At 46.4% G+C, this 144,179-nt stretch overlaps 1 protein-coding gene and 1 long non-coding RNA gene across 2 annotated transcripts in view; both read left to right on the top strand.

The window, feature by feature from the left end:
* Positions 1 to 47,994, top strand: part of LOC308467808 — a 921,448-nt gene extending 873,454 nt beyond the window's left edge. Inside the window, exons 2-3 of the long non-coding RNA XR_013981302.1 lie at positions 47,309 to 47,404; positions 47,917 to 47,994. This is a non-coding gene — a long non-coding RNA (uncharacterized lncRNA). The remainder of the gene's footprint in view (positions 1 to 47,308; positions 47,405 to 47,916) is intronic.
* A 9,435-nt stretch (positions 47,995 to 57,429) lies between these two features.
* On the top strand, positions 57,430 to 142,666 carry LOC308467688 (inositol polyphosphate 5-phosphatase OCRL-like; the record flags this gene model as incomplete). The annotated part of the gene is given in 16 exon segments (XM_080989405.1): positions 57,430 to 57,683; positions 62,154 to 62,322; positions 66,288 to 66,356; positions 66,360 to 66,362; positions 66,366 to 66,389; positions 66,761 to 66,820; positions 67,559 to 67,675; positions 67,810 to 67,997; positions 84,373 to 84,484; positions 86,310 to 86,419; positions 112,668 to 112,803; positions 121,247 to 121,357; positions 121,931 to 122,096; positions 122,982 to 123,217; positions 142,147 to 142,263; positions 142,496 to 142,666. Coding segments are annotated over 16 exon segments (2,043 nt in total).
* Positions 142,667 to 144,179: the final 1,513 nt, after the last annotated feature.

Raw genomic sequence — 144,179 nt, 5'->3', positions numbered from 1 at the left:
CGCTGACCTTTTCCTGTGGACAATTTGACTTTAAAGTAATCACCCGCGAAATGTAAAGAAACTGAAGGTACATTTTTTCACCTTTGGTGGACGTGCCCAAAGATTAAGGCTTTCTGGGAAATGATATATAATGAATTAAAAAAGGTATTGAAATATACCTTACTGAAGAAATCAGAGGCCTTTCTCCTGGGCATAGTCGGCCAAACGGTGTTAAAAAAGGATAGAACTTTCTTTATGTACGCAACAACAGCAGCAAGAATACTCATCGCAAAGTATTGGAAGACACAAGAGCTCCCCACATTGGAGGAATGGCAGATGAAACTGATGGACTATATGGAACTGGCGGAAATGACTGGTAGAATCCGTGACCAGGGAGAAGAGTCGGTGGAGGAAGATTGGAAGAAATTCAAAGACTATCTGCAGAAACATTGTAAAATTAAAGAATGTTAGAGTGATGTTGGATTGAAAATAAGTGGCTTCTAGCTATACAGGCTTTAAAGTTATATATAGATCAAGATTAAGGATTAGGATTAAAAAGTTAAAGGAAATGGAAATTTGGCTTTTAAGAGGTAAAAATTTAATGTTATATTATATCAAGATTAAGGATTGGGATTAAAAAAGAGGAAAAGAAATTGCTGGACAAACAAATTGAACTGGAATACAAAAGAGGGAAGTATGAGGAGGTCCAGAAAATAAGTAAATTTAAAAATGGTGATGAAAAGGTGGTATTGCTTTTAAATGTTTTCTTTTTTGTCTTTTGCTTTTTGTTTTCTTTTTTTTTTGGATTATGTATTGTGTATTTCTGAACTGTGTATTTTTCTTTTTTACTTTTAATTTTTTACTGATGTGTTTTTTTCTTATTGGAAACTCTAATAAATATCATTTAAAAAAAAATAAAAAAAATAAAGTAATCACCCGTGAGTAGAGCTGAAACGGAAGAATTGGATTTCTAAAAGTTTAATTAGGTATCGTAACGGGGAGGTTCAAAACAGGAAGTCCGCCTTCCCTTTTTGTAAATAGACTGAGGCAATGAAGTTGCAAGCTGGAGCCCTGGAAGGTCTTTTGTAAAAGATCAAATTTCCAATGGTAAAGAACATTAAACCCCCTCTTGGAGGCAGGAGAAGAGAGGGGGAAGTTGCGGCTTGAGTATGCCTGCGGGAGAGAGCGAAGAGGCTTAAAACACCATCGCTCTGACCCTGGAAACGGGCTGCTAGTAGGACTGATGTCTCTTGGAATGTTCATTGACAGCGCTTAGAACGTTCATTGACAGCTAGCTAAATAAGAGAAATACATTGTTTCTACTGTTTCCGGCTGCTTTAAAAAGGAGTAAAAGTAACTGAAAATTGAAAGTAATTTGAAACTAACTTTGGATTGTTTAAAAGAGGATATCATTGACTGTTACAAATAGAAACTGTTTCCCCCTAGTGGAAGCCTTTGAAACTGGTTGATTTACAAGAGTTGGACTAGGGGAATTTTCAGCTGCAAGTTAAAAACTGTGAGACTCTGGGACTGACCTTGAATCTTTCAAATGTTATGGTAAATGGAAGAGGAAAAACAGACCAGTCAACTGTTGATAAAACATTAAGGTCTGGGAGGACTTGGTAACAATCCAGGAGAGGTCTAATATTAGGCCCTCCTGTTCTTTTTACTGCTGTCTCTGTACTAGTATATTTGAAACTAAGAGGAATGTCGACAGAAGAGGCTTTGGTGGCTGCATTATATAAGATAAATGACTCATTGGATCAGCTTCACAGGAAAATGGACATGATAAATGCGAAAGTGGACATTTCAACTGTTGAGGTTGACTTGAATGCAGGGAGTATGAACAATACCAATACAGAAACCACTCAGAAATTGATACAAGAACCTATTTTGATATGGCAAGCTGTGGAGGACGTTAAGGAAAAAGCTGTTGCTGTTGAAGGTACAGAAACACAACTGGAAAGAGAAAGAGAAAGAGAGCCCCAGCCCTACAGAGGCAATTTGATGAACATAAGTCGACGCTCGCTATGACCGAACTTAAGGAAAAACAGACAAATTTGAGGATTAGAGTTTATCTTTGGTGGACATGCCCAAGGATTAAGACACTCTGGGAGATGATTCATAACGAAATGAAAAAGGTATTTAAATATACCCTTTTGAAGAAACCAGAGGCCTTTCTCCTGGGCATGGTCGGTCAATTGGTGTTAAGGAAGGATAGAATTTGTCACATTTATGCAACAATAGCAGCAAGAATACTCATTGTGAAGTACTGGAAGACACAAGATTTATCTATCCGGGAAGAATGGCAGATGAAGTTGATGGACTATATGGAATTGGCGGAAACAACTGGCAGAAATCCGAGACCAGGGAGAAGAGTCGGTGGAAGAAGACTGGAAAAAGTTTAAGACTATGTATAGAAATATTGCAAAAATAATGAATGTTAGAAAAATGTTGGAATGAAGTTATATGGCTTTAGTAGAAATGTTATAAGGAATTAAGTATAAATAGACTAATAGAGTATTAAAGGGAAAAATAAGATTAGAATATGTTATGATAATTATAGGATAGAAAACAGAGGAAGATGGAAAGGAATTGCTGAAACAATTAATAGAAGTGGAATACAAAAAGGGAGGTGTGAGGAGGTCATGGAAATAAGGGAATGAAAGTTAAGACATTGAAATTGTTTTGTGCTTTAAATGGTTTGCATCTTGTTTTGTTAATCTTATGTTTTTTCGTTTTTTTCTTCTTTGCTTTTTCTTTTCCTTTTTTGTTTTTTCTGTTTTATTGTGTGTAAATGGTTGGAAAATCAATAAATATTATTTTTTTAAAAAAAGAGAAAGATATGGATGTCTCGTACACCCCCGGTAGTGTGGTTGCTGACCTTGAGCCAGACATTCTGGAGAGTGAAGTCAAATGGGCCTTAGAAAGCACTGCTAATAACAAGGCCAGTGGAAGTGATGATATTCTAGCTGAACTATTTAAAATTTTAAAAGATGATGCTGTTAAGGTGCTACACTCAATATTCTAGCAAATTTGGAAAACTCAGCAGTGGCCAGAGGATTGGAGAAGATCAGTCTACATGTTGGGATACTGCCAGGGAGATAAAGTCCATCATGGCCCCCAAGCCGTCTGCCGGACGATCCATCTACCTCCCGTAGGCACGCAGCGACATGAGTTTCTAGAAAATATCTTGTACACATTCCAGAGCTCATGCACACTCTATCAGCAATTAGCACAGCCAAAAGTTGCAGTCAGGAGAGCATTATTTACAAGTTTATTCAGCGTTGATCAGAACACAGAAAAACATGACTGACTGCTTTAGTGTCTACGACACAGAGAAAAAACGAAAGCAACAGAAAACATAAACATCCTGTGAACAGGAAATACGCAGACTCTGACTCACAAAACCTGCTCCCTTTTAAGGTGGAACGGAAATATCCTAACATCCCAATCCCAAAGAAGGGCAGTGCCAAAGAATGCTCCAAGTACTGCAGAAGTGCACTCATTTCACACACTAGCAAGGTTATGCTTAAAATTCTACAAGGCAGGCTTAAGCAGTATGTGGACCGAGAACTCCCAGAAGTGCAACCCGGATTTCGAAGGGGCAGAGGAACCAGAGACCAAATTGCAAACATGCGCTGGATTATGGAGAAAGCTAGAGAGTTTCAGAAAGACATCTACTTCTGCTTCATTGACTATGCAAAAGCCTTTGACTGTGTCAACCACAGCAAACTATGGCAAGTTCTTAAAGAAATGGGAGTGCCTGATCACCTCATCTGTCTCCTGAGAAATCTCTATGTGGGACAAGAAGCTACAGTTAGAACTGGGTATGGAACAACTAATTGGTACAAAATTGGGAAAGGTGTACAACAAGGCTGTATATTGTCTCCCTGCTTATTTAACTTATATGCAGAATTCATCATGCGAAAGGCTGGGCTGGATGAATCCCAAGCTCGCCAGAAGAAATATCAGCAACCTCAGATATGCAGATGACACAACCTTGATAGCAGGAAGTGAGGAGGAATTAAAGAACCTTTTAATGAAGGTGAAAGAGGAGAGCGCAAAATATGGTCTGAAGCTCAACATCAAAAAAACGAAGATCATGGCCACAGGGCCCATCACCTCCTGGCCTGCTCCTTGGGAGAAAGTTGATGGCAAACCTAGACAGCATCTTAAAAAGCAGAAACATCACCTTACCAACAAAGGTCCCTATAGTTAAAGCCATGGTTTTCCCGGTAGTGATGTATGGAAGTGAGAGCTGGACTATAAAGAAGGCTGATCGCCGAAGAAGGGATGCTTTTCAATTCTGCTGCTGGAGGAGACTCTTGAGAGTCCCATGGACTGCAGGAAGATCAAATGCATCCATTCTTAAGGAAATTAGCCCTGAGTGCTCACTGGAAGGACAGATCGTGAAGCTGAGGCTCCAATACTTTGGCCACCTCATGAGAAGAGAAGACTCCCTGGAAAATACCCTGGTGTTGGGAAAGATTGAGGGCACAAGGAGAAGGGGGCGACAGAGGATGAGATGGTTGGACAGTGTTCTCGAAGCTACAAACATGAGTCTGACCGAACTGGGGGAGGCAGTGGAAGACAGGAGCGCCTGGCGTGCTCTGGTCCATGGGGTCATGAAGAGTCGGACACGACTAAACAACATCAGAGCTGCAGAGAGCTTGCTGGGGAGACCATGCATTAAAAAGGGACTCAAAAATAACTTAAACAAGGTTTTAATAACAAAAACAAAAACTCCTTATACACTAAATACATCAACAACAAACCAGACCCAACCACCAACCCATCCCCCAGGGTAAAGGGAGAGCTAGGTGCTGCTCCTTATATACTCTACCCAATTACTGACACAGCTTGATTAACACAACTCAGCAGCACCTGCTGTGTTTCACAGCTGTAAGACTGGGTCTCGTTATTTGCCCTGGCCCTTAAAGACATACACAACTTGTGAAGCAATAATGAACCTTCACATTTTTAAGTGACCATTCAACACCAGCCGGGAGCGCGGGGCAACGGCACGCTGCCCACCCACAACTCCCAGCTTCCCAAGCCTACAATGAATGTGTCCCCCCCCCCGGATGACACCCAGTGTGGACCTCCCCCACCTTGCTCTGCCACTGCTCTGGAAGAAGCTGTTCTGCTGAGAGCTGGACATCTCTGAAGACTCAGCTGGGGTTCTGTAATCTCTGGTGATACGTCCCACTGGTTGAGGTGTGGTGAACTGCAGACTGACTCCCACAAGTCACCAACTGAGAGTTCCATGGTCCAGATGCCACTGCACCCATAGGTACTGAAAAGTGTTGAATGGTCCCTTTAAATTTGAAGTTTCATTATTGTTCCACAAGATCTGTATGTCTTTAAAGGCCAGAGCAAATAATGTGACCCAGTTTTACAGCTGTGAAGGAGTATAGCAGGTGCTGTTAAGTTGTGTTAATTAAGCTGTGTCAGCAATTGGGTATAGTATATAAAGAGCAGCACCTAGCTCTCTCAGTACCCTGGGGGATGGGTTGGTGGTTGGGTCATGCTTGTTGTTATTTTTAGTGTAAAAGGAGTTTTTGTTATTAAAACCTTGTTAAAGTTATTTTTGAGTTCCTTGTAATGTGCGGTCTCCCCAACAAGCTTTCTGCAGCACAACTAAATGGCAAATAGCCAACAAAAAGTAACAACTTTAATGGCTTTGAAAGGAAATAAGACAAATTCAATGTTGATATTTATATGCTGTCCATCGGACTGGGTTGCCCCAGCCATTCTGGGCGCTCCCAGCAAATTAAAACGTCAAAAACAGTAAAACACCCAAAAAACTTTCCTGTACCGAAGCCAATTGGATTGACTGTTGAATCTTATTCCAAGTACTTTGGAAAGGACAGGAGCTTTCCCTGCACTTGAGAGCAGTCAGCTAACGTAGGGGTACAGGACAGGCCACAGGGCACTCACAGCTCAATCCCCTCACCTCAGCATCGGCCGCCTGAGGCAGCTGCCTCACTCTGGCTCATCAGAGGTCCGACCCTGCTTGGGAATACGAGTGGGAGAGGGCCATTGCACTCAGGTCCTGCTTATGGGCTCGTTGTGAGCCTCTGCTGGGCAACTATGGGGAACAAGGTGCTGGACTAGATCATCCATTGGTCTAATCCAGAAGGACTGTTCTTACATCCGGGGTGGACGGGGTGGACTGGAGGCAACTCCAACTTGCAAAAAGCCCTGGAACACCAAGAATTGCAGATTCCCACACTAGCAAGCAAATGAGTTACTGCTTCACTTCTTAAAACAAAAGAAAAAAACAAACCCCTTTTGCCAAACTTGGCGACCACGTCCAGTAGCAAACAGACCAATGAAAGTTGCATTTTTGCGTTGGTAGGAAGGGTGTCATTTTCCTTGGGCTGATTTAGGTCCTCGGCTTTTAGACTCCAGAATTGGCACAAACAGGGATGGAAATCTGCTTCAGTTCAAAGGGAGGTATGATTTGCAGGCAAGGTGACACAGCCAGTTATGTGGAAGGGAGGAGGAGGAGGGTGGGGAGGTCACAAGGGAGGAAATATGAACGGGGACTTGGGAATGAACTCTGTATTTACATACTACTGCGTATAGACCAATCAAAAGCATCGGATTTTGACAGCTAGCCAATAGCGGTTAGCGGATAGCGGCCTCTAGTGGACAGAATCTTTCTTGTACCACTGCCTGTTTCCGTTCTGCAGAGCAGCGGAGCTTTGCCAGCTTGACTGAGCTCCTGAATGGCCGCCTGCTGAGAGAACAATGGACTCAGTCCATTAAAACCCATTAACTGGTTTCTATTGTAAAAATTGATCCTTTGTTGCAAGAAATCTGTCAAACCACTTCCCTTATGGACTGCCAGCTTAGGAAAAGCCCCTAACTTCAGAAAATCTTAGAAAATCAACCCCCTGCATCAATTTCCTCCATTCCAACACCATTCTTGCCCTTAAGGAAAGGACTCTTTCCCCCTCTATCTCCCACCATAATCCCTCAAGCGTGAGGACACGTGTACACCCCGCCACCCCCCCACCGAGGGAAGTGCCCAAAGGTGACAATTACTGAGCAGTTAGCTGGCCAAAGAAACCAAGAGCCCATCACCAGACTTGCGCCAGGGTATGGATGTGCAGGAGGGACGCGGGTGGCGCTGTGGTCTAAACCACAGAACCTAGGGCTTGCCGATCAGAAAGTCGGTGGTTGGAATCCCCGTGACGGGCTGAGCTCCTGTTGCTCGGTCCCTGCTCTTGCCAACCTAGCAGTTCGAAAGCACGTCAAAGTGCAAGTAGATAAATAGGTACTGCTCCGGTGGGAAGGTAAACGGCGTTTCCGTGTGCAGCTCTGGTTCGCCAGAAGCGGTTTAGTCATGCTGGCCACATGACCCGGAAGCTGCATGCCGGCTCCCTCGGCCAATAAAGTGAGATGAGCGTTGCAACCCCAGAGTCGGTCACGACTGGACCTAATGGTCAGGGGTCCCTTTAACTTGGACATGTTTGCCTGTGTTAAGCTTGTACTGAGTGAAAAGTCTGGACATGTTTGCCTATGTCAGGGGTCAGCAACCTTTTCCAGCTGTGGGCTGGTCCACCGTCCCTCAGACCTGTGGGAATGCTCAGGGATGCAGGAGAGGATATATTGTCTGATTATATCCTTATCCAACTTGTGTTAACAAGTTCCACAATTTAGCAAAGTAACATTCCCCTCGCTAAAGCCTCTATAATAACTGTTCTGGTATTTCCCCCTTATTCCTTCATAAAAGATAAGACACAACACAGTCTTCTACAAAAGTCTAAAAAGAGTTTACTCACATTCTGTTCACAATCGGATGCCAGAAGGCAGACTTAGCTTAGAAAAGTAACATACACTTGGAAAGTATTCCATATGAAGACAGTCCCTTTGTCCTCTCTTGGCTGGAAGCCAAGAGGGCATCTTTGGCTAAGCAGATGTTGCTTCTTCTATGTATGTGGTGAAAGAGAGAGAGATGGCTGCCCTGCCCTGTGCTTTTGTCGTTACCTGCACAGGTGAGGCCACACCCACCTTTAGTCACATGTAGAGGAAGTTTTCCCAGCCCAGAAGGAAACAGGAAGTTTACCTACTGGCTGGACAAACATTCCTCCCCATGTGTAAACATGTTCACTCTAGGAATGTTGTACTTGACTGCTCTTGTGTTTCACATCCCACAAGAGCATGTGGTGGGCCGGACTATATTTTGGAAAAAAATAATGAACGGATTCCTATGCCCCACAAATAACCCAGAGATGCGTTTTGAGTAAGAAGACACATTCTACTCATGTTAAAACACACTGATTCCTGGACTGTTCGTTGGCTGGACTGAGAAGGCGATTGGGCCACATCCGGCCCCCGGGCCTTAGGTTGCCTACCGCTGGCCTATGTTAATCTTGTTAATCCCTGTGTAACCCTTCCCTTTTGCGACACTTTATTGAGGTAGTAGTGATGTGTCAGTGACTCTGTACGCAATGTATTCTGGGTGACCGTGGGAAGTTTTAAAAGTCAATGTCACCCCATGTTTGGGGTTCTTACTCCTGTGGGAACCTGTTGCGCAAGAAAAAAAGATCTTGGTCTACTGCCCGCTGTTTTGCTCCAATTTGTGTCTGGAATCGCCTTCATTTCTGACCGCAAGTACCTGTGGGCTCTGCCCGACGAGCTGGGCTGTTGAGTAGCCTCACACCCCGGAATTTTCCTCATCAATGCCAACTCAATCATAGAGGCAGAATAGGAAGCCGGCCCTCCAGGACTTGCTTCTCTGCTGTAAACATAGTTAAAGTTAAGCTGCAGCTAGTAAGACCAAGCACTGGGCGCCTCTCACAGAATCAAACGCTAAAATTGGGTTGAGTGCTTCTCTCCAGAATCTCTTTCCAGGAATATGGCTTCACATGCCTCCTTCTAATAGCAAATTCATCTGGAGAGACCTGATAGATGGTGGCCAAACACATGGAAAGCACATTTGCTGGTGGGCAATAAGAGTGTGCTGCTCCACAAACCTTAAAAAGCACCCTCTCCAATTGCATGGCACTTGGATGACCCTGTGGTTCTACCCCTGGAGCAGAGGGTGATGAAACAATTACTGAGACAGCTAAAGTGCTGGTGGTGAAAAACCCATTTCAATGAGACCAAACACGGGTTAGAGCTCAACGCCGAGCCTACCAAGTGGCGATAGCGACGGTGAGGAGGACCATTGTTGCTGGATCTGTTGGTGAAAACAGTACCAGGAGACTCTTTCAGGTGGTTCATAGTCTAACAGAACCACCTTTGCCATCAGGGTCTGAGATAGAGTCCAAGATCTCCTGTAATGACTCCTGTAATGAGTTTTTTTGCAGATAAAATTGCTCAGGTTTGGAAAGAGGTAGACTCCACCAAGGTAGGAGGGTGCCAGAGCTCTGCCTAGTCAGAGACATAGTATGGCTTGCCAGTTCTCGTGGCCATGTGGAGGGGGGTAGGAGGGAGGGAAACAGACGGAGTATGCATGCGCATTCGACTGCCTAATGGCATCCACATCACCCAGGGGATCACAGCCACAGAGATAAGAAAAGAAGAGCCATCCCATTGTCTGGAGAGGTCACTTACCTGTTCGCATGGACAAGCCGTTGTCATCGGACCCAAGTGATGGAAGCATGCAGCTGTATTGAGGCAGCACCAGGTGCTGAAATTGTGCACCTCTAACAATTTTGTGCCCGGGGCAACTGCCCCTGTGCCCCCGCAGCCCACTACGCCACTGGGTCTAGTCAAGTTGGATGGGATCCATTACAACCTGTTGCCTCTGAGGATGTGGACAGACTTGAACAAGTGAAACCTACCACCTGTCTCCTTGATCCTCGCCCATCCTAGCTATAAAAGGGAACCAGACATGGCTGAGAAATAGGCTCAGTGGGCTAGTGAATGCTTCCCTCTGTGAGGGAGTCTTCTCGGACCCCCTTTAAGAAGTGAATGCTAAACTGCTTATTAAAAAGACATATTTGGACCTGGCCATTATGTCCAATTATTGTCCAGTCTCAAACTTTCCATTCCTGGGCAAGGTGATTGAGCGGGTGGTCACTGAACAACTCCAGGCATGTCTGGAGGATAATACAAAATATAGATGTCTTGGCAAAATCTCAGGATATACTATAAATAGGTCCAAATCGGAGTTGATGTTATTAGGAAATACATATTTTTGTTCAACTGTTTAAACAATACCAATTTCACACTTGTACAGAAAATGTTAATTATCTAGGCACATTACTACCATGAGATTTATCAGCAAAGTATTCCCCTCAGCTCTTCCTCCTGACTAGGCTGCTTCTGTGGGAGAAGAGAGCTGTCACGTGCCTTGCCCCCTCAGGCAGCAAAATGTCTTAGGCTGGCCTTGGGCATAAGTACTTGCCAAGTTGCAACGTTTTGTTTCAGACCCCACTTGCATAAATTAAAAAAGGAAAAGAAGGGAATGCTTTTTTAAAATAAGGATGTGCCCAGAACTCCTTTCTCTGATCAGTGAGTAAGCCCAAGCAGCTCCCACACATCTGGGTTTAGGACTTCCAGAGAGGATGTGTGATCCCAAGCTGTTGTTTGACATGCCATATTTTTCATTTCAGAACTGGAGCGCTCTTGCAGAGACTGTCCCTTGTTCAGAATGTCACAGGCCCACAGTGAAAAACTGACACTCCTAATTTCAAGCTCAGGCCCTCCAGGTGTTTCTGGACTCCAGATCCTATAACCCCAGACCATTGGTCATGATGGTGATGGGCATTGGAGACCAGCAAAATCTGGAGGGACACAGATCCCCCACCTCAGCTGTAGAAAAATAAGCTTTATTATCTTAAGGCAGGCTTTGAAATGTGGATCCAGCAACTTCTGAGTTAAGGGGCAGACCAGCGATAGCTAATCCCATTTCAGGCTGAGGGCCACACTGATTTATGGTCAACATCTCAAAGTAAGTGCCACTGAAGTGTAAAAGTGGGTTCAGGCATATATATTTTTAAGGACCACATTGTTTGGGGCTTGGTGGAGTCACGAAAAGCTTTGGACCTCACAGAATAACAGCAAGGGCTCCTCAGGAGAGGTCAGTTATAACAGTATTATTTCCCCCATATGTGGGGTGGAGTGGGGGGGCAGGGCTTATAAAGTGAAGTTGATCCTCCACTGTGGGTTACTTTTGTTCAAAGCAAGATTCCTCTGGAGGGAGAGGATGTTGCAAAGTAAGTCAGAGGCAAAGCAGCCCAAAGCCAGGTTCTGTGTTTGCACACATGATTTGCAGTGAGCCAAGGGCTGAATTGCTGCTGTTGTTTCATAGCCCAGAACAGCAGGTGTAGGCAAAAGCTCTAAAGTTAGACAACCAGGTCTTGGTCAAGGCATCCGCTGACCAGCAGGCCATAGAGAAGAGGAACGTCAGCATTTCAACTCTGAGCCAAAAGTTTGGCTTTTGCTAATTTTTGACACCCTTGGTCATGGGCCAAGTGTGATTCTCGAACTCTGAATGCTGACTTTGCCAAATCCATACAGGCCCTTTTCATCTCTCATGCTCAGGCAGTAGCAGCCACAGCTCAGGAGAGGATTTTTCATTTGCTCCTTTTCCATGGGGTGGGGAAAACTCAACACTTTTAATCTTGTCTTATTTTTATGCAAATTAGGTGGTCCAAAACAAGGAGAGTTATATCTGCACCCTCTCTTTAGCACAGATGGCCTGCAGGAGAATTTCCTGTCCTTAAAAGTAAAACTGAACTTTTTTAGCAGTGCAACAGCAGGGAAGGCATTGTCTGCCACATTTGCAGTTGAAGGCAGAGCTTGGGGGGGGGGGCAGGAATGTTCAGCAGAGGGCAACCAAAATTATCAAGGGGCTGGAGCAACTCCCAGATGAGAAGCTAAAACATTTGGGGCTTTCTAGTTTAGGAGGGAAATGAGTAAGGGAGGACACGGTCAGGGGTACACGCATAGTGTAGAGAAAGTGGAATGCGATAAGTTTTTCATCCCTCCAGAGGTGTGCGGGGTCGCCACTGCCATGCCCCTTTCCCCAGCTCAGGCTGGCAGGGGCCATGACGGGTAGAGCAGCCCAATCCTGAGCCACCTGAGCCCGAGACCCCAACAACTCCCCCTCAACCTGGACATTTCCTTTAAAATTTAAAAAATCGGCCAGATAGGCATGTTGGTCCCCAAAAAGAGGACATGTCCGGGTTTCCCCAGACATATGGCAACCCTAAATTGTGGTGGAAGATGACCCTGAAAATACTGGCAAAGCCTTGTATGGTACGGTATGGAAAGGGGAACTAGAATAAAGGACTGAAGGGGCTGCATTAGTGAGGTTGTTAGAGCAAGTTTCCTTGGAATGAGGCTCAGCGGAGACCGTGGTGTCTTTATGATATATGGATTATTCACACACATATACATCCTGAGCCTAAGATGGAGAGGCTCACAGCATTAACGCCCCAGAAGGTCTTGCTTCTTCCAGTTACAGCCTTCGACTCAAGAAGAAATCAGGAATGGCTCTCTCTCTGTGACTTCTGCCAACTTCCAGCCCAGCACTCTCACACAACTCTGACCTTTTCCTTTCTCATTCCCAGCCAGGCGAGGGAGGAGGCCCACCCTCATTCGCCCTCTGGCACAGAGCAACCACAAGGTACATAGGTGGCAACTATGACCCTTGCTTGGTTAATTCAACAATGGAATCCTCCATTAGATCTTTAACCCTTGCAGACTAACTCCCAAACTCACAAGGCTGAGGGACTAGGCAAGACCAAGGCTATTTCAAAACCAGTTTTTAGGTGCATTTAGCTTTGTGTTCTATAGCTTTTAGCCCAATGTTGATTGATGGGGAATGGAGGTTTATTTTGGGATGGTTTGTAGTGCACAGCCCTGTCTTGTTTTGTTCTCTTGTTTGTTTGTGTGTGTGTGTGTGTGTGTGTGTGTGTGTGTGTGTGTTTCAAGGGCTTTTTGCTTGTTCACCGGGATCCTTCAGAAGGAAGAGACAAAAGAGTAGTGGCATTTTAGGACAACATAACAAAAACTTGTGCAGGCATAGCCTATTTCATCAAAAGCATAAAGGAGACTGAGGAGGTCGATTGATAGGATTTTTCAGGTGCCTTGGCCTCAACCAATACCTCGAACTATCACCATATATATATATATATATATATATATATATATATATATAATAATAATTTTTTAAAGTAATTTTTAGCATACAAAAAATTTAAAGACATACCACACAAATTATTATACATATATCCTTATTTGGACTTCCTTCAGCATCTCTGATAGCCTTCCGTCTTGATTATTTCTCCTGCAATTCTTAACTTAATATTGCCTTTACATTTTCTAACAAATCGTTTTCCCCTTTCCATTTTTACAATATTTCTTAAGTTACTCCTCACAGAACTTCTTGTAGTCATACAAACGTAATCTGATCATCACAAATACTTTTCAGATACTCAGTAAATTTAGTCCAGTCTTCGGTAAACCTCTGGTCCCGACGGTCTCGGATCCTTCCTGTTAGCTTGTCTAATTCTGCGTAGTCCATCAATTTCATCCTCCATTCTTCTAATGTTGGTAGTTCTTCTTGCTTCCATTTTTGGGCCAATAATATTCTTGCTGCTGTTACTGCATACAAAAACAACTTACAATCTTTCCTGTTGATATCATTTCCAACAATACCTAAAAAATTGCTTCTGGTTTTTTAATAAAAGTGTATTTCAACATTTTTTTCAGCTCATTATATATCATCTCCCAGAAACATTTCACCTTTTTACATTCCCACTACATATGATGAAATGTTCCTTCTTTTTCTTTGCATTTCCAACATTTATTACTAACTTTATACATTTTTGCTAACTTAACTGGTGTGATGTACCATCTATACATCATCTTCATCACATTTTCTTTTAATGCATTACATGCAGTAAATCTCAAACCCTCTTTCCATAGTTTGACCCAATCACTTAACTGAATATTATATCCTAAGTCTTTTGCCCAATGAATCATAACTGATTTTACCTCCTCATCTTTCAAGTGCCATTCAAGCAGTAACTTATACATTTTAGACAGAATTTTAAAGTCATTATTCAATATTTCTTGTTGAAACCTTGATTCTTTTTCACAGAAACCATTTTCTTTGATATCTTGTTTAAACACTTCATTAACTTGATAATAATGTAACCAATCATTAACATACTCTTTCACTTCTTCATATGGTTTCAATTTCCATTTTCCTCCTTCTTTAATTGCCAATTCCCCATATGTTATCCACTTCCCACTCATATTGACCTTTTTTACACACATCATTTCTAATGGAGACAACCAATGTGGTGTTTTTTGTTCCAATAGGTTTTTATACCTATCCCAGATTTCAATAAGAGATCTTCGAAGTATGTGATTTCCAAATCCTTTATGGACCTTTTTCTTATCATACCATAAATATGTGTGCCAACCAAATCTATTATCATGACCTTCTAAATCCAACAGTTCTGTATTTTCCAATTTCATCCACTCCTGCAACCAACAGAGGCACGATGCTTCATAATATAATTTCAAGTCCGGCAGGGCGAAGCCTCCTCTTTCCTTAGCATCTGTTAATAACTTATATTGTATTCTCGGCGTCTTACCCTGCCAGATATATCTTGAAATTATCTTCTGCCACTCTTTAAATATTGCTGCCCCTTTGATTATTGGAATTGTCTGAAACAGAAATAACATCTTTGGTAGCGCGTTCATCTTTATTGCTGATATCCTTCCCCAGAATGATAATTTCAACCTTCCCCATACCTCTAAGTCTCTTTTCACACTATTCCACATTGGTGTATAATTATTTTGAAACAGATCAATATTTTGGGGAGTTAACCAAATTCCTAAATATTTATTTTTTTTAACCACTTCTATACCTATCTGTTGTTGCAATGTTTTAACCAGTTCCTGTTCCATATTTTTAACCAATATCTTAGTCTTCCTTTTGTTCAATTTAAAACCTGCCACTTGACCGAACTGTTCTATCTCCTCTATTACTTCCTTAATACTTATTGATGGTTCTTCAATTGTTAATACCAAGTCATCAGCAAAGGCTTTTACCTTATATTCATTCCGACCGACTGTAACACCCTTTATCAACTCATTTTTCCTTATCGATTTTAGAAGTACTTCCAGTACCTGTATGAATAATAGTGGAGAAAGGGGGCATCCTTGTCTTGTGCCTTTAGCAATTACAATATTGTCTGTTGTTATATTATTTACAATCAATTTTGCTTTCTGCTCAGTATATATAGCTCTTAAACCATTTAGGAAGGATTGACCCATGTCCATCAATTCCAAATTTTTAAGCATAAATTTCCAAGATATATTATCAAAGGCCTTTTCCGCATCCACAAAAATTAACATTGCTTGTTTTTCATTCCTGGCTGTCAGATATTGAATAATATTAATTATGTTCCTTATGTTATCTTTCATCTGTCTGCCAGGAAGAAAACCTGCCTGATCTTTATATATAATTTCTTTCAGTATTTTTTGCATCCTGCTCTCTAATATGCTTGCAAATACTTTATAATCATTATTCAACAACGAAACTGGCCGATAATTCTTTACTTGCATTAAATCAGAGTCTTGCTTCGGAATAAATGTAATATATGCTTCTTTCCATGTTTCAGGTAATTCTCCCTTCTTTAATATATTATTCATAACTCGTTTCATTGACACAGAAAGGATGTGTTTCATTTCTTTATAGTATCTTGCAGTGAATCCATCCGGTCCTGGTGTCTTTCCACTTTTCAATTCTTTTATAGCTTCTTTGATCTCCTGTTTCAATTGGGTCATTCAGTTTGTCTTTTTTATCAGTCGGGATTTTTTGCACCTCCTTTTTCCTCAGGAATTCTTCTATTTTTTTAATATCACTTTTCCTTAGTTCTTTTATATAAATGTCTATAAAAATCTACGAACCCTTTTCTAATTTCTTTCGGATTATCTGTTTCTTTCCCATCCACTATAATTTTGTTAATTGTATTCTGTTCCTTTCTTTTCTTAATTTGCCATGCCAGCCATTTTCCAGACTTGTTTGCAAATTCAAAATTTTTCTGTCTCATTCTTTTAATATTCCATTCTACTTCTTTATTTATTATCATTGCAAATTGAGTTTGTAATATTTTAATATTTTGCTTTATTTTCGAATTATTTGGTTTTTCAATTAAATTCTTCTCATTTTCCATTATTTGTTTTAAAATTTCTTTCCTCCCTTTTCCTCTAAATTTGTTTTTAATCGTATTTTGCTGAATAAAAAACCCCCGCATCACCGCTTTGCTGGCATCCTATACCGTACTAATTTTCGTACCCTTATTACAGTTGTTCACAAAATAGTCTGTTAAGTTCTTACGTACCTTTTCTATTATTTTCTGATCATCCAAAAGACTCTCATTCATTCTCCATTGAAAGGATTTTTCTTCTAATCCTTTTATAACACACTTTATTGCATTATGATCCGACATTACCTTTGGCTGTATTTCAGTTTTAGAAATTCTTGGTGTTAATTCACTAGAAATCCAAACCTGATCGATTCTTGACATTGACTGATTTGCTTCTGAGTGATAAGTGAATTGTTTTTCTAATGGGTGTTTTAATCTCCAGATATCTACCAAATTACAATTCTCAATCATTAAAAAAAAAAGTCTTAGGTAGTTTCCCTTCTTTAACTTTCCCACTTGCTCTTAGTCTATCCCTTTCCATTGACACCACTCCATTCATATCACCCATTATTATAACTTTTCCTCCAATTCTTTGTAGAAATCAGTTTTATTTCCATTAGGTGCGTAGATCCCGACTATTATCAATTTTTCACCTTGCCATTTGACTTGAACTGCCATAACCCTACCTTCTTCATCTTTGAAAATCTGCTGAACTTCCAATTTGTTTTTTATATACAACACCACCCCTCTCTTCTTGCTTCTGTCTGATGAAATAAATTCGTTTCCTAATTTCTTATTAATTAATACCTTTCTATGTCTTCTCGCCACATGAGTCTCTTGTAAACAAATAATGTCCAAATTCTTCCTCTTCAGATAATATTCAATTTTATTGCGTTTTTTTAATTGTTGATCCCATTAATATTCCAAGTCCATAGTTTCAGCGCCATCTTGTGTTCTTTTTTTGTAAATCAAATAAGTTAAAGTCTTAAACCTGTTCTTCTTCTTCTTTTTCCTGTTCCTCTTCTTCTTCTTCTTCTTCTTCTTCTTCTTCTTCTTCTTCTTCTTCTTCTTCTTCTTCCTGTTCTTCTTCCTCTCTGTCTCCTAATTCCTCCTTCCGATCCCTCTCCCCTCCATCCGCTCCCGCTGGGCCCCCAAATCCTGCTCCCGCTCCAGCTCCAGCTGCTTCTTCTTCTCTTCCCAATTCCTTGTATCTTCTCATAAACTTCTGTGTTTCATCTGGGTTTGTAAGTTTAAACTTTTTCCCTTTATGAAAAAAGGAAATCCCTTCTGGGAATTCCCATTTAAATTCAATTTGGTTTTTTCTCAAAGTTTGTGTCAATGGCTTGTAAGGATCTCGTTTTTTCAACAAGCGAAGTGGAATGTCTTTAAAGATGATTATAGAATTTCCATCAATTACCGTATTTTTCGCTCTATAACATGCACCCGACCATAACACGCATGTAGTTTTTAGAGGAGGAAAATCCGTAGGCATGCCATCCATAGGCATTCCCTCCATAACACACACAGACATTTCCCCTTACTTTCTAGGAGGAAAAAAGTGAGTGTTATGGTGCAAAAAATACGGTATCAATCTTTTTTCTCTATTTTTCTGTAATATCAAATTCTTCATTTCTCTGTCTTTAAAAATGATTAGACAATCGCCTGGAAATTTCTTTGCTTTAACAGATCTTGTCTTAATCCGAAATACACTTTGAATTGTTTTCATCACATCTTCCACTTCCATACCTAACCACTGTGCAATTTCTGATGTCAATTTCTCCCTTATGTTCTCCCCTTGTACCTCAGGTGCCGATCTCAACCTTAAATTCCCCCCTCTTTGCCTCAAATCATTCATAGCAATCGCATCCCATATACCTTCTTGCGTCTTATTAATTTCTGAAACTTCGGCTCTCATCTTCTCCTCCTCCCTCTTAACCTCCCTCATCTCTAATTTTGTTCTTTTCATTCCCTCTTCTAGACTCTGTGTTCTCTTTGTCATCTCCTTCATTTGTCCTTTCAATTCATTAACTGTCATATCAATTTTTTTGTCCATCTGTTCCAACCTTCTCTCAAAGTTTTTCGCACTTTGCTTAATGTCTCTCTTTATCTCTGCAAACATCTTTACTATATCTCCCTTCGATTCCGTCTCTTGTTTTATTGGTTCTGTTCTGTATAGTTTGTGTTTTGTTTTTAAGGGGCAGGATCAGGGCTGCCTGGGAGTGGGGCCCCAGTCAACATGATGGCTGGGACAAGTTCCACAGGGGGGGAAGCACTGGGACATCCGATCTCGGTGATCATGGGCAAGAGGAGGAGTTACGCTAAGACCAGACCATGTCATTACCGAGGAGGCAGGTTTAGTCATTGTTTGAAGACTATCCCTGCCTCCGGGTCTGGCCTTGACTGGATGGATACTGGAATCAACAGGGGAAACCCACCTGACCTGAAGGTGCTGCTGTGTAATGCCAGGTCAATGATGAATAAAACCACTGCCATCCACGACCTGATTGTGGATGGAGGATTTGACCTGGCATGTGTGCCAGAGACCTGGTTGGAGGAAGCAGATGGGCCTGTCCTTGCCGCTGCTTGCCCACCAGGTTTCTCTTACGCACAGCAACCCAGGTCATGTGGGCGGGGAGGGGGGGTTGCAGTGATTTTTAGGAATTCACTAGCTTGCATCAGGCATCCTACTGGGAAGACCCAGTTTTCTGAGTGCATGTTCTGGAAGTTGGGCAATAGGGGCAGTACAGGATTCCTTTTGGTGTACCAACCTCTCAGCTGCACCAAGGATTCCCTCTCCGAGTCGCTTCAGGTCGTGGCGGATGTTCTCCTGGAGACACCTAGTTTGGTTGTCCTAGGGGATTTTAACATCCATGCCGACACGACCTTACAAGAGGCCGCTCGGGACTTCATGGAAAGCATGGCCTCCATGGGGCTGTCCCTGAATAAGTTTGGCCCAACTCATAGTCATGGACATGCCTTAGACCTGGTGTTCACCTCTAGTGACGTGGGTGATCTGACACTAAGTAAAAGTGAAACAAAAGAAGTGCCATGGTCAGATCACTTCCTGGTGCAACTGGACTTCTCCGTGACCCTTTCCCTCTGCAGGGAGGTGGGACCAATTTGGATGGTCCGCCCCCGCCACTTAATGGATCCAATTGGCTTCCAGAGAGTGGTAGGGGATGCTTTAGCCCATGTTGATGGCCTTTCAGCTGATTCCCTGGTGGCCCGCTGGAATGCGGAGTTAACCAGGGCTATCGAATGTCTGGCTCCGAAGCGCCCTCTCCGATTGCATGGAGCCAGGACAGCCCCGTGGTTTTCTTCGGAGCTGAGGGCGATGAAACAATCGCTGAGACGGCTAGAGCGTCGGTGGCAGAAAACTCATTCCGAATCTGACCAGACACAGGTTAGAGCTCAACGTCGAGCCTACCAAGTGGCGATAGCGACGGCGAAGAAGACATTCTTCACCGCCTCTATTGCATCTGCAGAAAATAGTAGCAGGAGACTCTTTCAGGTGGACCACAATTTAGCGGAACCACCTGCTACATCGGGGCCTTGTAAAGACCGCAAGATCTCCTGCAACGATTTTGCAAAGTTTTTTGCAGATAAAATCACTCATATTCGGAAGGAGCTAGACACCACCGTGGGAGCAGGGCTGTGGCGGGAGAGTGCTAGAGCCCTGACTGGTCAAGTTGCATGGAATCAATTTCAATCCGTTTCCCCCGAGGATGTTGACAGGCTGCTTGGACGCGTGAAAACAACCCTGTCTCCTTGATCCTTGCCCATCCTGGCTAATAAAGGCAAGCCGGGAAGGGCTGGGCGATGGGCTCTGCAGGGTGGTGAATGCTTCCCTCTGTGAGGGAACATTCCCAGATCCGCTGAAAGAGGCTGTCATTAAACCGCTTCTTAAAAAAACATCTTTAGACCCAGCCAGTATGGCCAACTATCGCCCAGTCTCAAATCTTCCATTCTTGGGCAAGGTGATTGAGCGAGTTGCTGAACAACTCCAGGCACGCCTGGAGGATGCAGACCATTTGGATCCCTTCCAGTCGGGACTCAGGCCTCACCATGGGACTGAAACTGCCTTGGTCACGCTGGTTGATGATCTCTTGCGAGCTAGGGACAAAGGTGAGTGCTGTTTCCTAGTTCCGCTGGATCTCTCAGCGGCGTTTGATACAATCGACCATAACATCCTTCTGGACCGTCTATTGGGGCTGACAGCTGGGGGCACTGTTATACAGTGGTTTCGCTCCTTCCTCCTGGGCCATGTTCAGAAAGTGGTTGTGGGGGATGAGTGTTCAGACCCCTGGGCTCTCACTTGTGGGGTACCTCAGGGTTCCGTTCTCTCCCCTGTGCTTTTTAACATCTATATGAAGCCGCTGGGAGAGATCATCAGGGGGTTTGGACTGGGTGTCCATCAATAGGCAGATGATACCCAGCTCTACCTCTCTTTCAAATCAGAACCAGTGAAGGCGGTGAAGGTCCTGTGTGAGTGCCTGGAGGATGGATGGCGGCTAATGGATTGAGGTTGAATCCTGACAAGACAGAAGTACTGTTTTGGGGGACAGGGGGTGGGCTGGTGTAGAGGACTCCCTGGTCCTGAATGGGGTAACTGTACCCCTGAAGGACCAGGTGCGCAGCCTGGGAGTCATTTTGGACTCACAGCTGTCCATGGAGGCACAGGTCAATTCTGTATCCAGGGCAGCTGTCTACCAACTCCACCTGGTACGCAGGCTGAGACCCTACCTGCCCGCGGACTGTCTCACCAGAGTGGTGCATGCTCTAGTTATCTCCCGCTTGGACTACTGCAATGCGCTCTACGTGGGGCTACCTTTGAAGGTGACCCGGAAATTACAACTAAGCCAGAATGCGGCAGCTAGACTGGTGACTGGGGGCGGCCGCTGAGACCACATAACACCGGTCTTGAAAGACCTACATTGGCTCCTAGTACGTTTCCGAGCACAATTCAAAGTGCTGGTGTTGACCTTTAAAGCCCTAAACGGCCTCGGCCCAGTATACCTGAAGGAGCGTCTCCAGCCCCATCTTCTGCCCGGACGCTGAGGTCTAGCGCCGAGGGCCTTCTGGCGGTTCCCTCATTGCGAGAAGCAAAACTACAGGGAACCAGGCAGAGGGCCTTCTCGGTAGTGGCACCCGCCCTGTGGAACGCCCTCCCACCAGATGTCAAAGCAAACAACTACCTGACATTCAGAAGACATCTTAAGGCAGCCCTGTTCAGGGAAGTTTTTAATGTGTGATATTTTTGTTAGGATATTTCCGTTCCACCTTAAAAGGGGAACAGGTTGTTGTGTCACAGCCTGCGTATTTCCTGTTCACAGGATGTTTCTCTTTTGTTATATAGCTGTTGTTTTCTCTCTCTGTGCCTGAACATCGAAGCAGGCAGTCATGTTTTTTCTTTGTTCTGATCAACGCTGAATAAAGCTGTAAATAATGCTCTCCTGAGTGCATCTTTCGTTGTGCGAACTCTGCTGAAAGAGCGTGCACCAGCCTTGGAATGTGGCATGTTATTTCTGAGGCTCGTGTCGCTAATTGACTGATACTGTAACTACGGGAGATCGATGGATCGTCCGGAGGCGACATGGAGTCATGATGGCCTTTGTCTCCCTGGCAGTATCCCAACAATTTTAGTGTATTTTTGGTTTCTGTGGAAGCCGCCCAGAGTGGCTGGGGTATGTATAATAAATTATTATTATTATTATTATTGTTGTTGTTGTTGTTGTTGTTGTTGTTGTTGTTTAGATCCTCTTCTTTCTCCAGGTGTCGCCCCCTCACCTCCCTTTTTCTGCGAATGGGACATTTTCTTAATAATTCTCAATCCCAGTTATAGCATCCAATATTTTAAAAGTTAAATTTTCTTGCCACTTGCTTGGCTAATCCTCAATCGAAATTTATAACATCCAAAAAAATTAAGGATTAATTTTTCTTGCCACTTGTTTGCCTAACCCAACCGATACAATTATAATCCATCAAGTGGAGGAAGGAGAATAAAATAATACCATAAATAATAGAAAATTAAAGGAGTGATAAGGTAGACAACTAGGAACTCAGAATTATAAAGGCAACTCAGAGAATAAAGCAGATGACAGAGGGATATCTTAAAGGTTAAATTTAAAAATATACAGTATATCAAAGAAGAGATATTCAATTTAAATTATGAGGGGGTGAGGGAAGGGTTAACAGAGGCAAAGAAGAGAGTTACAGATCTCAAAGAGCAGCTAAGCTCAAACCAAAGCAAAACAATTATAAGAAATGAAGGATCAGCAGAGATGGATAGAGAGGAGAGGGAACAGAAAAATTTTATTTTATAAAAATAGTCTAATGTCCCCAAAAGAAATTTGGCATCTCAAAAAGAGAGAGCAACAAAAGAGGAAAGACAAAAAAAGAAAGGGAATGGTGATACTCTCTGTTCTTTCAGTGTCCTCAAAAGACAGAAGCAAGGGGTGGGTGGGTGGGTAAATATCTTCCCTCTGCTCCTTATTTTCCAATATAAATTAGCCAACTTAACAGAAATAACAGTTCAGTCTATTTTAATTTCTCGCTTCTTCATACCACTGCTTTGGCACAAAACAAAAACTAAAAAAAGAGCCCAAAACAACAAAGGAAGGCTTCCAAACAATTTGACTGCACAGTTCTTTTAAAATCGAAAGTAAAAAGTTACTTAGAAGTTTCCTTTTCCCCCGATCTCAGAGGTCCACCAAAAAGACAAATAAAACGTTCTTACTCAGGATTTTTACCCCTTCCCAACTCCAATCCACGTTCTTTAATTAAGTAAATGTCAGTTATAAATTTTTTTAAAAAAAATTCCCGTTTGAGGTAACTCACTGTTCCTTCCGCTCTATGGGTAGTCTTCGCATATAAATTAGACTCCAGACGAGGCTGACCTCCTTTCTGAACCTCGCTGCTTCCAAATCACTCCAAATCTTCTTATCCTGATAGGTATTTCCAATTAAATTCGGGTTTCTTAGTATTTAAGAATCAATCACTGAGACATGCAAGCCTGGGGCTGCGCTTTCCGAGGGCAGAAAATGGCGCCCCGCGGTGCCAGCGTCTCAATCTCGCCGTTCTCTTCACCTCAAAAGAGGTTACCTGACGACGGAGAGACCGCAAAAACCACTCTGCCGGGATCCGGACCCCTGGATCTCCCTCCAGGAGTATTTTGGGGGGTTGCAGCGCCCTAGCAATCCCCCCTTTCCCTCTGGAAAGCCGGATTCTCTCCGGAGAGATGAATCCCGCTTGCGCCCGCTTCCGCAATCGACTGGAAGCCCATATATACCCTCCTTATATACCCAATTGATGGATCTGCTCTGCAGATGACGGCTTCCTGCAGGTACCATCTTATCGGGGGTCCCTTCTCTGCTATCTTTTCAATGCCTACTTCCTCTTCCTCTTTCAAGAAGCCTTCTAAGTAGAGATTTTTCTTAGTCTGCTTCTGTGTAGGAACTGTTTTTGGATGTTTTGGTTGTTTAACTGTTGTGGGGTTTGCTGCCCTTGACTCCTTTGGGAGGAAGGGTGGGATATAATGATGCTGAGTAGTGCCTCCTGCCCATAACTGAAGGTTTTGTGGAGGCGCCATAGCTTCAGTGTGTCAGCACCTGCACTGCATGCAGAAGGTCCCAGGTGCAGTCCCTAGCACCTGCAGTTAGAAGCTCAATATAGGTAGGAGCCTTTCTCTGCCCAAGACCTTGGAGAGCTTCTGCCACTCAGGGTGGAAGTGGGCAATACTGGGCTAAATGGATCAATAAGGTTTAGGATCAGGGACTTCCTTCTCTTAAATGAGCTACCTGCCCAGGTGGATGAGCCCCACTGCTCTTCACTTCCCTCTACAGCACGGGTAGAAACCCCCTTCTTGACTGTTGGACCCCCTTGTGGTCTCATCTGCTCAATTGTCCAGAGCCTGGCTGTCAGGGCTGATTCAGCTGCAGTTCAGCATCAAAACTCAGAGATGAGCAGTAAGGTGGACTCTTTATTCAGAGAGACAAAACCCGACAGAGAAACTCCACAGGCAGGACTAGCCCCAGTTGCCAGAACGGAGGATCTTAGCCTCCTCCTAAGGTAGGACTATCATACATCAACAGCTTCTGGGTCTTCCTTTAAGATGCTCAACAATTTTGGGGTCTTCCTAAAAATAGCTCCACAGCTTTCGGGGTGTCTTGGTTTCTACTTTTAGAAATATGGCATCCCTAGCCTAAGGCTCCTCCCCAGTCGGCTGACTGCCCAACAGTCATGGAGGGGCTCTCTGTGCCTTTTGTTCTGCTACATGTAATGCCTCCCTTGTTCCTGGTGACAGAGGAGGAGGGGAGAAGGGAACAGTGGACATGGCAGGTGCCTGGGGATCTGTTGCAGCCTCAGCCTCCACCACCTGCTCCTGCTCCTCAGCTGCCTCAGTCTCACTTAAACCTGTTGCTTCTTTAGCCTCCAAGCCATCTGCTCCCCCTTCTTCTTCTGACCTGTCTCCTGCATCCCACCAGCAGTCTCCTGGCTCAGAGCCTTCCCACTTTGATCTTTGATGCTTCCCGGGGGGGGGGTCCCCTGGCTGTAGCCTCCCGCCATTCCTCCTCCTCTAGCCAGTACCCGGCACTAGCTTTGCACGCAGGGGAAGCCCCTAACTCACTGAGGGTTTGAGACCCATCAACTCCCCTCACCTGGTTAGCCCGCCAGTTGAAGCCGTTCCTGGGGTGTGGCTGCTGTTGCAGGCTTACAGTTTCTAAGAGCTGCAGGTGTGAGCTGTAGTGACCAAAGGTGGACAAACTACCCCAGAAGGAGCACAACGTGCCCCGCCCCGAGGTACTACCCCTCCCCTCGCACCCTTGAGTCATGAAGGACAGAGAGTGGAGAGTTGAATGTGTGTAGAAACCAGCCTCCCTTAGGAAAGCAAAGTTTACATTCATCACTCCACCCACTTTCACCTGTGGCCCCTCCCACCACAGGCACACGGCCCCTGGAAGGCTTCCCAGAGGAGAATATGGCCCTTAAGTCTGAAAAGGAGTTCCCAACTCCGAACTAGTGACGAATTGCCATTGATGGCTCAAGCTGGATGTTGAAGATGTCAGGAAAAAGCACCAAGGCAAAAGCCAGCTCCAGATGGCTGGAATGCAAAACAGTGCAGATGTACTGTTGGAGAAAAGGTGGAGCCTATTCTCTGTACTGAGCACCGGATGTTAGCTCAGAGTGTCATCTGACCTGTACTGGAAGTACAGGGGAGGAGTTGTGACTCTTCTGATGGAGTCTGAAGGGAGCAGTCACATTTCTATGTACTGTTGAGTGACAGGAATAAAACATGTAGAAAGGACTCCTGTCTGTCTTTCTTCCCCTCCCTGGGGGAGTGCAGGGAGGGAGAGAAGGAGGAGGGTGTGTCCTGCTCACGTTTGAGGAGGATCGCCGGTTTGTTTACCTAGCCTGCCGGAGGTCGCAGACGGACGGTAAAACAGTATCTCGCTCAATTGCCTCGGGGGAGGCCAGGTACCTCTGCCTGTGAGCTGATGAAGATAATGACATATGGCAGCCTTCGGATGGTTTCGATCCATCGGACATCTGCATGAGAGGCTGGTGGATTGTCCTCCTCTGCTCCAAGGGAGAAGGCAAGCGTCTGAAAGCAGCCAGAGGCTCAACAGACAGCTGGTGGAAAGAAGAGGTGTTTTCCAGAGCAACAAAGTTCAAGGTATGCTGCATTTCGGGCTAAAAGTGTGAACGCAGTCTGATTAATTCACTGGTTCACGGGGAGCTGCGTTTTGGAAAAATACAGCTCCGGGAGAAGAGGCCTGCATTCCACAAATTCTTGTGGTTAAGATAAGAAGTCCTATTGAAATGCATTGTTGCTAGGTAACGGAAAGTTGGAAGGTTACTGGCAAAGGGGCTGGACTGTGAGTGTCAGCCTGGGAAAGCGAAACAAAACCAGAGAATGTTTTGGCTACAAATTTGAGTGCCCTTGGAAGGGACTTTCCATGGCAGCCTGAGTTTAGCTGCCAGGTGCAAAAAGCGTAAACAACTTGCAGTTTTGCCTGCCTGAGAAAGGAAAAAACAACTGTTGGATTTTACAGCTTGTTTGACAGTGTGAGAGAGGCTTGGATTCAAAATGGATGCCAAGAAGGGGGGGAGACTTGCCTAACTCATCTCCCCTGACCAGAGACAGTTATTCATCAGGGTCTGGATGGATAACTACCCCAGAAGGGGTGAGCCAAGATGATGCTGGCCAAGTTCCTAAGAGCTCATCGAAAGCTGAGGAGAGCTTTGACCCCAGAGGGGAGAGTGCAGGAACTGTGGTTGTTGGAACTGTTGGTGTTCCTGAACAAGGTGCAATGGGTGTTGCTGACAGGGGGAGGGAAGAACAGAGTTCAAATCTCCCCACTGATGATGCTACTGGAGAGCATGGAGTAGCATTGAGTGCTGTCCGATGCTACAATTGTGGACAGACTGGGCATCTACAGCGAAACTGTAAGAAGCCGCGCCAGTCAAGAGGAGCAAAAAGCAGCTCTACGAAGCCTGAGGCGTCAGGCAAAAGCCGTACCAAGTGCCAGGTGAAACCTGCAAAGGCTATGATGGCGAAAGGAACCACGCCAGATGTTGGGAACTCGTTCATAATTGACACGGGCGCAACGGTTCACATGTGCCCGCACAGAGGACTATTTTCGACGTTGAGGAAGCAAAGCTTCACTGTGAAACAGCCCAACGGTCAGGAGTTGGAAGCGACTGGAATTGGGACTGTGTATCTTGAGAGTCTGAACTTGACTATAAGTGGTGTTTACCTGGTTCCAAAACTGAGATTTAATCTGCTGAGCGTGTCGCAGATTGCAAAGAAAGGACTGAAACTGTCCTATGATGCTAAAAGCTGCAAGATCTACAAAGATGGAGAACTGTTTCTTACTGCCAAAGAGAAAGATGGACTGTATTTGTTGACTTTTGATCAAAGTGATTACATGAAATGTAATTCTTCTGTTTCTAACGAAATCTCTCTTGCAGGTGTGACCAGTGTGAGCACCAGGAAGGTGACGAAGAAGGTCGACAGAGCATTTCAGCGGGTGTATGCTGATGTGATTGGTCCTCTAGAACCATCTAGAGGCGGTGCACGATTTTACCTTGTGTGTGTGGATTGTTTCACTAATTATTCTTGGGTTTATATGATGGAGAAACCGCAAGAAACTTTAGAAAAGTTTCAGGAGTTTTGTGACAAGGATAAAAATATGCATGATGCTAACATTGATTGTCTTTTCACAGATGACAAACAAGTTTTTCTGTTACAGAAGTTTCAGAAGTTCCTGGATGGAAAAGGGATAGACCACAAAGTGGCAGTTTCGCAACAAGCGTGGAACAGGGGGGTCTGTGTTAGAGTGAACAAAGAATTGCAAAAGGGGATGAATGCGCAATTGCTGAGTTCACATTTGCCACATGAATATTGGGCCGAATCGCTAGCGTCCTATCTTCATGTGTGGTTGAGAAAGGTCTCAACAGAGTTGGGATGTTCTCCTTTTGAGAAGCTGTTCAATAGAAAGCCTTCTGTTGCCTATTTTAAGGTTTTCGGGTCTCATGTGAGAACAGAAGCTCCAGGTGGAGTAAAGAATGCCAGAGGCATTTTTGTGGGATATGAAAAGGGTCTCTACAGAGTAATTTTGTCTGAATCTGGTCAGGTGATTCTCACAAAGTTTCTAGAGAGTGCTCCAAAGCAAGAGCGGATAGTACAGAAATTTCCCACAGGTGGCGATTCAGATGTTGATGATTTTTCTGATGTCACAGATTACAGTGGTACTGACGATGACAGTGATAGCTCAGAGAGTTCAGTTGTAACAGTCATTGAGAGAAAATCTCACACAATGGATAGACCTTCACAGGTAAAGGAAGAACCACTGATTGCTACTGGTTCTCAACAGAGTCCAAAGGTTGAACCAGTGAGCACAGAGGATCAGAACCTCATACGCAGGTCTGAGAGAGTTACAAAGGGTGTACCACCAAAGAGGTACTCAAAAGAGTTTGCCAACTTAGCTGTTGCATGTGTTGCTATTGTTAACAACTCAAAGCAGGTTGAAGCAGTGTCTAAGTCAGAGACAAAGACACAACAGAGAGTAGCTAGCCAAGGTAATGCAGAAGCACTCATTCCTTGGAAGCCAGACAACCAGAGAGGTACACTGGTGAAACCAGTGGTGGGGAGTTCCAAGGGTGGAACTGAAACAACAGGGGACTGTTATATGTATAACAACTGTTTGTTCTCTTCTCTGGATCATGTTTTGCCAATTGATGCTTTTGGGGGAGGATGTCAGGAAAAAGCACCAAGGCAAAAGCCAGCTCCAGATGGCTGGAATGCAAAACAGTGCAGATGTACTGTTGGAGAAAAGGTGGAGCCTATTCTCTGTACTGAGCACCGGATGTTAGCTCAGAGTGTCATCTGACCTGTACTGGAAGTACAGGGGAGGAGTTGTGACTCTTCTGATGGAGTCTGAAGGGAGCAGTCACATTTCTATGTACTGTTGAGTGACAGGAATAAAACATGTAGAAAGGACTCCTGTCTGTCTTTCTTCCCCTCCCTGGGGGAGTGCAGGGAGGGAGAGAAGGAGGAGGGTGTGTCCTGCTCACGTTTGAGGAGGATCGCCGGTTTGTTTACCTAGCCTGCCGGAGGTTGCAGACGGACGGTAAAACAGTATCTCGCTCAATTGCCTCGGGGGAGGCCAGGTACCTCTGCCTGTGAGCTGATGAAGATACTGACAGAAATCTCCCTCTAAGCTCCTTCTCAGATCCATGTTCCATTTCAACAACTGGCTTCCTTCTGCAGGTCAAACAGTCCCCTCAGTACAAGGACCCATTGTTTCTCCATGTGCATTTTCAGCAGCCTCCCATGTGACTGCCAGTGATATCATTTTCCCCATCCTCAGATTTTGCCCCACCCCCGGCAGCCTAAAATTCTCATCAGATTATATCTTCAAAGGAAATAAGGCATCTCCCGCTGAGCAAGACTTGGTATTTTCCCTTCTTCAGATAGCTTTGAATCTTCAGCTGCAGAGGAAAAATGCCCACGGTCCTTTCAAAATTTCCAATGTATTCGTAGGAACATCACCTGTCTTGGAAAAAAGGAAGGAACAAATGTCTCAGATGCAAGCCATTTAATCTGGAATTGCTATCTCAACTCCATGTGGCTGGGGTGTTCTGGGGCTTCTGTACCTTGAACTAATAATTTCTTGTTTGCATGTTCTACCCCAGCTGCTGCTCCTTGTTCAGTTCAGCTGGGGGATTAATTATGCGTTGTCATTTGATTCGTCAGGGTCTGTTCCATACATGCCGGGTGGATAAAACTACTAATTCATGTCATGTCTAACTGGTTTGAGTGAAAGGCTTCTCAGAAGCTAGGGCATGTCATAAAATACAGCAATGTACAAAAGCGGGTGGACGGTGGACATTAAAATCAGTCAAAAGAATTAAAATGTCTGGGTGCTCAAGAAATGTTTAAATGATAGCACAGACCTGTTGGCATGAAAAAAGGTCTTCAAGAGATGCCTGAAAGTCAGCATTTCATTACAGATCAGCCTTCTCACTGATTCAGTCACTTTTGCAGACAGCTCAACTTCTGCAACCAATTACCTCCTGCAGAATGTAGCCACAAAAGAGAGTTTTGGGAGAACTGTAGGACAGGCTTGCAGTTCATTCAGGGCAGAAGCAATGGGAGAAGGGCCATAGCTTAGTGGTAAAGCAGCTGCTTACATGCAGAAGCTTCCAGGTTCAATCTGTTGTATCTCCAGGTAGAATGTCCTCTGTCTGAAACCCTGGAGAGTTTTTGCCATCCATTGTGGACAACACTGAGCTAGATAGAGCCATAGTGGGACTCAGTATAAGGCAGCCTCCTATTGTCCCAGCAACAAGCCTTTGCCACGCACAGAGGACTCCTTAAAGACATGAAATAAATAAAGCTGCCCTGGAAAGGGATGCTGAAAATGAGTCAAAATTAGAAAGCCCTGGGACAACGAAACACTCGGACACAGTGCCTTTAAAGCACGGACCTGTGCCTAGGAAGCATGGGGCACAAGGTAACTGTGGCTGAGCCTTGAGAGACTGCTGTCCAACGTGCTGAAGGGATTGAATACAAAGATGCAACTGTTAGAATGTCAAGTGGCATGATGGTGCTTTGAATGTATAAAGCAGATGCGGCCTAACTTGCACAGTTGCAGAATGAACTGAATTGAGCTGGAAGAAGCAGGACTACATGGGATGTAGAACGCTATACAGGAAATGGCTATGGGTGGCCCACTGGGAGAGCCACATTATGCAAAAAGCGGCAGTTTCAATCCATTCATGGGAAACAGAGCTCTGAAAACCTGCTCTCTGAAATCCTGGAGAGCAGCTGCTGGCTATGGCAGACCATACAGAACTCGATGGCCCAGTGGTCTCACTGGGTTTTCAACCCAGAACACAGCTTCAGCGCCCCCAGAACAAACCAATTTTTAATTCCCCAAACTGTTATGAAGAGACACAAGAATTCTAAGGTGCCAGAACAAGCTTTGCTGGCTACTGGTAGTAAACAAACCAGAAGAGACAAAAGATGACCGACTTTCCATTGAAGAAGCCTTGAACCGTTTGAATAAAGGTAAGAACAAAGATAGGGCTCAGTGCTTATGCCCCAATCCAGCAAAGAAGAAAAATACATGTAAATCAGCTCTTGTATGTTTGTCTCTTGCTGGATCACGAACTGGGAATAAAGCTGGTGCATATCTGAGTGTTAGTACTGAACTGCATTGTTTCCAATATGATGTGCTTCTGAATGGGTACTCCTATTCATCTTTTAGCTCATCAAGCCATACTTTAAAATGGTGTTTACATGTGACTAGGGTTGGGTAAGGTCCTTACCGTAAGGATGTTAATACTTGGATGCTCAGCTGAGGTTTATCCCATTCTCTTCAGCTGTTTAAGGACTGCCCCTCTTTCTGATTTACTGCCGCTGAACTTTGTGCCGATTCTGCAGATTTCAACATGCTTCTACATAATAATAATAATAATAATAATAAATAATAATAATAATAATAATAATAATAATAATAATAATAATATTTTAATGATATTTATTAAGGTTTCAAAAAAAAAGAAAAGTTACATATATAAAAAAAAGAAAAATAGAAAAAATACAAAATACAAAATACAGAAAAAATTAAAAAGACTTAAAAAAAATCATTCTTTCCATGCCTTACATTTCATTTACTTGTTTCCCTGACCTCCTCACGACTCCCTTTTTTTGTATTCCAGTTCAGTTAATTAATTCAGCAATTCCTTTCCCTCTTTGTTTTTATCTTAATCCTTTAACTTAATATATTATAGGTTTAGATTCTCACCTGTTAACAATCCATTTTTACATACATCTTTATATCATTGCTGCTAAAACCACTTAACTTCATTCTGACATCATTCTAACATTCATTAATTTTACAATATTTCTGTAAATAGTCTTTAAATTTCTTCCAATCTTCTTCCACCGACTCTCTTAATAATAATAATAATAATAATAATAATAATAATAATAATAATTTTTTTTTTATATCCCACCCTCCCCAGCCGGAGCCGGGCTCAGGGCGGCTAACAGTAATAAAATAGTACAACGTTCTAAAATCATTCATTATAAAATTAATTCAAGTCAAATTGATGGCAACCATTGGGCTAGAGATTCTGAGAAGATTGCCAAAGGAGGGAGTCAGGCTGTGCCCTGACCAAAGGCCTGGTGGAAAGATGTCAAGTCCCGCAGGGCCCTAGTCTCTTGTGACAGAGCGTTCCACCAGATCGGAGCCAGGGGGAGCAAGGTCCCGCAAGGCTTGGCGGAATCTATCAGGGTCCATCAGCCTCTGCGGGCGAGCCCAAATCGGCTCGCCACCGAAGCAGGGTGGGGGTGGAAAGTCAATCTTGGCTTTCAGAGCGTAGTGATCAGACCATGGCACCTTCATCGAAGGAGACATGATCACATCTATACCTACGCCAAAGATCAAATCCAGTGTGTGGCCTGCTTGATGTGTGGGGCCCGAAACAAACTGGGAGAGCCCTAGTGTCGCCATGGAAGACACCAGGTCCAGAGCCTGTGAGGAGGGAGTGGCATCAGCATGGATGTTGAAGTCCCCCAATACCAATAGATTAGGGAACTCCAAGGCCCAGCCGGCCACCGCCTCCAGTAGGCCTGACAGGGTGGCTGCTGGTGTGCTAGGTGGCTGGTACACCAGCCAGACAGCCAAGCTCTCCTCGGAGCCCCACACTAGGCCAACACATTCAATGCCGGGGATCGATGGCGATGGTAGATCCCTGAAAGAACAATCTTCCCGGATTAGTAATGCCACCCCCCCCCCCGGCCCACAGTCCGCGACTGGTGGAGGACGGAGAAACCCGGGGGCGCCATCTCTCGTAAGGTAACTGTTTCCCCTTCGTGCACCCAGGTCTTCGTCACACAAGCCAGGTCAACCCCCTGCGAGGTAAAGAAATCTCGCAGGGTGGCGGTTTTGTTGCCTATAGACCTGGCATTGCACAACACCAGTGACGGAGGTGAGTAATCCTTGCTCACCCTACCCTCGTCCCTCGGGATGGGGCGCAGATTGGAAGGGGTATGAGCATATCCGTATCTCAATCCCCTTCGCCTATAACATCTGCCCCCACCGCCATACCTCCCTCGCCCCTCCACGGTAGCAATCCCAAGCCTAATACTAGCCTCCATTGATGGCAATTGATGTTATTCTTTCCCAGCCTAGTTGTTCTGCTTATAGTATCAGCAGCTCGATAACTCTAATTAGTCGAGTAGAACAGACCAACTAAACATCAGCTACCTCTCTGATTGTATGGAACTATTATATTCTATGTCAGCCTCCTCACTTCCTGCTATCAAGGTTGTGTCATCTGCATATCTGAGGTTGCTGATATTTCTTCCGGCGAGCTTGGGATTCATCCAGCCCAGCCTTTCGCATGATGAATTCTGCATACAAGTTAAATAAGCAGGGAGACAATATACAGCCTTGCGGTACTCCTTTCCCAATTTTGAACCAGTCAGTTGTTCCATACCCAGTTCTAACTGTAGCTTCTTGTCCCACATAGAGATTTCTCAGGAGACAGATGAGGTGATCAGGCACTCCCATTTCTTTAAGAACTTGCCATAGTTTGCTGTGGTCGACACAGTCAAAGGCTTTTGCATAGTCAATGAGGCAGAAGTAGATGTCTTTCTGAAACTCTCTAGCTTTCTCCATAATCCAGCGCATGTTTGCAATTTGGTCTCTGGTTCCTCTGCCCCTTCGAAATCCGGGTTGCACTTCTGGGAGTTCTCGGTCCACATACTGCTTAAGCCTGCCTTGTAGAATTTTAAGCATAACCTTGCTAGCGTGTGAAATGAGTGCACTTCTGCAGTAGTTGGAGCATTCTTTGGCACTGCCCTTCTTTGGGATTGGGATGTAGACTGATCTTCTCCAATCCTCTGGCCACTGCTGAGTTTTCCAAATTTGAGTGTAGCACCTTAACAGCATCATCTTTTAAACTTTTCAATAGTTCAGCTGGAATATCATCACTTCCACTGGCCTTGTTATTTGCAGTGCTTTCTAAGGCCCATTTGACTTAACTCTCCAGGATGTCTGGCTCAAGGTCAGCAACCACACTACCTGGGGTGTATCTTACCGGCCCAGTGGTTTTTCCTACTTTCTTCAGTTTAAGCTTGAATTTTGCTATAAGAAGCTGATGATCTGAGCCACAGTCAGCTCCAGGTCTTGTTTTTGCTGACTGTATAGAGCTTCTCCATCTTTGGCTGCAGAGAATATAATCAATCTGATTTCGATGCTGCCCATCTGGTGATGTCCATGTGTAGAGTCGTCTCTTCTGTTGTTGGAAAAGCGTGTTTGTGATGACCAGCTTGTTCTGGGCTCCTCCTCCAACATGGCGACGAAGGTAGTTACCAAGTAATTTCGTTTACCCTCATCAAAGTTTTACGTGGTTTTAAGCGGTTTTATCCTCCTTTGTTTTTTATCCGAGAGTTTTAATGATCTGCTGGCTGTGCTGGCTGTCTTTTAATATCGCTCCACTTGTGTTATTTTGTTTTATCTGGGTTGTTCCGACCCCCCCGGATTCGCCGCCACGGCTGCCGCCGCCTCCCTAACTGGGAGAGATAAGTGAAAAGTTTTCCTGGGCATAAATCCTCTGCCCTGTCAACCAGCTATTTCCTTTGAGCTTTTAGCTTACTGCATATTGCGAAGTGAAGTTTGCCCGACTGCTGGAACCGGGCTGTTTCAAAATCCTAGGAACAAGGAAGAGGGGAAGGAAGAGGCTTGAACTGGCTGCCTTACTGTGAGTAATTTTACAGCACCACTCTCCTGGAAGTGGTAGTATTCCTGTGAGGAAGACTAAAGGATTTAAGGAGCTCCCCAGCACAGTGCTCACGACGGTTCCCCTGCAAAATTGATTTATGGGCCATGGAAAACGCCCAAGAGACCCTGACGAGGCATTATCCTCTCCGAGGCCTAAGCAATTAAGGAAGGGTTTACCTAAAGGTGGGAGAGGCCCCGAGGAATGTATCTACTCAATAGCAATTCAAAATCGTTTCGATCCTCTAACGGCCCTTGAAACAACATCAAAAGATGAGGCCCCTGAGACGCTACAAATTGGAAAAGCCAATGGTAACACAAATGGGGATGGTCCCTATCCGAAGGAGGTGTTGGTGGCCGAATCTGCGGACTGCACAGGTTGTGAGCAACTCCATCTAATAATTAGAACTCTAAACTGTATATTTAAGAGAATTGATGGCCTATCCTCTCAGCTGCACAGCCTTCAGCAAAAACTGGATGACCAGCCGGTTCAGACAGCCCAAGATGGGGCAGTAGATGTTCCATTGTGCCGGCAGAAAGCGCCACCAAACACTGATCGTATGAAGAACTGCAAATATAATCTCAACCCCTCACTGAAACGCCAATCCCTGACTCTACAGCCAAGGAAGATTTCCCTAACCTTCCGGGAAAGGGACCCAAGTTGGGCAACGCTACATGGGACTAAAGAGCACCTCAGATGGCTTCTAAAACTTGAGACATCACAAATAGATCTTTGTGCTGTGCTTCCCTTAATCCAACAGAACAGATATCAGAGAATGATGCTGGCTTTCCACTCTGCAAAAATCCCCTCTCTTATTATTAAGCAAAAAGTGTTTTTGAATAGTCTTGGCATTTTTCCAACGAGAGTCTTCATGGATTCCATAATTAGACCCCTCCTATCGGAGGGATTAATCAAGGAGACGGTACAACCCTCCCATCCTGAACCACAAAAGAGGGCTGAGCTGTACACCCCATGTCTGGGCCAGTCCCAAAATGCCTCCACTCCTACAACTAAACACTACGATTGTGCCAATAACTCTCTGACACCCCAGGAGGAAAGAGAGCTTATCGCCTCCTTTGGTGAGTTACCTGCGATGGAACAACAAGAAATTATAAATAGGCTAGACTTACTTAAACTTCAGCTCCTAAGTATTGCCTGCAATGGAGTTTCTACGAATAATACCCACTCTAATTTAGCGGTGCCATACCCCATGGAGGTGGAAACAGCAATTCCCCAATACCCAGCATATAAGGTGCCTTCTGCATTGGATGGGAAGGTCTCACTGCTGGAGGCAGACTCTTCTCCTCCCCTTCACGTTGGTAACTCATCCCTGCTTCTAATAGACTTATCTGTCCCCTCCGTGATTAACCGATCAAAGAATGGAACTCAGGATAACACCCCCCTGGATAAATCGTTGTCCCTTCATTCCTCCATGCCGGACTTGGACTCAACATACATCGAAGACCATCCACGACCTGAGACGGCAGTGGCCATTCCAAGTCAGGCTTCTCCAGCGCACTCTTGCCCACCAAAAATCCAACAATTACGTGAGGAAGATACTACAGTGTCGAGAGTCACCACAGAGTGGATTGAAGACCCAGCAGGACATATAAATCAAAGGATCACAAGTGTATCGGTTAGATCCCCAAAGAGGACGGCTCCAGCGGACTTGGCAGGAGCCTCTTCAGAGCCTAGTTGGGCCCGACAGCTAAAAACGCCAAATATTATCCCTACCCACCAGGATGCTAACTCTCTTCTGCCTCCCAAAAATTCTGGCCCTCGTGAGTCGATCGTGCCACAACCGGCTCGCATTAGAGCAAAAGACTCCCCACAACCGGTGTGCACCAGAGCAAAAGACTCACCACACCAGGACGACAACTTTCAGCAAAGGAAAATAACGGACTTCTTTAAGGGAGCGTCCTGGTCGCATAAGAGCCCCCCACAAGAATTTAAATGACGGTTAGCCGGACAATCCAGAAAACCACCAATATCGATCCTCTGTTGGAACATAGCTGGCTGGCGTAGGAAAAAATGTGACCCAGAATTCCAGTCGTATATCAACTCGTTTCATATCATTCTATTGCAAGAAACTTGGGAGGAGGGTGAAATTGTCATAAACGGATTCGACCTATTATCCCTTCCAGCTTATCCCTCCCAGAAAGGAGGACGGCCGAAAGGTGGTCTAGTAATTGGTATCTCACTGAAGCTGCATTTCAAATTTTCACTAGTTTTGACTGCTCCCCCTTATGCTTTATCCGGGTTGATGTCGGGGGGAAAAGTATCACTGCTAATCTCTAATGTCTACCTCCCGCCAGGGGGTTCGTCCCTTGAACTGCATGATAGATGGGAAATATTAGAAGATCATTTAATATCATGCCGAGTCAAATATGCCAATAGCCAATCCTTAATTGGTGGTGACTTCAACGCACGTATAGCAGCAAATTGGGCTGATTTAACTAAAGCTAAATGGTGGACTGCTCCATACCTTGACAATTATGATTTGAGACATGCCTTAGGGAGAGCCTCAAAAGACTCCAAAGTAAACGAGGCTGGAGTACTTCTTTACCAGATGGCTATTCGCTTAAACTTAGAACCCCTGAATGGCTGCTGCCCTCCTGATATACCGGGGGAGTATACCCACCTAGGCATAAAATCAAACAGTGTGCTAGATTACCTTTTAGCCTCGAGTGACCTGATTTCGAAAGCTCTCTCTTTTAAGATTGGCAATATTCACTATAGTGATCACCTTCCACTTGCTGCTACGTTTGACCTAGACTGGCACGGGGACGAGCACGGTCATCCAACTCAATTAGATACTAATGCAGAAAACCAGGTAGAGGGTATTAATACGGCATTACGAGTGAAGGGTATAAAGTGGTCTGTAACGCAGGCTCAAAAATATTCTGAATTTTTTCAGCAGGAGATCATACAAACCTATTCAGCCCTTGGCATAACTTCATATGATCACGACCAAACTATTAATTTATTTGCCAATCTGTTGAATGACCTCACATCATTCTTTTCTGTCCCAACCCACCAGGCAAATTGGGCCCACCCCAAGACAGGTGCACCGTGGTTTAACCGTAATTGCAAACAAGCCAAACAACATCTTTGTGCTATTTATAATGATTACAAATCCTCAGGGGCGATTACGCTTCCCAAGGAGTACTATCAGGCAAAATCAGCTTACAAATATGTGCAGAAAAAGGCCAAACAGGAATGGCAATTGAACCGCTGGCAAGCACTTATAGCTGCCTCAAGTACCCGTAATTCCCGAAAATTCTGGCTGTTGGTTAACAGAAAATTTAAAAGATACCCCTTAACAGTTATTCCTGCCCCAATTTGGGAATCCTTTCTAAGGAATTATTTTGCCTTACCAGACCTTAATATTAATACAATCGATGGAGTCTATGAGCAGCTCCCTCTTTGGCCACCCACTGACCCGGAAGAAATCCACGGACTTATTTCTAATCTTAAAATCGGAAAAGCCCCCGGTCCTGATCTAGTCCCGGCAGAAGCTATAAAGCTTCATGCTGACTGGTGGGCGAAAATCTTGGCCGCTACCTTTGATGCCGTAAACAACAGTGGGAAGGTACCAAGAATATGGAAGGATGCGATTATTGTTCCAATTCATAAAAAAGGCTCGACAGATGACCCGGGAAATTACAGGAATATCAGTTTATTGTCATTAATCGGGAAAATATATGCACGGTTCTTGTTAACTAAGCTTACTAAGTGGGCCGAAGAGAACAACCTGATTGGGCCTGAACAGGCTGGTTTTAGACCGAATCAGTCAGCGGTTGATCAGATCTTAGTTTTATACCACCTTGCCCGGAAATACTCCTCCCCAAATAGAGGCCAACTTTGTGTGGCCTTTATTGATTTAAAGGCCGCTTTTGACAGCATCCCCAGAGGATTGCTTTGGGGAAAACTAGCCCGATGGGGAATAGACAAAAGACTTTTGTGGCTAATAACTAATCTGCATGACGGATCGGCCGCTCGGGTGAGAATCTCTCCGGCAGGCGACCTCTCAAACTCAGTAACTATCAATAGAGGTGTTCGCCAAGGATGTATCCTTGCTCCGACCCTTTTCAATCTATTTATAAGTGATATGAGGGCGCCTCTGATAGAGGCTCAAGAAACGATCCACGCCCCCCGTCTTGCCCAATATCGTTGCCCCCTTCTACTCTACGCAGACGACGCAGTGATCCTATCCTTTTCAAGAGTCGGCCTTAGGAGGGCATTAAAAATTTTCGATGTTTACTGTAAATCAAATTTTCTTACAATTAACCATGTTAAGTCCAAAGTTCTAATTTTCACCAAGAGTCGAAAAACCTATAATTGGAGAATAGACGGAAAAGCTATTGACCAAGTCTTTAAATTTCAGTACTTGGGAGTCTTCCTCCAACACAACATGGGCTGGAAGGTCCATGTTGCATATGTATTAAACAGAGCTAAAGCCCTTTCCTATGCGCTATTGCGTTTTTTCTTTTCAGATGGGGCTTTCCATATTCCATCAGTGTTAAAAGTTTTCAAGGCAAAGGTGATTGCAACAATAGCTTATGCAGTCCCATTATGGGGGTCCTTTGCTAATCTAACCCAGTTGGAGGTAATCCAAAACCAGCTTTTAAGAAGGTTGTTAAAATTACCCAGGTGTGTAAGCAATACTGCTATACGACTGGAACTAAATGTTACATCTCTAGAAACCACATTATGGAAATGCATCCTCTGTTACTGGTTGGCTTTATGGCATAAACTTCCAAATCTCCACCTGATACAATGCCTCTGGAGAGATGACTTCCCTAGCCCCTGGGCAAAAATAATACATGGGAAACTTGTGTCCCTAGGACTTTCTCCATCCGAACTATTAAAATTGGATTTAACTTCGGCCAAAAGAATTATAACTCACAAATTAGAGGAGATGGATTTACAATTTAATATTGCGACAGGTGGAGGCACCTGTTCGCCGATAAACCTTGGCTTAACTCCACCAACGAAACTTCCATCTTACTTAACTACCTTATCTGTGGTGACGCACAGGTATGCCTTTATAATGGCTAGATTCAATGTTTTCCCATCAAACGTGTTGGGTAACAGACTCTCCAACGGACAGATCTCACTCCTCTGTGACTGTAAAAGCGGATCTATAGAATCGTTATATCATATAATCTTCTGTTGTCCATTACATTCGGCTTCACGGTCCAAGTTTCTGGCCCCATATTTATCGAGAATTGCTGACAGTCCTCAGGAAGCCCAAATAATATACTTATTAAACGACGAAGATACAAGTAGATCCCTTGCAATCGCTAGATACCTGATTAATGTTTTATTTCAAAAGAGGAGAAATGGATCACTGTATGTTTCTGACAGCTTAGCCAAACTTAAGAACCATCAATAAGTGCCAGAACTAAGACGTATACCCCCCAAAATCTGATGGATCGGAATTGCGGTTTACATAGAGGGAGCTTATTGTGTATAGTGTTTACTTAACTAAAGTAAAATTGGTTTTATAAGGGTGTTTTAACTTGGAACTGTTTAAATTGTATTGTTTATGGATAAATTCTGATGTATTGTTTTTGATATGGGCCAATGGCCGTAATAAATCTAAATCTGAATCTGAATCTGACCAGCTTGTTCTCTTGACAGAACTCTATTAGCCTTTGCCCTGCTTCGTTTTGATCTCCAAGGCCAAACTTGCCAGTTGTTCCTTTTATCTCTTGACTCCCTACTTTAGCATTCCAAGCCCCTATAATGAGAAGAACATCCTTCTTTGGTGTCACTTCTATAAGGTGTTGTAAGTCTTCATAGAATTGGTGAATTTCAGTTTCTTCAGCCCCAGTAGTTGGTGCATAAACTTGGATTACTGTGATGTTAAAAGGTCTGCCTTGGATTCGTATCGAGATCATTCTATCATTTTTGAGATTGCATCCCAGTACATCTCTCGCCACTCTTTTGTTGACTATGAGGGCCACTCCATTTCTTTTACGGGATTTGTTCCGATAGATTTATTGCTTTATTGTTTGGCACCCAGCCACGCTTCCCTGCGAGCCTCTGCAGCTTCTGTTTATGCAGTGTGGCTTTGGAGTGGTCGTAAAGCAATTAGCAGAGTTACACAGTGGTGTGTGTCGAAAGAGCAGTAAACAAGTCCCACACGTTTCTTCTGTCCTAATATCCCTTTATTTGCACAAAAGTAGTGTATTTACAATCCATAACAGCCATCAGATTCAAGCTGCATTTTCTCTGCGTCCTTCTGCTTTCGCTTACCACTCAGCTCACAGCATTCCAAGCTGTGTTCTCACGCACAGGATTCTTGCCCACAGTAGTAGATATGATGGTCATCCGAACTGAATTTGCCCATTCCCGTCCATTTTAGTTCACTGATGCCCAGGATGTCAATATTTATTCTTGCCATCTCCTTTTTGACCACATCCAACTTACCCAGGTTCATGGTTCTGTGAGGAGAACCTGAGCTTACAGGGTTAAACAGCTCAGAGTGTACGCTCTGCGTACTGTTGAGAGGAGGGGGGAAATGCTGCGTCATTTCCGAGAGACTCAAGTCTTTGTTCTTTCTCTCTACTTTCGCTTTTGAGGAGAGAGGACGTGTTTTCGCGATGCTGTTCGCTGTGATAGATAATGGATAGTCTGCTGTAAATAAAACTGCTTTTAGCTGCTAAGATCCTGTGTGGACTTTATTTAAGCACACTGAAGAAGGCACTGGAGTGTTTTGCAGGCATTCCTCTTGCCGCTGTCGAAACTCTGCTATGCTCAGATATGTCGGACTTTTGGAATGCAGAGGCCTGCGCAGGGAAGTGTGCCGGACGCTTATCTGAGCAATAAATCAATTATCTGACAGGTTATGGGGGCAGTTAATGCAATTAGAGGAAGCCTGCTTTGATGTGCTGTGTGCTTAGGAAGGCTGAAAACCTGAGAAGCTGTTGTTTTGCTGCCGGAAGGAAAAAGTCCTGTTTTGAGGCTTGGCCTGGAAGAAAAGCAGGGAAGCTGGATGCAATGCTGTGTGCTGCAAAGAGCCACTGGAGGCCTCTCCTTTGAAGCTGGCTGGTACGCGTGAGTACTTCAAAGCCTCAATGGGAGCACTGGGGGAGGAGATGGCTGAGCTCCAGGACTTTTATGATGTCCCGTTTGAAAAGCTCACAACCCAGTCCTGGGATATCTGGGTTAGAAGAGTCAGGGGGTGGTTTTTGGCCACAGGGTTCTGGAGTATAGCCCAGAAGGAGCCGGCCCCACCCATGCCAGTTGCTGCTGAAGAAGGAGGAGCAGAACGGGAGACTGCTTTACTGGAAGATAGAGAGCTGAGAATGCAAAGGGAGCTCTGCATGTTGAGAGCAAGCGTGGACGCTATCCTGTTGCCCCACCTGGAGGGCATTGAGTCGGCTCAGGCCGCCTGGCAGGTGCTGAGGAGCCCTGGGCAGGAGCCCAGGGCCGGGAGAAAGCCGAGAGCAGGCAGGAAGCCGAGAGCCCAGAGGGGGCTGCTGGCCATGTTCCTGAAGTTACAGCTGGGAGTAGCTGCTTTGTCTCCGAGGGGCCGTGTGATGTTGAGGCCTACAACCAGAGTGCTGGGGAGCGTGCAGGCCCAGACTGTGCACCCAAAGGTGGGGGTGCAGGGAACAAAGAAATGGCTGAAGAGGGAGCTGTGAGAGCTGTTGCTACGCATCGCCGCTGTTATCGCTGTGGCTCCCCCTCCCATCTGGTGAGAGAATGTCCAGTGGAGGCACAGGAACAGCCGAAGGCCGTCTCCCGTAGCAACCAGATAAAGAGCTCTTCTTCAAAGCGTGGGAAAGGCAAGCCGAAGGCAGCTGGCAGAGACACTGAATGTAAACATTTGGCAGCCTCTATGGCTGTAGTCAAGAGTTGTCAACAGGATGCTGTGCTGGCTTTTGTGATAGACTCAGGAGCGTCTCATAATCTAGTGCCTTCTGCTGGATTCCTGGAGAACTGCACCTCTGTAAAATCTGGAAAGACTGTCTGTTTAGCAGATGGGACTCGACACCTACTCACGCAGACTGGCTCACTGTTTTGTTCTTTCTTGCAGGACTCAATCCAGGCTTTTGTTGTTCCAGGACTGTCCTGCGCGTTGCTGTCTGTCAGTGCACTTCTTGCTGAGAACTACAGAGTGTGTTTTGAGAACAATAAGTGTTCTATTTCCAAGAATGGACAGCACCTAGTCAGTGTTGAATGTAAAGACAGGTTGTTTGTGATAAATGCTTCTTTTGCAGGTCCAGATGACACGGATGACACGGAGGAGGCTCAAGCGCAGTGTGCCAATGTTCCAGTTCATGATGCGTGTGCACATCTCTGGCACAGACGCATGGCACACGTATCGTGGGGGTCAGTGAAAAGGATCCCAGAGTATACGCAAGGGTGCAAAATGAAATCATGTGCTAAGTTTCTAGATTGCAGAGCGTGCAAGTCCGCAAAGGTGAAAACGTGCACATACCCTAGGTCTGAGAGGGTGACCACTAGGGCTTTTCAATTAATTCATGCAGATTTGTCAGGACCGTTTTCTGTGAGCAGTTTGGGCGGAGCCAAATTTGCGCTGGTTCTGATTGATGACCATACGAGGAACTCCTGGACCTTCTTGCTTCGACGCAAAGATGAAGCTGCGCCGCTAATCAAAGACTGGATTGCGGCTGTGGAACTGCAGTTTTCCGCACGGGTGCAAAACTTTCACAGCAATCGCGGTGGGGAGTTCACCGGGTCTGCACTGCAAAGTTTCTTCCGCAAAAAGGGGATTCAACACAGGTTGACTTCTCCACACAGTCCCCAACAGAATGGGATCGCGGAACGCAGAAACAGGACTCTAGGGGAGATGTCCGCAGCTCTTTTGTTTGATGCCGGGCTCCCACAGTGTTTTTGGGGGGAGGCTTGGCGAACGGCCAATTTTATTCTGAACAGGTCGTTCAATTCAGTGGTAGGTGACACACCGTACTTCTTGCTTCATGGCAAGAAACCGAAAGTGCACTACTTCCGCGTTTTTGGCTGTGAGGCTTGGGTCCCCATACCAAAGGCCAAACGCAAGAAAGGTGAACCCAAGTCCCAAAAGATGATTTTTTGTGGGTATGAGCCAGGGACCAAGGGGTGGAGGTTTGCGTATCCATCAGGGAATCGGTCCAGGATTCTGCTCAGCAACAGTGCTGAATTCTGTGAGCAGAGCGGCTGGGCAAGGATACATGGGAACCCTGACATCCTGTCAGAGAGTCTGCTAGACTCTGCTGATGAAGGAGAGGAAGAGGTTGAACCTGCTACTGAGGCTCAGAGTCCAGACCCAGTGCAGGCAGAGGGGAGAACTTCTCCCAAGGCTGTGAAGTTTGAGCAACGCAGTGCTCCATCTTCCCCCACAGGTTCGGCTGAGAAGTCCAGAAGGCGCAGTAAGTCAGAGGGGGAGCTCTCTGATGCCAAGGACGTTCTGGCTGGCCCTAGTGGGTCAGAGGGGGTTCCTGAAGTAGTGCTGCGCCGTTCAACGAGGAAGACCAAGGGGAAACCTCCTGAAAGGTTTGCCGTCACTAGTGTGTGGGTCAGAATGGCACAGTGTGAACCCGAGAGTTTTGAGGATGTCCAGAAACTGCCTCAAGAAGAAGCCAGGAAATGGCATGAGGCGATGCAGAAGGAGATGAACTCAATGGAGTCTCTAGGTGTGTTCTCCCTCACGAAGTTGCCGGTGGGTGAAAAGGCAGTGGGTAGCCGCTGGGTTTACCGTCTTAAGCCCACAGCGACAGGAGAACCGCAGTACAAGGCCAGATTAGTGGCGAGAGGATTCACGCAGCGCAGGGGGTTGCATTATACGGAGATTTATGCGCCCACGTGTAGGAGTGAATCTCTACGCTTGGTCTTGGCCATCGCTGCACAAAGAGGTTTGCTGGTGCATCACTTTGATGTGGATGTTGCTTACTTGAACTCAGACCTCCAGGAGGATCTGTACATGCTTCCTCCTCCAGGGTTTGAGGGCAATGAGCGAGGTACTGTGTGGAAACTTCACAAGTCAATTTACGGCCTGAAGCAGTCGGCCAGGAATTGGAACTTGTGCCTGAATGAAGCTTTGGAGAAGCTAGGTTTCAGGAAGAGTCTTGCTGACAGTTGCCTGTTCCTTAGAGGATCAGGAGACTCACAGGTACTGGTGTTGTTTTACGTTGATGACATCATCCATATTGGAAAGGCAGACAAACAGGTGCAGAAGTTTGCCAAAGAGCTTGGGAAACGGTTTCAGCTCAAGAACCTGGGTGCAGTAAAGATCTACCTAGGTGTCCAGATAGCGAGAACTGAGGATGGTAGCTTCTTGCTCAGTCAGAAAGGTAAGATTGAGCAGTTGCTTGAGAAGTTCAGAATGTCCGATTGTGCAGGAGTTCGGACACCCATGGAGACGAACTTCGTGAAAGATAGCCAGCAAGCAGAGAGTGCTGAGTTTGAGAATGCTGAGCTCTTTCAGTCAGCTCTAGGTAGTCTGTTGTATCTGTCCCAATGGAGCAGACCAGACATTGCCTTTGCTACCAACCTGCTAAGTAGGGAAGCGTCAAAGCCCAGTGTGAGTGCTTGGCACGGTATCAAGCGGGTACTACGATACCTGCAGCATACCAAAGACTTCTGTCTTAAGCTGCCAGCTGAAGGTGAGGCGAAGCTCACATGCTATGCGGACAGTGACTGGGCGAATTCGCAGGACCGCAAGTCTGTGTCTGGGTTGATGGTAAAGTTTGGGAAGTCACTGGTTGGGTGGAAGTCCCAGAAGCAAAGTCTCATTGCGCTGTCTTGTACTGAGGCTGAATTCAGTGCACTGTCAGATTTGTGCCGGGAACTAGAGTTCTATAGATGCTTGGTGCAAGAGATCTATGGGGATTGTAGCTTGCCCATCACGGTTTGGGAAGACAATCAACCTTGTTTGAAGTTGGCTGAATCTGCGCAATTTAAGGCCAGAACCAAGCATCTGGACATACGTTTCCAAAATGTGTGTCAGAGTGTTCAGTCAGGTTTGATACGACTGAAATACTGTGCCAGTCACAGTAACCTGGCCTATGGATTTACCAAACCTTTAAGCTTCCAGCGTCATGGGGAGTTTTGTGGTGGTTTGGAGTTGGGGGTAAGGTCTGTACTTACTTTCTCCACAGTAGCGCAGAGCGAGAGGGGGTGTGAGGAGAACCTGAGCTTACAGGGTTAAACAGCTCAGAGTGTACGCTCTGCGTACTGTTGAGAGGAGGGGGGAAATGCTGCGTCATTTCCGAGAGACTCAAGTCTTTGTTCTTTCTCTCTACTTTCGCTTTTGAGGAGAGAGGACGTGTTTTCGCGATGCTGTTCGCTGTGATAGATAATGGATAGTCTGCTGTAAATAAAACTGCTTTTAGCTGCTAAGATCCTGTGTGGACTTTATTTAAGCACACTGAAGAAGGCACTGGAGTGTTTTGCAGGCATTCCTCTTGCCGCTGTCGAAACTCTGCTATGCTCAGATATGTCGGACTTTTGGGATGCAGAGGCCTGCGCAGGGAAGTGTGCCGGACGCTTATCTGAGCAATAAATCAATTATCTGACAGGTTCTTACATTCCAGGTTCCTATGCAATATTTTTCTTTACAGCATTGGACTTTCCTTTCGCTTCCATGCATATCCGCAACTGAGCGACCTTTCGGCTTTGGCCCAGCCGCTTCATCAGCTCTGAATCTACTTGTACTTGTCCTCCACTCTTCCTCAGTAGCATGTTGGACGCCTTCCGACCTGAGGGGCTCATCTTCCAGCGTCATAACTTTTATATGCCTGTTGTCTTTGTCCATGGAGTTTTCTTGGCAGGGATACTGGAGTGGCTTGCCGGTTCCTCCTCCAGGTGGATCACGTTTGGTCAAAACTTTCCACTATGACCTGTCCATCTTGGGTGCCCTGCTCGGCATAGTTCATAGCTTCTCTGAGTTATTCAAGCCCCTTCGCCACAGCAAGGCAGTGATCCACAAAGGGGGTTTATATCTTAGACCTTCTAATTCTCCTAACACCAGGAATTGACCAGATGGTGCAGGATGCCCCCCCCCCAAGTATCTGTTAGAAGCAGATTTAGGAGTGGGGGGGGTGGAAGCACCTACTGGTGGGGAGCACACTTATTCTGGGGATGCTTCCTCCTCCTCCTCCTCTTCCCACTTCTCCCTGGGGCCTCAAGATGAGAAGTCAGGCTGGAAGTCTCCTCGGAGAAGACAAAGGAGCAAGCATGGCTGCCTTTACTCTTCTCCAGAACAGTTAGTTGGACTAGAAACCTTTCCCATCCCAGTTCTGCAGTGGTTTTCAAGCAGTGTGCTGTGGCAGCTGAGGTGCCTTGAATGATGGTCAGGGGTGCCGCGGGAGACACTGGCCTCTGTCCCTCTTTCCTTCCCTCCCTCCTCGGATGCCATCTCTGCCTCCCCAAGGCTTGCCCAGCTGTTCTCCCCCCAAGAATGGTGCCTCTGGGGCTGGCCAGGGGGTGTGGGCTGCCAAGAGCTGAGGCGGCCTCAGAGGAAGCAAGCAAACTGGCGAGGGGCCCTTGCTGTTGGGAATGGACAGGCAAGTCCCAGGCCCCTGGGGGGCAGCGGGGGCAGCTCAGAGACCAAGAGGAGGACTCCTAAGGAGAGGGGAGAGGAGAGGAGGCTGAGAGAGCACTCCGCAAGGGAGGCTGTTGGAGAAAGGGGGAGGGGAGGCAAGCTCGGCAAGCAAGGGGGGACCTAACTCCTCTCCTGAGCCCCACAGGGGTGCCACAGAAAGAAGGGAGTTGGTCCAGGGAGCCATGGACCCAAAAGGGTTGAAAACCTCTGTACTTTTATTTCCTCGAGTAAATTATTTTGCTATTATAGCAAGGCCACTGGACCCAAGAAGCCAGTATAATATTCATCTCCTCTCTTTGTGTCTCAATCAAAGCTGAGTTTTCCCTTTTCTTGTCAGGGAGAGATCTGTCGCCGCCTGGAGATTTGGAGGAAAGAGAGAGGGGAAATTCTGGCCTATCAAGCAGACCTGGACAAGGAAAGCAAAGACCTCCTTGTAAGTGTCACTATTGTTACTATTGAGGGAACAAGCACTTTAAGAAGCAAGTCAGGACTGAGGAGGGATGGGGAAATCTGCCCATTTCAACTTCTCCCCATTTCTCCTTTTTCCATATCAGTTTGTTATATTTATTATTCTGAATCAAATGCTAGGGTGTCTACCTTCTCGTATAAATATTTTGATACGTGCTTTACCCTCATAAATACATTTTTTTTGTGAACATTACCTGGCTGGGTCAACCTTGAAAAATTCAGAGGTGTGAATTTCAAAAGATTGCTGTTTCGGTCTTCATATTTTTCCAAGAATTGCGAATTAGGTAAGTTCACCTTTGAATGCAGCTAAATGGAGTTTATTTCCCATTGTTGTTTATTATGTGAAAAGCAGTCAAGGAGAAGCCTGAGGACTTGTGAGCTGAGAGGGTGGAAGCAGTTCAATTCAAATCATAATTCTCTTGCTGATGTTTTGAAGGCTGACCATCTTCCTCACTCAGACCTCCTCTTTTCTTGCAGAAATTAACAGAAACGGAGAGGCTGAAGACTGTGGAGAAGTTCAGACAACTGTGCCAGTTCCTGGAAGAAGAAGAAGAAGAAAAGCGTCTGCTGAATCATGTGGAAGAGGTGGAGAAGGAGATTGCAGGGAGAAGGGATGAGCAGCTGGCCGGACTCTGCAGGAAACTCTCCTCTCTTGAGAGGATCATCCAGGTGATGGAGGAAAAGGGTCAGCAGCCAGCGAGTGAACTGCTGCAGGTAAGACGGTAGCAGGAGCAGCCCAAGGCTCCAGGGAAAGGCTGCCTCCCATCCTTTCTGTGCCCCTTTCATGTACGCAAGGAGTGTAGGGGCTCAGTTGACGGAGCCTCGAGTCAGGTTTGTAATGGACAGGAACACCCCAGAGACCTGGGATGCTGAACTCACCTGAATGCCGACTAGAGATTCTTCAGTCTTCTTGATGGAACGGGAGGGGATTTTCTGCTCCTTGCTGATGATTTGCCTCCGAATGCCTTCCCGCTGGGCAATGCTGCCTTCTTGCCCTGCCCTGGGCTTCACCAAGGATGCAGTCAGGCCTCCTTCTGACATGAGCCAATCTCTTGACCAAGCTTCTCTTCCCGTTCCCTCTAAAACTTCTGGGTTGATCCCCTTCCCCATAGATACTGATCGGCCCAAAATGGTGCTCGGTCACAGTGACCAAAGAGCAAGACAGAAGGACTCATCCAGACTACACCATCTTCTCCACTCACAATCCCATATGGCCAGACGTACAAGTGCTTCTGAAGTGCTTTAAGGAGGCTGAGAAGGCTGACATACTGGCAAAGGCAGGAGAAGCGCTATTACGGAATGATTACCAGAGGTCCCTGTCTCCCGGGGACAGTCCCCGGATTTACGAATCTGTCCCCAACAAAATCTGTCCCCTGAATGTCCCCGGATTTTCTATAAGGTCCCCAGATTTATATTTTAAGTGTTGTAGATTTATTAGTAGGGAAGGAATGTTGCGTGATTGGTTCAACGGCACAATACACATCATATGGGGACTTCCGGCGAGGCAAAATGGTGGGTGCCATGGTAATGAGCAGCTCCTGAAGCCAGCCAGAGCCAACTGCACTACCAGGCTGGCTCCGGGATGCTGAGACTGCCGCTACCACTTCCACTGCCAAGGGGGGAACCAGGGATGCCCGGTGCGTCAACTGGGGGAACCACTGACACACACCCCCAGGACCCAAATCGAGGCAGGAGCGAGAGCGCCCAGCCACTTGGCCGACTGCCCAGTGGTGCTCCAGGGCCAGTAAAAACCCCGGAGCCAACCCAGGGAGGAAGAAAGGAGAAGGAGAAGGAAGAGAGAGAAAGAGGAAGGTGAAAAAAGAGGGGCGGCCCTGAGGAGATTTCACCCCTCCCATATCCAAGAATCTGCTGATGTTCTCTGCTGATTCTCCAGAGAGGAGGGGCGGTTTTCTGCTCACTACTTATTCCGCTCCAGCCTCACATTAAAGTGTTGGAGAGAGAGAGACTGAGTGTTAGAGAGAGATCGTGTGTATAGATAAGGTTGCTGCTAAGAGCAGCTGCAGACACTCAGTGCAGTTCAGCATTTTCATTTAGACCTCATTTCGCTCTGTATATAGTTGTGTATTATAGTTGTAGATAGAATAAAGAATATATTCTACAGAGCTGCTCTCCGAGTCGTTTTTGCTGTGCTATACTCTGCTATACTCTGCTGTGCGACGACTGTCTTCTTGCTGGAGTGAATCCGGTGCTCACAACTCTAAGCTGTGAGTCCACAGCACTTTGACCTGTTCCTGTGCAGAAGGTGGTCTCTGGAAGTGCTACCCAGCTCGCCTAGCCCACTCGGGGCTAAAGTGGATGAGTCCAGTCCGTGGCACTGGCTCAAGGGCGATGCTGACAGGCCCGACCTTGCCATGCTAGTGTCGCTGAGGAAGAGAGGTAGGAGAGCACCAGAAGGGCAAGGGCACGGGGCCGAGCCCAGGCCCGACCCAAGCCTACTCCATGGCAGATAGCACTCCAAGAGATCAGGCTGGGGCGCAGAGGAAGGCAAGAGGAGAGGAAGGCAGAGGAAGGCAAGAAGACAGAGGAGACAAAAAAGAGAAGATATTACTTCTTATTTGTTTAAAAAAAGATTTTTTTAAAAATAACATTTTTTTCTCTTTTGAAAAAAAAAGTGTCCCCGGATTTTTTGAAAAAAAAATCTGGTAACCTTACCTTAAATCCTAACCTTCTAATTCCAAGTCTCTTCTTTCTCAATATCCCCCATTCCGTTAACCGCACCAAGCAACAAGCTGTAAAATACAAGTTTTAAGCACAAGCTTTCCTTTGCATCTCGCAGAACTTTCAATGTAATTCATGTTTTTTTTCACCTGTCCTACAAACTTAGGTCTTTTCCCATCCTTTAAATGGGAAATCAGTAGTCAAGCCATACTTTTTGGTAAAACGTTCATGTGGATCCCGGAAGTCCTACCTGAGAAGAACAATGGGAGTTTCCGCCAGCACCAGCCGCTTCTCCTTCTGCAAGCAGCACCACCCGAATTCCCACCTGGGATGAGCCTCTTGACACACTAAACTGAGCTGTCGAAGAAAGACTGGGGTGGGCGGCAAGTGGGAGGGGGAAGTCGTGCGCTTCTGTCCCGTGAGAAAAGTGTTGGGCTCTGTCTCTCCAGTTGTGCTTCCTCGGTTCAGAGGTGGACTATAGCAGCTGGGCTGGGCTGCCACAAAGCCCATCAAGGCCACAGGCTGCTAGCATGACTCATCCCGGCTTTCTCATCCGAGGGAAAGGGATGCACGGTCTTAAATGCTGGACTTGGCAACTTGGCTGAACTACCTTGGGCCAGTCCTTGGGCCAGCTTAGCCTCCCTCACAGAGGGTTATTCTGAAGATACACTCAGGAAAACACCCAAGGCCATGGACATGGGGAGGGAGACCAGGCTGGCAGGAACGAAGAGGGGGCATGAAGAAGAAGAATGAGGAGAATGGGGTCTGGAAAGGGGGTGGTGGGGAGTGATACCCCCCCAGCCGCTCCAGGATGGGAAGTGCGTCCCAGGGGAAGTGGGATTCAGGTGGAGGGGGAGGTCAGGGTGGGTGGGGGTTGCCAGGAGCAGCACGATGTCCCTCGAACCCCCGGGTTCCACTCTCCAGGCAGGCGCCCAACGTGGCCAGCTGGCAAGGGTTCTTTCTTACTCCAGCCTTGGTGTGCAGATCCCAGGTTCTGCCCCAGATCTCTGGAGCGGAAAGGCTCTTGGGCATGAATATGAAAGGCAGCATCTGTCAGAATAGGTCATACTGAGCCAGTACAGATGAACGTGACTATTGGTTTGCTTCCTGGGCATCCCAGAACTGTGAAGGTTGCCTCAGCTGTTGAACAACACAGCTAAGGAAGAAGGAGTGGAGCGTCTTGGGAGGAGCATAGCTCCCATTCCCTTCCAAACACAGACAGGACAGTGTGGTGGCACCCAGGGAACAGTTGCAGCAGTCAGATGGCTGGCTAAAATACACACCATTGCAGTATTTTTGAATGAGATTCATTCTGAATCAGCCAGTTAGTGAACTTGGTGCTACTGTGCAACAAACCCACTGCAAAATTGCTCTTTCCCGCACACTTCCAGGTCCCTCCAGCTGGGCTTTTTGAGTGTGATGGATTTTTTTTCTCACTCCAGAGCAGTTTGTGTTTAAGCTGAAGGTCACCAGGAAAGCAAGTGAGTCTAAAAATTTTGCATTTGTTATATAATAAGGTTTTAATAACTCTAATAATTACTAACTGTGTGGAAATGACTGGAAAAAAGAAAAAAAAGGAAATTCAAGGCTTTCGACTCTTGGTTTCCTGGAAGAAGATCAAAAGACTCCCCTGGACTAGAAGAGACATCTCATTAACAACTGGAGAAATGCCAAAGAACTTTGGATATCTGCTTGGGAGGTTTCTGACGCAGTATTAATGTAACAAGGAGCCAGGAATGAAACCGAAAGTAGACTGACCAGCTAGCTGAATCAAATTATATTGCTATGGGGTGGGGAAAAACCTCTAACATTTTACTTTTCAATACTTGTACTTCCAGGGTGAATTGAATGGGGGGGGGGGTTGGAGGAGAGGCAGAAAGAAGAGCTAACTTGTCCGTGGCTAGGGGGCGCAATCTGGATGGTTCTGCCGGGGCGCAAGATAACCTAACAACTGCTCTGCGCCTCTGGACCAATGCAGGGGTGGATGGTGCTCATTGGGACTGGTAGGGTGGAAGGCAAGGAGGCCAACAGTAGATGGCGCCAGAGCCAAGGAGTGGCAGAGTCAATGTGTTCTGTATCTGAGATGGAGTGGGAAGGGGCTGGCAGCCACCGCAGCCATCCCCTGTCTGCCCTCATGGACCGGCCAGAATCCACTGGGCAAATGCTCATCTTGCCAGAGTCTGGGTCTTCTGCCCTCGAAGTACAGAACTTCTGCTGTTGCTCTCTCAGAAACTGTGCCCAGGTGGGATGTTTCGTTTTTCGTAGCTGCTTCATCCCTGAGGAAGTTGGAGGTGACGCAACTCCTGCATCTCTGACGTGGGAAGGTTTGGAGGTATAACAAATTCCACCCTTCTTCCTTGGCTCCGTGGAAAGAAGGCATCTTTACATTTTGCGCGCATTTCACAGGCCAGGAGCTAAGCACCCCTTCCTGAGGGGGAGAAGAGGCCCAGAAAAGATGAGCCCTTCCCAGCCCAAAGGCGTTCCCCTGAGATTCAGCTTCCGGGCTATGGCTAACCAGGTTAGGAGCAGGAATATTGGGAGCAGGAAGGAACTGATGTCATCTGCCAGAGCAGCTGGCTAATTGAAGGGAATGAGGTGATAACAAGGCTTTCAAATCTGAACTCGTGTTTGCGGCTGATTAGGATAGAGGGAGGTGGAGAACAAGGGCAATTGGAAGCAGACTCTGGGTAGTTTGTTCCTTTTCTTTGTTCGGGTTCCTATGTCACACCGGCAGTTTAAATGGCAACACTCCTTTGCAAGATTGTCCGCCTTTTTAATTGTTTGTTATGGAAAATCAATAAAATGATAAGTTGCCCCTGCCAAAGGGTTGCATGACATCAGGCTGAAGACTTTTTGTTAAAGTTCAGGTGTGCTAAAAGTTGAACCTATGCTGGTGTGTGTGTGTCCGTCCGTCTGTCCATGTGGCCGCTGTGTATTCAACATTCCACCCACTCCAAAGAATCCTAAGAACCTTAGTTTTCCTTTCACAGTGCTATGATTCCCAGCACCCTTAACAAACCATTGTTCCCAGGACTTTTTGGGTGTGGGTGGGAGGAGATGTGCTTTACATGTGCGGTGTGCAGGCATCTCTCAGCACATGTGTGTGGGGATTCAAGACTAACTCTTATGCTTTTCTTCCTTAGACCAGCTTGACGTTGAACGAGAGGTTCTCTGGGTTGAGGAACACACGCCATTTCACAGCGAAGCAGAACACGGGCCGAATGGTCACTCTGCCATTGCATTCAGTGAAGTCAGATTGGCTTTGCAAAGGAGCTTGCCCTGAACCCAGTTGGCTGCCTGCCTCTGGCTGGCTGGTGGCTGGGCATCACCAAAACACAAAGAGACAGCCCCATGCAACCTCACACCCAAAGATTTCTGCCCAGGTGCTTGGATGGTTCCAGCCAAGATGGCGTCGTTAGTGGAAGCATTGACTTGAGCTCCGCAGCAGTTGTGCGGATTTTTATTAGTTTTTATTAGTTTTATCAGTTTTTATTCAGCTTTTATCAGCCTCAGTATTTTATCTACAACATTTGGCAGCTGCTCTTTAACTAATATATTCACAAGGCTTGAGTTAAAAGCTCAAGTTAAAAGTCTTAGAAAAAGGAAGAGGGGGAGGAAAAACGCCGAGAAACAAGGAGCAGCTGAAACTGAAGGCAAGTTCTGCTTCATTTTATCCCCTGGCACAAGCCCTATTACTTTGCTGCAGTAAACCATTCTGATTTATTAGTCATTTATAACTTCTTTGAGGGTGACGAGGGTACTGGAGACAGCCTCGGTATTTCTGCTCGCAAATATAAGGGGGAAGGCACCACAGGACAGAAGTGTTAAAAGCCCTAAAGCTGAGAACTAAAGACGGAAAAGGGAGTAGAAACCCTAGAGGCCCACCGAGATAAGGGACAAGCATGAAACCTTGCTTGTAAAACAACCCTCCCCACCTTTCGAAGGTGGGAAACTGGAAGATAAACATAATCCATCTTGTGATTGAGCCAAGTGAAGTCAAAAAAAACCCAGGACTAAGAGATTCCAGCAAACTGCTCCCAATTACCTTTTTCCACGCTCAACATGGTCCTTACAAGAAAGAACTATATGGACCTGGGATTTGCACCAATATCACCTCAGGGGGAGTGGGAGTCCCGAAGGAAGCAAAGTAAAATCACCAATTACTTCCCCCATAGAGAAGGGAGTGGGAATCCACAGCACGAGAGCACTCCAAAAGAAATTGCCCCTACTGTGCTGGATTGGTCAATACAACGCAAAGACTTACAAACTGAGCATGAAAGACCAAATTATTCCATGAGCTGGGCGCAGGAACTGGTCCTAGCTGAGAATGCCTTGATGACCAATTCCCCCAACCCCAATGACCTCGAGCACCAAAAATCAACTCAGAATCTCAGGGAAAACCAGCAAGACCCTCAGCCCACAGCGAATGCGAACAGTATAGAAGAGAGGGGTGACCAGTTACACGATCAAATAGATCAGATACGCACAGACCTCTACAATATAAAAAACTTTTTAGCAGTAACAAATGGCCTACTCCTGACGCTTGTGGAGAATTTCAAACAAGCAAAAAGAGCCACAGATCAGTTCCTGGACTCAGATGCTAGAATCCACATACCACCCAAAAAGAACTCATGTAAAAGAAAACCGGAACCCAAGACGAATAAATCTAAAAATCATCAAAAATTTTAAGCCGTCTAGAAAAACCCAACACATTAGTAAAAAACAGTGGCAGAAACTCTTCAACTTATTATCATCACCTCCTATATCCACAAAAAAAATCAAAGCTCAAGGCACCAAAGAGATCGACAAGGGAGACTCGCCAAAGACCAAACCCCTCCCCATATGTGAAAATAATTCCCCAAGTACATTCAAAGAGATAAGCCCCCCCACGGCTGTTCTCCCCCTGTGTTCGCCCAGCCTGACAAAAGCAACCAAACTACAGCTGGATGCTCCTGTCTTGAATCCACCTAGGACCCCTGTAGCAACTGCAAACAGAAGTAAGTCGGGGATCTCCAATATAGACGGGAACCCGCGGGAACTCCAAGCCCCCAGTAGAAAGAAAGAATGGATCCTGGTCCTAAGCCCGGAAAAGATGGTATTCGCGAACTATCCAAAACCACTGGGTCCTCGCACAGGGACAGACCGCGTGAGGCACCTGCTGACTATTATAAACAACATTCTACCTGGGGCAGTTAAAGCAACCAACATAGATAGTATAGACTACCTATATCAAGATGGACATTCAGTCCGAGCCCTGATCACTTTCACAGATCATAATCTGGTCAACTTCATCTTTAGAACAAGAAATCTATTTTTAAAGAAAGGAATAGATTTATTAAGAATCTTTGAAAACAGAGCCCCGCTAACCTCCCTACTGGCGGCCAAGGGGGAAGGGAGACCAAGAACAGAGGAACAAAACGATGGAGTGCACATGCAACAAAACCAGCAAAACCAGAGCCCAGTGCACCAGCAGGAAAACATAGCCCCTATTGAGACTCAACTTCATTTGAACGACAGAGAGGACTCTTTCTCCATAGAAGAACATGCCCTAATAAATCGGTTCTGGTCACTGCAGATGCCAGCCCAAAAGGAAATCTTGGTTAGACTGGACACCCTGAGAAGCAGATTGACCAAAAAGGAGGCCCATGTTGAGACTACGGAAGGCTCACACACACGGCCTATATCCCCCAAGTGCCTAGTGGACAAGAGGACGGTGGGTGGCGCCTTTAAACGTGTAGATTCGGAAGACCAATCGCAGCCCCCGCTGGTGTATGGTAAGGCAAAACTAAAACAGACTGTCACATCTCCGAGTACTTGGTTCAACTATCTAAAACTCTCCCCAAATGAAATAGCTACTCCCCCAAGTCCAAACCACTCCCTTAAGTCCCCAAGAGCTATGGATAATCATTCGCTTATGCAGCAGATGCCTATTGACAAACTTAATGGGAGTGTTTTTTTAGATGTAATGGGGTCACTGGACACCGTGGACCCAACAAATCTACACCATGGAGGGACAGAGAATTAAAGCTGCTGTCCTGGAACATTGCAGGATGGCACGCTAAGAAAAACAATCAACAACTTGCAATGTTTCTTAAGCGATTCGATATCATCCTCCTGCAGGAGACCTGGCACAGCGACCCCATTTTGTTCAATGGGTATTCTTGTCACTCCCTATTTGCTACTCCATCTGTGAGGGGAGGTAGGGCTAGTGGAGGTTTAGCCAGTCTTATCTCCACAGAGCTTGAACATTCCTTAAAAGCCCTCCCAAACTGCAATTCACTAGCCACGGCAGTCCTACTCAAATCTAAGAGAGATGCACTGGTAGTGGTCAATGTCTATCTGCCCCCCTGCCAAAAAAAATCTATAGTGAAAGCTAACTGGGCAGAGTTAGAGGCATTCCTAGAGTCCATAGAATCTTCCCACCCTTCTACACTGATTATAATCGGGGGGGGGGGGGGGGGGTTCAACGCCGGTATGGGAATTGATGATAACAATCTTTACAGCCAATATAATCAGATTCAGGACCCTGAAAGTACAACCGAAGCAGGCGTTTCACGAGTTTCTAAAGACAAGAAATGCAACTTCTCGGGGCTATGTCTAGCCCAGGTCGCAAAAAGAAGGGAGCTGATGATATTAAACGGTAGTAAGGAAGAGGATCGCCCAGGGGAGTATACCCATTTTTCAAAGATGGGAGGAAGTGTGATAGACTATATTCTGATATCAAGATTCGCCTATAACTCTGTGTCGAAGTTTCAAGTGGGACATAACACCGAAAGCGACCACCTTCCACTAATTTTAGCGCTCAATGGCCCATCATTTAACAAACCCACGGCTAACCTTTACTACACCCCCATCGTTAATCTGGGATCACCGGCCCCCAGAAGAATTAAATGGACCCCCATGCTCAATACAGAGCTAACTCATCTCCTCCATTCGGAAGACGTGAAGACCATCTACTCAGCCATTGTATCAGCTAATACCGGGGGAAAGGCCATGGACTCGTTTAACGAGTTATTAGTAAGACTAAAGACCTTCCTAACAACTGAGATACTTAATTCTGCTACAAAGCGGGCAATGGATCAAGAGAGATGGTTTGATTTGGAGTGTAGACAAGCAAGGAAACGCCTGAGATCAACCTATCGGAATTACAGAAACACCGGAGCACCCTCGCTATTTATGGCTTATATCTATTTAAGACTAAACTACAAACAGCTATTAAAGGTAAAAAAACAAAAAGCTGAGAGACTGGCCTGGTGTAACTTAGTGAAGGCCTCGAATGAGAAAGACTCAACCTCCTTCTGGCGTACCATTATGGGCCTCCTGGGCCAGGAGCGGATTGGCCCCACATGTACTGTAGAACCCCAGGAGTGGATGAAATATTTTCAAACCCTCTTCTATGACGACAAAGCTCAGCACAATGATCCAAGTGCCTACTCCGAGAACTTACCATATTGGCCTCCTGTCTCCATAGAGGAGGTGGGGAAACTAATTGCCCAACTGAAAAACAACAAAGCCCCGGGCATAGACCACATTCCAGCAGAGCTCATGAAGAACAATATCAGTTGGTGGGTGCCTATAATGGCATCAATATTTACATACATTGATTCAACAGGCATAATCCCTGGTTGCTGGACAGAGGCAGTAATCATCCCAATCTACAAAAAGGGTCCTATGGCAGATCCAGCGAGCTATAGACCCATTAGCCTCCTTACTATCCCCAGCAAATTGTATGCCAAACACCTCCACATCAAACTAATTGACTGGATGGAAACTGAGGCAGTTCTGGCAGAGGAGCAAGCCGGCTTCAGACAGGGCAGAACAACAATAGACCATTGCTTCGTATTAGCACACCTCATTGACAAATACGTCAATAAAACACGTGGGATTCTATACGCAGCATTTATTGACCTGAAGGCGGCCTTTGACTCGATCTCACGAGTCAAACTTTGGGCTAAACTCAATGCTACCAACATTGACAAAAGATTACTATTCTTGATAAAAAGCCTATATAAAGACTCCAAGTTATATGTAAGAACCTCAGTAAATGGGCAACTAATTGGCCCTGTACCAGCCACCAAAGGAGTCAAGCAGGGCTGTATTTTAGCCCCGGCCTTATTCAACTTATATATAAATGACATGGTCAAATACCTAACATCCCCGGAGCTTCATGCCCCCAAACTGGCCGAAAAATCAATTTCAGCGCTTCTCTATGCGGACGACGCGGTTCTCTTATCACGAACTAAAGTAGGCCTCAAAAGGCTACTAAGAGAATTCTCAGCCTACTGCAGGAGAGATCAACTGGTGGTTAATCACCAAAAAACCAAAGTCATGGTCTTCGCTAGGAGACACAGACATCACAGATGGGAGATGGACAATCAGCCAATAGAACAGGTCAAAATTTTCAAATACCTCGGAGTAGTTTTCCAGTCAACAGGGACCTGGGAGGCCCATCATAAATATGCTAGGGAAAAAGCATCTCAAAGCGCCAAAATACTGTCTCGCTTTTATTTTACGAAGGGGGGCAGACATATTCCAGCAGCTCTGGAGGTCTTTCAAGCAAAACCCTTGGCGCAATTACTCTACGGGGCCCAAATCTGGACGGGAAAGCATTGCCGCACACTTGAAACAGTCCAGTCTAAATTCTTAAGACAGATTCTAGCCGTTCCACCATGCGCGCCAAATGCAGCCCTGCGGCTGGAGACTGGCCTCCTCTCCGTCGAAACCCGAACCTGGTTAAGAACATTCAACTATTGGCTTCGCTTAAATTTAAACCCATCCGGACTACTACCTCTAGTAGCACGAGATGCTCATAGAAGTCGGTGGTCCAAAGTAGTGCATCAAAAACTACTTACGTGTGGCCTCCAAGCACAGCATCTCCTGAAAATGGGTCTCCCCAAGGCAAAAACCATTATCAACCAGCGCATGAAGGATATTGAGCAGCAGAATAATCTGGCCTATATTAAGAAATTTAGTGCTTGGTACGCTTATCTGCCCCCCTCCCACTTTGATTTTCGGGCACCTTATTTGTCTACCTTAACCATTCCAAAACTCAGACGGGCCTTTACACTGGCCAGACTAAATATGTTACCCTCAGCTGTTCTTGAAGGTAAATATCAAAAAATTTCATTCGAGAACCGGCTCTGCCCCTGTGGAGCTGGCTACGTAGAGACTGTGTCACACGTTCTCCTGTCTTGTTCCCTATATAAAGATCTCAGGGACGATACCATCACGCCGCTCCTATCTGCCATACCGGGCTGCTCTTGTGAAGCCAAATTGTTCTCACTCCTAGCCGACCAGAACAGCTCGACAACAGAGAAGGTTGCCAAATTTATCGAGAGAGCAATGAGACTAAGAGCTGCTATCTGAATGACATCAGTGTCGTCACCCGGATTCCTCGCCTAGGATCTTATCATTATTATCATTATGTTTTATTATTAGTATTTTATTACCTCTGCCAAGTTTTAAGTACTGAGATTATTTTAATAGGTCATAAGATTTTATGGTAACTATATTTGTAATGTATTTTTGTCTGTGTTCATCCTTTGATGCTATGTCTATTGATTGATTGATTTCTGCCTATGCTTCAGACATGCAGCCCTAAGAGCAGCTCTGACTCCCACTCTAGGCCCATCTGCCCCAGACTTCCTCCTGATGTAGGCTACAGGATCTGGGAAGTCTGATCCAGCTTTGAGATGTGGTTCCATATGGCTGTTAGTACTGTTGTGTTTTTGCCAGAGAGCCACATGGTAAGGAAGATCTCCAAGCACGCTTCCTAGGGGGTCCTCATTAATCCTCAGATGTGCCCACAAAGGCATGATCCAGCACCCTCATGCCACAGCTGCCTCTGACGTGACCCTCCCTCCAGTAAGAGGCATGCCTCACAGCTGAGTGCCTGGTTGTTTGTGTAGCGCGGGGGCAGGGAATCTTTTGGGCTCCCAGATATTGCCAGATCCAATGGCCTTTTGCCTCAGCCAGCATGGCCGACGGTCAGGGGTGCTGGAATCCAACAACATCTAGAGGGCCACAGAATTCCCCATCCCTATCTAGTGAATTTGAGGTTCTTGGTTTCTCTCCCTCTGCTCTCTTTTGCCTGGAAAAGCACTTTGGCAGATTCCTTTGGAGGATTTGGGTGTGACAAGCTGTTAGCATCACACTGAATAAAACAACTTTGAGAAGCTGAAACACCGGGCTGTTTTCTTTTCTAATAAAAATATTCACTGTGCAGTTCACGGGCACAAAACACAATGTTGATATTGTCCAGGAAATGTGGTTTCAGTTGGAGGGCATGGGTTGCGTGAGAGCATGTTGTGTGGGATAACCAGTCTCATATAACCAACATGCTTCAGTCTAATTAGTGCATGAAGGGGTTAACATCATAGAGTAAGCTGTCCTGCCATCTTAGCCATGTCTCTTCCCCGTACCTTGGGAGTGAGTTCTGATCTATTCTGGTATTCACTTCTTCAGTGTTTAATGTACTGTAGGTTTTTCCTGATTTTATGGTTTTATCTTTCTGTAAACAGCTTTGATGTTTCTTACCATCTGGTAGTGTATAAATTTTATGAAATAAATAAATAATTTTGAATAAATAAATAAATAGGAAGATGTAAAACCACAACCTCCGAAATGAAAGCTACTGTCCCTCCAGACGGATGTTTTTGCGTGGAGGGGGGCCGTATTCTGCAATGTGCTATCGATGCAATAATAGTGCAGCTTTCTAATGGACTGTCCACGCAAACATCATTCTGCTTTCTCAGTTGCTCTGCAATGCTTCACCAGGGTTACCACATCATGGCCACCTGGGGTGAGCTCCTGTGTTGTAGCTCAGCAAAAGCAGGACAAAATTCCTCTAGTATGGCTCACAGTGAGGGCTGCTGAGAGTTGGGAGAGATCTCGGAGGCCAAATAGTTTGCTTTTCTGCTCAGTACAGGGGATCTTGCAAGCTCTTCACCCCTGACTGGCCGAATATGCCCATCTCTCATCCATGCAGCTCTACAGCGTGCCTGGATGATGACTCAGATGGAGCTGGGCACACAATTCCTGAAGGATTTCGGCATGATAGACTACAGCAGGCATAGGCAAACTCAGCCCTCCAGATGTTTTTGGCCTACAACTCCCATCATCCCTAGCTAACAGGACCAGTGGTCAGGGATGATGGGAATTGTAGTCCCAAAACAGCCGGGTGCCAAGTTTGCCTGTGCCTGGACTACAGCCCACTACGGCACTATTACTTCAGTCAGTGACTTGTTGCAGACTTTTTTGTTCTGTGATGCGTCCAGTGCTACTATATTATTATCAGCCAAAGGGGCCCTCTTGAGCTATAAAGTGCAACTTAAGTGGGACAACTCCCCCCCCCCCCATAACATTTACGTGGATTTAGGGGAGTGCAACTGGTTTGGTCACACTGGTGTGAAGCCTTGCGGGCCCCACAGGGGACACCACAACTATGATGTTGAATGGACGTTGAGAGGTGTGGGGGCACTGAATTTTGGCATCGTACAGGGCTCCCCTGGAATTTGAGACGCCATGGTTCACCAGTGAAGAACATTTGTGGTATGAACAAGGTACCTGGTTTCAGCTGGAAGTTAGGGGGCACTGGTTGGAAGGGTCGGAGTATGTCTGTCCCGAAAGCTTTGCAGGCACGAACAGTACTGAATACAGTCTTGCATATAACTGCCCTCCTACTATCATGAATAGAAACAATCATGAATCGACAAAAACGGGCATCTGGAAGGAACCACTATGCCAACAGGATGTCAGACTGAATGGGCCTTGGCCTGACCCAGCAAAGCTCTTCAAATGCGCTTATGTTCCCCTGACTTTGGGGACGCCTTGCAGGAGTCTCACCCGTCTCATGGCTAGTCTTCTAGTGTGGACCAGTTCTACAAGCTCTCCCCCTAAAGCAGGTGCACCATCCAGAACATGCTGGCGCTGTACCTGAAGAAGAAAGCGAACACAGACCAGGAGGCAGGGACTTCTAGGGGAAGCGAGGCCTTCATGTGGGAAGCCTTGACTCCTCACGTGCTCCACGGGATCAGCTTTGACCCCACCACCCAGTCTTCTGCTGCAGCAGATGAGGATGGGCATTCCTCCCCTTTCAACCATCTGGCGGAGTCACTCTTCCACCTGGCCCAGAACAGGAGGCTCCTTCCCAACACGCAGAATGCCTTGCACGTGATCAATGGGCCTGTGATCACTGTGACACAGGCAGGGCCGGATTTATGTATAGGCTAAGTAGGCTGAAGCCTAGGGCCTCTAGATCTAGGGGGCCTCGCCAGCCTGCCTGCTCCCCAGCGCCACAGACAGTCTTCCCTCTCCCAAAATTGCAAACCCAAGACTTCATGCGAGGGCAGGGCAACTGGCAGAAAGATATTTCTAAGTTTGTCTGGAATGGGAAAAAGCCTAGAATAAAAAACAAAATACTTATAGATACTAAAGATAGAGGAGGCTTCTCCCTTCCAGACCTAAAATTGCATTATGAAGCAGCTTGCATCATGTGGATTCGGGACTGGATTAAATTAGAGAGAGATGAAATAATAGATTTTGAAGGACATGATAATAGATTTGGTTGGCATTCATATTTATGGTATGGGAAAGATAAAAAAACACACACAAAGGTTTTCATAATCATATAATAAGAAAAACACTTATAAAAGTGTGGAATAAACATAAAGATTTTTTAGAACCCAAAACTCCATGGTGGCTTTCACCGGTTGAAGAATTAGCATTAAAACCTCTTAATAAGAGAGGAAATTGGCTGACGTACAGAGAATTATCGTATTTTTCGCTCCATAGGACGCACTTTTTCCCCTCCAAAAATGAAGGGGAAATGTGTGTGCGTCCTATGGAGCGAATGCAGGCTTTCGCAGAAGCCTGGAGAGCGAGAGGCATCGGTGCGCACCGACCCCTCTCGCTCTCCAGGCTTCAGGAAGCTATCCGCAAGCCTTGCAAGCCCGGTGGGAGTTCCCGCGGGCTCACAAGGCTTGCAGGCAGCAGCCTGCAGCCCCGGCGAGTGTCCGCAAGCCTTGCGCGCCCGGCAGGAGGTCCCGCCGAGCGCGCGAGGCTTGGGGCAGCACCTGTCGCCCGAAGCACGGGGAGCCCTCCGGAGGGCTCCCCGTGCTTCGGGCGAGTGTCCGCAAGCCTTGCGCGCCCTGCAGGAGGTCCCGCCGAGCGCGCGAGGCTTGGGGCAGCAGCCTGTCGCCCGAAGCACGGGGAGCCCTCCGGAGGGCTCCCCGTGCTTCGGGCGAGTGTCTGCAAGCCTTGCGCGCCCGGCAGGAGGTCCCGCCGAGCGCGCGAGGCTTGGGGCAGCAGCCTGTCGCCCGAAGCACGGGGAGCCCTCCGGAGGGCTCCCCGTGCTTCGGGCGAGTGTCTGCAAGCCTTGCGCGCCCGGCAGGAGGTCCCGCCGAGCACGCGAGGCTTCGGGCGGCAGCTTGTCGCCCGAAGCACGGGGAGCCCTCCGGAGGGCTCCCCGTGCTTCGGGCGAGTGTCCGCAAGCCTCGCGCGCCCGGCAGGAGGTCCCGCCGAGCGCGCGAGGCTTGGGGCAGCAGCCTGTCGCCCGAAGCACGGGGAGCCCTCCGGAGGGCTCCCCGTGCTTCGGGGGAGTGTCTGCAAGCCTTGCGCACCCGGCAGGAGGTCCCGCCGAGTGCGCGAGGCTTGGGGCGGCAGCCTGTCGCCCGAAGCACAGGGAGCCCTCCGGAGGGCTCCCCGTGCTTTAGGCGAGTGTCTGCAAGCCTCGCGCGCCCGGTGGGAGGTCCCGCCGAGCGCGCGAGGCTTCGGGCGGTAGCCTGCAGCCCGAAGCAAGCGAGGCTTGGGGCGGCAGCCGCGGCAGGGGGGGGGAATAATTTTTTTTATTCATTTCCCCCCCAAAAAAAACGAGGTGCGTCCTATGGGCCGGTGCACCCTATAGAACGAAAAATACGGTATTAATAGAGGCGGGAAAAGGGTTAAAGCTGAAAGAATGAGGAACTAAAGGTTACCATAATAAAGGACAAAGGTGGAAAGAACCCAACAGAAGCAGAAGATGTGAAGAAGAGGTGGCAAGAATACACAGAGGAATTATACCAGAAAGATATGGATGTCTCATACACCCCAGGTAGTGTGGTTGCTGACCTTGAGCCTGACATCCTGGAGAGCAAAGTCAAATGGGCCTTAGAAAGCACTGCTAATAACAAGGCCAGTGGAAGTGATGATATTCCAGCTGAACTATTAAATTTTGTTAAAGATGATGCTGTTAAGGTGCTACACGCAATATGCCAGCAAGTTTGGAAAACTCAGCAGTGGCCAGAGGATTGGAGAAGACCAGTCTACCTCCTTTAGAGGAAAAGGCCTTGAGGGGAGGACCTGTTGCCTCCACAATCCTTCCTAAACGTGCATAAGCTGAGAGGCAATTGTCCAACAAATGTGGTGCTGTGGGGAGGCAGGAACATTTTCCTGCAGTTAAGTATTTTCTAAGTTCCTTTCCCGAAACTTCCCCAAACGGTTCTGAAGCCTCTCTAACCTCAGAAGTCTTTTCTTCTCTCAGGAATTCTGGGATTCGAGGATAACTTCATGGAGAAGGAAAGAAACCTGCAGAATCAGCAAATGAGTGCCCGCTGGGAGCCTCCACCCCCACCGCTGCCACCAAGCAGGCTGTAAGTTGCCTTAGAGGTGTACTGTGCCCTCCCGCCTCCTTGGTTTTAAGGACTACTTGAGTTCTGTTCTCATCTCCCTTAGGCGTATCCATGACAAGGAGAGCATGAGCAAGAAGCAACCCCAAGTGACCCACACTATGCACAAGCTCTTTGTGCCTTCCACACATACGCAGTCCGGACAGAGAGAGGGACTCATCAAGCACGTCCTCGCCAAGAGAGAGAAGGAATATGTCAACACCTAGAATTTCAGGTCAGATCATGCAAAAGTGCAAACACCATGCAAACACCAGTGGAACCTGTATCATAGTTGGGGTTGGAGAAAGCGACATCTACATGACAGCTTTATTGTTGGGTGCCAGGCAAAGTCTGTCCTGTTCACTCAGGCCACATGGGTGGGTAATTTAAAGTATTAGTTGTGGTGGGCAATTTTCCTTGGTGCCACATACTGAACCGTGGCTTCATATTATGAGCAGGACAGCAGCCTCTCCTCCAGGTTTGCACACTTCTCCCCCACCCCAAGCCTATTTGGAAGCTTCCACTTGTATTTTAAATTAACCACAGTTTGGTGTGTCCAGATCCTATGGTGGTTAATTTTACCAGCTTTGTAAACCCATGATTGGAAGTTGGCTTGTTTCAATGAGCCATGGTTCAAATTAAGCAGTTTGTGCAGCTTCAGACATTGTGACAAGATGCAGTTAATCCAAAACTGAAGCAAAACCTTTGGAACTCCTCCTAAAAGCTGTGCTGGAGGACAGGGAGGTGTGACCCCCCCCCCCAAAAAAAAACTTGGTGTGGGTCATCCTTATAATGCTAAGCTTACTACTTCAGACAAAGTTTTTGCTTTGGTTATTTCCTCGTACCGTTAGTAGTACCCAGTGGCCATTTGTTTTTAATGTCTGCTTTTATGATATGTTTATCAGTATGTGGTTAGCAGCTTCAGATCTTACTGTTTTACAGAGGCTGTTTAGCTTGCTCTTTTTACCCCTTTACTAGACAGGCTGTATTTCTGTGCTGTTTTCAGAGTGGGAAATGCCCATTCCTTCATGGCCAGCATGGAAACACAGAATGCTAGCCATTTAGGAGGTTTGCAAAGCGGACAAGGGTGTTACAGGGTAATCTTCTAGCAAACAAGCTTGGCACAGCAGATCTGAGAGGTGGTTTTCTGCTCCCTGAAAGCCAGCCTGGAAACCAGGTTGCCAGGTGAAGGAAGAATGGAGAGATCAACCAACTCACTTGCCTTCAAAGAATTTCTGGTTGCCTGTGGCTACTGGGATAGTGCTTAAATATCAGGCTGGCTGACACATCTTAAAAAAATACAAGGAAAAAGCTTTTTTTCTTTCATTAGCAAAGCTCATTTGGGGCCCAGAATAGCTAAGTTGAGGAAGAAGTGGCTGGTATTACTTGTTTGTTCTTGGTCCTGATCTTGCCTGCCCTTGTAATCCTACCTGCCACACACTCCTGTTGTCTTTGCATATTTAACCAGCACATCTGTTCAGATTGGAGTCCTATTCCTGCAGTTCCACATCCTTCTCTTCCTTGCAGGATTTTCGTGGGGACATGGAATGTGAATGGGCAGTCTCCAGACAGTGGATTGGAACCTTGGCTGAACTGTGACCCTGAACCCCCAGATATCTACTGCATTGGGTGAGCAGACATAATAGCTTTTCAGAGAGCCCTCTCTCAGAGTCTTTGTTTCCACACAGCTACTTTGTAAACTGAGGTCCTGTTGTGTGAAGACTTTCGCTTTCAACTTGGAACAAAATAGGAGAATCCTGAGGATTTGTATCTTTTAGCCAGGAAGCAACGTTCTGCCATAATGAATGTGGCAGTGCCATCCTTTCACCCTGTGGGCAGTGGATTACAGCAGCATCAAAGATAGCCAGAGGCCTAGGAGGCTCTGGGGGAAGGATGGCCTCAGTGCTAGGGATGTGTATTGTGTCTGATGGCACTTTGGCATTAGGTTCCAGGAGCTGGACCTGAGCACAGAGGCTTTCTTCTACTTGGACTCGACAAAGGAGCAAGAGTGGCTGACAGCTGTGGAAAAGGCTTTGCATTCCAAATCCAAGTACAAGAAAGTAAGTCCAACCCCACCCATTTCTTCAGCAGCCAGACAGCTGTCAGGAGCTGGAGTGAGGAGGAGGAGGAGGAGGAGGAGGAACAGGTCAGCAATAAAAAACACCTGGTGTCAGTGGTGTTTTATTCAAAAGAAGCCAAAATTCTTTATTCAAAGAAATCAAAACCGTGCAGGCTTAGTGATCACAGAAACCTTTCCCAACAGCTCTTGCCCCAGTGAGGTAGTTGTGAAGGCTGAAGGTTGCTACCCTCCCACCACTCTCTTAAGTCTCCACCTCCCCCTGGGCCTTCCCAAGCAACCTGAGACTCTGACACCTTGACTGTCTTTGCTCCATCCTCTTAATTTCTCTGTGTTCTGGGAGACCAGCAGGGAGGGGAGCTGATCGCAGCAGGATGGGGAGACCCCCTGGCTTCTTCAGCAGCCTGCCTGATCTCTGCCTCTTGACCCCCGCCTCCAGCCTCCACTTCTGCCTCTGATTCTGGACTGCTGTTTGCCACAGAATCTTCCTGCCCTCTTGCCTCTTCAGTTTCCAACACCTCCTCTTGCTCACAGTCTGCTCCCTCTTCTCCCTCTGACAACTCAGCGTCATCGTCCCCCCACCAGTTCCCTGGCTCTGAGCCTTCTTCCCTTGGGGGATCCCCACTTGGTGCCACCTACCACTCCTATCTGCATCCAGCCAGCCCATGACAGCAAGCAATGAACAAAACTGGTAGACATCCCAGTACCTTGCATCTTCTAGGTGCAGCTGGTGCGTCTAGTCGGAATGATGTTGCTCATCTTTGTCAAGAAGGACCAGCTCAGCCGCATCAAGGAAGTGATGAGGGAGACAGTGGGCACAGGCATCATGGGGAAGATGGTGAGTAGACCCTGACAGCGGAATTCCCTACGTCTATCTTTCTATCTGTCTATATGTTTTTATAATCTCTGCCAACCAGTTTCCCCCTCTTTCCTGCTTGCTCGCTAACAGCCATCTTTGCTCCGCCCCTGCAGGGTAACAAGGGGTGTGTGGCTGTGAGGTTTGTCTTCAACAATACCAGCTTCTGCATTGTCAATTCCCACCTTGCTGCCCACGTGGAAGACTTCAAGCGCCGAAACCAGAATTACAAGGATATCTGTGCCCAGATGAGCTTCCTGCCCCCTGACCAGGGTCTGCTGCAGCTGACAATCATGAAACACGAGTGCATTTCGAGGGCTTGGAGGGAGAGAGCCTTGGCTGATGTAACTTGTTGGTCTCCGCTATCTGGAGAAGCAAATTGAGTCATGTTTCTGTAACTTTCCTGCCTGTGTGTAGCTCAAGGGTAGGCAGCATAGTGCTCTCCAAATGTTGATAGACCAAAATTCCCATAATTGTTAAGAATTGGCCTTGCTGACGGGCTCATGAGAGTTCCACTTCAGCAACACCAGAAGGGTGCAGTGTCAGCAATCCCTGCTGCTGCAGCTGCACCACTAAGGTTTCTACTAGAGCAGCCAGAAGTGCCCAGCATTGTAGGCTCCTGCTTCATTCAGGGCAGACAGATACTAAACATCTGTGGAAGCGAGTGCTGGGCTTCATTCATTAATTCATTAATTGTGGGGATTTCTTCCCCAAAGTGGCTTATTTAAAATAATAATCAGAAATGCACCTCAAGATAATTTAAAGCATCTAAACAGTACCTTAATAGCAGCAGATCTAAAGAGAGCAACATAAACCTAGTGACAGAGATGTATTAGATTAGATTATAGCAAATGTGGGCAACTTCTCCAGTGATCGGGGTGGGGCAGGGGGGTGGGAGTTGCAATTTGTTAAGGGGAGTAATGCAAAAGCAGAGCAGCCATTTTGCATGGAGAAGGTTCCAGGCTCAGTCACCAGTGTGTGCAGATAGGGCTGGGAATGATCTCTGCCTGAAAGCTGCTGCCAGTCCATGTAGTCAGTCCTGAGCTTGATGGGTCAATGGTCTGCCTCAATATAAGGTAGCTTCCTATGTTCCTGTGTACTACAGCAGTTTTTGGAGGGCAACAAGCACCCTAACCATGAATTAAAGAACCATGGGAAATTTTAAAAGTGTTTGCTGAAAGGACATCAAAGCAGGGGCCAGGTGAACCTCTTTGGGAATATTATTCTAAAAGGTAGGGTGCCATTACTGAAAAGGCCCTGTCATACATGAAAGAGCAGGTGTTCCCTGGGAAGGGGTTTCCCCTGCTAAAGATTCTAGTCAGTGGAGAGGCAGTGCAAAAATAAGTGGGCCTTCTTCTGGTACCCTTTTCCCAAACCTTGAAACACTTTAAAGGCCAAATGGAATACTCTGAATTGGGCCTGGAACCAGTTCAAGAGCCAGTGTAGTTCACAGAGCACTAGCCTAATATGATCATACTCTGAAAGTAATTTATTGCTCAGAGAGATAACAGTCCGGCGGGATTTCCTCGCTGCGCCAGGCCTTCAAAGGCATTCCAAAGCTCTGAGCAAAAGCAGAGTCTAGCAGTGGTCAGAAAATAAGCCTTCTGTCTTCTGTGCGTTGATGTACATAAATCAGGCTCTCACGCAGAGTTACTAAAACTAAAAGCACTTTATAGCAGAAACTATCCATTATCTAGCAGAGTACGGAACATCGTACAAACGTGTCTGTCCCAGACAAAAACAAAAGCAGAATAGAACAAAGGACTGAGACTCTCGGATGTGACGCAGAGTCTCTCCGCCCCCCAGTAGGCAGGACGCACACTCTGAGCTGTTTAACCCTGTAAGCTCAGGTTCTCCTCACACCCCCTCTCGTCCTGCACTACTGGGGGCAAGCAAGTATCACCACTTACCCCAACTCCAAACCACCACAGAACTCCCCATGATGCTGGAAGCTCAATGGTTTAGTAAAACCATCAGCCAAGTTATCGTGACTGGCACAATATTTCAGCCGTATCAAACCTGACTGAACACTTTGACATACATTCTGGAAAAGTATGTGTCGATGCTTGGTTCTGGCCTTAAACTGCCCAGATTCTGCTAGCTTCAGACAGGGTTGATTGTCTTCCCAAACAGTGATGGGCAAGCTACAATCCCCACAGATCTCTTGCACCAAGCATGTATAGAACTCCAGTTCCCGGCACAAATCTGACAGTGTGCTGAACTCAGCCTCAGTAGAGAACAGCGCAACGAGACTTTGCTTCCAGGACTGACCGTCAGTTGGTTTAGACACCACCTTATACCGTAAACCAACTGACCGACAAACATATCTACATGCCTCTAGCTACCATCCCAAACATACCAAACAGTCCATTGTATATAGCCAGGCACTACGTTACAGCCGCATCTGTTCCAATTCTACAGACAGAGACTCTCACCTAAGAGATCTACAGCAAACCTTTTCAGAACTAAAATACCCAGCAGATGAAGTTAGACAACAGATCAACAGAGCCAGACTTATACCCAGAGAGAACTTGCTGCAAGACAGACCCAAAAAAGAAAATAACAGAACACCTCTAGTCATCACATACAGCCCCCAAGTTAAAACAGTACAACGCATCATCAGAGATCTACAACCTCTCCTGGACAATGACAGTTCTCTTTCTCAAGCTCTGGGAGGAAGACCTTTCATTGCCTACAGACAGCCACCCAATCTTAAACAACTCCTAACCCACAATAATACTACAACCAGACTTAACACGGACACTGGCACCAGAGCCTGCAATAAACCCAGATGCCAACTTTGCTGCCACATACACCCGGACAACACCATTACTGGCCCCAACAACATCACACATACCATCTCGGGACTATTCAATTGCTCATCATCTAACATTGTGTATGGCATCAAATGCCAACAGTGTCCTTCAGCTCTCTATATTGGACAAACAGGCCAAACCTTACGCCAAAGAATAAATGGACATAAATCTGACATCAAGAATCACAAAACAGAGAAACCAGTAGGAGAACACTTCAATCTCCCAGGACATTCTATACAAGATCTCAAAGTAGCTGTTTTACTACAAAGGAATTTCAGAAATAGACTGGAAAGAGAAGCTGCTGAATTGCAACTCATTACCAAACTTAAAACCATGGAGAGACCTGGTTTGAACAAAGACATTGGATTCTTATCCCATTATACATGACTAAGCCATTTCTCACCTTCTCACCCCTTGCCTTTTCCTGTAAGACCTATTACAGTCGTTAAGAGTCGTCAGCAGGCTCATCTCAGCTATCTGCCAATCTCCCATTCCCACCACCCTTCTGAGTAATACCCCTCCCCACCTTCTCACTATATAGAAGGATCTGGCAACTTCTGTTTCAGTGTATCTGAAGAAGCGTGCTTGCACACGAAAGCTCATACCAAGAACTAACTCAGTTGGTCTTAAAGGTGCTACTGGAAGGATTTTTTTTATTTTGACCATTTCCTGTGACTCTCTTGACCCTTTAAGGTACAGGCAGCTGTCAGCAAGACTCTTCCTGAAACCTAGCTTCTCTAAAGCTTCATTCAGGCACAAGTTCCAATTCCTGGCCGATTGTTTCAAACCGTAAAGTGACTTGTGAAGTCTCCATACAGTACCTTGCTCATTGCCCTCAGACCCTGGAGGAGGAAGCATGTACAGATCCTCTTGGAGGTCTGAGTTCAAGTAGGCTACATCCACATCAAAGTGATGCACCAGCAAACCTCTTTGTGCAGCAATGGCTAAGAACATGCGCAGAGTTTCACTTCTGGAAGTAGGAGCATATACCTCAGTATAATACAGCCCCTTCCGCTGCGTGAACTCTCTGGCTACTAGCCTAGCCTTGTACTGTGGTTCTCCAGTTGCTGTGGGTTTAAGACGGTAAACCCAGCGGCTACTCACGGCCTGTTTGCCCGCTGGCAACTTCGTGAGGGAGAACACACCTAGAGACTCCATTGAGCTCATCTTCTTTTGCATCGCCTCATGCCATTTCCTGGCTTCTTCCTGAGGCAGTTTCTGAACATCCTCAAAACTCTCAGGTTCACACTGTGCCATACCAACCCACACACTAGTGACTGCAAACCTGTCTGGAGGTTTCACTTTCGTTGCCCAAGTTGAACGGCGCAACCCAACTTCAGATACCCCCTCTGACCCACTAGGGCCAGCCAGAACGTCCTTGGCATCAGAGAGCTCCCCCTCTGACTTGCTGCACCGTCTGGACTTCTCAGCTGACCTTATGGGAGAAGAAGGAGCACTGCTGTGTTCAAGCTTCACAGCCTTAGGAGAAGTTCTCCCCTCTACCTGATCTGGGTCTGGACTCTGTGCCTCAACAGAAGGTTCAACCTCTTCCTCTTCTTCATCAGCAGAGTCAAGCAGACTCTCTGAAAGAATATCAGGGTTCCCATGCGTACGTGTCCACCCATTCTGCTCACAGAATTCAGCACTGTTGCTGAGCAGAATTCTGGACTGATTCCCTGATGGATAAGCAAATCTCCACCCCTTGGTCCCTGGCTCATACCCACAGAAAATCATCTTTTGGGACCTAGGGCTACCCTTTCTGCGTTTGGCCTTTGGTATGAGGACCCAAGCCTCACAGCCCAAAACACAGAAGAAATGCACCTTGGGCTTCTTGCCGTGCAGCAGAAAATAGGGTGTGTCCCCTTACCACTGAATTAAACGACCTGTTCAAGGTAAAATTGGCCGTCCGCCAAGACTCCCCCCAAAAGCGCTGTGGGAGCCCAGCATCAAACAGCAACGCTGCGGACATCTCCTGCAGCGTTCTGTTCCAGCGTTCTGCAACGCCATTCTGCTGGGGACTGTATGGAGCTGTCAACCTGTGTTGAATTTCCTTCTGGCGGAAGAAACTTTGCAGCGCAGACCTGGTGAACTCTCCGCCACGGTCGCTCTGAAAGTTTTGCATGCGTGTGGAAAACTGCAGTTCCACTGCCGCAATCCAATTTTTGATTAGCAGCGCAGCCTCACTCTTGTGTTTAAGAGTGAACAGTCAGCCATTCCTCGAAAAATCATCTATCAGCACCAATGCAAATTTGGCCCCGCCCAGACTGGTTACTGACATCGGGCCACACAAATCTGCATGTACTAACTGAAAAGGCCTAGTGGTCATCCTTTCAGACCTTGGGTATGGGCACGTTTTCACCTTTCCGTGCTTACACGCTCTGCACTCAAGAAACTTAGCACAGGATTTCATTTTGCACCCCTCAGTGCATTCTGGGATCTTCTTCACGTAACCCCATGACACGTGCGCCATACGTCTATGCCAGAGATGAGCACATGCATCATGGACTGGAACATTGGCACATTACGCTTGAGCTGCCTCCGTGGCATCTGGACCTGCAAGAGAAGCTTCTAGCACAAACAGCCTATCTTTACATTCCACACTGACTAGTTGTTGCCTATCCCTGGAATTTTTTTATATATATATATAATATTTATTAAGATTTGAAAGGTTACAAAAAGTAAAAAGGAAAAATAAAAAAAAAGCATATTAAGCAAAAACAGAACATCACATCACAATACGGAAAAGAAAAAGAAAAAGAAAAAAATACAATGAATCTTCCCATAACTTATCTTTCATTTACTTATTTCCTTGACCTCCTCACACCTCCCTTTTTTGTATTCTAGTTCAGTTAGCTATTTCAGCAAATCCTTTCCATCTTTTCCAGTTTTTGTCCTATATTTTATCTTAGTATAATGTAACTTTACCTTCCCGCCTTTCACCATTTAACAATCTGTTTTTTCTTAATCCTTTATAGCATTTCTGCTAAAACCACATTACTTCATTCCAACATCCATCTAACATTCCTTAATTTTACAATGTTTCTGTAAATAAACTTTAAATTTCTTCCAAACTTCTTCCACCGACTCTTCTCCCTGGTCTCGGATTCTGCCAGTCATTTCCGCCAATTACATATAGTCCATCACCTTCATCTGCCATTCTTCCCGGGTGGGTAGATCTTGTGTCTTCCAATACTTCGTGATGAGGATTCTTGCTGCTGTTGTGGCATACATAAAGAAAGTTCTATCCTTTTTTAGCACCAATTGGCCAACCACGCCCAGGAGAAAGGACTCTGGTTTCTTCAGGAAGGTATATTTAAATACCTTTTCCATTTCATTATAAATCATCTCCCAGAATGTCTTAATCCTTGGGCACGTCCACCAAAGGTGAAAAAATGTACCTTCAGTCTCTTTACATTTCCAACATTTATTATCGGGCAAGTGATATAGTTTTGCCAGCTTGACTGGTGTCATGTACCACCTGTAGATCATTTTCATTATATTCTCTCTTAAGGCATTACATGCCGTAAACTTCATACCTGTGGTCCATAACTGTTCCCAGTCAGCCATCATAATATTATGTCCTACATCTTGTGCCCATTTAATCATAGTTGATTTCACCGTTTCATCCTGGGTATTCCATTTCAACAGCAAGTTATACATTCTTGACAAGTTCTTAGTTTTGGGATCTAACAGCTCTGTTTCCAGTTTTGATTTTCCCACCTGGAAGCCAATTTTTTTATCCAAATTGTACGCCTCCATTATTTGATAATAATGGAGCCAGTCTTGCACTCTATTTTTTAGTTTTTCAAAACTCTGCAGTTTTAATCTGTCTCCCTCTTGTTCCAAAATTTCCCAATATTTCGGCCAGTTGGCCTCCATATTGAGCTTTTTCTGAGCCTTCGCTTCCATTGGTGACAACCACCTTGGGGTTTTATTTTCTAACAAATCTTTATATCTTATCCAGACATTAAACAGTGCTTTTCTGACAATATGGTTTTTAAACGCTTTATGTGCTTTAACCTTATCATACCACAAATATGCATGCCACCCAAATACGTTGTTAAAACCTTGTAGGTCCAGAACGTCAGTATTTTCAAGAAGCAGCCATTCTCTCAGCCAGCAAAATGCGGCTGATTCATAATAAAGTTTAAAGTGTGGCAGGGCAAATCCACCTCTTTCTTTAGCATCGGTTAATATCTTAAATTTTATTCGAGGCTTCTTGCCCTGCCAGACAAATCTAGAAATATCTCTCTGCCACTTCTTGAAGCAATCCATTTTATCCAAAATTTGCAATGTTTGAAACAAAAACAGCATCCTTGGCAGTACATTCATTTTTATCAGAGCAATTCGGCCTAGCAATGATAACTTCAGATTTGACCATATTTCTAAATCCTTTTTCACTTCCATCCAGCATTTTTCATAGTTATCCTTAAATAAATTCACATTCCTGGCAGTCATATTGACCCCTAGGTATTTCACTTTCTTAACCAATGTTAATCCTGTCTCCTTCTGAAACCTCTCTCTTTCAGTCACTGTTAGATTTTTCTCTAAAACCTTAGTTTTCATCTTGTTCAGCTTAAAACCCGCTACCTGACCAAATTCTTGAATCAGTTTCAGTACTCTTTTGGTACTAGATTCTGGCACCTGTAATGTCAATACCAAATCATCGGCAAATGCTTTCAGTTTGTACTGTTTAGCTCCGACTTGTATACCTTTAACCATTTGGTCCCTCCTAATCATGTTTAAGAGAACCTCCAAGACTGATATAAAAAGCAATGGAGAGATTGGGCAACCTTGTCGTGTTCCTTTCTCTATCTTAAATTCTTCCGTCACTACATTATTCACAATTAATTTAGCCTTTTGTTCTAAGTAAATTGCACCTATATCATTTCCAAAACCTTGACCAACCCCCATCCCCTGTAAATTCTTCTTCATAAAACTCCAGGAAATATTGTCAAAGGCTTTCTCCGCGTCCACAAATATCAAAACTGCTTTAGTATTTATATTCACTTGTAGTTTTTCTAGAATATTAATTATGTTCCTCGTATTGTCAGACAAGTGTCTGCCCGGAAGAAAGCCCGCTTGGTCTTTATGAATTTCTTCTACTAGTACCTTTTTTAATCTTTTAGCCAAAATGTCTGCAAAAATTTTATAATCCACATTAAGCAAAGATATGGGGCGGTAGTTTTTAAGCTGTGTCTTCTCGGACTCTGTTTTCGGTATAAGTGTGATGTATGCTTCCTTCCACGACTCTGGTGCCCTTTTCCCTGCCAATATTTCATTACAAACTTCTTTTAATGGCTGTACTAACCATTCTTTCAGGGATCTATAATATCTTGAGGTCAAACCATCCAGTCCTGGAGATTTGCCCAATCGCATGTTCTGGATGGCCCCTTCTACCTCCTGCTCCGTTATTTTGTAGTTCAACATTAGTTTGTTTTCTTGAGAGATTTTTTGTAGTCCATTTGTTTTCAAAAATCGGTCAATGTCCATTTCTTTCTGCGTCTCCTGTGTATATAATTGTTTAAAGTACCTCTGGAAGCACTTTCTGATCTCCACTGGATTCTGTATATTCTTTCCTTCCACTTCCAAATTTGTAATGGTATTAAGTTTTTGTCTTTTTTCATTTGCCAAGCCAGCAGTTTCCCACATTTGTTTGCTGATTCAAATGTCTTTTGTCTCATCTGTTTAATTTTCCATTCTATTTCCTGGTTCATCATTTTCATATATTGTACTTGATATAACTTTATCTCTTTCAGGATCTCCTGCGACTTTGGTTTCACTCTCAATTTCTTCTCTCCTTCCTTTATTTTCTCCAAAATCCTGTCTTTTTTCTCATTTTGAACTCTCTTCTTAATTGCATTCTGTTGTATCAGAAATCCTCTCATAACCGCTTTACTTGCGTCCCAGATTACTCTTTTTTCAGTAGTGGTGTTCATATTTATCTCAAAATAATCTCTCAAGGTTTTTTGGGCCTTCTTAGTCACTTCTTCGTTCCTAAACAAAGTGTCATTCATCCTCCATCTAAAGGAACCAGTTGGTGCTAGTTTCATTTCCATCTTCACAGCATTATGATCGGAGTAAGTTTTAGGTCAAATTTCCACTTTTCTAATCTTCGGAGCCAACCCTCTAGTTACCCAAATTTGGTCAATTCTTGTCCATGTCATTTTGGCCTCAGAGAAGAAAGTTCCCTCTCTTCCCAAAGGGTTCTTCATTCTCCAGATGTCAACTAAATCCATATTGTCAGTCATATCAAAAAAAGTTTTTGGTAGTCTACCATCCTTGGTGACTACCTTGTTGAATGGTTTCTTTAAATGTAAAGGTTCATCACTGTTCCACCCGATGTGTGTGTCTTTAAGGGGCCAGAGAAAGGGCCAGAGCAAGATAACGAGACCCAGCTTTACAGCTGTGAAACATAGCAGGTGCTGCTGAGTTGTATTGATTAAGCTGTGTTGGCAATTGGGTGTAGTATATAAGGAGCAGCACCTAGCTCTCCCATTACCCTGGGGGACGGGTTGGTGGTTGGGTCTGGTTTGTTGTTGATGTATTTAGTGTATAAGGAGTTTTTGTTTTTGTAATTATAACCTTGTTTAAGCTATTTTTGAGTCCCTTTTTAATGCAAGGTCTCCCCAGCAAGCTCTCTGCAGCGCAACCATACTGCAAATAGCCAACATACCTGTCTCAGTGCCTTGTCCATATTTGTAGACACCACTCCATTCATGTCCCCCATCAAAATCATATTGTAATCCATATAGTCCATCAGAGTCTCATGTAACTTCTTGTAAAATTCCGATTTTCCCTCATTTGGTGCGTAAATGCCTACTATCAAAAATTTCTCTCCTTGTGATTGAATTTCAATTGCAACAAATCTTCCTCGGTCATCTTTAAATATAAATTTCGGTGATAGGCTCTCCTTTACATAAAGGACTACTCCTCTTTGTTTGACTTTATCTGATGAAATAAATTCTTGGCCCAATCTTTTGTTACTCAATATCTTCCTGTGTAGCCTTGTCACATGTGTTTCTTGCAAACAAATCAAGTCCAATTGTTCTTTTTTCAATAAATGAAAGACTCTCCGCCTTTTTTCCGGGGAGTTCAGTCCATTCACATTCCAGCTTAATACTTGCAGTGCCATGATGTAATTACTCTGATTTTCCTTCAACTGCACCCAATGCCTGCTCTTCTTCTGTTGGTAGTGTCGGTGTCACTAGGCGGTCCAGTCCAAAAGGTAGTGTTGCAATGTCCACTATTCCTCTTTTTGGTGATCTTCTGTCCAATGCTCTTTGCTCTAATCCTCTGTCTGGTGATCTTCTGTCCAATGCTCTTGACTCTTTTCCAAGTTCCTTCTGCAGATCTTCCTCGTAGTTATTCAAAAACTTTGCTTTATCTTCTACTGATCTTATTTTTATTTTCCTTCCTTTAAAACTGAAGGATAGGCCTTGGGGAAATTCCCACCTAAAGATGATTTTGTTCCTTCTCAGCAGGGCAACCAAATCTCCGTAATTGGACCTGAGGTCCAAAAGATGTTTCGGGATATCTTTGAATATTTCCACTCTTGATTGTTGTATTACCAAAGTCTTCTGGTAATGCCAACCCAAAATTCTGTCTCTCTCTTCTTTAGATCTGAGGGTAATCAAACAGTCTCTTATTCTGTTCTTCTCTTTCTTCCCCCCTCTTCCCAATCTAAAGGCCCTCACAATTTTAAATTCCTCTTGTTCCAAATCCAGCTCCCAAAATTCTGCAAGTTCCTGCGTGAGAAAGTCTATCAAACTGTCCTTCTCCAGTTCAGGTACAGCTCTGATCCTCAAATTTGTCTGTTTCTCCTTAAGCTCAATCATAGAAAGCGCCACCTTATGGTGCTGAATTTGCCTCTGTAGGTCTGGAACTCTCTCTGTTTCTAATTGTGCTACCTTAAATTCCACAGAAACAACTTTTTCCTTGGCTTCCTCTGCGGTCTGTCGTGTCAAATTAGATTCCTGTATCAGTTTCTCAATGGTTTCTGTGTTAGTATTCACCTTTTGTCCCAAACTATTTATGCTTTCTGTATTTGCATCAATTTTAGTAACTGCAGCATCCACTTTTGCATTTGTGGCATCCACTTTTGCATTTGTAGCATCTACTTTCTTGTTAAGTTGTTCCAATGATTCATTTATCTTACTTAATGCAAGCGCTAGGGCTTCTTCTGATGACATTCCTCTTGATTTAGATTGTGTTGGTACAGCCGCAGATGAGGCAGAAGGGCCGGATGCTGACGCTCTTCGCTGCCAAAGCTTCCCAGACCTTGTTGTTTTGTCTGGGAATGATGGATCTACTTTTTCTTTCCCATCTGCCATAACACTTTTTTTTTAGAAAAAAACCAAGGTCAGTCCCACAGTCACACAGCTTTATCTTACCAGTGGAAAATTCCCCTGATCCAACTCTTGTAACAGTTTCAGAAACTTCCTCTAGGGGGAAACAGTTGATATCTGTATTTGCATTAATCCAAAATAACACTTTTTAAAACACAACTCAAGCAAGAAAGTTAGTTTCCATTTTCAGTTACTTTTCTCCTTTTTCAGATCAAAAAGGGGCAGCTAAAAACAATGTATCTCTCTTACTCAGCTAGCTGTCAGCAGATGGTCTATTCACAGTCAAAACGCATTTCAAAATACGGCAATCTTATTGTCCTGTTGGCAGCCCGTTCCCAGGTTCTGAGCGGTGGAATTTTAGCTTCCTTCCCTCTCTCTTGCAGGTATATATGGTCAGACTTCCCCCCCCTTCTCCTGCTTCCAAGGGGTGGGGGGAATTCACTATTTTTAATGTTGGGAAATTAGTCCTTTCCGATCGATTTTCCAAGACTTTAGCTTGCAGGCTCTTTGCTTTGATCTATTTACAAAAATGGAAGGCAGACTTCCTGTTTGAGCCTCCCCGCTTCAGTGCCAAATTAAATCTTTTTTCCTTTAAAAACTTCCAATTTATCCTACTCACTGGTAGTTGCTTTTAAAATCCAATTGTCCACAGGAAAAAGTCAGCGCTCTCTGGCAACGGCTGTGCGGCTTCGCTCCGTGGAAAAAGCAGTCGATTCACAGCACCGCGCCACTCACCCCACTTCACTCCGGAGCCCCGAAATCGGGTTTCCCCACGAGTAGGGGGGGTGCGAAAGGTGCCCGCCGAATCCCACGTTCACAGGCTTCACCCGCCTGTGATTTTTGAAGGGTCTCCACCTTCGCCGTGACGGCCAGACCCGGTTCCCACAGAGCAAATTCCTCCTAGTCAGAGGAATTCCGCCATTACCGATGGCGCTAACCCCGGAAGTCCTGTGTTGAATTTCCTTTTTTTTTTTTAAAGATATTTATTGAAATTTTCAAAATGTTACAAAAAAGAGAAAAATAAAATAGAAACAGAAGAAAGTACAAAATAAAAATAGTTGACAAAGTAGAAAAGGGGGGGGGGGAACCCTTCCCACCATATGAGTAAAAAATTCAAAATAAGAAAAAGTGACAGGGAAAAAAAGAAAAATACAAAAATACATCACAAACCTTTAAAAACATTTAAAAACAAATTCATTATTTTCAGATCCTTAACTGTCATTGCCTTCTTTCTTAGACCTCCTCCTCCTCCCTTTCTTTGTATCCTAGTTATTAATTATCCCAGCAAATCCTTTCCATATTTCATAATATTCTGTCATTGCATTACCCTAATCTGTTTTGATCTTATCTTTCTATAATAAAATAAACCTTAAAGCTTAAAACTTAAATCTTATCCTTACCAACTTCTCATAACCATAATATTCTTTCATAATTCTTTAAACATCTTTGCTAAAGCCAAGTAATTTCATTCCAACATTTTTCTAACATTCATCAATTTTATAAAACAGTTCTAATGGTAGAGAAAAGAGATACAAACAAATCCAATCTTCATCCAACGTCCCTTCCTCCTGGTTCCGGGTTTTGTCAGTCCTTATTCCCGTCGATCTGGCCCATTAACCTGGCAACCTTATATCCGAGGCCCTCAAGTCTCTTCCATGTCCCTTCCGCGGCTCTTCTTCATATTTGTAACTGTATTTTCCCTTGTCTCCTGCTCGTGGTAACTCCAGCTTGACAATGTTTTTGACCCTTCTCGACGGATCAGCCCCTTTTCCATGTTCAACACTGAATTCCATGTAGTATTTAAAAGCATGTTTCAAAGACCCTCCAAAATTAAGAGCCCCCACAGTCCCAAACATCTCACGGCCCATTGCCTTATTTGAAAAGTCCAAACATCCCAGCATAGGAGGGTCAATCCAGCCCCCCATTTCCAAACCAAGCCAAACTTTTCCTTTCCAAATCTGGCTTTTTCCAAGTTCATTTGTCAAATCCGAAAAATCATATTCCTGTTGGGCCTGTTCTGTCAAGACACACTCCTGATTTAATTCCTGAGTGGGCTCCACATATTTTCCCACTGTCTGTTCAAAGTTTCCCACTGCCTGTTCAAAATTTCTAGTCGAAGTCGCCATCCAATTCACCTTCTCATGTAATTGTTCCAGTAGGGCATTTGTTTTATAGAGAGCACACAACAAAGCTTCTGAATACATTGTCCTGCAAGGTCAGATGCCTGTTCCCATGGTTGTAATCTGTGACAGCTGCCGGCTCCCTGGAGTTAGTTACAGTTTCACAGACTCCCCCTAGGGGGAAGACTTCTATTTGTTCTTGCAACAAAGTTTCCTTTTTTAAGATACTTTGTCCATATATATTCCTTTAAAATGCGAAAGGGAACAGTGGAGTCACTATGTTTCTCTTCTTTTAGCTATCTGTCAAAAACACTTGTCTTTGGTCAATGGACTTCAAACGTCAGTCCTGACACCCCGCTCCAGGATCAGGACGGAGGAAAGTTACTTTACTTTAAAGTCACTTTAAACAATCCAAAAAGATCCCCCCCTTCTCCTGCTGTCAAAGGGGGGGTTCCACAATTTTAAATGGTGAAATCCAATCTTTTAAAAACCATTTTCTGAGCTCTAGTTTAAATTGTCTTTGCTTTATTCTGTTTACAAAAGAACGGAAGGCTGACTTCCTGTTTAGACCTTCCCGTTCCGTACCAAATTAGAGTAGAATTTTAAAAATCCAATTCTTTCCTGCTTGCTAGTCCTTATTTGATGTCCAATTATTCAAAGTCTAAGTACTCACGTGTGCTTATTTTAAAGTCCAAATTGTCCCAGGAAAAAGGCAGCGCTCTCCGGCAACGGCTATGCGGCTTCGCTCCACGGAAATAGCAGTTGACTCACAGCACTGCGTCACTTCCCCCTCTTCACTTCGGAGCCCGTTAGTGGGTTCCTTAGTGGGTTGGGGGGGCGCTAAAGGTGCCCGAGTCCCATGGTCACAGGCTTCATCCGCCTGTGATTTTTAAGAGGGTCCCCGCTTCGCCGTAGCAGAGAAGACCCGTTTCCCACGGAGCTAGTCCCTCCAGTTCAGAGGGAGTCCGCCATTGCCGGTGGCGCCACCCCGGAAGTCAACAGCTGTCAACCTGTGTTGAATTTCCTTCTGGCGGAAGAAACTTTGCAGCGCAGACCCGGTGAACTCTCCGCCACGGTCGCTCTGAAAGTTTCGCATGCGTGTGGAAAACTGCAGTTCCACTGCCGCAATCCAATTTTTGATTAGCAGCGCAGCCTCACTCTTGTGTTTAAGAGTGAACAGTCGTCAGCCATTCCTCGAAAAATCATCTATCAGCACCAATGCAAATTTGGCCCCGCCCAGACTGGTTACTGACATCACACAAATCTGCATGTACTAACTGAAAAGGCCTAGTGGTCATCCTTTCAGACCTTGGGTATGGGCACGTTTTCACCTTTCCGTGCTTACACGCTCTGCACTCAAGAAACTTAGCACAGGATTTCATTTTGCACCCCTCAGTGCATTCTGGGATCTTCTTCACGTAACCCCATGACACGTGTGCCATACGTCTATGCCAGAGATGAGCACATGCATCATGGACTGGAACATTGGCACATTACGCTTGAGCTGCCTCCGTGGCATCTGGACCTGCAAGAGAAGCTTCTAGCACAAACAGCCTATCTTTACATTCCACACTGACTAGTTGTTGCCTGTCCCTGGAAATAGAACACATGTTATTCTCAAAACAGACTCTATAATTGTCAGCAACAAGAGCGGTGACTGATAGCAACGCACAGGACAGTCCAGGAACAACAAACGCCTGTATCAAATTCTGTAAGAAAGAACAAAACAGTGAGCCAGTCTGCGTCAGAGCACACTTAGTCCCATCTGTCAAACAGACAGAGTTTCCAGAGACTACAGAGGTTCAGTTCCTCAGAAAACCACCAGAGGGCACGAGATGATGCAAAGCTCCTGAGTCAATCACAAAAAACAGCACAGCGTCCTGTTCACAGCTCCTGATTCTTGCCATAGAAGCTGCTAAATGTTTATGTTCAGGGCCGTCTCTGCCAGCTGTCTTTCGCTTTTGCTTCCCACGTTTCAAAGAGCTCTTAATCTGGTTGCTCCGGGAGACAACCTTGGGCCCTTCCTGCACCTCCACTGGGCAGTCTCTCACGAGGTGGGAGGGAGAACCATACCGATAACAGCGACATGTAGCAAAAGCTCTCACAGCTTCCCCTCCAGCCATTCCTGCACTCGCTGCACCCCCACCTTTGGGTGCACAGCCTGGGCCTGCATGCTCCCCAGCACTCTGGTTTCGGGCCTCTACATGACGTGGCCTCTCGAAGACAAAGCAGCAACTCCCAGCTGTATCTTCAGGAATGTGGCCTTCAGCCCCCACCGGGTCCTCAGCTTCCCCTCGGCCCTTGGCGCCTGCTGAGCTTTCACACAGACTCTTCAGCACCTGCCAGGCGGCCTGAGCAGTCTTGAGACCCTCCAGATGGGGCAACAGCAAAGTATCCACACTTGCTCTCAGCATACAGAGCTCTCACTGCTCTCTCTGCGCTCTCTCTCTCTCTCTCTCAGCAGAGCAGCCTCCACGTCTGCTGCACCAGCTCCAGCAGCAGCTTTCATGGGTGGGGCCAGCTCCTTCTGGAATGGACTCCAGAGCCCTGTGGCCAAAAACAACCCCCGTGCTCTTCTGGCCCAGATTTCCCAGTTCTGGCTGTTGAGCTTCTCAAACGGGACATCATAAGATTCCTGGAGAGCAGCCATCTCCTCCCCCAGTCCTCCCTTGGGGCTCAGAAGTACTCACACGTACCAGCCGGCTTCCGAGGAGAGGCCTCCAGCGACACTTTGCAGCACACAGCTTGCAGCCAGTGAGACCCCCTGCTTTCCTCCAGGCAGGGTCTCAGAGCTGGGCTTCCTTCTTCAGCAGCCAAAAGCTTTTCAGCACACAGCACATAAAAGCAGGCTTTCTCTGACAGCGTAAAAACTTCGGCTCCATAGCCTCTGAAAGTAATTTATTGCTCAGAGAGATAATAGTCCGGCGGGCTTTCCTTGCTGTGCCAGGCCTTCAAAGGCATTCCAAAGCTCTGAGCAAAAGCAGAGTCTAGCAGTGGTCAGAAAATAAGCCTTCTGTCTTCTGTGCGTCGATGTGCATAAATCAGGCTCTCACGCAAAGTTACTAAAACTAAAAGCACTTTATTTATAGCAGAAACTATCCATTATCTAGTAGAGTACGGAACATCGTACAAACGTGTCTGTCCCAGACAAAAACAAAAGCAGAATAGAACAAAGGACTGAGACTCTTGGATGTGACGCAGAGTCTCTCCACCCCACAGTAGGCAGGACGCACATTCTGAGCTGTTTAACCCTGTAAGCTCAGGTTCTCCTCACACATACTGCCCAATCCTAGTTATCAGTCTTACTACATATTGCAGGAAGTGGCAGCAGGCTGCCCCCCGCCCCCTGACCCTGTGAGCTAGCCTGTAGCTGTGGTTTCATTGCTTTTTTCCAGCATTGTCATCTGGTTGGGTGATCTGAACTACAGGCTTTGCCTTCCTGATGCCAATGATGTGAAAACTCTGATCACTAAAAATGAACTTCAGAAACTTCTGACCTACGACCAGGTGAGAGAGATATTTGTGTTATATGTAGTGGTTTAGGATATTGCCCTATTTATTTCCTCTGTCTGGGATACCCCAGCCTAGACTAGAGAAACCACTTTCAGACAGTTAGGAGCAAAGTGTAGCTATAACATAGAATGACTGTGACTTCTACAAATGCTTTTTAAGGTTGTAGTTTTGTGCAACCTTAATCAGAAGCAAGTCCAAATTAAAATGGAGGGTTGCCTTGGAATAAATAGGACTGCTCTGCAATTTCCCAGTTAAAGGGCTTTCCTAGCTCAGCACACGCTCCAGATGTTTGTTGGACTCCCATCAGCCCCAGCATAGCTGCTGTCTAGCAATATCTAAAGGTCTAAGGTTTCCTGCTCTAGGTTTTGCATCTATCTGGAAAATCTGCATTGCTCACATGTTCTTATCAGCAGATACTTCCATTAAATCAAATTAATTTGCTGATGCTTTTTGTTTTTAATTTTTCTCTCCAAGGTTTGTGTGTTCATAATCTTTACGACCTTTCTCCCACTTGGCATAAGGATCATTGGTATTTTGTGTTGAAACAGAGGCCTGATTGCTGCACCTTATGGTGGATTTAAACTTTGTGAGTGTAGTCATGCCTTAGCCCTTTTAGAAGGATGCTGCAAGGAAGGCAAGGGGGGGGGCAGCCTCAGACTTGCAACATATGCAAAACCATCATAAAACATTAAAAACCTCCCTAAAGGTTGTATAGTTACTTATCTCCTTGACATCTGACGGGAGGGTGTCCCACAGGGCAGGTGCTACTACTCAGAAGGCCCTCTGCCTGGTTCCCTGTAACTTCGCTTCTCACAGTGAGGAAACCGTCAGAAGGTCCTCGGTGCTGGACCCTGATGCCTGGGCTGAACAATGGGGATGGAGACACTCTTTCAGGGCTGAGGCCATTTAGGGCTTTAAAGGTTGGCACCAACACTTTGAATTGTGCTCAGAAATGTACTGGGAGCCAACGCAGGATGCAAAAGGATGGTTTTGCAGTTGTTCATAGTGTTGGGGTGTATTCTGGTTGTTTTTAACAGTTTGTATGGATTATTGGTACATATAACATTGTCTATTGTAGGTATGGCTAACCTGTGGCCTGCCAGATGTTACTGAGCTGCAGTTCCTGTTAGCTCCAACCATCATGGCCAGTAATCAGGGATGATGGGAATTGTAGTTCTGCAGCATTGTGAGGGCCACGTGTCTGCTACTCCTGAGTTAGAGGATTTTCCTGTCGTGTGATGCAGCAAAGTAATTTAAGATGACTAGGGGCAAAAATGCACAAGCATCCTGTACCTTTAATAATTGGGTATAAGATAGGATTTCAGCAGGTATACCCCTTTTTTTGCACCTGGCTAACCTATTAGTAAGGACGCGGGTGGCGCTGTGGGTTAAACTACAGAGCCTAGGGCTTGATGATCAGAAGGTCGGCGGTTCGAATTCCCACGACGGGGTGAGCTCCCCTTGCTCTGTCCCTGCTCCTGCCAACCTAGCAGTTCAAAAGCACATCAAAGTGCAAGTAGATAAATAGGTACGCCTCCGGCAGGAAGGTAAATGGCGTTTCTGTGCGCTGCTCTGGTTCGCCAGAAGCGGCTTAGTCATGCTGGCCACATGACCCGGAAGCTGTACGCCGGCTCCCTTGGCCAATAAAGCAAGATGAGCGCCGCAACCCCAGAGTCGGTCACGACTGGACCTAATGGTCAGGGGTCCCTTTACCTTTACCCTACTAGTACTTCACCTTGTGGCTGTTAATAGACTCCATTGTCAGGCAACAGGGGGTCTTCTGCTTCTCTGCTGATAAGCGATTTCTTTTTGTCTTTAGCTAAACATTCAGCGTACCCAAAAGACAGCTTTTGCTGATTTCACAGAGGGAGAGATCAAGTTCATCCCGACGTACAAATTTGACTCTAAAACAGATCGCTGGGACTCCAGGTAAGCGCCTGCTTGATAGTTGAGCCTTTGTAAGTAAGTCCTCTAAATCATTCTTCTGCAAGGCTTGTTTGTTTTTCCTAGTCTGCTGAGATGCTAGTAGTGTTCTGCCTTTCCATCCTCTTGAGCAGGCTAGTAAAAAAATCTATTTTAAAAATTGCTTTCTGCTAAGCAAGCTGGTGGAGGAGGGATAGAGTTGAGGGCTGGATGGACTTCCATTCCTCTGCAGCCAGAATGGACATCAAGCAAAGGAGGAAGAGAGAGATGCAGCTCTCCTTCACCTGCTCACTTTGCTTGCATGGAATTCCTGGTTGCCAAAGGCTGCTAGGCGAGTTGTGAAATGCAAGGCTGTGATATGCTGTCTTCCTCAACCCATCCCTGCTCAAAGTCTCTGGAAATGTTTTGGCTCCTTTTCCACAAGCAGCCTTTTCCCCACATTTGTCCTGATAACCAGCATCCTCTGTTTCATGGTGTGTATAACCGGTGTTGCAGTTCATTGAAAGGTGCAGCAGGCTGAATGAGAATCCTGTTTGTGTCAAGGAAGTCTGGGAATTAGACTTGGTGCTCTCTCAAGATGAGTCTGCCAGGGCATAAGAACATGAGAGCAGCCCTGCTGGATCAGGCCATCGGTCCATCTGGCCCAGCATCCTGTTCTCACATTGGCCAATGAGATGCCTCTTGGGGAGCCCACAAACAGGACCTGAGTGCAACAGCACACTCCCCTCCTCCAAGCCATACTGCTTCTGTTGGTGGAGTATGTTCTGTGGCCATTATGGCTAGTAGCCATTAAGCCTCATCATCCATGATTTTGCATATTATTGTGGTTATTGACAACTGTAAGAAGCCACCTAGGCCTGCTAGTTTAATTTCTCTTGCTGTGGTAATGGGGAAATCAAAAGGACAGGCGGAACATGTAGTGACGAAGCCGGAAAACGGCAGGCTCCTTTGGGCAGCATTTCAGGTGCCAGAAAGGGTATTTTTACATGTCTTGAAGCTTGGATCACTGAAAAAATAGTGTCTGAACAAAAATAACGGGGCCCATTGCTTTTGGGAAGGATCATAATTTGGTGGTGTGCCATATGCTTTGTATGCAGAGTCTCAAGTTGAAACTCTATGGCACCTCCACCTGAAAAAGGATTGGGCCACAGAGAGCTGCTGCCAGCCAGAGTAGACTTAATTAATTAATTATGGGGTTGGAAGGGATCATGAGGGTCATCTAGTTCAACCCCCTGCAATGTAGGAGTCAAAACTGGGGTAGGTCAGAAATCCATTCTGACCTGGTAGAAGGCAGCTTTTGATTTCCTAACAACTCTCTCCATGAGGCAAAATACCTGCACACCTGCAAGGTCCGCCCCTTCAGAAGTTGGACTCCCAAGCCCCATCATTGCCGCGAATTCCTCGCGGCACTTTCAGCAGAAACGCTCAGAGTCCCAAGTTTTTTTCAGTGCAGTCTTTTTAATGTGAGCTATATACAAGTATTTACAAAAACAGTCCATACAGAGTACCTGCTCCTTAAGGCAAACGAATACTCTCCACCACAGCACCACCACACCACAGCACAACCACCACACCACACCACAGCACAACCACACCACAACCACACAACTGTTGCACAGGCTTTCCTTTTTAAAACAGGTGATAGCCAATCACATTCCCGCTGAGTCACTCTGACCCAGCACTTCACAGAGTATTGCATCATCCTGTTGAAGCCTGCAGACTTACTCATCATCCTGCGAATCCCAACACTCCTCCTTAAGTCAAAGGCTTGAGACCTAATAATTTTCTTAAGTCTCGAAATTTAGGAGCATCCAAACATTTTGTATACAAATCCGCCACATTACATTTTGTGTTACAGTGCTGTACCTTTAACACATTTCTTTCCAAAGCATTTTTCACATTTCCGTATCTTATCGCAATATGTTTACTCTTGCTCTTAAAGTTCTGTTGGTTAGCAAGCTGTTGTGCAGCCATGTTGTCACTTAGCACAGTGATTGGCATTTCAGAAGGTATTCCAAGCTCTTTTGTTAGGCAAGCAAACCACTCTATTTGTGACACACATTCGCTTATGGCTGAGTACTCTGCTTCACAAGTACTTGTGGCAACAAATGTTTGTTTCTGGGATTTCCACTGAACCAGGGTATTTCCAATATATATGGCATAGCCAGTGGTAGACTTTCCATTTTCTCTGTCCCCCCAGCTGGCATCAGCGTATGCATACACTTGCTGATTATATCCTGTATCCAGCACCAGTTTGTAATCTTTTGTGCCTTTCAGATACCTTAGGATTCTTTTAAGTGCTACCCAATCTCTCTGAGCCGGGTCTGCACTTCTTTGGCTTAACATGTGCACTGCCAATGTTATGTCGGGTCTTGTCCAACAACTTAAATATAACAGAGAACCCAACAGAGAATGAAATGCTGTTGCATTCTCACATTTTTGCCCTTCTGGTTCATTTTTGTACTGGGTAGTTATGGGAGTGTCAACCTCATTTGCCCTCTCCATTCCATACGTCTTCAGTAACTTTTCAATTTTTTCCTTCTGACTCAGAGAGTAGACGCCCTCTTCATTTCTCTGAACCTCTACTCCTAAGTAATTCTGAATCTCTCCCAAATACTTCAGTTTGTATTTGTTACCTAGGCTGTTTATAAACCAAGACACTTGCTTTTGTGCAGTTGTTATTAGACAGATATTGTCAACATACAAAAGTAAATAACAAACACTTCCTTGCACCATTGCTGAATATAAACAGGAATCAGCCAGGCTTTGTTTGAATCCCATCTTTTTCAAAGTTGTGTCTATGCATTCATGCCATAGACGTGCACTTTGGTGTAAACCGTATAGTGCCCTTTGCAGCTTTAACACCATGCTGTCTTTTTCCAGCTCATAACCTGGTATTTGCTGTAAATACACCTCGGTGTCAATAGGAGCATTTAAATATGCTGAGGCAACATCAAAATGATTAACTTTTAACCCTCTCAGACTTGCCATTGCTAAAACTGATTTTACTGTTTCAGCCTTTGCTGTTGGGGCAAACAGCCCCTTGCAACCAACCTGGCTTTCCTCTGACAACTACCATCAGCCAGCTTTTTCACTTTAAAAAGCCACTTACAGCTTATGGGCTTTTTACCTTCAGGCAATTCTGTAGGTACAAACACATTGTTGTTTAGCAGAGAGTTATACTCTGCCTGCATTGCCTTTAACCACGCCTCTTTCTCTAGAGTAGGTAACTCTTGCACTTCTTCAAAGTTTTCTGGCTCAGTTACACAAACCTGGTTTATGGTGGCTGGGAACCCATAACGGTCTGGAGGTTGACCTTTATTACTTCTTGCAGACCTCCTTGGTTCATTAATCTCACCCCCTGGGCTACCTTCAGGACTGCTTTTGGGGTGGATTGATTCTGGAGATTTACCTCCTCCTGTCCCTGTTGCACTTTATTTTCCCCACTGCTCCATGCTAGCAGCTGGAGAAAAATGCTCAACCTTTACCTCCTCCCTTTCAGTTTCTCTGGGAGAGCTGCCAATTCTTAGCTTTGTTTCAGCTGCCTCAACAGGTATGCTCGGCAGTAAAACTTTTTCTGGCAGCAGGTTTGCATGTATCTTGGGCCAATTTCTTTGCTCATTAAAGCTGGCTGATCGACTATAACTCAAAAGATTTTTATCATCTTCAAACCTGTAGGCTTTCATACCACTTTCATACCCAAGAAATAGCAACTGCTGTGCCCTTTTCCCACCTTTTCTTCGGTTCTTTACAGGTATGTCAACCCACGCCTTTGTCCCAAAGATTCTCAAATGTTGCAAACTGGGACTTTTGTTATAGAGAATTTTATAGGGTATGTCATCTAGTACCCTTGACCACAAGCGATTCCCAATATAATTTGCGGTCTTAATACTCTCAGCCCAGTACTTAATTGGAAGATTTGCATCTGCTAACAATGCTTTCATTTGTGTCTGCAAGACACCTCCCCTACGCTCTGCTACTCAGTTCTCCTGAGGCGTTGCCACATTGGTAAGCCTATGTTTAATCCCTTGGGAACGCAACCAGTTTCTTAGGGAGCTTGCCATAAACTCTCCTCCCCTGTGTCTGAATAGAGCACACCTTTTCACCAAGTTGCCTTTCTATCCTTCTTACCCAGAACTTCAAAGTTTGGGCAACGTCAGACTTTTGCTTTAATGGATAGACCCAGCCAAATCTAGAATAGTCATCCATTAGGATCAAACAGTACTTGTTATGGGAGACACTTGGTGGAAAAGAACCAGTTACATCAGCATGAATCAACTCCAGTGGGTTTTTTTTTTTTAAATAATTTTTATTAAGGTTTCAATCAAAAATTGAACAACAAAGAAAAAAACATAAAAAGATACACAAATACACAATGCAAATCCCAGAAAGAAAATAAAAAAACCACGAAAAGCAAGAATCAACAATAAAAAGAAACATAACAATTAAAAACAATATCTCTTTTCCATTTCCGTTTTTGAATTAACTTATTTTCTGGACTTCCTCATACCTCCCTCTTTTGTATTCCAATCCAAATTGTTTGTCCAGCAATTTCTTTTCCACTTTTTTAATCCCAATCTTTAATTTTAATATAATATATAACTTCAACCTCTTTAAACCTAATCTTTGATCTTAATGTAATATAACATTGAAATTTTACCTCTTAATTACCAAATTTCCATTTCCTTAAACATCTTTAGTCCTAATCTTTAATCTTAGTCTATCATTAACTTTAACCTGTACAGCTGGAAACCACTTATTTTCAGCCCAACATCACTCTAACATTCTTTAATTTTGCAATGTTTCTGCAGATAGTCTTTGAATTTCTTCCAATCTTCCTCCACCAACTCTTCTCCCTGGTCACGGATTCTACCAGTCATTTCCGCCAGTTCCATATAGTCCATTAGTTTCATCTGCCATTCCTCCAGCGTGGGAAGTTCTTGTGTCTTCCAATACTTTGCGATGAGTATTCTTGCTGCTGTTGTTGCATACATAAAGAAAGTTCTATCCTTTTTTAACACCATTTGGCCGACTATGCCCAGGAGAAAGGCCTCTGGTTTCTTAGGGAAGGTATATTTAAATACCTTTTTTAATTCATTATATATCATTTCCCAGAAAGCCTTAATCTTTGGGCACGTCCACCAAAGGTGAAAAAATGTACCTTCAATTTCTTTACATTTCCAACATTTGTTATCAGGCAAGTGATAGATTTTCGCAAGCTTGACTGGGGTTATGTACCACCTGTATATCATTTTCATAATATTCTCTCTTAAGGCATTACATGCCGTAAATTTCATACCTGTGGTCCACAACTGTTCCCAGTCAGCAAACATAATGTTATGTCCAACGTCCTGTGCCCATTTAATCATAGCCGATTTTACCGTTTCATCCTGAGTATTCCATTTCAGCAGCAAGTTATACATTCTTGACAAATTCTTAGTTTTGGGTTCTAACAGTTCTGTTTCTAATTTGGATCTTTCCACCTGGAAGCCAATTTTCTTGTCCAATTTAAATGCCTCCATTATCTGAAAATAATGAAGCCAGTCTCGCACTTTGTTTTTTAATTTTTCAAAACTCTGCAATTTCAGTCTATCTCCGTCTTGTTCCAAAATTTCCCAATATTTCGGCTATTTGACCTCCATATTGACCTTTCTCAAGGCTTTCGCTTCCATTGGTGACAGCCACCTTGGGGTTTTGTTTTCTAACAAAACCTTATATCTTATCCAAACATTAAATAGCGCTTTCCTGACAATGTGGTTTCTAAATGCTTTATGTGCTTTGACCTTATCATACCATAAATATGCATGCCATCCAAATACATTGTTAAAACCTTCCAAGTCCAAAATGTCAGTGTTTTCAAGAAGTAGCCATTCTTTCAACCAGCAAAAGGCTGCTGATTCATAGTAAAGTTTAAGGTCTGGCAGGGCAAATCCGCCTCTTTCCTTTGCATCTGTTAGAATTTTAAATTTTATTCTGGGCTTCTTGCCCTGCCAGACAAATTTGGAAATACCTTTCTGCCACCTCTTGAAACAATCCATTTTGTCAACAATCTGCAAAGTTTGAAACAAAAACAACATTCTAGGCAATACATTCATTTTTATCGCAGCAATACGGCCTAGCAGTGAAAGCTTCAAATTTGACCAAATTTCTAAGTCTTTTTTCACTTCAGACCAACATTTTTCATAATTATCTTTAAATAAATTCCCATTTTTTGCTGTCATGTTAATCCCCAGGTATTTAACTTTCTTAACCACTGTTAAACTTGTCTCATTCTGAAACCTCTCTCTTTCAAACGGTGTTAAATTTTTCTCTAAAACCTTGGTTTTTGACTTGTTCAATTTAAATCCTGCCATTTGACCAAATTCTTGAATCAGTTCTAAAACCCTTTTAGTACTAGATTCTGGCTCCTGTAACGTCAATACTAAGTCATCTGCAAATGCTCTCAGTTTGTACTGTTTAGTTCCGACCTGTATACCTTTAACCGACTGGTCCCTTCTAATCATATTCAGCAGAACCTCCAGGACCGAAATAAAAAGAAGTGGGGAAATTGGGCAACCTTGTCGTGTCCCTTTTTCAATTTTAAGTTCTTCCGTCACAACATTATCTACAATTAGTTTAGCCTTTTGTTCTGAATAAATTGCACCTATACCATTCTCAAAACCTTGGCCTACCCCCATACCCTGGAGATTCTTCTTCATAAAATTCCAAGAAATATTGTCAAAGGCTTTCTCCGCGTCTACAAATATCAAAACTGCTTTAGTGTTTATATTCACTTCTAATTTTTCCAAAATATCAATTATATTCCTCAAATTGTCAGACAAATGTCTTCCTGGGAGAAAGCCCGCTTGGTCTTTATGAATGAATCTCTTCCATCAACACTTTTTTAAATCTCTTAGCCAAAATATCTGCAAAAATTTTGTAATCCACATTCAGTAACGATACGGGGCGGTAGTTCTTAAGCTGTGTCTTTTCGGTCTCTGTTTTTGGTACAAGTGTAATATATGCTTCTTTCCACGACTCTGGTGCTCTTTTCCCCTCCATTATTTCGTTGCAGACCTCTTTCAAAGGTTGAATTAACCATTCTTTTAAAGATCTGTAGTATCTAGAGGTCAAGCCGTCTGGTCCTGGAGATTTACCCAATTGCATGTTTTGAATGGCACCTTCTATTTCCTGTTCAGTTATTCTATGATTCAAAATTAATTTGTTTTCTTGAGATATTTTTTGTAATCCATTTGTTTTCAAAAATTGGTCTAAGTCTGTTTCTTTCAGTGGCCCTTGAGTGTATAATCGTTTAAAGTACCTCTGGAAACAACTTCTGATCTCTGCAGGGTTCTGTATGTTTCTTCCTTCCACTTCTAAGTTCGTAATTGTATTTAATTTTTGTCTCTTTTTCATTCGCCATGCCAACAATTTACCACATTTATTGGCCGACTCAAAAGTCTTTTGTCTCATTTGTTTAATTTTCCATTCTATTTCCTGATTCATCATTTTCATATATTGTACTTGGTATAACTTTAACTCTCTCAGAATCTCTTGAGATTTGGGGTTTACTCTCAGTCTTTTTTCACATTCCTTTATTTTATCCATTATCTTATCCTTCTTCTCATTTTGAGTTCTTTTCTTTATTGCATTCTGTTGTATTAAGAACCCTCTCATAACCGCTTTACTAGCGTCCCAGATTACTCTTTTCTCCACGTTAGTACTGAGATTTATCTCAAAGTAGTCTCTCAAAGTCTTTTGGGCCTTCTTAAGTAGTTCATCATCTCTAAATAAGGTGTCATTCATCTTCCATCTGAAGGAGCCAGTTGGTGTTAGTCTCATTTCCATCTTGACAGCATTATGGTCGGAGCAAGTTTTTGGGCAGATTTCCACCTTTCTTGTCTTTGGTGCCATTCCTCTAGTAATCCAAATTTGGTCAATTCTTGTCCATGTCATTTTGGCTTCAGAGAAGAAGGTTCCCTCTTTAGCCATGGGATTTCTAATTCTCCAAATGTCAACTAAGTCCAAGTTGTCTGTCATGTCAAAAAAAGTTTTCGGTAGTCTACCATCCTTGGTGACTACCTGTCTTTGTGCCTTGTCCATATATGTGGATACCACACCATTCATATCTCCCATCAAAATCATGTTATAATCCATATGGTCCATCAGGATCTCGTGCAACTTCTTAAAAAATTCAGATTTCCCGTCATTTGGTGCATAGATTCCTACTATCAAAAATGTTTCTCCTTGTGTTTGAATTTCAGTTGCCACAAATCTTCCTTGGTCATCCTTAAATACAAATTTTGGTGATAATCTGTCCTTTGCATAAATCACAACCCCTCTTTTTTTAACTTTATCCGATGAAATAAACTCTTGACCAAGTCTTTTATTTATCAACAATTTCCTGTGTAATCTTGTTATATGTGTTTCTTGTAAACAAATTAAGTCCAATTGTTCCTTTTTAATATATGAAATACTGATTTCCTTTTCTGAGGGGAATTTAGACCGTGACAGTTCCAAGTTAGTAGTTGCAGAGCCATGATGTTATTGTTTTAATACTCCTCCTACTGCACCTAGTGCCTGTTCCTCTTCTGTCGGTGGTATCCCTTTTTTCGAACGGTCTTTTGGTTCCGGAGATAGTCCTTTTTGTAGGTCTTCTCCGTGGTCTCTCCAGAATTTGTCTTTGTCGTCTTCCGATCTTATTTTCCTCTTCTTTCCTTTGTAGCTAAAAGATAGGTGTCAGGGAACTGCCATCGGAAGGAAGGGAAGTGAAAGGGCTCACACAGGTTGGGAGAGACTCAGCAGCTGAAGAGGGAACCAGTAGGGGGAGAGGAGCTGAGCTGAGGGAAAGGGAGCTGGAGGGATGGCTCAGAGACACTTCCAGCGAAAACAGTGGGGAGGTTTCAGGACCTCCTGTAGGGACACCCACTCCTCGCCGGAAACTGTCACGCAGAGAGTCCAGAAGACGTGTTTCCGTTAAGGAGCTTTTATGTTGGAAGCGATTCCGAAAGCAACCACTGTCGGAATCTGCCAGCGACTGACGGAGCCATGTTTAAGGGGCTCCGTTACAGACAGAGGTTTGCAAACTTGACCAAACTCTGAGGGACTAGGATTTTACACACAAGCAGCTCATCGTCCCATCACAGCATTCCGACAGTCTTCGTGAGCAGCTTGTGCAGGAGAAGGCATCATGAGCAACCCAGCCGGAACCGGAGAAGCAGGAGCTGGAGCGGGTCCAAGCCTGGAAGAAAGGTACCGGGTGTTGGAGGTCCAGCTAGCGCTGCAGACGGCGAGGCTTGAGGAGAGGAGGGCTCAGGATGCAGACAAAAAGGGGAAAGACACCCAGCTCGTCAGAAAGGTACCAGGATTGGTGCAGAAGTTTGGGGGGGAGCCCAAAGACTATCATGGCTTTCGGACAGAGATGCAATATGCCCTCAATCTGCAGTTTGATGAATTCCCTGACGAGGAATCACGAGTGGCTTTCGTGATTGGGCATCTTGAAAAGGGGGCGAGAGACTGGGTTAGACCCCTGATGGCAGCGAATAGTGACGTCCTAAAGGACACGATGAAGTTCTTTCGCGCCATGGATCTGATGTTTTCCAGCGATATTGAACAGGGAGTGGTCCGCAGACAGTTAATGGCTTGCAAACAGGGGAGCCGATCTGTCCGTGAGTACTGGACTGAGTTCACCATGTTGATCCATAAATTGGGGTGGGATCTATCGGCGGAACCCATTCAAATGCTCTTTGAAGAAGGGCTTTCTTCGGCTGTGAAAGACGAACTTTCCCGGGCGCCCAGGGCGGAGTCTATGGACCAGCTGACCAAATCAGCGCTGACCATAGGAGCGCGCCAGGAGGCGAGAGCATTGGAGAGGCGGGAAGGGAAGGGGGAACGTTGGAAGGAGTTCCGCATTCCAGACATTCCAGAGCCAACTTTCCCGCCGGCAGAGCCGATGGAAATCGGAACAGCGCGCGCGCGCGCAGTTTCAAAGCCCAGTGAGGGGGGAAAGAAGGAGGGAAAAGGCGCCCGGAAATGCTATCTCTGCCAACAGCCAGGTCACTTTGCCAGAGTCTGCCCCCAGAGGAAGGAATGGCAAGGGATGGTAGGAGCTGTGGAGGGAAGAGAGGAAGAAATACCGAAGCAAGTAAAAGCCAACGCCTGGCTGCCACCGTCGGGGCACAGCAGCCAGGCCAAAGAGCAGTGAAAGTGCCCACGCCAGAACCTCCTAAACCCGCCCTAGTGATAGAAGTGGCGCTAGAGCTGCCAAACGGACACCCTCTAAAGATAAAGGCGCTGTTGGACTCAGGCAGCTCCTGCAATTTCATGAGCAAAGAGTTTGCAGCTGAACACCAGATACAGACGATCCCTTTAAGCAACCCCCTGCAGGTGACCACGATCGATGGCAGGGAGCTGTTGGGAGGAGAAGTCAGCTTGCAGACCGTCCCAATGATAATGAAGGTGGCAAGGCACACCGAACTGATAGCGTTTAATGTGGCCACCTTGGGAGGAGCTCCCATTATATTGGGGATGAGCTGGCTAGCGTTACATGATCCGCTGGTGGGCTGGCATCAGAGAGTGGTTTCTTTTGGTTCAGCACATTGCTTAGAACACTGCAAAGAGGGAAAGGGTTTGGCAGGGGCCCAAGCCACCCTAGCAGGGACTGAAGTAACGGAGAACGTGAAGGTACCACGACAATACGCAGATCTCCGCGACGTCTTCAGCGAAAGGGAAGCTGACCAACTACCCCCGCATAGACCCTTTGACTGTCAAATCAATTTACTCCCTGGGGCACAGCTCCCTGTAGGCAAGCTGTACGCCATGTCAGACAGAGAGATGCAGGAGCTAAGAGAGTTCATTGACAAGAACCTGAAGAGAGGGTTCATCAGAGAGTCCAGGGCGGTGGGGGGCAGCCCAGTGTTTTTTGTGGATAAAAAAAACACGAACAAGCCGAGGCTTGTGTGTGACTTCAGGGCCTTAAATGCAGTGTCAGAACCAGTGGCTTTCCCTATGCCCAGGATTGACGACATTTTGACAAGGGTCAGGAAGGGAAAGATTTTTACTAAACTGGACCTAAGGGGGGCGTACAACCTGATACGAATAAGGAAGGGGGATGAATGGAAAACCACCATGTTCACCCCTTTGGGGGCATTTGAATATTTAGTTATGCCCTTCGGCCTACAAGGAGGCTCCGCGTGCTTTCAATCGTTTATGAACCATGTCCTGGGGCCTTTGCTTTACAAGAATTGTGTGGCCTTCTTAGACGACGTGTTGGTGTATTCTGAGAATGAGGAGCAGCATGTGAGAGACGTCAGAGAAGTGTTGAGCAGGCTGCAAGCCAACCAGCTGTGGGTGAAACTGGAGAAGTGTCAGTTTCATACCAAGGAGGTGGAATTCCTGGGGTATCGCCTGTCAGACAAGGGATTGGCCATGGATCCCGGCAAGGTCCAGGCGGTGCTGGAATGGAAAACACCCAAAACAAGGAAGGATGTGCAGAGGTTCCTAGGATTTGGGAACTTCTATCGTAAGTTCATCCGAAACTTTGCCCACCTGACGGCGCCCATTACGGACTGTCTCAGCAGTAAGAAGAAGTTCGTTTGGACTGAGGAGGCGGAGCGAGCATTTGAGGAACTAAAAAGGGCCTTCGCCTCGGAACAACAAATCCTGCATGTGGATTTACAAAAACCGATGAGAGTGGAAACTGACGCATCAGACAGAGCTATTGGGGCGGTGCTTCTGCAGCCAGGGAAGGAGGAGTCAGAGTGGAGACCGTGTGCCTTTTTTTCGCGAAAGCTGAACAAATCCGAGAGGAACTACACGGTGTATGACCGAGAACTACTAGCCATTCATGAGGCGTTCCGGAGATGGAGGCACCTGCTAATTGGCGCACAACATAAGGTGCAAGTGTGCACTGACCACAAGAACCTAGAGTATTGGAGGACGGCACGAGTGCTCAACCAACGGCAAGTGAGATGGGCCCAGGAGTTCTCCAAATTTAACTTTGAGATTTGTTACGTGCCAGGCCCAGAGAACATTAGGGCGGACGCTCTCTCACGCAAACCTGAATATTTGGAGGGGGAGGGAGCACCCGAAGAGAGACATGTCATTCCAGAGGACCGCTGGGTGTGTGGGGCGGCATTGGTGGGACAAAGAGAACTGGTAGAGGAAACAGAGAATGATGAATACGCCCAGAATAAGCTCAGAGGTCTTAGGGGTGAGGGAGAGGAACCAGGGGGTTTCGAGGAAAGAAATGGAGCTTTGTATTACAAAGGGGCACTGTATATCCCTGAAGGAGACTTAAGGGGGAGGGTACTCAAGCAGTTGCACGACAGCCCCACGGCGGGGCATTTTGGACAACACAAAACCATGTGGTTGGTCACCAGGGAATTTTGGTGGCCTAAGGTGAGGGAAGATGTACGGGAGTATGTAAGAGGGTGTGAGCAATGCCAGCGAGCCAAAGGGGAGAGGCGGGCACCGGCGGGGCTATTAGAACCCTTACCAACCCCAGAACGACCTTGGGAGGCAGTGTCGATAGATTTTATGACTGATCTGCCGAAGTCCAAGGGGAAAACAGCCATCATGGTGGTGGTAGACCTACTAACAAAGATGTGCCACTTTGTAGCCTGCTCGCATGCAGTCACGGCGGAAGAGACAGCGAAGTTATTTGTAGAACACATTTTTAGGTTGCACGGAATGCCATTGAGGGTGGTCTCAGACCGAGGAAAACAATTTACTTCCAGGTTCTGGAGGAAGCTCATGAGCTTACTGCAGGTGGAGGTCAACTTTTCGACTGCCCGGCACCCTGAAACCAACGGGCAGGCGGAAAGAGCAAACGGGGTCCTCCAGCAATACCTGAGGTGTTATGTCAATGACAGAGAGAATGACTGGGTAGAAAAGTTGGCGCTGGCGGAATTTGCCTACAACAATGCCGAGAATGTGTCCACAGGGATGAGCCCCTTCTTGGCTAATTATGGGTGTCATCCCAGGGCTTTCCCAGGGGGAGAAGGGGAGAGATGGGGTGTCCCGGCAGCCGAGCATTTTGTAGAAGAAATGGAAGCAATCCATCGTCAGCTCCAACTCAACTTAGAAAGGGCGAAGGAAGAATACAAGAGGCAGGCAGACAAGAACCGAAGGGAAGGTGAAACCATAAGGGTGGGAGATAGGGTGTGGCTGTCAACCCAAGGGTTGCCGTTCAAAGGAGGTTGTAAGAAATTAAGACCCAGGAGACTGGGTCCCTTTGAGGTCATTCAACAGGTCAACCCAGTGGCTTTCAGGCTCCGGTTACCCAACCACATGAAACTGCACCCAGTATTTCACAGGTCGTTACTGTCACCGTATGAGGGGGGACGAGAAGGGATGGCCACTCGGGGACCGGTCATAGAAGAAAGGGAATGCAGCAGCCATGTGGCAGAAATCCTCGACGCCAGATGGAAGGGGGATCAGGTGGAGTATTTGGTAGCGTGGGAAGGAGAACCGGAGTCAGAAAACACTTGGGTAATGGCAGAAGATATCAATGACGAGGTATTGATAGAAACGTTCCATCAAAGGTTCCCAAGGAAACCTCAGCCTGTGGAGAGGTTCCGGAGGGAATACTTTGGGACCACCGATGAGGAGGAGGAGTTGGAAGGATTCTCGGAATCGGAAGGGGAAGGGGAGATGGACTCTGAGGAGGAGGAGTACTTCGAGACCAGGAACCGCAACAGGTGGAGAGAAGTGTTCGGGACATCGGAAGATGAAGGAAGTTCATTCCGGGGTTTTGCCTCCTCACCGCCCGTAGAGGAGGGGGCGAGAGGGGATGAAGGGGGCCCTGGAGGGGAGGTGGATGTCAGGGAACTGCCATCGGAAGGAAGGGAAGTGAAAGGGCTCACACAGGTTGGGAGAGACTCAGCAGCTGAAGAGGGAACCAGTAGGGGGAGAGGAGCTGAGCTGAGGGAAAGGGAGCTGGAGGGATGGCTCAGAGACACTTCCAGCGAAAACAGTGGGGAGGTTTCAGGACCTCCTGTAGGGACACCCACTCCTCGCCGGAAACTGTCACGCAGAGAGTCCAGAAGACGTGTTTCCGTTAAGGAGCTTTTATGTTGGAAGCGATTCCGAAAGCAACCACTGTCGGAATCTGCCAGCGACTGACGGAGCCATGTTTAAGGGGCTCCGTTACAGACAGAGGTTTGCAAACTTGACCAAACTCTGAGGGACTAGGATTTTACACACAAGCAGCTCATCGTCCCATCACAATAGGCCTTGAGGAAATTCCCACCTAAAGTTAATACTGTTACTTCTCAGCAGAGTAACCAAATCTTTGTAGTTTGATCTGAGATCCAGAAGGTGTTTCGGAATGTCTTTAAATATTTCAACTCTTGCCTGATGAATTTCCAGTGTCTTCTGGAAATGCAAACCCAGAATCTTATCCCTCTCTTCTTTTGTTCGAAGAGTGATCAAACAGTCTCTCACCTTCTTCTCTCCTCTTTTCCCAAGTCTGAAAGCGTTTACTATTTTAAAACTGTCTTTTACCAATTCTGGATTCCAAAAGTCAGAAAATTCCTGCATGAGAAATTTAGCTAGATTGTCCTTTTCCACTTCAGGTACCGATCTGACCCGTAGATTCACTTGTTTTTCCTTCAATTCAATCATAGACAGGGTCAATTTATGATCTTCCAATTGTTTGTGTAGTGATGGTATTGTCTCTTGAACCTCTTGAACCTCTGTGGCAGAAGTTGTAGCAATTTCTTTGGCCTCCTCAGCAATCTGGCACACTGAAGCCGATTCCTCTAGTAATTTTTGAATGGTCTCTGTATTAGTGTTTACTTTCTGGCCCAAATTATTTATACTTGCTGTATTCTGGTTAATACTTATTGTGTTTTGGTCAATCTTGTCCGATGCCTCTGCTACTTGTTGACTTATTCTAGTTAAAGATTCATTAACTTTAGCCAAAACTTGAGCAAAGGAATCATCACTTGCCATACCTTTTACTTTTGGTTGTGCCGATGGGGCTGTTGTTGGGATTCCAGAGGCGCCAGAGGTCGAAAATCTCCTTTGTAATCCTTCTTCTGTTCAATAAACTCTGCCTGACCTTGTAGCCTGTAACGCTTCTGTTTTCTCTTTACCATCTGCCATTCCTTTAGATAGAGCTCAAGGTCGGTCACACAGTTAAATTCAAACAGTGGAAATTTCCAACAGAGCTGTGTGGGAATTCCTCAAGCTAGCTACAGTTTCAGTTATAACTAATTGTAACAATTCCAAGTTCCACTAGGGGGACACTGTAACAGTCAAAAAAGTTCTTAGATACTTTACTTCCTTTTTTAAGTCCCCCCAGTTTATCAGGAAGATAACAATCTATCTAAAACAGTTACTTTAAGACCAGGAGATGTATATCCACATATTATATCCAAATTGTATTTCCTGTGCAGGACTAACTGTCAAAGTATATTTCAAGACAGTACCTCTCATCCGTTTTTAAATTGCCTTTGGGAATCCGTTCCCAAGGAATTGAGCGATGGTTTAATCCCTTTATTTTTCCACTTCTTTATAAAGAAATAGCATCCACAGTTCTCCCCCCTTTTCCCTCGATTTAAGGGGGGGGGAATGCAGGTTAGATGATTGGGTTAAAGTCCGTTAAGACGTCTTTTCCTAAGCTTCCGCTTTCAAGTTCAATGCTTTGTTGTATCTACAATAGGAAGAGGCTGACTTCCTTTTTATGCCTCTCCGCTTTCGGCCAAATTCACAATTTGTACAGTTCCAATTACGTTAAATCCTACTCACGGATCGTTGATTTTCAAGTCGAAATTCCAAGGAAAAAAGGCAGCGCTCTCCGGTTACAGCTTGCGGCTTCACTCCACGAAAGAAGCAGACAGCCCACAGCACAGCGCTCCTTCCCCCGCTCCGATTCCGAGCCCGTTGCCGGGCTTTTTACCGGGTTGGGGGGGCGCCAAATGTGCCCGCTGGGTCCCAGGTTCACAGGCTTCCCCCGCCTGTGATTTTCAGGGGTCCCCCGCTGCGCCGAAGCGGGATCCGACCCTGTTTTTCGTGGTGAGATTTCCTCCGATCGAGGAAATCCGCCATTAACCTCTGGCGCCACCTCCGGAAGTCCAACCACTCCAGTGGTTTTTTGTTGTTTTTTAAAAAATAATATTTATTACTTTTAAAAATTACAGAAAAGGAAAAGAAAAGAAACAAAAGAGAAAGAACAAAGAAAGGGAAAAAAAGAACAATACAATACAATATATAACAATACAAAACACAACCTAATCACATTAAACTAAACTAAACAAAACCCTAACCCTAAACAAAACAAAACAATAACCATTTAAAAACATAAATCACACCCTTTCCATACTCTATTTTTCATTCCCTTGTTTCCTCTACTTCCTCTCACCTCCCTTTTTGTATTCCACTTTGTGATGGGACGATGAGCTGCTTGTGTGTAAAATCCTAGTCCCTCAGAGTTTGGTCAAGTTTGCAAACCTCTGTCTGTAACGGAGCCCCTTAAACATGGCTCCGTCAGTCGCTGGCAGATTCCGACAGTGGTTGCTTTCGGAATCGCTTCCAACATAAAAGCTCCTTAACGGAAACACGTCTTCTGGACTCTCTGCGTGACAGTTTCCGGCGAGGAGTGGGTGTCCCTACAGGAGCTCCTGAAACCTCCCCACTGTTTTCGCTGGAAGTGTCTCTGAGCCATCCCTCCAGCTCCCTTTCCCTCAGCTCAGCTCCTCTCCCCCTACTGGTTCCCTCTTCAGCTGCTGAGTCTCTCCCAACCTGTGTGAGCCCTTTCACTTCCCTTCCTTCCGATGGCAGTTCCCTGACATCCACCTCCCCTCCAGGGCCCCCTTCATCCCCTCTCGCCCCCTCCTCTACGGGCGGTGAGGAGGCAAAACCCCGGAATGAACTTCCTTCATCTTCCGATGTCCCGAACACTTCTCTCCACCTGTTGCGGTTCCTGGTCTCGAAGTACTCCTCCTCCTCAGAGTCCATCTCCCCTTCCCCTTCCGATTCCGAGAATCCTTCCAACTCCTCCTCCTCATCGGTGGTCCCAAAGTATTCCCTCCGGAACCTCTCCACAGGCTGAGGTTTCCTTGGGAACCTTTGATGGAACGTTTCTATCAATACCTCGTCATTGATATCTTCTGCCATTACCCAAGTGTTTTCTGACTCCGGTTCTCCTTCCCACGCTACCAAATACTCCACCTGATCCCCCTTCCATCTGGCGTCGAGGATTTCTGCCACATGGCTGCTGCATTCCCTTTCTTCTATGACCGGTCCCCGAGTGGCCATCCCTTCTCGTCCCCCCTCATACGGTGACAGTAACGACCTGTGAAATACTGGGTGCAGTTTCATGTGGTTGGGTAACCGGAGCCTGAAAGCCACTGGGTTGACCTGTTGAATGACCTCAAAGGGACCCAATCTCCTGGGTCTTAATTTCTTACAACCTCCTTTGAACGGCAACCCTTGGGTTGACAGCCACACCCTATCTCCCACCCTTATGGTTTCACCTTCCCTTCGGTTCTTGTCTGCCTGCCTCTTGTATTCTTCCTTCGCCCTTTCTAAGTTGAGTTGGAGCTGACGATGGATTGCTTCCATTTCTTCTACAAAATGCTCGGCTGCCGGGACACCCCATCTCTCCCCTTCTCCCCCTGGGAAAGCCCTGGGATGACACCCATAATTAGCCAAGAAGGGGCTCATCCCTGTGGACACATTCTCGGCATTGTTGTAGGCAAATTCCGCCAGCGCCAACTTTTCTACCCAGTCATTCTCTCTGTCATTGACATAACACCTCAGGTATTGCTGGAGGACCCCGTTTGCTCTTTCCGCCTGCCCGTTGGTTTCAGGGTGCCGGGCAGTCGAAAAGTTGACCTCCACCTGCAGTAAGCTCATGAGCTTCCTCCAGAACCTGGAAGTAAATTGTTTTCCTCGGTCTGAGACCACCCTCAATGGCATTCCGTGCAACCTAAAAATGTGTTCTACAAATAACTTCGCTGTCTCTTCCGCCGTGACTGCATGCGAGCAGGCTACAAAGTGGCACATCTTTGTTAGTAGGTCTACCACCACCATGATGGCTGTTTTCCCCTTGGACTTCGGCAGATCAGTCATAAAATCTATCGACACTGCCTCCCAAGGTCGTTCTGGGGTTGGTAAGGGTTCTAATAGCCCCGCCGGTGCCCGCCTCTCCCCTTTGGCTCGCTGGCATTGCTCACACCCTCTTACATACTCCCGTACATCTTCCCTCACCTTAGGCCACCAAAATTCCCTGGTGACCAACCACATGGTTTTGTGTTGTCCAAAATGCCCCGCCGTGGGGCTGTCGTGCAACTGCTTGAGTACCCTCCCCCTTAAGTCTCCTTCAGGGATATACAGTGCCCCTTTGTAATACAAAGCTCCATTTCTTTCCTCGAAACCCCCTGGTTCCTCTCCCTCACCCCTAAGACCTCTGAGCTTATTCTGGGCGTATTCATCATTCTCTGTTTCCTCTACCAGTTCTCTTTGTCCCACCAATGCCGCCCCACACACCCAGCGGTCCTCTGGAATGACATGTCTCTCTTCGGGTGCTCCCTCCCCCTCCAAATATTCAGGTTTGCGTGAGAGAGCGTCCGCCCTAATGTTCTCTGGGCCTGGCACGTAACAAATCTCAAAGTTAAATTTGGAGAACTCCTGGGCCCATCTCACTTGCCGTTGGTTGAGCACTCGTGCCGTCCTCCAATACTCTAGGTTCTTGTGGTCAGTGCACACTTGCACCTTATGTTGTGCGCCAATTAGCAGGTGCCTCCATCTCCGGAACGCCTCATGAATGGCTAGTAGTTCTCGGTCATACACCGTGTAGTTCCTCTCGGATTTGTTCAGCTTTCGCGAAAAAAAGGCACACGGTCTCCACTCTGACTCCTCCTTCCCTGGCTGCAGAAGCACCGCCCCAATAGCTCTGTCTGATGCGTCAGTTTCCACTCTCATCGGTTTTTGTAAATCCACATGCAGGATTTGTTGTTCCGAGGCGAAGGCCCTTTTTAGTTCCTCAAATGCTCGCTCCGCCTCCTCAGTCCAAACGAACTTCTTCTTACTGCTGAGACAGTCCGTAATGGGCGCCGTCAGGTGGGCAAAGTTTCGGATGAACTTACGATAGAAGTTCCCAAATCCTAGGAACCTCTGCACATCCTTCCTTGTTTTGGGTGTTTTCCATTCCAGCACCGCCTGGACCTTGCCGGGATCCATGGCCAATCCCTTGTCTGACAGGCGATACCCCAGGAATTCCACCTCCTTGGTATGAAACTGACACTTCTCCAGTTTCACCCACAGCTGGTTGGCTTGCAGCCTGCTCAACACTTCTCTGACGTCTCTCACATGCTGCTCCTCATTCTCAGAATACACCAACACGTCGTCTAAGAAGGCCACACAATTCTTGTAAAGCAAAGGCCCCAGGACATGGTTCATAAACGATTGAAAGCACGCGGAGCCTCCTTGTAGGCCGAAGGGCATAACTAAATATTCAAATGCCCCCAAAGGGGTGAACATGGTGGTTTTCCATTCATCCCCCTTCCTTATTCGTATCAGGTTGTACGCCCCCCTTAGGTCCAGTTTAGTAAAAATCTTTCCCTTCCTGACCCTTGTCAAAATGTCGTCAATCCTGGGCATAGGGAAAGCCACTGGTTCTGACACTGCATTTAAGGCCCTGAAGTCACACACAAGCCTCGGCTTGTTCGTGTTTTTTTTATCCACAAAAAACACTGGGCTGCCCCCCACCGCCCTGGACTCTCTGATGAACCCTCTCTTCAGGTTCTTGTCAATGAACTCTCTTAGCTCCTGCATCTCTCTGTCTGACATGGCGTACAGCTTGCCTACAGGGAGCTGTGCCCCAGGGAGTAAATTGATTTGACAGTCAAAGGGTCTATGCGGGGGTAGTTGGTCAGCTTCCCTTTCGCTGAAGACGTCGCGGAGATCTGCGTATTGTCGTGGTACCTTCACGTTCTCCGTTACTTCAGTCCCTGCTAGGGTGGCTTGGGCCCCTGCCAAACCCTTTCCCTCTTTGCAGTGTTCTAAGCAATGTGCTGAACCAAAAGAAACCACTCTCTGATGCCAGCCCACCAGCGGATCATGTAACGCTAGCCAGCTCATCCCCAATATAATGGGAGCTCCTCCCAAGGTGGCCACATTAAACGCTATCAGTTCGGTGTGCCTTGCCACCTTCATTATCATTGGGACGGTCTGCAAGCTGACTTCTCCTCCCAACAGCTCCCTGCCATCGATCGTGGTCACCTGCAGGGGGTTGCTTAAAGGGATCGTCTGTATCTGGTGTTCAGCTGCAAACTCTTTGCTCATGAAATTGCAGGAGCTGCCTGAGTCCAACAGCGCCTTTATCTTTAGAGGGTGTCCGTTTGGCAGCTCTAGCGCCACTTCTATCACTAGGGCGGGTTTAGGAGGTTCTGGCGTGGGCACTTTCACTGCTCTTTGGCCTGGCTGCTGTGCCCCGACGGTGGCAGCCAGGCGTTGGCTTTTACTTGCTTCGGTATTTCTTCCTCTCTTCCCTCCACAGCTCCTACCATCCCTTGCCATTCCTTCCTCTGGGGGCAGACTCTGGCAAAGTGACCTGGCTGTTGGCAGAGATAGCATTTCCGGGCGCCTTTTCCCTCCTTCTTTCCCCCCTCACTGGGCTTTGAAACTGCGCGCGCGCGCGCTGTTCCGATTTCCATCGGCTCTGCCGGCGGGAAAGTTGGCTCTGGAATGTCTGGAATGCGGAACTCCTTCCAACGTTCCCCCTTCCCTTCCCGCCTCTCCAATGCTCTCGCCTCCTGGCGCGCTCCTATGGTCAGCGCTGATTTGGTCAGCTGGTCCATAGACTCCGCCCTGGGCGCCCGGGAAAGTTCGTCTTTCACAGCCGAAGAAAGCCCTTCTTCAAAGAGCATTTGAATGGGTTCCGCCGATAGATCCCACCCCAATTTATGGATCAACATGGTGAACTCAGTCCAGTACTCACGGACAGATCGGCTCCCCTGTTTGCAAGCCATTAACTGTCTGCGGACCACTCCCTGTTCAATATCGCTGGAAAACATCAGATCCATGGCGCGAAAGAACTTCATCGTGTCCTTTAGGACGTCACTATTCGCTGCCATCAGGGGTCTAACCCAGTCTCTCGCCCCCTTTTCAAGATGCCCAATCACGAAAGCCACTCGTGATTCCTCGTCAGGGAATTCATCAAACTGCAGATTGAGGGCATATTGCATCTCTGTCCGAAAGCCATGATAGTCTTTGGGCTCCCCCCCAAACTTCTGCACCAATCCTGGTACCTTTCTGACGAGCTGGGTGTCTTTCCCCTTTTTGTCTGCATCCTGAGCCCTCCTCTCCTCAAGCCTCGCCGTCTGCAGCGCTAGCTGGACCTCCAACACCCGGTACCTTTCTTCCAGGCTTGGACCCGCTCCAGCTCCTGCTTCTCCGGTTCCGGCTGGGTTGCTCATGATGCCTTCTCCTGCACAAGCTGCTCACGAAGACTGTCGGAATGCTGTGATGGGACGATGAGCTGCTTGTGTGTAAAATCCTAGTCCCTCAGAGTTTGGTCAAGTTTGCAAACCTCTGTCTGTAACGGAGCCCCTTAAACATGGCTCCGTCAGTCGCTGGCAGATTCCGACAGTGGTTGCTTTCGGAATCGCTTCCAACATAAAAGCTCCTTAACGGAAACACGTCTTCTGGACTCTCTGCGTGACAGTTTCCGGCGAGGAGTGGGTGTCCCTACAGGAGGTCCTGAAACCTCCCCACTGTTTTCGCTGGAAGTGTCTCTGAGCCATCCCTCCAGCTCCCTTTCCCTCAGCTCAGCTCCTCTCCCCCTACTGGTTCCCTCTTCAGCTGCTGAGTCTCTCCCAACCTGTGTGAGCCCTTTCACTTCCCTTCCTTCCGATGGCAGTTCCCTGACACACTTCTATTAATTGTTTCAGCAAACCCTTTCCATCTTTCTCTATTTTCTGTCTTATTATAAATATCTTAACATTTTTTTTATCATTAAAAACTAAATACTCATATATCCTTAACTCCTTATAACATTTCTACTAAAGCCATAAAATTTCTTTCCACCATTTTTCTATCATTCATTAATTTTGCAATATTTCTATATATAAACTGTAAAATCTCTAATCTTCATCCACCATCTCCTCTCCCTGGTTACGGATTCTGCCAGTCCTTTCCGTCAAATCCATATAGTCCATCAACCTGGAGATCTTATGTCCGAGGCTCTTAAGTCTTTTCCAGGTCCCTTCTGCAGGTCTTCTTCATATTCTTTAGTGCCAAAAAGCAAATCTCGAGAAAACTCCAACCTAGCAATACTTTTATTCCTTCCGGACAAGTCAGCCAAATTTCCATAGTTAAAGCTGAGGTCTATAAGATGTTTCATGACATGTTTCAATATTCCTCCAAATCCCAAGGCCCCCAAAACTCCAGTCTCCTTCAAACCCAAGTCCATGTCCCAAAAGTCAGTTAATCCCTGCATAGAAGGATCTTTCCAACTTTCCTTCTTCCGTCCAAGCCGGGATCCAATCTTCAAAATCTGGCTTTTTCTAGATTCAATCGTAGAAGGCCTCAACTTGTAGTCCTCAATTTGCTTCTGTATGGCTGAAAATCCCACTTGTATTACTTTAGGCTCAGCCACCGCAGCTTTCTCTTTCTCCTCCGCAATCTGTCCAACCAAAGTAATTTCTTGTGCCAAGTCCTGAATTGTTCCTGTATTGATGCTCACTTTTTGACTCCAATTACCGTATTTTTTGCACCATAACACTCACTTTTTTCCTCCTAGAAAGTAAGGGGAAATGTCTGTGCGTGTTATGGAGTGAATGCCTGCGGGTGGTGGGGATCTGCTGCAGTCGTGAGCAGAGGATCCATGGTTCCCCTTCCTTCCCTCCTCCGTGGTTACAAAGCATGGATCCACATGGATCCTCAGGATTTTTGCATTGGGCTACTCCAAACTCACTGTCAGATCACATGTCTGTGGCCACAGCATGAACCACAAAAATCATATATCCACTATTTCGTTTAGAATTTTTTTTTTTTTTTTTTGTTTTCCTCCTCTAAAAACTATGTGCGTGTTATGGTCTGGTGCGTGTTATAGAGCAAAAAAAAAAGGTTGTTACTTTTTGATCCAAATTGTCAATTTTAAAAGAAGTGTCATCTGTCTTCTTATGGAGCTGTTCCAGCAAATAGCTTATCTTACATAATACCGTCACAATGGTTTCTCCTATCAACATTTTGAGTGGTCCAAAGTTAATCTCTAGTTCTCACACTTACTTATCATACAGCTGGTGCAGTCCTGTGACAGTTTCAAAAACTCCCTCTAGAGGGAAACAGTCTGCACTTGTATCAGTCCTTTCAAGCACAATTCAGACCATAAAAATAGTTTCACTTTCCAGTTACTTTTCCTCTTTTTTAAACGCGGAAGAGTGTCAAGCAGATTGATTTATTGCTCAGATAAGCCTGATGTCCGGCACGCTTCCCACCGCACAGTTCAGTTTTGGCCAGGCCTCTGCATTCCAAAGTCCACATTCCGATGCTCTAAGCAAAGCAGAGATCTGCAGCGGCAAGAGAAAGACTGCAAAACACTCCAGAGCATTCTTCAGTGTGCTTAAATAAAGTCCACTCAGGATCTTAGCAGCTAAAAGCAGTTTTATTTACAGCAGACTATCCATTATCTATCACAGCGAACAGCATCGTGAAAAACACGTCCTCTCTCCTCAAAAGCGAAAGTAGAGAGAAAGAACAAAGGCTTGAGGCTCTCGGAAATGACGAACCTCCCCCCTCCCTGTAGGCAGGGCGTACACTCTGAGCTGTTTAACCCTGTAAGCTCAGGTTCTCCTCACAAAGAGGACAATGGAAACAGTATCTTTCTCTTATATAACTAGTTGTCAAAAATGTTCTGTTCACAGTCAATGAACTCTCCCAAAATTTCCCTTTTTCTGGCAGCCCTTTTCCAGGTTCGGAGCAGTGATAATTTGATTTTTCGCTCCCTCCTGCAGGCTCGCTAAGTCCAAAATCCCCCCCCCCTTCTCCTGCTTCCGGGGGGGGGGGTTGTAACTTTAACCGATGAAATTTCAATCCTTTGCCAAAAGCTTCCAAAGACTTTAGCTTATAACGTCTTTGCTTCAATCTATTTACAAGAAAGGGGAAGGCGGACTTCCTGTTTAAAACCTTCCCCGTTTCGGTGCCAAATTAAATTATTTGAAGATCCAATTTTGCGTTCTACTCACGGGTAGTTGTTTAAAGTCCAATTGCCCACAGGAAAAAGTCAGCGCTCTCCGGCAACAGCAATGCGGCTTCACTCCGCGAAAAAAGCAGTCGATAACTCCAGTGGCTTTTTGGTTTCTCTCTGGCTTGCTCTTGCTACTGGGCAAGCCCTGCTTTTAACCTCCTTGCAGATATTGCAGTCTAAGTAATTATCACAACTTTTAATGTTTTTCATTCCCCACACAACTCCAATGTTTTGTTCAGCACCTTAAAGCTAGCATGAGCCAGACGCCTGTGCAGGAGATGAATACACATATCATGGGTTGGGACATTTTGCACATTCGCAACCTTAGACTCACACTGCAGTACATACATATTAGTTCGAAGGTTAGCATTTGCCAACACTGCCCCATTTTGCTTTATCTGGCACTGATCTCCCACAAAGTTTACTTCAAAGCCTGCTTTTGCCAAGTCAGGAATACTCAGGAGATTGTTTTGCAAACTAGGCACACACAACACATTCCTGAATGTGTGTCCCAGCTGTGGGAACACAACCTCCCCCTCACAAACCACATTAGCTTTCTGGCCCGTAGCAAGACTTACATGTTTTTTGTTTGAAGCCCTAGCATCAGTTAGCAATCCTTTTCTTTTACAAAAGGTTTGAGAAGCTCCACTGTCCAGAACCCACAGCTCTTCCTTTTCTTGACCATCTGCAGACACCCAAGCAGTAGACTCTCTCTGCTGCCTCCTGTGCTTCTGCTGTTTTTGTTGTTTTCTCGGGCAGTCCCGCAGCAGATGTCCACTGGACTTGCAGCAAAAACACCTTTTTACTTTGTTGACCACCGGCTGGTCTGCAGCAGTTCCTCCTGGCTGTTTCTCCGACTCCCGACACCTCTGCTCTTCCCGGCTGTTGTTCCCTCTGGGATGCTCCAACAGCTGGGCTGAGGTCATCTTTCGCTCTGCACGCCTGTCCTCCTCTGCATACAACCGTCCAATAACGTATTCCCGAGTCAGCTTATCAGTCTCTACAGACTCAAGGAAATTGACCAGCATATCATAGCTGTCATCAAGGGAACTCAGGACTATAAAGACTTTGTCCTCTTCCCCCACAGGCCTCCCTCTTAAGGCTAGCTCCTGGAAACAGCCTGTTAGGAATTTTAGGTGGTTCACCAGGGAGTCCCCCGGTTTCTTCCGACACCGGTACAGTCTCCTGGTCAATGTTATCAGTGAGCCAGCTGTCTCTCGCACATGGACAGGCTTGAGCGCATTCCACGCCTCACTTGCCGTCACCTTATCAGCTACGTAGACTAGCTGGCTGTCGTCCACTCCAAGAATGATCGTAGCCAAAGCTTTCTCATCCTTTTCTAGCTGGGCCTCTGCTAGTGCCAGCTTTTCATCGTCGTCCTCATCCTCCTCAGGGGGCTGCGGTGGAGTTTCCACCACCTTCCACAGGGCCTCACGCTTGAGGAAGTGTTGCATGCGGACCGACCAGATGCTGTAGTTCGTGGCCGTCAGCTTCTCCAGCAACACGCCAGTTCTGGACTGCTCCATCCCTACAGCTTACCTCCAGCACCCACGGCTAGATAACTGCCACCTGTACTCTTGCGCAGCGGAAGCGTGCTGGGCCCATAACCCTGTCGCGAATTCCTCGCGGCGCTTTCAGCAGAAACGCTCAGAGTCCCAAGTTTTTTTCAGTGCAGTCTTTTTAATGTGAGCTATATACAAGTATTTACAAAAACAGTCCATACAGAGCACCTGCTCCTTAAGGCAAACGAACACTCTCCACCACAGCACAACCACCACACCACAGCACAACCACCACACCACAACCACACAACTGTTGCACAGGCTTTCCTTTTTAAAACAGGTGATAGCCAATCACATTCCCGCTGAGTCACTCTGACCCAGCACTTCACAGAGTATTGCATCAGCCTGTTGAAGCCTGCAGACTTACTCATCATCCTGCGAATCCCAACAATCATCTCCAGCTGTTGACCATGGTCAAGATAACAGACCGTGTGTGGAGCCAAAGTTTGACTGTGTGAGCCTTGTGTGTTGCCTCAGGCAGTTCAACAGTCCTGGTGTCTCTCCTGCCTCCTTGCAGTGGGAAGTGCTGTGTGCCAGCATGGTGTGACCCAATCCTCTTGAGAGGAGGCAGCGTGAATCAGCTCAGCTACCAAAGCCACATGGAATTGAAAACGAGCGACCACAAGCCCGTCAGCTCCCTCTTCCTCACAGGGGTAACACCTGCCCTGGCCAGGGCTATCGTCTATTCAGGGTTTTTAGTTGCCTGCTATGTGGCACCTCCTCGAATCTGGGCTGGCCCTGACCAACAACCAGGCCCCTTTCCACAGAGCTCCTCCTTAGCAAATGATTTCTGGTGCAAGGAGTGGGCAGGTTTTGGCTCTGTTAAATCCCTATGCTTCCATTCTCCACTGTTCTGAGTACACGCTGCTCCTGCAGGCATGGCAGACCACATGGGCTGAACTGTATACTTTAACAGTTGGCTCCATTCATGCAGTGGAGCTTCTGTGGCACTTGGCTTGGAGCATTTGGCTTCAGCCCATTGGGTCTGGAAGTCACAGAGCCACTTCCGAGCTCGAGAAAAGGTGGGGTTGTGGGGGGGCCACACGCGGGGGCTGGTTTTGGCCCCCGCGAGAACGAGGGAATCCCCGGGCGTGTCTGCGACCCGGCCCACCAATCGGCGGGCTGGGGAGGCGTGGCCTAGCCCATTTAAGGCCGGCGCACCCGGGGACAGCCCTCTTTGCCTCCATTCCAGCTGACCGGTTTTTTCGCCTGGTACCGTCGTGGACTCGCCTTTCCCTCATGCTCGGCCAGACCTCGCTCAAGAACTGAAATCACTGTCAGGACTTTGGTCTCAGTCAGAGCTGAAATCACTGCTTCGCTTTAGCGTGGTTGCTGGTAGCAGAGGGTCAGGGTGCACGAACGGTTTGAAAGCGAGTGCAGCGGCGCTCGGGCTCTGCGGTCTTGCTGGACTAGGGAGTATTGCAGCTGTCACTTATTGGGTTCGCTTGCGGTGAGCTGTGCTACGCGGAGGGAAATCCTTGGATTAGCGTGCGGTCCAGAATACGGGTGAAGTATACCGAGCGTGTCTTCCGTGGCTGTTCTTTCCTTCTCCCTCCCGCACTAGGCGCCATTTAACTGTGCCTTGCCTTATTTTGCCCTGGTTCCTTGGTCCCAAAGGCAATCTGCACGGCGGGAACCAAGCGAGCAAGGAGGACTGTAAACAGCAGAGCCCGCCCTGCGACGTTTTCTGCCAGGAGGCCTCCATTCTTAAAAAAAAGGGGGGGCTTGGCAGCTTTATCTTGCGAGAGCAGGGTAATTCTAACAGTGTTTCATAGGGCTTTTCTCCCATTACAAATCCCTAGCGTATCACTTTCGGTCGCCGGTTTATTTACAGTTGCCAGGGTAACGGGGGGTGCCATATTGTTTTACGCCACGTGGTGAAGCGCAAGCGGCCATTTTTGGTGAGGTTCTATAGCCGACAGTCAGGGCATGCTGCATTGTGGTTTACAGTGAAGCTCCAGCGGCCATCTTGCCCACGCGGCGAGGTGTGGGCAGCCTATCTTTAGTAAGGTACTAGAACCGGGCAACACTGTCTTTACTGTATCATTTGCTCATTCCTTTACTTTAGCGCCTGCAACCATCTAGTTTGAGGGCGTGTTTTCGTTAGCGGTTTTCAGTTCAGGGGCATTTTTGTTTCGAAGAAGCATTACCTGGCGCACGTCGCCCACGCAGGGGGTTGCCTGATTAGATAGCGCTAAATCTCGGGCAGCATTGTAAGCTTCATCGCTCCTGCGAGCGGGGTGGTAAATAGCAGGGGAGCTTTAAGCCTGGGAACTTTTAAGTCCTTTTTAAGTCTGTAAGGTTTACCCATGAGCTACAGGTCGCGGTATTGCGATTCACTTGAAGTGCTTGAGCATTGTTGGGCGTGCTGTTTTTCCGAGGTTATTTTTCTGTCGCTGCAGCAGTGCCGCAATCTAAGTGTGGGGTGTATTGTTTGAAGGTTTAATTATCTGGTGGCTGATCTGTAGTTTGATTGTTTTGCTTTACACGGTTCAGAGAGTGGCTGTTTAGTTGGAGGATTCCGGTTATTGAGCAACATATGTTTAGTACTGCTAAGGCACAGCTTGCCTCAAGTTAAAGTGCTGGGTGCATCCATTTAGGGATAATTGTTTGGGAGCTGATTCATAAGTTAGTTGCATCTCATTACATTTAAGTGCCTGGAGCTTAAATTCTGGTTATTCAGCAGTGGAGCTGCTGAATAATTTAAAACTACTGTGTTGCTAAAGTAAAATAAAATAGATAGATAGATAGATAGATAGATAGATATAATAATAAATAAAAGAAAATAAAAGAAATAAAAGAAAAGCAATAGTAATAAAAGAAATACAATAAATAAATAATATAAATATAAATAAATAAATAAATAAATAACCCGAAGCATTTTAGGCCACTCAGTTGGTAAGCATCTAAGGTGGTCAGGATTGTTATAAGACCTGCTGTCTAAGTGGCTTACAGTGGGGAAGAGTTCGCGGGGACTGTTGTCCCAAGCTCATACAAAAGAAACCAGGGGCTCTTATTTGCTAGCGTTCAGGGTACATAATGCTGAGCTAGCCCTCTGTGTTGCCTTTTTCTTGCAAGGATAGCGTGTCAGTAATTATTTGGTACTAAATCCTACCTGAGATAATTCTCACCTCTGATAACTGAACAACCCTTAACTTTAATACCTATTGGGCGGTCGTTCATTCTGAGCGGCTTCTTGCGGGTACGCATTTCCACCAGTGTGGACAATACTGAGCTAGTGGTTCGCAGATAATTAGAAGGTTTCTTTGTGTCTTTTTTATTTCGGAATGGCTTCTGGGGGTAATCAGCAGGCTTCCTCCACCGGTAATCAGCTGGAATCTTCCACGGGTAATGGAGGCGCTCAATTGCCGGCTATGCCCTGTGATCCTCAAGCCTTTGCTCAATTCTTCATGGCTTTTGAAACATTTTATAGGCAGTGTAGGCCGAGGGCTCTGGCACTTCCAGCGCCAGAATCTTCACAGGAGGTTATACCCGATACTCCCCTTAACAGTCAGGAGCAACAGGGCACATCAGTCACTGCGTCGGTCAGCGATCAGATAGAGACCACGGCAGTCGGACGCCCCAACACTTGCGCCCAATCAGCCATTGCTAAGAAACCCACCTCAGGCACCGGTAAAGGTAAGGCACCCGCATAGAGTGCCGGTAAAGGAAAGGCGCCTGCAAAGGGGGCCAGCAGTAATACCATGTCACAGGCTGGTATTTCAGTGTTTTTCAGGAACAGCAGCCGCAGCACAGTTCTACGGAGGGTAGCTCGGGTTCCGACTCTGATACGGAGCAGCTGGAACCCCTAGTCGCCCAGCCAGCGGCCAATGAGAACTCGGCCAACAGTGAGGTGCAAGGGGGCAAAAGAAAGTCCAAGAAGAAGCACACGTCGGCTAAGAAGAAAAGAAGTAAGCAGTCGGAGACGGAGGATGAGTCAGGTACGTCTTCCTTGGATTCTGATAGCGAGGGTCCTATGGATGGATACTGGGGTTTTGGGGAAGATAATCATGGGATCCCACTTTGGGCGCATGAGAGAAGAGCTAATTCGCACTGTAAGACGTTCAATGGAACATTGGAATGGAAGGATGGGGCGTTGGTAGAAGATGTAAAGATTTCCACCAATCAGTCTACTGATTTTATATTAGGGAACCATTTGTTCCCTAATATAATGGGAAAGGGGAAAAGAAGCGCTCTTTCGGTAAGCGGAGGTATAGGACGCCTAGGGCTGAGCGCACCTTTGAGAACTGGTTGGATGGGTACCAGGTCTTCATGGGAGTAATTTGCGCAGCTTACCCCAAACGTTTGATGGATCTGGTTGCTTATTTGGCTCACGTGAGGCGGGCTCACACGCTGGCGAGTGAGACCGCGGCATTAACCTATGATGAGAATTTTCGTAGAAATGCTTCTCTCCTGCCCTCCACCCGGTGGGACCTAAGGGACCCTAATTACTGGGGCGAGGATGTTGGCCCTTACATCGAAAAGAAGAACCAGGAATCGGCCAAGTCGGGTAAGACAGAGGCAAAATGGCACCGCCAGTGCTGGGAGTACAACAGGGGTGTGTGTTCGTGACCTTCCTGTAAGTATCTTCACGAATGTGAGCGGTGCCTGGAAAACCACCCCACCTCTGCGTGCTTTAAGAATAAGCAACAGCCCTTTCGGGGGGCAGGGGGTACTTCAACAACAATGCTAGAGGTGCCCCCGGATCCTCTCACCAAGGACCCAGTAACCGCCAGTAACTTGTATCTTGGTCTCGCCTTCTCCCCCATCCGCCTCCAGCCCCTCAAAACCCTCCTAGACCAATACCCCGATAGAAAAGCCGCAAAATACCTTTGGGAAGGATTCTCCATGGGGTTCAGAATCCCTGTGGCATTTCCTCCCAACACTGGGGATCCCCAAAATCAGAAGTCTGTACGGGAAAGGCCTGAGATAGTTAGGAAAAAGATACAGAAGGAAATCACGGCAGGTAGGGTTTCAGGTCCCTTTTCCGAGCCCCCCCAGAGGGGCTTCACTTATCCCCGCTGGGCATTGTACCGTAAAAGGCTCCGGGGGAGTTTCGCATGATCCACAACCTCTCTTACCCAAGGGGAGGCTCTGTCAATGATGCGATACCTCAGGAACTGTGTACGGTGAAATACGCCTCTTTTGACCAGGCAGTTAAAATGGTTCGCAGATTTGGGCGAGGAGCACTTCTAGCAAAATGTGACATCGAGTCCGCATTCCGCCTCCTGCCGGTGCATCCATCAGATTTCCGTTGGTTGGGGTTTCGATTTGAGGGGGCGTATTTCATTGACAAAGCAATGCCTATGGGCTGCTCCGTTGCATGCTCAGCATTAGAGTCCTTTAGTACGTTTCTCGATTGGGCCCTGTGCTTCAGGACAGGGTCGCTGGGTGTGTTGTATTACCTGGACGACTTTATTCTGGTCGCAGATAATAGACAGCGATGCTCTGCCCTCTTGGAGGCATTCACAACTCTAGCGGGGGACCTCGGAGTACCACTGGCAGCTGACAAAACGGAGGGCCCAGCCACATCTCTGGTCTGTTTGGGCATTGAGTTAGACACGTGGCCCAAACTTCTAGGCTCCCCCTGGAAAAACTGGTCGCCCTTAAGGCATTGATACAGCAGCTCCTGCCCCTAAAGAAGGTTACCCTTAGACAAATTCAATCTCTGTTAGGTCACTTAAATTTTGCTTGTAGGGTGGTGGCACCAGGCAGGCCCTTTTGTGGCCGCCTGGCCAGATTGTCAGTGGGCCTTAGGGCGCCCCAGCATAGGGTACGCCTCTCCAAAGAAGTTAAGTCCGATCTGGGAGTCTGGCTTCAATTCCTCGACAGGTATAACAGCATATCCTTATGGCAAGATACCATGGCTCTCAAGGCTGACTTGCAAGTGCAATCAGACGCGGCGGGTTCTCTGGGATTTGGTGTTTATTTCAGGGGACAGTGGTGCGCTCAAAGGTGGCCTGCAGACTGGCAGGGCAAGCCCATTACTCGAGACCTTACAATTTTAGAATTTTTTCCTATTGTAGTGGCAGTACATTTATGGGCGGGACAGTTTCGCAATCATAGGGTTTGTTTCAATACAGACAATCAGTCAGTAGTAGCGGTTCTTTCTAGACAGTCTGCGCATTCCACCAGAGTGGGAAACCTGTTACGGTCCTTTGTCCTCTTGTGCCTTGAGCAGAATATATATATTTCAGCCAAATTCATGCCTGGCATTAATAATGACATCGCGGATGCTCTGTCTCGTTTTCAGATGGAGCGTTTTCGCTCATTAGAGCCGGATGCACAACAGTCACCGCTGCCTTTCCCGGAGCATCTCTGGAGCCTCGGGAGTGAGAAGTGATGAAGGGAGTATTGGGTGCAGTTGCCCCTTCCACAATGAGATCTTATAAGAAAGCGTGGGCCGACTTCCTAAAGTTTCGCAACAGTATACCCAACGCGAGGCAGGATTCAGTTCCTTCAACGAGGGAGGTCCTCCGCTACTTAGCCCACCTGAAGGAGCTGGGCAGGGCACCAAAGACTCTTAACATCCAGTCCGCAGGGATTTCATACTTTTGTAAAGCCTTGTTTGCCACAGATCCGTGCGCTGAATTTGTAGTGCCTAAGGCCTTAGAGGGTTGGTGCAGGCTCCAGCCCCCTAGCACTGACAAGAGGAGGCCCATAACTTTCGACATTCTGACCCAGATCCATAAGAAATTAAGAACAATATGCTGGTCAAAATATGAAGCTCGCCTATTCTCAGCTGCTTATTCCATGGCCTTCTTTGGTGCCCTCCGTATAGGGGAGGTTGTATGTGAAGGGGGGGCGGCCCACAGCCAAAGGGGCATCCTCCTAAGTGACCTGACCCTGTCCAGTACTGACCTGATGGTGCAAGTACGGAGCTCTAAGACGGACCAGCAGGGTAAGGGGCCCCTCCTTCGCTTACCAGCGGCACAAGGGAGTGGACCTTGCCCGGTTAGGGATACTAGGCGTTTCCTCTATTTAAGACCCAACAGACCCGGCCCTTTCTTGATTCACGCGGATGGATCGCTCTTGGCCAGGCACCAGTTTACTTGCGTGATGCGCATGGCATTGGCAGCATGCGGGCTGCCTGCGGCAGAATTTGCGGCTCACTCCTTTCGAATTGGAGCCGCTACCACTGCGGTACACCTCGGGCTCTCAACTGAGAGGATAAAGGACTTGGGGCGGTGGAAATCTAATGCGTATAAGGCGTATGTTAGAAAGAATCTATGACTAGCTGCCTGGTTCCTGACCTGGGTTTTTCTGTTCATTTTCCTTCCAGAATACATGAAGGTGCACATCTGGTTGGTGGGCCACAGCATTGTGCATTGGACTAAGAATCGAGCCATGAGCACCGATTTGGGGCAAAACTTGAACTTACCTTCAAATGTTGAGGTGGCTTGGATTACGCAAAGAGGGATGCGCTGGAACGAATTCAAGCCAGCCATGATGGCGAGAGCCGCTTCTGAGGGCCCACCTGATGCCTTGGTTATCCAGTTGGGGGAGAATGACCTAGCATACCGCAAAGCTATAGACTTGAGATGGAACATTTTCGATGACTTTGCTGATCTGATGGCGGTTTATCCAAACATTACTATCTTGTGGTCCTCGTTGCTTGAGAGGAGGACATGGAAGGATAGCTTGAGCCCGGTTGCAATCAATAGAGCAAGAAAAGTGTTTATGCTACAACAGCAGCAAGAATACTCATCGGAAAGTACTGGAAGACACAAGAATTACCCACCTGAGAAGAATGGCAGATGAAAGTGATGGACTACATGGAACTGACTGAGATGACTGGCAGAATTCGAGACCAGGGAGAAGGGTCGATGGAAGAAGATTGGAAAAAATTCAAAATATATCTTCAAAAATATTGTAATATAAAAGACTGTTAGAAAGATGTTGGAAAAAGAAAATTAGGTCGTTTTGGTAGATATGATATAAAGGATTAAGCAAAAATGAGTTGATGAAATTGATGAAACAGAGGATGTTTAATTACATTATTTTAAATTAAAATACGTAAATGAAAATAAGGTTAGAAGGATTTGCTGGAAATACGATCTGAACTAGAATACAAAATTGGGAGGTGAGAGGAGGTCATGGAAATAAGTAAAGGGAAAAGGTTATGTAAAGGTTTAATCTGTTTTTGCTCTATTCTAACTCAATGCATTTTTATATTTTTTGTTTCGTCTTCTTTTTTATTCTATTTTATTGTTCACTTTTTTCTTGTTATTTCTCGCTTTGCTATGGTTAAATTTTTCTTTGTATTTTGTATTGTTTTTCTTTTCTTTTTTGTAATTTTAAACTTGGAATAAATATCATTTTTAAAAAAAAGAAAAGTGTTGGAGTGGGCTGTGGCGCGTAGAGTGGCGGCTCTGGGTGGGTGTGTCATTAGCCACCCCACCATCAATTACAGCAACGACGCCCTCTACAGAGTTGATGGCATGCATCTGTCAGATGCTGGAAATGACATTTGGTTGGGGGACATCATGGCCGGGATTAGGAGTTGGTTACAGGTTTGAAGGTATTGGCGGCGAGCTTTGCTCGATTGGCGGTTAGGCATTGGCAGGGGTAATTGTTATGCAAATGAAGGGGGGAAGGAAGCACCATCACCTTCCCCCAAGGAAAAGGGTAGTCTGGTAGAGGACTCCGGAGGGCGTTGCCCTGTTTGAAACCTAGGGAGGTGAGGGCCTCCAGCACGCCCCCGAGCGGTGACACCCGTGGGATCCTAGTTGGCGTACTTCAACAGGACTCCCACGGCTGGTGGATAACCCTTCCCAGTCCCCATGCCGGGTAGTCGATAGGAGCCAATGCCTAAGGCCAATACCTTCCAGTTCCTGTAATCAATAAAGTTGTGGCCTTTTACGCCCATTAACCTTAAATAATGTGTCCAGTGTCTTCATTTCACTTGGGGGGAGGGGACTTGCCACGCAACCGCTGCCATCCCTGGGGAAGCTCCCAGAGTTACAGTACTTGCCTCTTTCAGGGCTGGAAACGGGGGGGGGGGGGTGTGCATCAGGCATTTCTGCTCTTAACACATGCCCCCCTTTTTAGTCCATAGCTCCAACAAAAAATGTGCTCTGTCGTCCCCCCCCATAGGTGAAGGTTGTGGATGACCGACGGTACGGGAAAGTGTTTGAGGATATTGTTCAGTTGATGGACAGAATGGAGAACGAATTCCTTCCCTCACTGGAGCTCAGCAGGAGGGAGGTAAAGACGAATAGGATCCTCTCCAGCCCCTTAAAGAGGGTTTGCTGCAAAAAGACCGGGGGGAGGGGGGGAGAAGCCTGCTTTATATCATTTCAGGCCCTTGGCCCATCTAGCTCAGTCTTGTTTATACTGTCTCCGAGTGGTTCCCCAGGATTTCCGGGGGATCTCTCCCAGCCCTACCTGGAGATGCTGGGGATAGAACCTGGGACCTTTGCATGCAAAGCAGATGCCCTTCCACTGAGCTGCAGCCTCTTCCTCTTCCTCACAGGCAAATACTCCAGGGGTAGCCAGCATGGTGCCCTCCAGATGTTGGACTACAACTCCCATCATCCCCAGCCAACATGGCCAGTGGCAATGGGAAGTTGCAAGTGCAGCAATATCTGGAGAGCCCCACATGGACACTCAAGAACAAACGTGGCCACTGTGTGGTGGCGTTTAGACCTGTTGCATGTGCAGTCCCCTAAATGAGAGCCCGGGGCCAAGGACAAACTTCCCCCTGGAGCACATTTCCTTGCCATCTGCTGAAGGCAAGCACTCTCTTTCCTCTCCCCCCCCCCCCATTTTGCTCTGCAGTTTTCGTTTGAAAATGTGAAGTTCCAGCAGCTGCAGAAGGAGAAGTTCCAGATCACAAACAATGGGCAGGTCACCCTCCATTTCTCCTTTATCCCCAAGCTCAGTGACAGCCAATATTGTAAGCCGTGGCTTCGCACTGAGCCCTGCGAGGGATACTTGGAGCCCAGTGAGTCTCTCTCTGGAATCATAGAATTGTAGAGTTGGAAAGGGACCCCAAGGGTCATCTAGGGAAGGCCTTTGTTTCCTTTTCATCCCCCCTTTTCTCCTCCTCTTCCCAACCCTCCTCCATCAAACCTTGGGAGTTTTGTAGAGCAAGGGAGGCTTAACATTTGTGGGCTACATTGCCCCATGCTCAAGCCTCCAAGGGCCACACATCAAAGCAGGTGAGCCCAAAGTGTAAAAGTGTGTGTGACCAGCTTTAAACACACACACACACACACACACACACACACACAGACACACACAAATGAATTGAAGCCCCAAAATGCTGAAAGGTCCCAAAAAACCTTTTGGCATCGCAGGGAACCAGTGAGAGCAGTCCGTCAAAAAATTACTTTAAAAAAAATATGCATATTTTTACGCTGTGGAGGAAGAAAAAATTTATTGGGGAACATATAGAACTAGCCAAACTTTTAAAAACTCAATGAAATGTAGACTAAAAAAGAAAGTTACATTGGGGGTGCAAAAATCCTTTAGGAGACAAATAAATGCTTTCCCTTTTTATATTCTTTTGTTAGAATCACTTTCTCTTACCCCCCCCCCCCCCCCAGTATCCTGTCACCAACTTCTGTGCAGCTGCTGCTTTGGAGGAATAGAGAGGAAAGTGGGGTGGGGTGGGAATTGAGTAGCTTCTTTTCCTAATTCTTGAAGTTAAGGTTTCCCACATACACCTGTGAGAACAGGACACTGTACTAGATGGGCCATTGGCCTGATCCAGCAGGCTCATATTGTGTCCTTCTGTTAAATTATTCACTATCTTAACTTTTAATTTACAAACAAACAAACTTGGCTATGCCGAAGAGTGTATCTACCTGACCTCCTCCCGTTTTAGATGAGACGGTGGACATTTCCCTGGATGTGTACGTCAGCAAGGACTCTGTGACGCTTCTCAATTCAAGAGAAGATAAGATTGAGGATATCTTTGTCCTTCACCTTGACCGTGGCAAGGACTATTTCCTCACCATCAGTGAGAGCTACCTACCAAGCTGCTTCGGGACCTCCTTGGAAACCTTGTGCTGGATGAGGCAGCTGATTTGCGAAGTTCCCGTCACCAGACTTATTGACCTGGTAGGGAAAGGGGTTCATTTACCTGGCAGGTTCATTTGCTGAATGTCTAACCTTCCCACTCTGCTTGCCTGCTTGAAAAACAGCTGCTCTTCCACTCAGAAATGTGTGGCCTGGGAGTCCTTCACTGCATTCAGCTTCAGCTTCTGTAGCTGTGCATTCGCTTCCTGTGTGCTGTTCATGCCCGTTGTTTGCATTGACTGAGTCATCCCACGTTCTTGTCCTCCCACCTGCCCTTTCACAGGGCCACTAAACCGTGTGCATTTCCCTGCCATCTGCCCAGATACTGTTCAGCCAACGGGCTGTTTCTTTCTCTTCTCAGGGCCTGTGCCATTAACACACTTTGTTGTCTTTCCCCACTTTTCTTTTGCTCTTGCCTTCCTCCTCTGATCTCAGGGAGAAGACAGCTTCCTAGAAAAGGTAACAGTTGACTTCCGGGGTGGCGCCATCGGTAATGGCGGATTCCCTCTGACTTGGAGGGAACCGGCTCTGCAGAAATCGGGTCTGCACTGCTACGGCGAAGCGGGGACCCTTCAAAAATCACAGGCGGGTGAAGCCTGTGACCGTGGGACTCGGCGGGCACCTTTTGCGCCCCCCCAACTTGCAAAGGAGCCCGATTACGGGTTCCGGAGTGGAGCGGGGAAGTGGCGCAGTGCTGTGAGTCAACTGCTTCTTCTGTGGAGCGAAGCCGCACAGCTGTTACCAGAGAGCGCTGCCTTTTTCCTGGGACAATTTGGCTGCAAAACAACGATCCGTGAGTAGGCTAATTTCGGAAACAAAGGAACTAAGAAATAATTTGGCACCGAAGCGGAGAGGCATAAACAGGAAGTCTGCCTTCCGTTCTTTGTAAAAGGAATAAAGCAATGAACTTGTAAGCGGAAACCTCGAAAGACGTTGGAAAAGGATTATAATTCTAACATCAAATTAAGCGATTTCCCCCCCTTGATTGCAGGGGAGGAGGGGGGAAAGGTCTGAACTGTATTTCCCTGCAAAAAGAGAGAAAAAGAAGCTAAAATCCACCGCTCAAACCTGGGAACAGGTTGCCAGTGAACAGTAAGAATGCCGTATTGTGAAATGCGCTGCTGCTGAAAGTACCTGTAATGGGTATGAGTTACTTGTGCGTAAACTGGTGCCTCTCTAGGCTAATTTGCCTTGTTAAACCTTTCTGACTGCACAGCCCTTTCTCATGTTGACTGCCTCAGTCGCTGGCAGAATCCGTCAGTGGGCGTTTCTTGAACCTCTTCCAACATAAAAGTTGTTTGACACCCAGTCTCCTCCTCCTCTCACTGCGCGGGAGTCTTCTGCGCAGGGAGGGCGTGGGTAGCGGAGGACCTGTGCCCTCCTCACTGAGGTCCAGTGAAGAGTCCTGGAGCCCTCTCTCCGTTTCCCCCATCTGCCCCCCTTTATCCCTGGTGTTGCGCTGATTTGCTTCCCCCTCTACTGAGCTGTTTCTCCCCCTGCTGCTGGGTCCTTCGCCAGCATCATCTAGGAGCCTCCCCTTCGCCTCTCGCTCCGATGTCAGTTCCCTGACATCCACCTCCCCCCCCCAGAACCCCCTCCACCCCTGGACCGACCTGTGGAATCAACTTCGTCCCCTTCGTCGGCCGACGAGGCGGGGAACCCCCGGAAGGAACTGTCACCATCTTCTGTGGATTCGAAACCCGCTTCCCACCCGCTCTTATACCTGCCAACGGGGTGGTCCTCCCAGTCTGATTCTTCTTCCTCCGAAACCTCTCCTCCCTCCTCCTCGGAGTCAGAAAATCCCTCAAAAACCTCTTCATCGTCTGTGGTTCCAAATTGCTCCTCCCAGAATCTCTCCAGGGGTTTGGGTTTGTCTGGGAACCGGCGGTGGAATACCTCCACCAGATACCTGTCATCGAAGGCACGTGTTTTCGGACCCGGGTTCCCCCTCCCAAGCTACCAAATACTCCACCTGGCGCCCTCGCCACCTTGAGTCCAGTATTTCCGTGGCCCTGTGATGGTGTTCCCTTTCTTCTACCTGCGGGTGTGTGGTGACTTCTCCCTCTTGCCCCTGGAATTCCCGCCCTTCCCTATGCGGTGAGAGCAGGGACCTGTGGAAAACCGGGTGTATTTTCATGCTATCAGGCAACTTGAGCTTAAATGCCACGGGATTTACTTGCTGTGTTACCTCAAAAGGTCCCAGCCGTCTGGGCTGCAACTTCTTGCACCCCCCTTTGAAAGGTAGCCCTTGGGTGGACAACCACACCCGGTCCCCCACCCGTATGGTCTCCCCTTCCCTGCGGTGCTTGTCTGCCTGCCTCTTGTAAGTTTCCTTGGCCCGTTCCAAGTTCATCTTAAGTTGCTGGTGCAGGGCCTCCATTTCTTCCACAAACTGCTCTGCCGCGGGTACGCTCCAGTTTTCCTCCCCACTCCCCGGGAAGGCCCTGGGATGGCACCCATGGTTGGCCATGAATGGGCTCATTCCTGTGGACACGTGTTCCGCGTTATTGTACGCGAATTCAGCCAGCGCTAGTTTCTCTACCCAATCGTTCTGCCTCTCGCTGACGTAGCAGCATAGGTATTGCTGGAGTATACTGTTCGCTCTTTCTGCTTGCCCGTTGGTCTCCGGGTGTCTCGCCGTCGAGAAACCCACCTCCACCTGCAGCAAGCTCATGAGCTTCCTCCAGAACCAGGAAGTAAATTGTTTCCCGCAGTCGGAGATAACCCTCAAGGGGGCGCCATGCAGCCTGAAGATGTGATCCACAAACAACCGGGCAGTTTCCTCTGCCGTTACAGCATGTGAGCAAGCTATAAAATGGTACATTTTTGTCAGTAGGTCGACCACTACCATGACCGCTGTCTTTCCCCGGGACTTGGGCAAATCTGTCATAAAATCAATGGACACCACCTCCCAGGGTTTTCCCAGCGTGGGTAAGGGTTCCAGTAATCCTGCGGGGGCAGCCCGCTCCCCCTTTGCCCTTTGGCAGCGGTCGCACCCCCGTACATATTCCCGTACATCCTCCCTCACCCTGGGCCACCGGAACTGCCTGGTCACAAGCATCATGGTTTTGTGCTGTCCAAAGTGCCCAGCTGTGGGGTTGTCGTGGAGTTGTTTGAGTACTTTTCCCCTCAGGGTTTCCCCCGGTACGTACAGCGTACCCTATAGTACAGTACCCCTTCCTTCTCCTCAAACCCTTCTTGGGTCCCTCTTCCGTCTCGGAGTTCCCGGATTTTAGTTTGCGCGAACACGTCGTTTCTGGTCAGCCCGGCTAGTTCTCGTTTCCCCACCAAAGTTCCCACACACACCCATCGGTCCTCGGGGATCACGTGTCGTTTCTCCGGCGGCCCCTCTCCTTCCAAGTACTCCGGTTTACGCGAGAGAGCATCTGCTCTTACGTTTTCCTCTCCGGGCACGTATCGGATTTCAAAGAAAAACTTGGAGAACTCCTGTGCCCATCGAATCTGTCTCTGGTTGAGTACTCGTGCGGTCCTCCAGTACTCCAAGTTCTTGTGATCTGTGCAAACCTGGATCAGTTGTTGCGCCCCTATCGGTAGATGATGCCAACGACGAAAGGCCGTGTAGATCGCCAGAAGTTCGCGGTCATACACAGTATAGTTTTGCTCCGACTTGCTCAGTTTTCTTGAGAAAAAGGTACACGGTTTCCATTCCTGCTTGCTCCTCCCTGGCTGCAAAAGGACCACCCCGATGGCTCTGTCGGACGCGTCGGTCTCTAGCCTCATGGGTTTTTCCAGATCTACGTGCAGGAGTTGCTCTTCCGATGCGAACGCCTTCTTCAGTTTTTCAAAGGATTGCTGGGCCTCTTCTGTCCACACAAACTTCTTTTTGCTACTGAGACAATCCGTGATGGGCGCTGTCAAGTGGGTGAAGTTCTTGATGAACTTCCTGTAGAAGTTGCTGAACCCTAGGAACCTCTGCACGTCCTTCCGTGTTTTGGGAGCCTTCCACTCCAGCACTGCCTGCACCTTGCTTGGGTCCATTGCTAAGCCTTTGTCAGACAACTTGTACCCCAGAAACTCAACTTCTCTGGCGTGAAACTGACATTTTTCCAGCTTGACCCACAACTGGTGCTTCTGCAGCCGTTGTAACACTTCCCTGACGTCTCTAACATGTTGCTCCTCGTTGTCCGAATAAATTAAGACGTCGTCCAAGAAGGCTACGCAGTTCTTGTACAGCAGAGACCCCAACACGTGGTGCATGAAAGCTTGAAAACAGGCGGAGCCCGACTGTAATCCAAAAGGCATAACTAAGTACTCAAAGGCACCTAGGGGTGTGAACATTGTGGTCTTCCATTCGCCCCCCTCCCTCATCCTGATCAAATTGTATGCGCCCCTGAGGTCCAGCTTGGTAAAAAATTTCCCTTTCCTCACTCGCGTTAAAATGTCGTCAATCCTGGGCATTGGGAAGGTCACGGGTTCCGACACCAAATTGACGGCCCTATAGTCCACAACGAGCCTGGGTTTATTTGTGTCTTTTTTGTCCACAAAGAACACCGGACTGCCCCCCCACCGCCTTTGATTCTCTTATGAAGCCTCTTTTCAGGTTCTTGTCAATAAATTCCCGCAACTCCTTCAACTCCCTGTCTGACATGGCATACAGCTTACCCACTGGCAGCTGAGCCCCTGGGAGCAACTTGATCTGGCAGTCAAAGGGCCTATGGGGTGGCAGTCTATCTGCCTCCTTCTCGCTGAAGACCTCCCGCAGATCTGCATATTGCGGCGGCACCTCTCCCTTCCGCTCCACAGCCATCCCAGCCACCCTGGCCACGCTCATCCTTGGGGTTTCTCCTCCTAGACAGTGTTCCAAACAGTAAGCGGACCCAAAGGTGACTTTCCTCTGATGCCACGCCACCACTGGATCATGTTGTGCTAGCCAGCTCATCCCTAATATTATTGGGGGCCCTGCTAGTGAGGCAACGTGAAAGGCGATGGTCTCCGAGTGCCTGGACACCCTCATTCTCATTGGTGGGGTCTGGTGTGTCACTTCCCCTCCTAGAAGCTCCCTGCCATCAATGGTGGTCACTTGCAAGGGAAAATCCAAAGGCAGTTAGTGGAGCTGGTGCTCTAATGCAAAGTATTTGCTGAAGAAATTACATGAGCTGCCTGAATCCAGCATCCCTTTCACCTTGACTGGGTGCCCGTTCGGGAGTTCTAGCACCACTTCGATGGCTATTGCCGCCTTGGGGGGGTCTGGTTGGGGCACTTTTTGTTGGGTGTAGTGAAGGGTTAACCTTCTGTGTCTCGAGGCTGAGAGGAGGCGCTTACAAGGGAAGTAAGCCAGGACGTGACGAAAGCAGCTTGGAATGCTGTGAGCTGAGTGAAAAGTGAAAGCAGCTTAGTTCCGCAGCTGCAAGCTGAGAGAGAGAGTCGCAAAATGCAGCTTCAATCAGATGGTGTCTAAGAACTGTAAATATGCTATTTCTGAGCAAATAAAGTGCTACTAGGAAAGAAGAAACGTGTGGGACCTATTTACTGACTGCCCTTTCATACACGGACGCTGTGCAATTCTGCTAATTGCTTTACGACCTACAGAGGCCCGCAGGGGGAAGCGTGCTGGACGACAAGAGTAAAGCAATAAATCTTACCTAACATGGTTATGGACACTTTTACTGGTTGCTGGCCTGGCTGCTGTGCCCCTTGATTGGCAGCCAAGCGTTCCCGTTTCCCTGTTCCTGTTCCTTTACCACCTCCTCCTCACCCCCTGCGGCTCCCACCATTCCTTGCCAGGCCTTTCTTTGAGGGCAGGCTCTGGCAAAATGTCCTGGCCGCTGGCAAAGGAAACACTTCTTGGTGGTTTTCCAATCCTTTCCCTCCTTTTTGCGCCCTTCGCTGGCGCTTGAAACTTCCCGCGCGCGTGCCCCATCTATTTCCATTGGCTCTGCTGGCGGGGAAGGCTGCCTTGGTATTTCAGGAATGCGGTAGTCATGGCAACGTTGCTCTCTCCCTTCCCGCCTCTCCTGGGCCCGCGCTTCCTGGCGCACGCCAATCGCAAGCACAGCCTTGGTCAGCTGATCCATCCCCTGTGGGCAGGGTGCGCGGGAAAGCTCAACCTTAACCGTTGGGGACAACCCCTCCTCGAATAACATTTGTATGGGTTCAGAGTCCAGTTGCCACCCGAGGCGGTGAACTATCATGGCAAAGCGCGACCAGTAGTCTCTAACTGACTGGCTCCCCTGTTTACAGCTCATCAGTTCCCGCTTAGTCACACTTTGTTGTACATCACTGGAAAACATTGCGTCCATTGCCTGGAAGAATTTCCTCAGGTCCTGCATGGCGGCATTCTGCGTCGCCATAAGGGGCCTGATCCATTCCCTGGCCCCATCTTGCAGGTGACCCACAATATATGCCACCCTCGCCGCATCGTCTCCAAAATCGTCATGCTGCAGTTCCAATGCGTACTCTATTTCCGTTTGGAACGCGCTATAGTCCTGCGGCTTCCCTCCAAATTTGTGCACCAGTCCCGGTACCTTCCTTGCTATGGGGGTGGGCCTGACCTGTGCATCTTGAGACCGCCTTCCGTCCAGCCGTGCCGTCAGAATGGCCACATGCTGCTCCAACTCTCGGTTCCTCTCCACCAGAGTTTGCCCTCCAGCTGCTCCCTCCTGGGCGCTCGCTTCTCCGGTTTTGCTCATGATGCTGCCTGCCTGCTGCTGCGCACGAGCAACTTTCAGGGACTGACGGATTGCTGTAATGGGTATGAGTTACTTGTGCGTAAACTGGTGCCTCTCTAGGCTAATTTGCCTTGTTAAACCTTTCTGACTGCACAGCCCTTTCTCATCGTGGCTGCCTCAGTCGCTGGCAGAATCCGTCAGTGGGCGTTTCTTGAACCTCTTCCAACATAAAAGTTGTTTGACACCCAGTCTCCTCCTCCTCTCACTGCGCGGGAGTCTTCTGCGCAGGGAGGGCGTGGGTAGCGGAGGACCTGTGCCCTCCTCACTGAGGTCCAGTGAAGAGTCCTGGAGCCCTCTCTCCGTTTCCCCCATCTGCCCCCCTTTATCCCTGGTGTTGCGCTGATTTGCTTCCCCCTCTACTGAGCTGTTTCTCCCCCTGCTGCTGGGTCCTTCGCCAGCATCATCTAGGAGCCTCCCCTTCGCCTCTCGTTCCGATGTCAGTTCCCTGACAGTACCCTTTGACAGTTAACTCTGCATCTGAGATACAAGTAAGATACAATATTTCTGGCTGGCTTCTCCTGGTTTTAAAGTAACTGTAAACAATTGAGATTGAAATTGTCACCCTTTTTGTGAACTGGGGGGCTAAAGGAAAAAGGTTAACTACTCTAAGACTTTTTGACTGCTACTGTGTCCCCCTAGAGGAAGTTTGAAATTGTTACAATAGCAGCTGGGCCAGGGGAATTTTCCACTTCAAAACAAATTCTGATCGTGAGACTGACCTTGGGCTCTATCTAGAGTGTTATGTAGAGTGTTATGGCAGATGGAAAGGAGAAGATAGATTTGTTACAGGAAAAAACAACGAGGTCTGGCAGACTATTTCGCACAGACAGTGGGCTGCAACGAAGAGCATCGACATCTGGCCCTTCTGGATTACCAACAGTAGCCTCATCGGCACAACCTAAACCCAAAGGAATGGCAGCTGAAGATGCTTTGGCTCAGGCATTAGGTAAAATTAACGAATCTTTGGAAAGAATAAGTAAACAAGTAGCCGAAGCATCGGGCAAAATTGACCAAAACACTACAGTATTAATAATCTGGGACAGAAGGTAAATACCAACACAGAAACTATTCAGAAATTAGTACAGGAATCTACCTCGACACGAAAGACAGCTGAAGAGGCAAAGGAAATAGCAACTGCTGTAGAAGAGAAGATACCACCGATACACAAACAACTTGAAGACCACAGGTCAATATTGTCTATGACTGAGTTGAAGGAGAAGCAAATGAATACTTGGGGGGGAATTGACATGAAGGATCTTGGTGAGGTATCCAACTATCTTTCTCTGCAGGTGGAGAGGGACCAAGCAGGTAATTTTCTGGTACACCAAACACAGAAAATTGCTGATGTATTAACCAGGTTGAATTTGGTTGATGCAAACCCAGCAGACACGCCAATGGTGACAGGTTACCAGGGAGATGGTACTGCTAAAGCGTTTTCTGACACTACGCTGTACAGATGCATTCTAGGCAAGTTGAATTTCATTGCTAGATGCTCAAGACCTGACATAGCTGTAAGCTGCAACCTGCTTAGCAGACATGCCAACAATCCTACTGTTCAGGATTGGAAAGCTCTGAAGCGCATAGCCCGCTATTTGAAAGGGACTTTGCAGTACAGGCTGAGGTTTACCAGTCAGAAGGCTGGAGGTCTTGAAATCTTTGCAGATGCTAGTTTTGGAAGTGACACCACGGATGGTACAAGCACTTCTGGAGTATGCTACATGTACAACCACTGCCTGTTTGACTGGCTGTGGAGGAAGCAGACGACAGTAAGCCTAAGTTCCTGTGAAGCAGAACTCAATGCTCTGTCATTTTCACTCATGGATTGTGAATGGTTGATGCAACTGTTTAAGGACATCAGAGTTTCTGTGAAATGCCCTATACAAGTGTATCAAGACAATAGATCCTGTTTGGCTTTGCTGAACTCAGAGAGTTGCAAGCAAAGAAACAAGTACTTGCAGATTAAGCTACATTGTGCAAGAGAGTGTATTCAGAAAGGACTCATTCAGGTGTCCTACATGCCAGGAAATTAAATTCCTGCTGATCTGTTGTCTAAGGTTGTTAACAGAGAACAACTTAAGGTTTATGTACAGAGGTTGCAGTTGGGTTGAACCACAGGTACTACAGGTTACACGGTAAGGGGGAGGATGTTAGGATATTTCCGTTCCACCTTAAAAAGGGGACAGGCTGTTGTGAGTCACAGCCTACGTATTTCCTGCTCACAGGAAGTTTCTGTTTTGTCTATTGCTTTCGTTTTTCTCTCTGTGCCTGAGACATCGAAGCAGGCAGTCATGTTTTTTTCTTTGTTCTGACCAGAGCTGAATAAAGTTCTAAATAATGCTCTCCTGAGTGCGCCTTTCGTTGTGCGAAATCTGCTGATAGAGTGTGCACGAGCTCTGGAATGTGGCAAGCTATTTCTGAGGCTTCGTGTCGCTAATTGACTGATACTGTATCTACGGGAGATTGATGGATCGTCCGGAGGCGACGTGGAACCATGATGGCCTTTGTCTCCCTGGCACTATCCCAACACTCCTCCACCCACGCTCCTTTTCTATTTCCCAATAGCCCACCTTTGGCACCACTCTGCGCAGCTCTGCATTCCTCCAGCCGAGATTGCAAGTCTGAAGCCCTCATTTCAAGTCCGGCATTCCGTTTTCTCAGGTCAGCAATTTCCTTCTCCATAGCGTCTGTTTTAATCCCCTTTTCCACTAGCTATCAGCGAGGAGATGACTCATGCTGTGAGGGATGAGGGTGCTGATAAGCTAGTAAAGCAACTTTCCGGGCTTCGCGCCATCTCTTCACAAGATTTATTGTTCAGCTTCAAAGCCGTTTACGAGAGATCAAACACATACATCCATATTCAGCTATCCAGATGAGTCATCTGACTTTCGTCTGTGACGCTGCCAACAAGCCCATTCCCGGAAATGATGCTTCCTTTTCGTTTTGCCCTGTGAATGGCTGGGTCCTGCTTTAGGCTCCCCCCTGCCAGTTTCCCCTTCTGACGAGGAAGAGACGCTGCTGAATGCCGGCTTGGGCTCTCTATATTTGTCTCCCTCCCTCATGGTTTCCCCTGCAGCCTCCAATTCCCTGACACTGCCCTTCCCCTTGTGCCATCTTGCCATGTGCCAGCTCCCTTCCCTGTGCTTCGCCCTTTCCACCTTTTCCTCTTGACTCCTGACACGGTTGAACACTTGGTTTTCCACATGGTTCCAGGGCATTAGCAGGTTAAGGGTGCTTTGGGAGGGACCCTGTTAGAGGACAGTCATTCCCCTGCCCATCCTACCACCACTGCTGCTCTCAGTCCCTGTGCAGTAGTCCACTCTCCCCCCCTTCTGCTGCAGCTGAGCATGTGATACTCTTGGTGAGTACAAGGCATAAGGATTCCTAGCCTGTCCTGGGATTGCAGGACCTCTTTCTCTGTTTCCAACGGCCAAATCCCGGCAATTCCAGGCGGATGGCAACCCTACCCACTTGTGCCAGATTGCCTGGCATATATTACAAGTATCTAGTCACATAGATTATCCAGAATCCCGGTGCTAGCCGACCTGACTAGAAGAGACCATGACCAGAAGGAGGAGGAGTACCAGGAAGAATGGACAAAATTCAAAGCTTATTTAGCTAAATATGTCAAGATAACCTAATTGGAAAAGCTTGCAAATATGAGATAATCTTAGGATTTAATTATGTAAGGATAGGAATTAAGATGTTTAAAGCTAGATTAGAAAGAATGAAAGATGTTAAGTGATCAAGTTAATTTTTTTTTGGAGAAGATTGATTTTGGAAAACTGTTAAAATGAAATATAATGAAATTCAACCAGGGGGGTTTGAGGAAGTCACTTAACAATGTTATCAAGATTGGTTTAATTACAATTAGGATGTATGTTTGTTTGTTTGTCTTAATTTAAAAAAAAAAAAATAATTTATTTTTTTTAAAAAAAAACCATAGGTTATCCAGAATCCCAAGCAGCGACATTGTGAAATTTTAATAGGTATAAAAGGTAGGGGGAAAGGAGGCACAATGTCAAGCAGGCAATAGAATAAACCCGAGCACTGTGGGTCTAAAACCGGCCCCTGAATTTCTTCCTCCCCACTCTGCCCTTGTAACAGTAACATTTTTTTGTTTGCTGGATGGATGTGTGCATTGAGACCTCAGTCACTGAGGAAGGATGCTGGCCCAGTGGTAGAAGTATGTGCTTGGCATGCAGGCGATCCAAAAATCAATTCAAGAGCAAAATTCCAGTTCTCATGTTTTCTGTCGAAATGGCTAATTTAAAGGGGAATAGCATGGTGCCTTCCACAGAGTCAGACCATTGATCCGCCTAACACCTAAAGGGAGGACCAGAGCTCGCTGGTGATGCAGGTCCCAGAACAGTCTCCAGCATCTCCAGGTGAAACTGAAAACATCACCTGCCTGGAACCTTGTAGAGCCACTGCCAATCAGTACAGACAGTGCTGAGTTAGGTAGCTATGATCCATCCACCATCACCCTTTGCCCGAAGCAAAGGCACATTGCTGGTCCAAATCTTTTAAAGAATTTCCCTGCTCACCAAGCCACCTGCCCTCCTTTATGCATTGTCGATGGCTTATCAAAGGGATCCTCACTGAAAGTATCATTAAGGCAGACGGCTTGATGAAATCTTGGTGCCCTTTCTTACAAAATGCTAACAGGGACAATGGCCCCAGTTGCCCTCTGGACTCACAGGGTGCAGCTGATTTTGGAGCCATCAATTGTACACATTTGGAATGGCCCTTGAGAAAGGATAGTCTGCCTATATTCAGCAGCTTACCACCTTGTTGTTTGTTAAAAACTTTAATAAAAAGCATTCTTAAAATAAAACAGGAAAAATGAAATTTTGCTGGCTTCTTGAGAGAAGAATAATGCCTAATTATTTGTATCTGCTTTTAAATGTTGTGTCTCTTCTCTTTGTAATGAGTTTTACTGGGTCTGTGGTCATTTTAAGTTGCTTACCTTCACTAAAATATATAAATATACTCAACTGGAAACTTTTATTATCCAAATTCAAACCCACTTTTCTTTCTTAGAATGTCCTCCATGGAAATTAGATGAGCAAATGGATAGCAAAATTCCTTGAGTGCGGAGGAGGGTTCAATGTTATAATATATTAGATATGGACAGTCCTTCAGTACAGCAAAACTTGACACTTAGAAACCTTTGAGTCCTTTCCAAAAGGACTTCACCCACTATTTAGGGGGGAAGTATGTCAGAACTGACCTTCTGCAGTACTGATTCCACATTCTTGGACTCCTAATCTTACACGTAAATTAGAGCTGGAACCATCTCAGGCCCTATGGCTCTTGAAATGACCATGACCTATTGAGCAAAACCACAGAATCAACCTCTCTGGTGACTAAACCCCACTTGCTTTTACAAAATAAATTAACAACAGAGGAAAATCATGGAAGAAATAAAATGGCTTTTGAAATTAATGAAGGCGATTCCTATTATCCACATGTATTACGGAACATGTTAAAAGCGCCCCTAAGGGGAAATTCTGTAAGCAAAGGTAGCAGGCTTTGAAAAGCTTATGCAGATACACAAGGACACATTGCTAAAAGAAAGAAAGGGATTTGGAGTGACCATGAGTGAAGAGGTAGTACCAGAATGTACAGAATTGTACCTAGAAAAAGGTTACAACTGGATTACCTTTTGGCAAACAAAAACAACAACAACCCCCAAAATAAAACTCAGAAGCAGCAGGACTCCTTAGGAACTCTTAAAAAAACACACATAACTGCATATCCCTACCTAGCCACCAAATGTGAGGGGAAACTTAAACAAGCATCTTACACTGCTTTAAATGATAACCAGATTCTGCAATTTTTTACCACACCAGAAGTAAAAGCACAGGGCATTAATAAGTTTTTGAAAAATCATGCAATTCATTTGTAGGCAAGGGAAAGCTTTCTGAAATGTACAAAATCTTACTAAGACACACAATCTGTTGAAATGACAAAGCAGCGGACGAGATTTGGGGACAGCCTGAGGAAATGTTCCTTTCCATTCACCTTAAGCAAAGATGTGGTGACCTTGTGCATCCATAAATAACTTTCAGAAATGTATTTCATTACTTCCCAAACCTTATCAATGGGCTACCAAATGGCATTTCTTTCTATGTTTGATGAAACTGGGGAAGCAGCTTTAGAAGAAGGGGTAGTTGACATTCACTGGCCTGGAAAACACCTGATGCCAATATGATGGCATATCGGTGTCTGCAAATTGTGGGTGGTGCATTGATGGAGAAACTAAGGCAACAAATGGGGACATGACGCCACCTGTGTTCTAAAGATACATTTCACACAATGTGGGTTTTCTTTATTAAACATGTAAAGATTATGATGGGCTTCTTCAAATGCACATAGCCTCTTACAAGCAGAGGTTTTAGATTAATTTTCTGTAAACATCTGTAATAAATAGTTGGCACTGAAAATACGACCAAACAATGCAATGCTGGACTCATCCCTTCCGTCAACGTGCCTGGAAAGCACGGGTCCAAGTAGTTTCCGCCTTACTCTGCTCCTTTCTCTGTGAAAGCCTGCTCTTTAGCTTTCACATCGGAGCAAGCGTCAATCCACCCCCTCCCAAATAAACATTTTTTTATGAGCCCCCCTACTCTGTGTGTGCTTCTTTGGCTCCTGTCTCAATGTGCAGAAATTGAGCACATGAATTTTTCAGCATCGTGAGTTTCCCCCAAGACAGTGTCGAGATAAGGCGTGTTTGTGTGGCTCCACACTTGCAATTATTGGGGCTTTGGCTAAGAGGAGTGCATGCACTTTCAGCAAGACATAGCTAGCTAGATAGCTAGATAGTTTACATCACTTTGCCTCCATGCCAGGAGAATGCTACAGCTTAAATTTCTGCATGCCATCTGCTGTTATGGAACAAGTCATCCCCATGATCCCTCTAGCCCAGTGTTCTCTAGGTTGGCCCACAGAAGCTCTCAAGGGTTTCAGACAAAACATTCGTTCACTTCAGCATATATTAGTCAAAATAAATGTATGATCTAGAAGGTCACAGGCTCCCCCGTCTTTGGGGTAGAGGTTTGACTGAGGCATCAGATCAAGGTCTGCATTTTAAAATGAGCTTAAAAAATATATTTGCAAATGTTTGTATGTTTTATGCCAGGCATAAAGCATCTGGCTGAGTACTCTGGCAGTTGTTTATCTTCTTGATCAAGGCCCCCCCCCTGATCTATAGCAGTACCTCAGGGTTGTAAAAGGAAATTACAGGCTGGGAGCAAAAGGTCATATTGACCATACAAATTACAGAATACAATCAAGCTGCAAAAACACTAATTAAGAGTTGGTAAATAGTGAAATGTATTGTTTAACAGAAAATACCATGGGCCTCCCATCAGACTCGAGCCACATCTTCCTAAGGTTAAAGGGCAAGAGCTAATGGGAACAGCAGCTGGCTTGAAAGGGGGTTGTAAACCGAAGAGGCTTCTCTCTGAAGCTGTTTTGAAACTGTTTTTACTAAGTTCCTTTTCTTCTAAAAATCTATATATGTTATGTATGAAATATATTGGCTTAAATGTAATTATGCAAAGGATTTAGAAAGTAAGAAATGTTAGATTTTTATGTTAGATTCTTATTTCATTGATGGTGTGTGAGAAGGTGAACCCAAGATCTCTGTTTAAGACAAAATTTAAAACCATGAGCCATCTGTTTTAGCCATCTGTTTTGGAGTGAATAGGGCAATAGGGCAAAGATGATCTGGCAATTAAGGTGCCTTGTCGAGGCAAATGTAAGATATATGGCTACTTGTCTGCCATTTATGGATAGAAGGAAATATAGCTCTTTGTCTCCCATAAAAGGTAATAGGAAATGAGTGTATCTTTTATGATTGGTTCTAGCAAACAGCCAATAGGAATTTCAACCAGGCTGATTGGACAGAGGCAGCCAAAGGAGGAGCAAGGGGGCTGGGCTGAGGAAATATAAGTGCTGGCCATCAGGGCTGGAGTGGGCAGAGCTTTGGTAACCATATACCACTGTGTCTCTCATTTATTTGTCTGACAAATAAATTATTATTTTAATTTCTCTATTGCTGCGTTGAATATTTCATTCCAGCTAAGCGTTAACCACAAGCAGGGTGCTACATGACGTCTGAGACTAGATCTGCAGTACTCATAAACATTTCACTCTGTAGAGATGAGTAGTCGGCACCGTCCGAGTATAGGAGGAGTGGGGTGGGGGGTGGAATACAGGGCTGAGAAATAGAAGAATGCGTTCAATCTCCTACACGAAGCCAGAGCCAATTATGAAGATTTACCAGTTGCTTATAGATCAAATGCATGGATCATGCAGCTGCAAAGAGGTCTACCCAGTCGCTCCGACAGGCAACATGGAATTCTTCTGTGCAATTTACTGTGGTGTTGTTGTTGTTGTTAAAGATGTAAGACAAGCCTATATTGCACTTCATTAAAAATGCCAGGTCACTTCACAACAATATACTGATGGACTCAGTAGAATCAGCAATCAATACTGGGGCACAGGTCTTGGTTGGCACCCTGAAATGCACAGCCCCTGCGCCAGTCCTGAGGAGGCTCAAGGCCAGGGGTCAGCAACCTTTTTCAGCCGTGGGCTGGTCCACCATCCCGCAGAGCATGTGGGGGGCTGGACTATATTTTTTTGGGGGGGGGGATGAACGAATTCCTATGCCCCACAAAGAACCCAGATATGCATTTTAAATAAAAGGACACATTCTACTCATGTGAAAACACCAGGCAGGCCCCACAAAGAACCCAGAGATGCATTTTAAATAAAAGGACACATTCTACTCATGTGAAAACACACTGATTCCTGGACCGTCTGTGGGCCGGATTGAGAAGAAGATTGGGCCGCATCTGGCCCCCGGGGCTTCGGTTGCCTACCCCTGCTCAAGGCAATCACTTTCTGCACTTCACGTTAACTCAGAAGACGGCCCAGTTGTGCTCAGATGCTCAAAATTCCCTTTTCACCTTTGAATCTTTGGAGGGTCTGTTTCAACTGGCATCGGGACAGCTCACCTAGCAGTGCAGCTGCCTTTATTGCAGAGGCAGGAAGTTTCCTTCCTTTCATATTCAGGATTTCTGTACTTACATAAAAATAATAAAATTGTTTATGCTATTTTTTAGAAGTCATGAATGAACTCTCACAACTCGTTGATAAGGTAGCTTGCTTGTGTTTCGAGAAATCGTATAAGAGGAGCATTCATAGGAAGTTGCACTTTACAGAGTCAATCTAGCCTAGCACTGCCTACACTGACTGGCAGCAGCGCTGCAGGGTTTTCAAACAGGGGACAGTCCCAGCCCTGTCTGGTGGAGATCCTGGACTGAACCTGGGATCTCCTGCATGCAAAGCAAGGCCTCCCTAAACTTTGGAGGCGTGAGTTCTCTACTGTATTTCAACAAATGCTTGGGTGGCCTCTCTTGAGAAATGTTGCAAGAAAATGTATGAACTGGTTTGTGATAAAAAGTGATTCGTAAAGCTGCAAACAGCAAGTGTCCCAAAGTTAGGGAGAAAGCATCGCAACTAAAGAGGGGGGAGATTAGTTCAGGGTCAAGCTGGGTGGCTTGTCAAGGAAACAGTGTCCTGCCCATCTTTGTGACATCTCTTGCTGCTTGTAGAAAAGACAGAAGCTACACATCCCCGTCGTGGGTTAGTTGGGAGGAGTTGGCTGAGACAGAACTGGGACGGAGAAGCAAGCAAGCAAGCGAGGGACCAACAGGGGAGATAGGTGTAGACTTTTCTTTTCTTTTCTTTGCTTTAACTTTATCATTTCATTTTCATTTGTATATTTTGTGCACATATTTTCCTGTATATTTTAGACAGAGAGGAGTAGCAATAGGGTTAGAGGCAAGGTTCAGAATTAGTGTTGTGTGAGCATTTTAAAGCAGTTTAGTTTAAACAGGAGGGGATTTCACCTGAAGAGATGGCCAGCATCGTGAATCTGTAAGTAGGATTTCTTCTGCTTCTTTTTTTTAATCTTCTGGGGCGAGGGCTTGGGGTCCCCCACACGGCCAGCATCCCCATGGAATTTAACCCCTTCCTGAACAGCTTAACGTCTCTTCCCACCCACCCTCCCTTTCCCTGCCTTCCCATTCTCCCTCAAATCTCATTGCAGCTCAGCTGGTTAGAGTGAGCTGCAGATAGCACCAAGGTTGCAGGTTCGATTCCCATAAGGTACAGCTGCATATTCCTGCATTGCAGGGGGTTGGACTAGATGATCCCCAGGGTACATTCCATGATCATTATTTGGGGATGCTTTTTATTACATTCATAGCCCACTTTTCATCCAAGCAGTTCAAGGTGGCATTTATGGCTTGCCTTTCCCCCTGTTTTCCCCCTCACAACAAACCTGTTAGGCAGGCTAGGATGAGAGTGACTGGACCCAACATCAAACAGTGCACTTCATGACTGAGTGGGGATTTGCACTCGGATCTCCCAGGTCCTCCTAGTCCAGAATTCTAACCACTATACACCCCTCCTACCCCTTCTCCGTTTCTCAACTCTTCAGCCATCAACTGCAACAGACAGACGTTCTGTCAGTCTTCCTGTCAGTCACTCTGGCTCTAAGAGAGTTTTCATTGCATTCTTTGGCTCATCTATGCCTTGATGCTTTGACAAACTTCCTAGCAGCCCCCTTCGCTCTCCAGGCTGTCCTAAAAGCATTATGCTGAGGGTTCTTTTAAATACTGGAAATGCTTCCCTTATCTTTGCTTTGCTGGGGGTGGGAGGAGTGTTGGAACCAACCCCCCCATACATGAGATGCACCACTGTGTTCCTGTGGAGAGCCGTTTGGGGTCTGTGGGTGCATAAAAAAACAAGAAGAGCCCTATTGTGTGGCGAGCTCCCGCCCCCCAGTGGAAATGACACAATTATTTAAGGTTAATGGGCTAAATATGGCCATAACTTTATTGGTTACAGGTGATGAGTGGTATTGGCTTAGGCATTGGTCCTAACCGACTATCCGGCTTCAGCCCGTCCGCTTGAAGTCTGGGAAGGGTTAACCACCAGTAGGGGGAGTCCTGCTGATGCACATCAACCCGGACCCCCCCCCCGGGGGTCACCGCTCAGGGGTGTGCCTTAGGCCCTCACCTCCATAGGCTTCGGACAGGGCCATGCCCCCGGGAATCCTTTATCGGACTACCCTTCAATATGCGGGGCAGGTGATGGCGCTTCCTCCCCTCTTCCATCTACAGAACAATACCAATACCAATGCCTAACCGCCAATACCCAGAAAGTTGTGACAATTTGCTATGAGGGAGGCAAAAAAGCAAGTGGCTGGTGCCAATTTGCCACAAATTGTGGAGACAAAACAACAAATACCCGAGGAGATGCAACAACACCAAATGCTCCTTTCCTTGTTGATACAATGTCCTGCAGCCAAAGTAGTGTGTGAAATGATACGGCTCTCCCTGCAACTGTTAGGCTACCCGTATTTGTGTTATGGCTATGCTGCAAAGACTCCACACACACACACACCATTTTGGTTGTAGGCTTCTGTCTCCGGTTTTGAAATGTGTTGGGGAGCGGGGTTTACTGGGTTGTTTTTCACCTTTATTATGCATTTTGTGTCTTTATATTGTGATTTTTATGTTGTAACCAGTGCTTTTTTTAAAAAAATAATGTTTGAGGTAATCTCATTTTGACTCAAGAAAATCACCATTTTATAGTTCAAATCGGGGAAAATAAATGCAGTAAAGTAAATGGACAAAAGTGCAAAGATTCACAAAATGTTTTGGGGTGTGCGTACCCCTGCATCCCCCCAGAAAAAAGCACTGGTTGTAACTGAGACCTGTGGGTATAGGGCGGTATAACAACAACAACAACAACAACAACAACAACAACAACAACAACAACAAGGTCTGCCCCTCTCCTTCTCTTCTAGGTTCAGGCGACTGAGGGACATGGCAGCCCGCAAGAAGAAGAGGACCCGCAAAGTCCCCAAAAAGTCCAGGGTTGCTGTGGGCCCGCATGAGCAAATGCTTCCTTTTCATTTTGGAGCGTAAGGAGGGGTGGCCTTAATGCTCTAATACTCAACTGTGGAAAATAAGTAGAAATGAACTAACCTGCCCCCATGTCCTTTCCTTCTTCTCTTGTTGCAGGTGGTTCAGAGACTGGCAGGGTCTTGGCATCGCCTGTGGTTAATATTTGAGAAAACAGCACAGTACATACTAAATCCCTCACCCATCCACCAATGCTGTTTATACCCCCATTTTGGCGGTCTCAGATGCAGAGAAGCCCTCCTGCCATGAACTGACAGCCTGACTCTTGCCATTTCAGCAACTGGAGAAGGGTGAGATGTTCCTCTCCTGCGTCCTGGCCACTTGCTCGGAGGCCTGCGAGAGAGAAAAGCACAGGTTGAGGTACTCCAAAAATATGGCCGTCAAGGCAATTGCGGTGAGTGAGAGGTTGCATGAGGCATCCAGGGGTGAGGTGGGCAGGAGAGTTGGCGATGGGATTTTTGGGATGCTGGGCAGAAGGAAGGCCTGGTGGGGTCTGGCCAAGAGAAGGGTTGTGCAGGCATTTGGCATTAAATTACCAATTCCTGCACTGAGTTTGGGGTTGGAGGAATCCACCTGATGTCCATAGGGAAATGACTCCCCCCCCCCCGCCCTCTGTTCTCTATCAGGATCTCATGGGACGGATTGCATGCTTTACGCAGCCTGAATTGGTCCTTGCTACGGCACTGAAAGCCCTTTACCAACTGAGGTATACCGGGTATTTTGAGCTTGACAAGGAGCTGGCGGGGGGAGGGGAGCAGAATGTGGAAAGGTGCTACCAGACCTTGCCACTTCAGTGAATTAGACTGGAATAATTGCTTACAATATCTTGGGTTTCTTGGGTTCAAAAAGCTTTATTTATGCAGCAACTATTTACAGGAAGAGTGGAGATGTGAGAGAGAAAATAGAAGATATATTGTCTAGAGATGACTGCGAAATGGCTCAGCTTTTAGGGGTGGGATTAACTAAGACCTAGAGGCTTTCAACAAAGTGCCAGGTAGACTGCCACATAAACAGTGCCCTCGTGTGTTTATTTTAATTTTACCTTTATTCATTTTTCTCCTGTAAAATTGATACGCTGCTTGATTGTAAAAAGTGGTTTAAGCTAACACATGCATTCACTAGAAGTTCAAGAGAATGAAATGTATTTGATGCTCCCCCCCACAATATGAGGAAGACTCCAAGGAGACAGTGTCTAAAAACTTTTCCCTCCATCTCTCCAGCCTCATGAAGCCCAAATTACCACTGAAGCTCCACAGCCTGATTGTGCATGCAGCCTCTGGGGCGGTCATTGAGGTAAAAACTGAGCCCGACAAGCAGGTAAGTTGCTAGCCTTGAAATTTGACTTCTATAGTTGTTTCTTCTTCACATGCTTTAAGCATTGCTCCCATTGCTCAACATCTGATCTCTCTTTCCCCTGCTTGGCGCATCCTCTCCCTCCCTCTACGAACCCATGTGGATGAAAATTGTCATTGCCTGCAGGAGTTATAGGAACGTTATACTCTGATGCTGGGAGGCCTCCTCTGGGAGGCCCCAAGCACTAAGATCCTGAACTTCCTGATGAATGTAAGTATATTGATGGCCTCAGTGGCTGTTTGACCTAGAAAGCTTTCATGGAGAAGCCACCACCTAGCATATACTTTCTCAGCAGTGCACCTCTTGGGCCCTTCCCCTCGTGTAAGGCAAGCTGGCCACATGGAATAGCCAGAAAAGGCCCACTTGCCCAGACAGCCAAAGGAGGGCCTTGGATGCTGTAATGGTTCTAGGGGTTGCTCGTGCGTAAGCCGGTGCAAACACCTGGCTGGATTGCCTGAGTGAACCTTTTCTGTCCGGACAGCCACTCACCCGTGGCTGTCTCAATCGCTGGCAGAATCCGTCAGTGGGCGTTTCTTAAACTTCTTCCAGCAAAGAAGCTCGTTGACGCCTAGTCTCCTCCTACTCTCTCTGCGAGGAAGCCTTCTGCGCAAGGAGGGCATAGGCAGCGGAGGACCTCTACTCTCCCCGCTGGTCCCCGGCAAGGAGTCATGGGACCGCCTCACCGCTTCCTCCATCTGCCCCCCTTCTCCACTGGTGCTACGCTGATTCTCTTCCCCAGAAGATGGGCTGCCTCTCCCAATCCCGGGACGCTCTCCGGAATCCCTCTGGATTTTGCTCTCTCCCTCCGGCACTGATGGCAGTTCCCTGACATCCATCTCCTCCTCAGGACCCCCCACCCACCCCTGGCTCGATTTTCCGGTACAACCTCCTCTCTCTCCTCGGTCGACGATGCGGGGAATCCCCTGAAGGAACTGTCATCATCTTCTGAGGATTCAA

Source organism: Podarcis pityusensis (assembly GCF_964106645.2).
Source record: "Podarcis pityusensis genome assembly, chromosome: W".
Lineage (NCBI taxonomy): Eukaryota > Metazoa > Chordata > Lepidosauria > Squamata > Lacertidae > Podarcis > Podarcis pityusensis.
Note: the sequence above shows the minus strand (reverse complement) of the source record. Positions and strands in the feature narration are given on the sequence as shown.